This window comes from Salmo trutta, chromosome 1 (genome assembly GCF_901001165.1).
Source record: "Salmo trutta chromosome 1, fSalTru1.1, whole genome shotgun sequence".
In the NCBI taxonomy this organism is placed as follows: domain Eukaryota; kingdom Metazoa; phylum Chordata; class Actinopteri; order Salmoniformes; family Salmonidae; genus Salmo; species Salmo trutta.
In genome coordinates, this window is record NC_042957.1 from 45,768,943 (window position 1) to 45,891,038 (window position 122,096).

At 41.1% G+C, this 122,096-nt stretch overlaps 2 protein-coding genes and 1 pseudogene across 2 annotated transcripts; 2 read left to right on the forward strand and 1 right to left on the reverse strand.

The window, feature by feature from the left end:
• Positions 1–834: 834 nt before the first annotated feature.
• Positions 835–9,330, reverse strand: LOC115197146 (polycomb protein PHO). The gene is made up of 4 exons (XM_029758405.1): positions 8,772–9,330; positions 4,788–5,093; positions 1,678–1,998; positions 835–1,373 (listed from the first exon to the last, which is right to left on the reverse strand). Exons 1-4 carry the CDS (start codon positions 9,118–9,120, stop codon positions 880–882), a joined length of 1,470 nt encoding a protein of 489 aa, XP_029614265.1. The 5' UTR covers positions 9,121–9,330; the 3' UTR covers positions 835–879.
• A 40,607-nt stretch (positions 9,331–49,937) lies between these two features.
• LOC115193822 (perforin-1-like) lies at positions 49,938–52,187 on the forward strand (annotated as a pseudogene).
• Positions 52,188–56,080: 3,893 nt separating this feature from the next.
• On the forward strand, positions 56,081–113,795 carry LOC115197156 (syntaxin-1B). The gene is made up of 10 exons (XM_029758430.1): positions 56,081–56,394; positions 88,316–88,390; positions 90,824–90,923; positions 95,316–95,390; positions 103,259–103,332; positions 109,626–109,734; positions 111,024–111,097; positions 111,369–111,506; positions 112,987–113,097; positions 113,654–113,795. Exons 1-10 carry the CDS (start codon positions 56,365–56,367, stop codon positions 113,732–113,734), a joined length of 867 nt encoding a protein of 288 aa, XP_029614290.1. The 5' UTR covers positions 56,081–56,364; the 3' UTR covers positions 113,735–113,795.
• Positions 113,796–122,096: the final 8,301 nt, after the last annotated feature.

Below are 122,096 nucleotides of genomic sequence, written 5' to 3' on the forward strand. Positions count from 1 at the left end.
CCAAAGGGCTACCAATGTAACAATACCTTTATCAAACTTATATTATTTGACTGTTTAAAGGAGGTATTTATGTTGAGTGAAAAAATAAAAATACTGTCAAGTGAGGACTGTAAATAGTGAATTGCATGAAGAAGGTAAAGAGAAATACCAGGTTCTTTCCACCTGTACAGATTCACATTCAGAGGTAAGCAAAACAAAGGTATTACCTCTGCTATTGACTCCAGCAGTCCGTCTCTCTCCCCCTTTACCCTGGGCACATACACCCTTTGAAATTGAGTCACTGCTTGTAGCACCGGGGAAAAGATGAGACAACGCTTCTGCCACTGAAAGATACAACTCCCACAAATCAGTGTAATGTTTGTTGAAGTTGTAGTCCACAAAAGTCAAGATTATGGACTCCGGTATAGCAAATAACCTTGATGTGAAATAATAAAGCAAAGAGACCAGTTTGATATTCCAAAAATTTAGAAAAGTATATTGAGAAAAGTAAAAAGATCACTTAAAAATGTAACTTCATTGTTTGTTGTGAGCGCCACGGTCCCATGCTATAGAGAATGTACAATGGCGATACATACTAACCACAACTACCAGCGAGATCCAATCCCAAATGATTACAAAGTATTTACCTTGTCGCCACATGTAGGAAATCAAAATGGTGGTAACAATTAAGAAACAGCAGTCAGCAAATCTGTACCTGGAAAAAATGCCTCCGATTCCCGACTTAAGGTACTTAAAAGTGAACTCAAATGTATGAACTCGAGAACCGGTGACCATCCTGCTACTGATATGGCTTTTTGTGAGATATGGACTGAAGATCGACTTTGATTCCAATTCTCCTTTTTTTTTTGCTTCAATCTTCCAATTCCCTTTTCCACCTGCTCAAGACTTTTTCCCAGTGTGTGTTCGTAGGTGCGCCTGTAGCCGGGATGCCTGGGAGAAGCGTTTCCCGCACTCGGAACAGCAGATTGCTGTCGTCTTCGCCAGTGCTGTGCTGATATGAGTCTGCTGGTGAGCTTTCAGGAGCGGCGCTCGGCTGAACTTCTTGCCGCATTCTTTACACTCGTAACCCTTCCTGCCTTTGAAAGACACGGTCTTCACCTTTGAGTCCAGCGTCGTTGTCCCTTTGTCTTCCTTCTCTTCCTCTTCGTCTTCCTCCTCCTCCTCCTCCTGTGAAACAGCAACCTTTTTCTTGGGAGGAGATGGGCAGCTCTGGTTAGATGATTCTGTGTTTTGACGGCGCACAGCTGCTTTGCCAGGTGAAGCGTCGGGGAGCAGGGGGATGGTTTCCATGGTGTTCTCGTCTTCCTCTAGGAGCTGAGCGGGGAGTGTGAGGAGCCGGTGAAGCATCGACGGAGACCTGAGGGACTCCTCAACTGAAACACAGACGGAGGGATAGAAATAGAGACAAAGAAAATAGCGAGTGAAATGAAGATTATAGGCAATAAAGGGTGACAGTTTTTAATAATAGGGGAAGGAAATCCAATTGTTCCAAGAGGAAGTGACAATGAAGCTAGAGCCGTCTTGTTTTGTACAAGACTCAGAGAATACACATTAAGGAGAACAGATAGATGAATATAATACAAAATTAAGCATAAAGAGTCATGGGACTTAAGAGTAAGTGTGCACACAACTGGCCATGTCACGTAGGGACATCATTTCAGTAGTTCCCATGCTCACCTGTGGTGCTTATGGTAGCAGGAGGGTCTTGCGGAGTGTCCAAGGTCGAGGAGAGGACCTCCATGTCCTCCAGAGGCATCCACTGGGGGTCTTGCAGGGGGCTGGTGGGGGAGGGCTCCAGGTTTTCACGGATCAGGGCGTTCAGACTGGGGAAGGAGCCCACAATCCCCAGCCCAGATCCCCCGGTCCGCTCCTCACCCCCCTTCCCTGAAGCCAGCTCTTTGATTTGCCACAGGTCGCTGCACCACTTCTGCCCAAACACCTTGTCCAGGATGGGGACCCAGTCCTGGGCTACAGTCAGGACAGCTTGCTTGTCACTGTCTACACACAGGGGGGGGGGGGGGGGGGGGGGGCGACAACACTGAGAACAAGACAAACCTGAACTGGAAAACAAATACAATTCATACGGGCTTCTTGTCACTGTCTGCATTGAGAGAGGGGGAGAAAGAGACGAAACAAACTTGAACAAGACAACTGAACTGGAATAAAAGTGCAAAACCTATCCGTGATGTGGATACAAACACTGACAAATATTTAGAAAAAACAGCATGCGTGCACATTTGTGTTTGTACATCATTGCACCTGAAGAAGCAGTTAACACATTGTGATGACTTCTATAGTGATTGAAATAATTTCTAATGTCGTACATTTTAATATTGATCAATTTTACAAAAATGCTTACATTAACCAAGACAATATACACATAGGAAGTGTTTGTTTATACTGAACCAGCTTAATATTATCTATGCAGTATTACCAGCACAAGTATAAGACTGGACTCTTAGAGTAGAGGGAAACCTATATCTGCTGTACATGGCATGACGCCATATATACTGTAACAGATTGCAGGGCCTTAACTGGAGCAACTATTTGGCACTGACACGGTTAATAGTTAACTATAACAGGTGAGCTTCAGCTCCCATTTTGACAACTACTAAATAGGTCAATTGACCAGTTCAACCGAGACTGGTGTGGTGTGCAAGGCACCACCTTCCGGAGACACCTGAAACCCCACCTCTTTAAGGAATACCTGGGATAGGATAAAGTAATCCTTCTAACCCCCCCCCCCCCCTTAAAAGATTTAGATGCACTATTGTAAAGTGGTTGTTCCACTGGATATCATAAGGTGAACGCACCAATTTGTAAGTCGCTCTGGATAAGAGCGTCTGCTAAATGACTTAAATGTAATGGCTTATAACATGGTTATGAAACAAACATTTTTATTTAGAAAATGCAGCCTCAGAGCTCTGGTTAGTCCATATTGACTCCTATTCAAAATGTTTTTTTGGTGTGTGTTTTACAGTCTGACTACTTGGCCACAAGCTTATTTTCAGCAGTAGAAATTAAGGGAACACTTGATTTGTTTCAACTGATACTTGCCAAGTGTTTACTCAGACATAACATGGTCATTATGTGTACTTTCTGACAATTCAAAGAATTCAACACAATTGGTAACTAACTGGTATGTACCGGCACTTGTTTCAATGTAGAATGACTCCCAAAATAACCTTCATTATTAGGTCATTACCAATTTATCAATCAAGCAAAAAGAGCAGCTTGTCAAATAAAGTGTACCAGAGATTAACAATACCCTTGTATTCATCTTAATATGTTGTGTAAGTCCATTCGAATTCAAATCACTTTTTTTTGACCGCATCCCTTTTAATTTAAACAAAACCTTCCACACACGTTTGCCCATGGACGAAGTGGTCAGAAAGTGACTTTTTGGACCTGGATGCAAAAGCATTCAGGAGAGAAAGGTCCTCAAAGTTGACCCATTTTTCATACATGTTTTCATCACTGGAAAAGATAAATGGTTGAGCTTGATAGAATTTAAAAGCCTAGAAAAACAGGGTTGTCTATTTTATAAGTTCTTGAAAACAAATGTAAAATAAATAAATAAATATATATACACACACACACACACACACACACACACACACACACACACACACACACACACACACACACAAAACAATTATTTTTCTTCATATTAGCATATGTTGTAGCTCAGACCCTACTTTACATTATCTGAGGTTTTTATGTTGTGCCCGCCCCTAGATGCTCTTAAATACAGGTTGGGTGTAATTTCAATCATAGAATTTTTCTATGATTGAAATTACACCCAACCTGTATTTAAGAGCATGTTGTGTTAAGTCATAGAATGGACATATCCCTTCAGATCACTGCAATTTAGCTGCTACACTATTGAAATTTAAATGAAATGTTTTACTTCTAATTAGTACCATAAAAAGGTGGCCACCGGTCCATCCACTGTCGAATGTCAACTTAAATGGTCATGTCTATTATCTATATTTCAAATCGGTTTCCTATGGAGGATTGATAGTATAATTTAAAAACAGATATTCCCATTCATGTCAACATTGTCTGATGGTTGGAGGTCCAACCATCTTTGTGGTACCATTTGAATGTAGAAATGTCCATTTTATTCCAGTTATCAGCTAAAACATGACAGCTGATGGTGGGCACACTACAAAAACCTCAGATTATGTAAAATAGGGTCTACGATAGAACACGCGAATATGAAAAACTACGTATTTATAGATAATTGACGTTTAAGGTAAAAAAAATTAAAAAAACTTTTTTTTTTAATTACAAATTCAGGACATTTTACAATTGATTGACAACCCTGTTTGTAAGTTTTTAAATGCAACTCAACCGTTTATCTTTTCCAATGATGAAGACATGGATGCCTCATGGTATTTTCTGAGCACATCTACAACAGGCAAATATGTATAGAAGGTTTCGTTCAAATCAAAAGGGGTGCTGTCAAAAAGTGATTGAATTCAACTGGATTTACCCTGTGGCATTGCAAGATGCAACTTGAAACCATATGAACAGGAAGTTACTGGCCTCTCATGAGTAATTTAATGTATAGGCACGGGAGGTGCCGAGCCCTGGCCGTACTGTGGTACTTTCCATCCCTACATTTTCCATAACAAAGCATAACCTCCAGTGCTGTGAGATTTGACTGGTATCATAGCAAGCGTCCATTTTATGTGTGTGTATGTCACATTTGGGACTGTAAATAAAGCATGCAGTTGATTGTCATGTTGACTAGAACATAATTTTAATGTTAAAACACAGACCATTTGTTGTCTCCGTTTGCTCCCTTTGTCCTCTGACAATTTTGACTGTGACGTTTCTGGATTCCTGCCTAGTGTCCTCTGAGCCGCTGGGAAATGCTGTGTTGTTTTCCGACCCACACCTCCTCGACACCCCACCCTTCCCGTTCTCCCGGTGAGCCACACGGCGTAACTGCTCCTCCAGAGCGCTGTGCTCCCGCTCTTTCTTGGTCATCTCCAGGAGCAGGTCATCGAAACTGGCCTCCACGATTTTGGTCAGCTCGCACACAGCAAAGTCCAGCACATGCTCCATGACCATCTTTAGCTGACCTGCAGAGAAGGAAACAGAGACAAAATACTTACAATGAAAGACAGTAGGCTAATTCTGATAAGGAAATAGATCAGTAAATAATGGAGAGGGAAGTAGGAATAAAAACCTGTTGTGAGTTAAGAGGAAATGATTAGGCATAGGTCAATGGCTGGTATGTTTGTAGATAGTGACATTTGAAAGTTGGCACTGATTAAGATATATATATATATATATATATATATATATATATATATATATATATATATATTTATTATCAGAAGCATTTCTCTAGCCTACATACACTAAGAAAAACATTAATCCCATAGAGTTTTACTTGGCATCCTTCGAGATCAACCACCTTTTAGTGACCAGCAATGGGTATTAACTTTCACCTGTGCAAACAACGACTCAAAAGTTATAGATTTCAGCCATGTTAAATGGCTCTTGATTGAATTGTTGTAGCACTGCCACTGTGAAAGTGAAATTCACTTGAGTGATAACCATGAGACCCAGAAACGACGTGTCTAGGGGACAGATTTGAGCTTTCCGTATAAATGCCAATTTCTTCATTTTTGATTGGTGTATTTGTAACAGCAACCAATCAAAAACAGTTTAAATGTGAGGCAGGTTTTATTGGGCATTTCATCCATGGTGGCAATGACAATAAATTAGTTATATTCAATATGAGTGAATTACTATAATTAAATCTCATACTTTTATAGAGCAGTAAAATATTGAAGGGAAACCTTTATAATACATGAGAAGGCTTCATTGCTCAGGTTAGCTCGGTCACATCCCCCTTTGCAATAGGTATAATTTGGGAGCGGTAAACATTCCCCTGAAGTAATCAAGGAAGTTCACAGATCCCATAACGGATGAAGCTAAATCAAATTACCACACTTGATATTTTCAAACATATCCAATCACAGAGAAAATACGCTTTTCATTGCATACACTGTAGTGCCAATATCTCCATGATGATATCTGACAAATGAGCTAGACTACTCTTTCCAAGAATTAACACCTGTGTAATAGAAAGCCCAGGCCTAGCCGACATGCTGAATCATACAATGGCCTACACACACACACACACACACACACACACACGATGACTCTCACCCTCTGTTCTTAATCACAAGTTGTAAATGTAAAACAAGTTGTGCAAAACATGGTGAGAAAACATTTGACATATCCATCACCACACATCGACGGCGTTAGGTCTTAGTTACAGATAAACCTGAGAAGAAACTGAAGTACTTAGTCATTGCTCACGGTTTCATGCACACAATAATAAGATTGTGGATAGTCAGATTAATAGAATAGATTGTTTAAAGATGCACTACGCAGAAATCGCTCCGCCATTTCCTGGGTGCTAAAATGCTAATAGTTAACCTTATTTCAGTTTGTGACAAAACAAGCAAACATAGTGTTGAGAACAATTGTACCATCCCAACTGCTGTGAAAGATATTTTCCATGAAGCTGGTGTACAAAACCGAAAGTAAAAGACGCAAAAACTCAACTTAAGAATGTGAATCATAGAAATAACGCACATTGAACAGATCTACCGCCTCTTAGACTTGACAGATATATAAAACTCACATTTCTATGTGAATTTGGTCGGAACGCCCAAAAAGTTAAATATTGCAGCTTTAAAATGTTTACTACATGCTTTGCAAGAATAACAATTTCACTAATAATCTTATTTACATGGACATCTGAAATCAGGCTTCTGATGGGACCTTTGATAGATGCAGATAAATCGCCAATCAAAATAAAACATTCTACCACAGTGACCATGTTATTTTTGCGAATAATATTTTGTTCTGAGGTTGGACATAGAATGTGTGTATGTGAAAACTATTTCTAAGATGCATACTTTCAGTTTTTCCAAACTCAATTCACTTGTGCATAAAAGGAGGCTTGCACTACCGGTGCTGGCAAATGAGTAGACTAAATACACTGCTGGAATGCCGATTAAGTTGTTTACATGTCCTAAATATTTTAAAGATTGCTCAGCGTATGCTTACTTCGAGTATGACCTTACACCGATTAAGATAAGCAAGGTGTTTACATTATTAATACCATACTCAGCCTTCTGCCATAATCAGTTTCATATAAAATTATTAGTGTGCATGTAAACATACTTATTGATGTAATTTGACTAAAGTAGGAGTGGGATGGCAACTGCTTTAAAGCTGTGGTGAGCAGCAGAGCACCAAGCTGCTGCAAACAATGACAGCATAGGCCTAGTTGGTTTCTGGCAACCTTAGATCATCTACAATGCCGCTTGACAAAGCAAACAGGGTTTCACACACACACACGGATTTACATAACTAGAAAAGAGAATGGATTACATGCCCAAATCCCTGAGGAAGAAAACAAATCAAGTTGGAAATCATGTGTGAAAACAGTGTGGAGATTTTGTGCAGCATGGTCTCTACAATTACCCCTTTTTGTTAAAACCACAGGATATAAATAGTAATTGAGCTGAGTCAGAGAGGAAGAAGCCTACTAGCCTAATTGTTATTGTTGCATTGTGTAAGTATGACATCATGCACTGTATGAGGAGCTACCTGTGTGGGTGTCTGAAGGATGAATGTTGCTGCCAGGTTTAATTTACCTACAACATCAAAATGGCCTCCCTGGCCGTCACAACCTAAATATCCTAATAAGTGGCGAGATACAGCTCCAGCCTCAGCTTTGTCCAAAATGTGCAAATTGAGTTGAAGGTCTGCCAATGGCTTCAGCATTTTGGGGCACGATGACACAGCTTGCCCAGTGTCTCCTCCACCCGCCATTTAATATCTCACACCCCTCTCCCTAAATGTATCCCCTCTGAGAACTGAGTGGGTGTGGTTTGCGCTTGTGACTCTCATTGGAGAATTATTGGGGGGGAAAGGCATCCTATCCTTTGCTGCCACTGCCAAGTAAAGGCTCAACAACAATAACGTCACTGTCTTGCCAACCACTGATAGTCCTCTCATCCCAAACCATCTTCAATTACAGAGAAGAATGTAGGAAGGGATGTATGTTGCAGTAGTCAATAAGTAGGCCTATCATTTTCACTGATAGGAAAAATGAATGGGGATGGATGTGCAGCCTTTCAGTGAACCGTTTGCTTGACACAACTAGTGACAAGGTTGGTGATGTCACTGGTTCTCAACCTAAAACTGTACATTGTAACAATCTCAATGGCAACAATGTCACCGCGGATGACAAATTGGCCTCGACACATACTTATTGTTAAGTGTACACTTCGAGACAAGAGACCATTGTAAGCGTTCACAAGGACACATGCCTGAGTCAAATAAAACCCAAGTGAAACAAAGAAACCAAGGTAATAGAACCACATTGAAAACGACCGTTTTTCATATCCTGAAGATTTTAGCACACATGTTATTGATTCTCAGTGTGCTGCAGGCTACTACTGCACGTCATATTTACATATCAACTCTGGTTATTATTATCAAGCTTCTTCTGCTCTATGCGGATACGAGGATGCTGTGCTTTGTCCTGTTGTTGTTGACTTCGCCATTATTTGTTAACGGAGTGTGCGGATACGTTGTGCCACAGAAACATAAACAAACAGTCAGCTGTCAAACAGACTGTAGGGCTACAGAATGGAGTTATTGCCTTGTTTCAAATGTATAAACATCTAGGTTCCTTGGTAGTAACCTTGCCTAACTCGTAACCTTACCCACTACTCGTCCTTTTTGATCCAGTCTTTGAGTGTTTGCGTGCACGCCGCGCTCTGTGCAGTGGCTGGGGGTGTGTGTCTCGGGCTTTGTTCGATCCGTGGCCGCGTTGTCTTCCATGCCACCGTTGAACGCGGCTCCATTTTCTACCCCATTACATTCAAACTCCAGTGATTGAAGCTTTAACTTAAGTCGTTGGTTTTCTTGTTCTTTGACGGCCGTTTTCATTAACACAGAATTCAAGCTTGACCCAACAGTCTTGGTTATTTCCTGGACTGCGAGTTGCACTACTTGCTCTAGTGCAGATTCCAGCTGACCTTGAAAAAACGAAATGTATACGGCGCCGTTCATGATTTCGTCCGTTTTGGCGGAAGACCTCTTTCATTCTTTCCCCCACACCCCCAAAATATAAAATAGAAGTCAGCGCACAACTGATTTACACAGAGAACTAGCTGCCTCTGTCAACGCATCATGTGTGTACACCCCTTGGATGCTACCGTAGTATCACTAGTGCAAACGCAATAACGTTTCCCGATCTCATTCATGACAATTGTGTTTCCAGTCCGGAGAGGGTATAGGGACACGCCTGCTGCCCACATTTATGTCGTAGGATATGTCGTGCACCTGAGAGCGCAGTGTGTTTAGACGAATCGATTCGGTTAAGTCAATCGTCCTGATAAGCCCCTGTCAGCTAGTTTATGCTGCATGCTGGCAACAACAGCAGCATGCAACTTTACTGAACAAAAATATAAACGCAAACATGACAACTGTTAGTGCCATGTTTCATGAGCTGAAATAAAACATCCCAGAAATGTTCCATATGCACAAAAAGCGTATTTCTCTCAAATGTTGTGCACAAAGTTGTTTACATCCCTGTTATTAAGCATTTCTCCTTTGCCAAGATAATCCATCCACCTGACAGGTGTGGCATATAAAGAAGCTGATTAAACAGCATGATAATTTAACAGGTGCACCTTGTGCTGGGGACAATAAAAGGCCACTAAAATGTGCAGTTTTGACACACAACACAATGCCACAGATGTCAAGTTTTGAGGGACTGTGCAATTGGCATGATGACTACAGGAATGTCCACCAGAGCTGTTGCCATAGAATTGAATGTTCATTTCTGTACCATAAGCTGCCTCCAACATCATTTTAGAGAATTTGGCAGTACGTTCAACCAGCCTCACAACCTCAGACATTGTGTAATCATGCCAGCCCAGGACCTCCACATCCGGCTTCTTCACCTATGGGATCGTCTGAGACCAGCCACCCGGACAGCTGATGAAACTGAGAAGTATTTCTGGCTGGCTGGGCCTGCGTGAGTGGGCCTGGCTCCCAAGTGAGTGGGCCTATGCTGAAAATATACAACGGCAGCATTAACGTCTAATGTTACATTTTTGTAATAAAAAAAAAATTACTCCGATATTAAATGAATGATTCAGAACACTCCCAAGTGCCAACTTTGGCTGAGTAAAACATTATCCCTGAAGTTTCTAGCCACAAGCAGAAACTAGAAGGGTTCATCAAAACTACTGACTGAACTGAACCAAATATGCATAGCCATCTCGAGATAATTCTGATTTGGTGTTATTTTCTTCTCAAAGCTGCCAGGATGTCACGTGTCCTACTTATATCAGTACACTCATAACACCTGAAGCAATACGAAGCTTCTATTCGATCAAATAAACCTCACGTTGCAAATAAACCATTCATGTATTTGTTGACCTAATTCCACACTCAATGACCTCCATACAAAACTACTTGCTTGGTGGGCGAAACAACGAAAAAACGCCACCTGCTGGAAGGGAGACAGATTTCCCGACGAGTTGGGCCTCTCTTCTGACTGAACTAACTGAACCAAATGCGTTTGTCTCGGCTCGACTCTGGCTGTGCGACAAACGTCATCAATTTGGGCACCAGGCGTATCCATATAGCCTTTCCCTTTACGGTCGGCCACGTGTGCACGCCATTTTGCTTAAGTTGACTCAGAGACAATCGCTGTCTTAAACAGTACCATGACATTTCCCACGATTGAAAATTGTAGATTTAAAAATATGTAAAAATGTTAATAAAAACAAGTCTACGTTAATGAACTAAAAAATTACAATTTTTTTGTTGTTGTTGATCATAATAAAGTTATACTATTAAAACTATTATTTTCACATTAACCCCTTCTTTACATTGTTTGCTATGCTTGACCGGGGTTCCCCCTCAGCTTTGCAAAAAAATAAATACAATTTTTTCTAGAATGCATATATAATAATGCAGACCCAAAGTGGGTCGCGAGGTGTCAGAGTACATTTCTAATTATTTAATTAATTACTGGAATTGATTTTGGCCAAGTGCAACTGCACTCTCTCTCTGTTCAGTGCGCTCTCTGCTTAGCAGCAGTGTCTCTGCTCAGTTTGGCAGCTGCATGAGTAGTGGAAGGAGATGCCCGTGTTCTTCGCGGTTTAACAGATATTTTTCCTGCAGTTTTCTTGAAGATCACTCCGCGACCCACACGGGGCAGTGCTGTAGTTCAGCAGCAGATGATGCGCTGTCAGCCACTGACTTGTAATTCCCACTCGCCATCACTCACCGCTGTCATCGAATGGACTCAAGCTAGCAACAAATTCTAACTGAGTTCAATTGTCATTAAACGCAAATACAGCGATGAGTTTCTCTCTCTTGGTTTCATACACACTTTGAGAAATAACGAGGAGCGCCATAATGTGTTTTGTGCAGGGAAGTGCTTAGTAATGAGTCTCTCAAAACGAACAAATTAAAAAGACAGGTCCTGACCAAACATCCATAGCATTTAAAAAAAACTTTATTTAACAAAGCAAGTTAGTTAAGAACAAATTCTTATTTACAATGACGGCCTAGGAACAGTGGGTTAACTGCCTTGTTCAGGTGCAGAACGACAGATTTTTATCTTGTCAGCTGGGGGATTCGATCTAGCCCAACGCTCTAACCACTAGACTACCTGCCGCCCCATGATGGTAAACCCAGTGAGTTCTTTCAGAACAGGGCAGAATACTTCCGGAAGCTGTGCTTTGACAGTGGAAAAGTAAGTCAGCTAGCAAGGCATTGTTGTAATTGTATAACAAGTGATGATAAGCAGAAATAAGGGAGTACTAACTCTCATAGTTGTAGATGTGAGTTTCTCATTCAAACAATCCCCTGGCTTTGTACACAGGTAATAGCTAACATTAGCCAAAGCAAGCTATCTAGCTACTTAGAGTGCAACCCTAGTAACAGTACAGATGGAAGATGGAAAGAAAACTGTTGCTGTTAAAATACAAGCAATCATTTTTATTCTGAACTGGAATACACTGAAAAACGCATGATGCTTTTTGAGGCTGAGAAACTGACTGAGAAAGCAGTAGATGTTCTGATCCAGTTTGGCACCACATACCTGTGTGAGTCAGGGTTCTCAACTGTCAAAAACTGAGCCCAGAATAGACCTGCTTCTTGAAAACTTCAACCAGTCACACACCTACCATTAGGACTGTATGTGTGTGTTTTATGGTCTACACCTGTGTGATCAATCAGTTTATTCCAATTCAGAATAAAAATGATTTATTGTATTTTAACAGCAACAGGTCCAACCTAGACACATATTTAATAGTGTTTTAATGGTGAAAAATAAACATGAATAGCTATTTATATGGGTATTTCATTTAATTGTTATTTGTCTATGTTGCATTTGTTAATGGGCATAAGGGCAATGAAATGTAACAATATTTACATATAGTTACATGTTGTTGTAAGCTTGGGTCCCAGGAAAACACAGAATTTCTCATTTGGGTCCCAGGCTTAAAAAGTTTAAGAACCCCTGATATAATACATTGACACAAACAAAGTAAACATAAATTACTACAGTAGCAAAGTGCACACTGCTGTTTTATTATGACTTGGTGGGATTTGGGAGTCAGCTGTAAGGACTGTCTGCAATTTTGAGCATGGTAGAAGTAATTGTTTTTATTAGAAATCTCATAAATTTAGGCTTATTCTGTAAGATCTGGGCAATTTTACTCAGGGCTCCAATAAATAAACGTCATGTCTCTTGACCCGGTGTCTGGCCTCTCCTTCAGGAAATCCTCACATCAGTTAAAATGTTATTTTGTCATCTAATGTGTTGATGTTTGGTAGGAGGGAACAGTGTTTGCAGGTGGTTGGCCGATTTATTGAACTACCACATTGTAGTCTCCATGCATGACTTAATGTACATATTACCACAACTAACAATGTCCTTTCTAATGTCCTTTGCAATGTCCTTTGTCTTTTGTGTTGTCTGTTACATTTTATATAAAGTATTGAAATATAGGTCTATCCTTTGACTTACAAATACTTGAAATAGCAATATATTTCATATTTACAGGGACTTTAAATATTGTTATTGTTTAAGCCTACTTTTTCTACCTATGAGAACCAAATAGAGCAGTGGTTAGAGCACTGGGCCAGAAACCGAAAAATTGCTGGATTAAATCCTGAGCTGACAAGGTAAACGTCTGTTGTTCTGCCCCTGAACAAGGCAGTTAACCCACTGTTTCTTGATAGGCTGTCATTGTAAATATGAATTTGTTCTTAACTGGCATGCCTAGTTAAAAAAGGTAAAATAAAAAATAGATAATAAATCTTGAAGACTGCTCTTTGTACAGGCCTACTGCCACAAAGTAAGCTGGTCTGGCTAGTCTGTAAGTAAACAAGCCACTTTCCATCTTAAAATAATGTAAAATTGAACTTAATTTTTATGCTTTCACATATATATCATAGATGTTATGATAGATCACCTTTAACTTCAATCCTTGTTCCTATGCCTAACACAATAACTCTATAATGCTTTAAATCAGTGAAGAAGATATAGGCTTACAGCCTATGTTGCTACGATAATAATATCATTGTATATTATAATTATATAATGTCTACAGTTAATGATTCCCTTTTTCTTAGTTGTATTATAGATTCCTCATTACCATTACGGGTTACATGGCATTTAATGTGCTAAACTATGGGGATTTTGTAATTAGCCTAAACGATCTGTGGTTGCGTTACATAACTGCGCGCCGCACCCCCCTTAAAACTAAAACATTTCGCGCTCTTCTCTCTACACTACGGTAAAAAAAAAAACGACCATTCACAACACAACCGGAAAACAGGGCAAGGATCATGGTAGGTCGTTACACTCCCTCGTCTTGGTTTCAATAGGGTCTGGCTCCAGCAGATCCCTTCTCACGCCACAGACGCTGTTGACATACTAGGTGAGACTGGATGTCGAATGGTGCACGGGTGGTGAAATTACATTCATCATTAGAAGCTAGTGTACTAGCGCTGCACAGTCAACAGTGGTTAACATAACGTCCTGGACCAGAGCAAATGCGCCGATAGGTATGTGCATAGCACACTAACGCCCTGGAACAAAGCTACAGACTCACTCGATACAGGAGACTGAAACGTTTAGATGTTGCGTGCGCACATACCGTCTGAGACGCATGCGTATTGCAGACCGCACAGCCTCAGAACAGACTCTGTAGCTGGATGCTTCTCCTTTAAAGGCGCTGCATGGTCAATCCAACCTCTGCGTTGGCCGTGCAGCATTTATGGTGATATGGCCTCCGCAGAAGTCAGGGCATTTCATACATTCTGTTCTTTGTTGAGCAGCGCAGAGCTGTTGTCAATGAAGTGTGTGTTTATACAGGACCTCCTGCCCCCACCTACCGTCAACCAATCATGTCAATGCGAAGCTTTACGATGTATATGGAGCACTCCGCATTGTTATACAAGTTGGGAGGCGCATGGCGATGCAGTACGGTACGGAGCTCAATTTGGCATCTGTATGCCTCTGGAGGCTTCGCAATTGCGTCACACCCTCCATACCGAGCCTCCGACCACATTTTCGGATCAAGAATAATAGGCTTTTAGCCTTTACGAGCTGAGCTGGCCATGTTAAATTGCTGTTGACTGCAGAGATATAGGAAGTCGCTCAGTTGCACACGTTTGCTGCGTGCTGGTAGCTGAACTAAATTGCCAACTAAATAGTGTAAACGCACTAGACTAATTAGCTCATGCAGCCACGTCTGTTCAGACTTCCTTTTGTGATACATTGTTGCCGGAAAGCATGTCTACCACGCGTGGTATTATGACAAAATAACAAGTCACCCTTCATGAATCAAATCGGTTCGAAGGAGGGGCCAGTAGAGGAAAACTTTCATGCTAGTCTAAGAACAAAATCTTGGTTCTTGCAAAAAGTAGGCATTTCACGTAATAATGAAGTATGTGATATTGAAGTTTGTTGGTTTGGCACATTTTAATGAATTTATTTAGGTTTTAAAAGTGTGTGTTCACACTTTTTGCAATTTCAAATCAAATCTAAATGTATTGGTCACATACACGTTTAGCAGATGTTATTGCTGGTGTATTGAAATGCTTATACATTTATGTGGTAGTAACTGTATGCTCATTTGGGAAAACGCCTTCCTATCTCCTCCATTACATAGAAACTGCTCTACCAACTGTGGCTCAGTTGGTAGAGCATGGTGTTTGCAACGCCAGCATGGTGTGTGCAACACCAGAGTTGTGGGTTCGATTCCCACGGGGGGCCAATACACACACACAAAAAAAAATGCTTGAAATGAAATGTATGAAATGTTTGCATTCACTACTGTAAGTCGCTCTGGATAAGAGCGTCTACCTAAATGACAAAAAAAAAAAAAAAAGTGGTCGAGGAGAGTAAACAAAGATGATTTATTATCTATTGTGATCTATTATAATTGAGTGACCGCTCTAAGGGCTCAGACACACCAATAGCATTTGCTGGCCTAGAGAACTTAGCACCTCTGAACAAAATTTGCGAACCAAGTGTGTGTAACAGTGTAGGTTCCGTCCCTCTCTTCGCCCCAACCTGGGCTCGAACCAGGGACCCTTGCACACATCAACAACTGACACCCACGAAGCATCGTTACCAAAGCCGCGGCCCCTTCAGGTCTCAGAGCGAGTGACGTCACTAATTGAAACGCTATTAGCGCGCACCACCGCTAACTAACTAGCCATTTCACATCGGTTACATGTGCACCGCGCTGAACGATCGGCAGATGAACGCTAGATCCACATCCTGTGCGATGTGTGAGCCTTAACAATGGAAATACATGTCCTCAAAGATGGGAGGAAGGCAAGATCAGATGGGACCATTCTAGCCAATGAGAGAGCATATACGCGTGTGAACAACAGGCACAACTCCGATATAAAGTTTTTTTGTAGTTGCCAAAATGACGCGTTCATCCACGTATCAGTGCATTCATAACAACATAGCCATTACGAAACTTCTATTTGATAAAATAAGCCTCACGTAGCAAATTAGCAACTACATTTTTTGTTTTGACCGAATTCGATACTCTCATTGACAACACAAAAATTCCTCACTTTGTGGTCATATTCTGATCATTTTCTTCTCACTTCATGTACAGATTTTGGGCAGAGTAAACCATCACGCTTTGCCAAATCCTCTCTGGTGTAAATGTGTTAGTAGGTGGACAGAAGAGTGTCCTCCCCAATAGCCACCTTTTATCAAGGATAGTCATGTGTATCCTACCTGAGACCTTTGTGAACGAATTTTGATATTTACCACACCCCCTTTGAAACAGATAATGTTTTCTCAGAGGAGAAAAGCTGGCAAACATTTTAAAACGATATGCTACTTAACCTATCCTTTTATCTATAAAATGTCTTGCACAACTAGCTAAATTAGTTTTATAATTGTACACATTTATTTTGGGATTCCACCCCTGTAAATGTAATTTGCCTGATGACACGTGAGTGAAGAGGAGTGTCATTTCATACAAGTGCATTTTCATCCAGGTTTCTTTTAATCGCCGACTCTCCTCGATTACCTTTGACCTTTTTCAAAAGGAGGCGAGAGATGACGCAGGAGTTGAGCAAACCAATAGAGAAAAGGCCAGGCCATTGTTTTTATCCCTCAACATGCCTTATGTACCAGAACTTTAATTTAATCAACTTCACTTTAACATTTTGCCTGCCTGTATACAGTTTGTTTTCAAGAGAAGAAACTGTGTTAGGTTGCAGAGTGCACATAGGCCTACCCTACACAAAAAAAATTGTGCAGATGTGTTTGGCTACTCCCCAGAAATGTCACAGTTTATGTATGCTATATATATGGTACAGCACTCCCTCAGCTATACATTTGAAAGTGCCTGAGCAATTAACTATCCAATACAGACTATATGGGAGTGGTGTAAACACCAATAATGGTGCAATAGCTTATTTCCTGTTGATTACCAACACTGCAGTGAACTGATAAATAGCTAAATCAATACCAGTGTTGGGGAGTAGTGAACATCATTTAACTACTTCTTGCAGTAGCTTGGTCGTAGTTTAACTAAATTCTAATATTGGTAGTGTTTTCACTAACTACTGGAACTACACATTACTTTATTTACAAAAATAAAATAAAATAAAATAATGGGGGAAGTAGGCAAGAATTTCTTACTTGAAACAGTTTTTATGTTTAGTAGGCAAAATTACACATTCTGTTAACATCTGACTCCAGAGTGATCAGTTATTCCAATTTTTAGTCTATGACATTTCAGATTTACATATGATAATTTATCACAAGGTAGTTTGGATGTAGTGAACTACTTTTTCAGAAATAACATTAGTTAAGTAAACTGTATTTTTCTAAGGGTAGCTTTACAAGGTGTCGAATGCGTTCCACACGAAAGCTAGTCCATGTTGACTCCAATGCTTCGCACAGTTGTGTCAAGTTGGTTGGATGTCCTTTGGGTGGTGGACCATTCTTGATACGCAGGGTAAACTGTTGAGCATGAAAATCCCAGCAGCTTTGCAGTTCTTGACACACTCAAACTGATGCTCCTGGCACATACTACCATACCCCGTTCAAAGGGACTTCAATCTTTTGTCTTGCCCGTTCACCCTCTGAATGGCACAAATACACAATCCATGTCTTAATTGTCTCTAGGCTTAAAAATCCTCTTTAACCTGTCTACTCCCCTTCATTTACGCTGATTGAAGTGGATTTAACAAGAGACATCAATAAGGGATCAAAGCTTTAGCCAGGATTCACCTTGTCAGTCTATGTCAGGGAAAGAGCGTTTTGTACACTCAGTGTATATTTTCAAAGTAGCTTCCCCAACACTGATCAATACAAACTTGAATATTTTTCAATTCTCCATTATTAACTAGAATGAAACAAGTGCACAATACCTTCAGAAAGTATTCAGACCCCTTGACCTTTTCCACATTTTGTTACGTTCCAGTCTTATTCTAAAATGTATTAAATGTTGTTTTTCCCTCATAAATCTAAACAATACCCCATAATGACAAAGCAAAAACAGGTTTTTAGACATTTTTGCAAATGTATAAAGAAAACAACTGAAATATCACATTTACATAAGTATTCAGACCCTTTACTCAGTACTTGGTAGAAGCACCTTTGGCAGTGATTACAGCATCGGGTCTTCTTGGGTATGACGCTGCAAGCTTGGGACACCTGTATTTGGGGAGTTTCTCCCAGTCTTCTCTGCAGATCCCCTCAACCTCTGTCAGGTTGAATGGGGAGCAATGCTGCACAGCTATTTTCAGGTCTATCCAGAGATGTTGGATCGGGTTCATGCCCGAGCTCTGGCTGGGCCACTCAAGGACATTCGGAGACTTGTCCCAAAGCCACTCCTGCATTGTCTTGGCTGTGTGCTTAGGGTCATTGTCCTCTTGGAAGGTGAACCTTCACCCCAGTCTGAGGTCCTGAGTGCTCTAAAGCAGGTTTTCATCAAGCATCTCTCTGTACTTTTCTCTGTTCATCTTTGCCTCTGACTAGTCTACCAGTCACTGCCGCTGAAAAACATCCCTACAGCATGATGCTGCCACCACCATGCTTCACCGTAGGGATGGTGCCAGGTTTCCTCCAGACGTGATGCTTGGCATTCAGGCCAAAGAGTTGAATCTTGGTTTCATCAGACCAGAGATTCTTGTTTCTCCTTTTCTGAGAGTCTTTAGGTGCCTTTTGGCAAACTCCAAGCGGGCTGTCATGTTCCTTTTACTGAGGAGTGGCTTCCGTCTGGCCACTCTACCATAAAGGGATGATTGGTGGAGTGCTGCAGAGATGGTTGTCCTTCTGGAATGTTCTCCCATCTCCACAGAGGAACTCTAGAGCTCTTTCAGTGTGACCATCGTGTTCTTGGTCAATTCCCTGACCAAAGCCCTTCTCCCCGATTGCTCAATTTGGCCGGGTGGCCAGCTCAAGGAAGAGTCTTGGTGATTCCAAACTTCTTCCATTTAAGAATGATGGAGGCCACTGTGTTCTTGGGGACCTTCAATGCTGCAGAAATGTTTTGGTACCTTTCCCCAGATCTGTGCCTCAACAAAATCCTGGCTTGGTTTTTGCTCTGACATGCACTGTCAACTATGGGCCCTTATATAGACAAGTGTGTGCCTTTCCAAATCATATCCAATTAATTGAATTTACCACAAGTGGACTCAAAGATGATCAATGGAAACAGGATGTACCTGAGCTCAATTTCGAGTCTCATAGCGAAGGGTCTGAATACTTATGTAAATAAGGTATTTCTGTTTGTTTTTTCAATAAATTTGCTAACATTTCTAAAAACCTGTTTTCGTATTTTGTATAGATTGCTGAGAAAAACATATTTAATTCATTTTAGAATAAGGCTGTAATGCAACAAAAATGTGGAAAAAGTCAAGGGGTCTGAATACTTTCCAAAGGCACTGTATATGACTGACATGCAGTAGTGCTTAACTGTTGAATATGCCATTTGTCTGTACAGAGTAGTCTATAACTTTATACGTTTGTGTAATTTTATTTGATCAAATCTGTCATTTATGAAATTAGGAGACACATCTAATGCAGATCCTATAAATATTCAAATGGTCAACTAGATTTAAATTTAATAGCAGATTTCTTTTCAATCAGGCTTGGGGAATGTATCTTTGACATATTATGGCAACTCCCCTGTTTCCTCTTTTAATTAAAAGGTTATTACAGCCCCTCGTGCAATATACTCATTCCCAATCTGGTATCTTTTGTCTCTGTGGTGGACAGATGGTATTTGGCATTAAAAAGTCTCAGGAGGCTCAGTGAGAGCAGTGGAGTGACTGCTAAAAAACAATCTGTGACTCAGTGGAGGTCAGAGGAGGAATACCCATTAATATAGTCAGAACAGGTTTCCTCCTTTATGATAAACCACATATTTTAATTTTATGTTTCCTCGAAAACCCAATTCAATCACTGAGCAACTTTTTTTCATCATGTATTTTAATGTGATTGTAATGTTTTTTTCCCCCACCAGAAGACATGACCCACTTAGTATTTAGTATTTTATTAGGATCCCCATTAGCTGTTGCCAAGGCAGCAGCTACTCGTCCTGGGGTCCAAACAGAGATAAAAACATTTAAACAAACAAAGCAATATGCATTATACAAATTTACATTGCTCCATTATAATTTTACAATACTACATTACATTACTAAGACTAATGTGTGGGTGTGTGTGTGTTTTATAGTGTGTGTGTGTGTGTGTGTGTTAGATAGTGTGTGTCTCTTCACAGTTTGCGTTGTGCCGTTTTTATCAGTTTTTAAAAAATCAGATTTTACTGCTAGCTTGAGTTACCTGAGGTGGAAGAGAGTTCCATGTAGTCATGGCTCTATATAAGGTATGTATGACAGTTTGGTACTTTTAACACGTCGATACCTCTCACAAAGACCAGTAGTGATGCAGTCAATATCTCCTCTACTTTGAGCCAAGAGAGATTGATATGCATGTTGTTAATATTATCCCTCTGTGTACATTTAGGGGCTAGACGTGCTACTCTGTTCTGGGCCGACTGTAATTTGCCTATGTCCTTCTTTGCTACACTTGACCATATATACTGGGCAGTGGTCCAGGTTTGATAAAACTACGGCCTGCAGGACTTGATTGGTTGATTGTAATGTCAAGAAAGCAGAACAGCGCTTTATAACGGACAGCCCTCTCCCCATTATAGCAACCGTTGAATGTATTTGTTTTAACCATGTCAGCTTACAATTGAGGGTTACACCAAGGAGTTTAGTCTCCTCAACTTGCTCAATCGCCACATTATTCATGTCTAGATTTAGATCGGGTTTAGGTTGTAGCGAATGATTTGTCCCATGTACAATGGTTTTAGTTTTTGATATATTTAGGTCTAGCATATTACTAGCCACCTATTCTGAAACTGACTGCAGCTCTTTGTTAAGGGTTGCAGGGATTTCACTTGCTGTGGTAGCTGATGTGTACAATGTTGAGTCATCAGCGTACATACAGTGAGGGAAAAAAAGTATTCGATCCCCTGCTGATTTTGTACGTTTGCCCACTGACAAAGAAATTATCAGTCTAGAATTTTAATGGTAGGTTTATTTGAACAGTGAGAGACAGAATAACAACAAAAAAATCCAGAAAAAAACGCATGTCAAAAATGTTAGAAATTGATTTGCATTTTAATGAGGGAAATAAGTATTTGACCCCTTTCAATCAGAAAGATTTCTGGCTCCCAGGTGTCTTTTATACAGGTAACGAGCTGAGATTAGGAGCACACTCTGAAAGGGAGTGCTCCTAATCTCAGCTTGTTACCTGTATAAAAGACACCTGTCCACAGAAGCAATCAATCAATCAGATTCCAAACTCTCCACCATGGCCAAGACCAAAGAGCTCTCCAAAGATGTCAGGGACAAGATTGTAGACCTACACAAGGCTGGAATGGGCTACAAGACCATCACCAAGCAGCTTGGTGAGAAGGTGACAACAGTTGGTGCGATTATTCGCAAATGGAAGAAACACAAAATAACTGTCAATCTCCCTCGACCTGGGGCTCCATGCAAGATCTCACCTCGTGGAGTTGCAATGATCATGAGAATGGTGAGGAATCAGCCCAGAACTACACGGGAGGATCTTGTCAATGATCTCAAGGCAAACGGGACCATAGTCACCAAGAGAACAATTGGTAACACACTACGCCGTGAAGGACTGAAATCCTGCAGCGCCCGCAAGGTACCCCTGCTCAAGAAAGCACATATATATGTCCGTCTGAAGTTTGCCAATGAACATCTGAATAATTCAGAGGACAACTGGGTGAAAGTGTTGTGGTCAGATGAGACCAAAATGGAGCTCTGGCATTAACTCAACTCGCCGTGTTTGGAGGAGGAGGAATGCTGCCTATGACCCCAAGAACACCATCCCCACCGTCAAACATGGAGGTGGAAACATTATGCTTTGGGGGTCTTTTTCTGCTAAGGGGAAAGGACAACTTCACCGCATCAAAGGGACGATGGACGGGGCCATGTACCGTCAAATCTTGGGTGAGAACCTCCTTCCCTCAGCCAGGGCATTGAAAATGGGTCGTGGATGGGTATTCCAGCATGACAATGACCCAAAACACTTGGCCAAGGCAACAAAGGAGTGGCTCAAGAAGAAGCACCTTAAGGTCCTGGAGTGGCCTAGCCGGTCTGTGGAGGGAGCTGAAGGTTCGAGTTGCCAAACATCAGTCTCGAAACCTTAATGACTTGGAGAAGATCTGCAAAGAGGAGTAGGACAAAATCCCTCCTGAGATGTGTGCAAACCTGGTGGCTACCTACAAGAAACGTCTGACCTCTGTGATTGCCAACAAGGGTTTTGCCACCAAGTACTAAGTCATGTTTTGCAGAGGGGTCAAATACTTATTTCCCTCATTAAAATGCAAATCATTTTATAACATTTTTTACATTAGCTTTTCTGGATTTTTTAATTGTTATTCTGTCTCTCACTGTTCAAATAAACCTACCATTAAAATTATAGACTGATAATTTATTTGTCAGTGGGCAAACGTACAAAATCAGCAGGGGATCAAATACTTTTTTCCCTCACTGTAGACACACAGGCTTTATTCAAGGCTAGTGGTAGGTCATTAGTAAAAAAAAAAAAAAGAAGAGAACCGTATAGGGCCAAGGCAGCTGCCTTGGGGTATACCACACTCTACCTGGTTTACGTTAGAGAGGCTACCATTAAAGAAACCCCTCTCTGTTCTATTAGATAGGTAGCTCTCAATCCCTAATATGGCAGAGGATGTAAATCCATGACATATACATTTTGTTCAGCAACAGATTATGATCAATAGTATCAAAAGTTGCACTGAATGGTCGGCTGTTTGAACCGGTAAAGGGTGCTTTGCTACACTTATGTACACTTATGTAATATAAGTGCAAAAAATGCAAGACTAAAGGAATAAGATAACATCCTACTACACCAGCTCCGACACTCAACGCATGTGGTCAAAATCTATTATGAATTATAAAGGGAAAAACCCAGCCATGAGCTGCCCAATGATGCCACTCTACCAGACAAACTTAATGCCTTTTAAGCATGCTTCGGCGACAAAACACAGTGCCTTGCATAAACGGATGACTGGGTGATCTCGCTCTCCAAGGCTGATGTGAGTAAGCCCTTTAACACTCATAAGGCTGCTGGGCCGAATGAAAAACCAGGGTACGACCTCAGGGCATGAGTAGACCAGCTGGCAGGCGTCTTTATGAACATTTTCCACCTCTCCCAGTCCCAGTGCGTAATCCCCACATGCTTCAAGCAGATCACCATCATTCCTGTTCCCAAGAACTCTTAAGGTAACCTGCAACAATGAATATCGCCCTATAGCACTCACATCTGTAACAATGAGACGCTTAGAAAGCCTGGTCAGGGCACACATCAACTCCATCATCCCTAACACCTTAGACCCACTCCAGTTGTCATACCGCCCCCAACAGATTCACAGACTATACAATCTATAACAAACAAACAAAATGCAACAATTTTTAAGATTTTACTGAGTTACAGTTCATATAAGGAAATCAGTCAATTGAAATAAATTCATTAGGCCCTAATCTATGGATTTCACATGACTGGGATTACAGATATGCATCTGTTGGTCACAGATACCTTAAAAAAAGGTAAGGGCATGGATCAGAAAACCAGTCAGTATCTGGTGTGACCACCATTTGTCTCATGCAGTGCAACACATCTCCTTCGCAGAGTTGATCAGGCTGTTGATTGTGGCCAGTGGAATGTTGTCCCACTTCTCTTCAATGGCTGTGCTAAATTGCTGGAACTGGAACACTCTGTCATACACATCGATCAAGAGCATCCCAAACGTGCTCATTGGGTGACATTTTTGCTGAGTATGCAGGTCATGGAAGAACTGGGACATTTTCAGCTTCCAGGAATTGTTTGCAGATCCCTGCGACATGGGGTTGTGCATTATAATGCTGAAACATGAGGTGATGGCGGCAGATTAATGGCATGACAATGGGCCTCAGTATCTCATCACACTATCTCTGTGCATTCAAATTGCCATCGATAAAATGCAATTGTGTTTGTTGTCCTTAGCTTATGCCTGCCCTTAACAAAACCCTACCGCCACCATGGGGCACTCTGTTCACAATGTTGACATCAGCAAACTGCTCGCCCTCATGACGCCATACACGTGGTCTGCGGTTGTGAGGCCGGTTGGATGTACTGCCAAATTCTCTAAATCAACGTTAGAGGTGGCTTATGATAGAGAAATTAACATTCAATTATCTGGCAACAGCTCTGGTGTACATTCCTGCAGTCAGCATGCCAATTCCACACTCCCTCAAAACTTGACATCTGTGGCATTGTGTTGTGTGAAAAAACTGCACATTTTAGAGTGGACTTTTATTGTCCCTAGCACAAGGTGCACCTGTGTAATTATCATGTTGTTTAATCAGTTTCTTGATATTCCACACCTGTCAGGTGGATGGATTATCTTGGCAAAGGAGAAATGCTCACTACCAGGGATGTAAACAACTTTGTGCACCAAATTTGAGAGAAATAAGCTTTTTGTGCATATGGAACATTTCTGGGATGTTTTATTTCAGCTCATGAAACATGCACTTTACGTGTTGCGTTTATATTTTTGTTCAGTAAAGTTGCATGCTGCTGTATTCACCCCCTTGGCATTTTTCTTATTTTGTTGCCTTCTAACCTGGAATTAAAATACATTTCTGAGGGGTTTGTATCATTTGATTTACACAAAATGCCTACCACTTTGAAGATGCAAAATATATTTTTGTGTGAGATAAACAAGAAATAAGACAAAAAAAAACTGAAAACTTGAGCGTGCATAACTATCCCCCCCAACCCCCCAAAGTCAATACTTTTGTAGCAATTACAGCTGCAAGTCTCTTGGGGTATGTCTCTATAAGCTTGGCACATCTGGCCACTGAAATTTTACCCATTCTTCAAGGCAAAACTGCTCCAGCTCCTTCAAGTTGGATGGGTTCCGCTGGTGTACAGCAATCTTTGTCATACAACAGATTCTCAATTGGTTTGAGGTCTGGGCGTTGATTAGACCATTCCAAGACATTTAAATGTTTCCCCTTAAACCGCTCGAGTGTTGCTTTAGCAGTATGCTTAGGGTCATTGTCCCTGCTAGAAGGTGAACCTCCGTCCCAGTCTCAAATCTCTGGAAGACTGAAAAAGGTTTCCCTCAAGAATTTCCCTGTATTTTGCGCCATCCATCATTCCTTCAATTCTGACAAGCTTCAAAGTCCCTGCCGATGGAAAAACATCCTCACAGCATGATGCTTCCACCACCACCATGCTTCACTGTGGGGATGGTGTCTCGGGGTGATGAGAGGTGATGGGTTTGCGCCAGACATAGCATTTTCCTAGTTGGCCAAAAAGCTCAATTTTTGTCTGACCAGAGTACCTTCTTCCATATGTTTGGGGAGTCTACAAACGTGAATACCAAACGTGTTTGATTATTTTTTTCTTTAAGCAATGGCTTTTTTCTGGCCACTCTTCTGTAAAGCCTAGCTCTGTGGAGTGTATAGCTTAAAGTGGTCCTATGGACAGATACTCCAATCTCCGCGGTGGAGCTTTGCAGCTCCTTCAGGGTTATCTTTCGTCTCTTTGTTGCCTCTCTGATTAATGCCCTCCTTGCCTGGTCTGTGAGTTTTGGTTGGGGGCCCTCTCTTGGCAGGTTTATTGAGGTGCCATATTCTTTCCATTTTTTAATAATGGATTTAATGTTGCTCTGTGGGATTTTCAAAGTTTGGGATATTTTTTTATAACCCAACCCTGATCTGTACTTGTCCACAACTGTCCTTAACCTGTTTGGAGAGCTCCTTGGTCTTCATGGTGCCGCTTGCTTGGTGGTATCCCTTGCTTAATGCTGTTGCAGACTTTGGGGCCTTTCAGAACAGGTGTATATGTACTGACATCATGTGACAGATCATGTGACACTTAGAATGTACACAGGTGGACTTTATTTAACTAATTATGTCACTTCTGAAGGTAATTTGTTGCACCAGATCTTATTTAGGGGCTTCATAGCAAAGGCGGTGAATAGATATGCACACACCACTTTTCTTATTTTTTTAAATAATTTTTTGGAACAAGTTATTTTTTTCATTTCACTTCACCAATTTGGACTATTTTGTGTATGTCCATTACATGAAATCCAAATAAAAATCCATTTGAATTTACAACCTGAAATCCAGGTTGTAATGCAGCAAAATAGGAAAAACACCAAGGGGGATGAATACTTTTGCAAGGCACTGTACCTACAGTTGAAATCGGAAGTTTACATACACCTTAGCCAAATACATTTAAACTCAGTTTTTCACAATTCCTGACATTTAATCCTAGTAAAAATTCCCTGTCTTAGGTCAGTTAGGATCACCACTTTATTTTAAGAATGTGAAATGTCAGAATAATAGTAGAGAGAATGATTTATTTCAGCTTTTATTTATTTCATCACATTCCCAGTGGGTCAGAAGATTACATACACTCAATTAGTATCCGGTAGCATTGCCTTTCAATTGTTTAACTTGGGTCAAACATTTCAGCTAGCCTTCCACAAGCTTCCCACAATAAGTTGGGTGAATTTTGGCCCATTCCTTCTGACAGAGCTGGTGTAACGGAGTCAGGTTTGTAGGCCTCCTTGCTCGCACAAGCTTTTTCAGTTCTGCCCAGAAATGTTCTATGGGATTGAGGTCAGGGCTTTGTGATGGCCACTCCAATATCTTGACTTTGTTGTCCTTAAGCCATTTTGCCAAAACTTTGGAAGTATGCTTGGGGTCATTGTCCATTTGGAAGACCCATTTGCAACCAAGCTTTAACTTCCTGACTGATGTCTTGAGATGTTGCTACAATATATCCACATAATCTTCCTTCCTCCTGATGCCATCTATTTTGTGAAGTGCACCAGTCCCTCCTGCAGCAAAGCACCCCCACAACATGATGCTGCCACCCCCGTGCTTCACGATTGGGATGGTGTTCTTCGACTTGCAAGCCTCCCCCATTTTCCTCCAAACATAATGATGGTCATTATGGACAAACAGTTCTATTTTTGTTTCATCAGACCAGAGGACATTTCTCCCAAAAGTACAATCTTTGTCCCCATGTGCAGTTGCAAACCATAGTCTGGCTTATTTGTGCTGGTTTTGGAGCAGTGGCTTCTTCCTTGCTGAGCGGCCTTTCAGGTTATGTCGATATAGGACTCGTTTTACTGTGGATATAGATACTTTTGCACCTGTGTCCTCCAGCATGTTCACAAGGTCCCTTGCTGTTGTTCTGGGATTGATTTGCACTTTTCGCACCAAAGTACGTTCATCTCTAGGAGACAGAATGCATCTCCTTCCTGAGCGGTATGACAGCTGCGCAGTCCCATGGTGTATATACTCGCGTACTATTGTTTGTACAGATGAATGTGGTACGTTCAGGCGTTTGGAAATTGCTCCCAAGGATGAACCAGACATATGGAGGTCTACAATTTTTTTTCTGGGGTCATGGCTGATTTCTTCATGATGTCAAGCAAAGAGGCACTGCGTTTGAAGGTAGGCCTTGAAATACATCCACAGGTACACCTCCAATTGACTCAAATGATGTCAATTAGCCTATCAGAAGCTTCTAAAGCCATGACATAATTTTCTGGAATTTTCCAAGCTGTTTAAAGGCACAGTCAACTTAGTGTATGTAAACTTCTGACCCACTGGAATTGTGATACAGTGAATTATAAGTGAAATAATCTGTCTGTAAACAATTGTTGGAAAAATGTCTTGTGTCATGCACAAAGTAGATGTCCTAACCGACTTGCCAAAACTATAGTTTGTTATCAAGAAATTTGTGGAGTGGTTGAAAAGCAAGTTTTAATGACTCCAACCTAAGTGTATGTAAACTTCCGACTTCAACTGTATGTGAGAATGCTGTTCATTGACTACAGCTCAGCATTCAACACTATTGTCCCCTCCAGGCTCATCACCAAGCTTGGGACCCAGGGATTGAACACCTCCCTCTGCAACTGGATCCTGGACTACCTGATGCCCGCACCCAGCTGGTAAGGGTAGGTAACAACACCTCCGCCACGCTGACCAACAACGCTTAGTTGTGTACTTAATGTGTACTTTCACTCCTGTACTCCCTGTTTACCCACGACTGCGTGGCCAACTCCATCATCAAGTTTGCTGATGACACGGCGGTGGTGGGCCTGATCACCGACAGTGATGAGACTGCCTACAGAGAGGAGGTCAGATACCTGGCAGTGTGGTGCCAGGACAGCAATCTCCACCTTAACTTCAGCAAGACCAAGGAGCTGATTGTGGAATGCAGGAAAAAAGTGGGGGTGCACACCACTCACACCAACAGAGTGGAGATGAGAGGGTCAAGCGCTTTAAGTTTCTCTGTATCCCAACCACTTATATCTTAACATGGTCCTCTCACACCGGCACAGTCATGAAGAAGGCGTGACACCGCCTCGTCACCCTCAGAAGGCTAAAGAGATTTAGCAAGGCCCTTCAGATCTTCAAGAACTTCTACATATGCACCATTGAAAGCATCTTGACTGGCTGCATCATTTCATGGTAGGGCAACTGCACCGCCCTCGACCGCAAGGACCTACAGAGTGTGGTGCGGATGACCCAGCACATCACTGGGGACGAGCTCCCACCCATTCAGGACATACACACCAAGCAGTGTCTGATGAAGGCCTGAAGCATTACCAACGACTCCAGTCACCCCTGCCATAGACTGTTCTCTCTGATCCGTCCGGTAGCCGGTACCAAAGTATCAGGTCTCGGACCAACAGGCTCCGAGACAGCTTCTACCCCCATGCAATGAGACGTTTAAACAGATAAAAAAAATAAAAAAAATGTATTGTCTATTTCACCGTTATTTAACCAGGTAGGCAAGTTACAATTGCGACCTGGCCAAGATAAAGCAAAGCAGTTCGACACATACAACAACACAGAGTTACACATGGATTAAAACAAACATACAGTCAATAATACAGTAGAAAAATAAGTATATATACACAATGTGAGCAAATGAGGTGAGATAAGGGATGTAAAGGCAAAAAAGGCCAAGGTGGCAAAGTAAATACAATATAGCAAGTAAAACACTGGAATTGTAGATTTGTAGTGGAAGAAAGTGCAAAGTAGAAATAAAAATAATGGGGTGCAAAGGAGCAAAAGAAATAAATAAATAAATACAGTAGGGGAACAGGTAGTTGTTTGGGCTAAATTATAGATGGGCTATGTACAGGTGCAGTGATATGTGAGCTGCTCTGACAGCTGGTGCTTAAAGCTAGTGAGGGAAATAAGTGTTTCCAGTTTTATTTTTATTTTTTTCCAGATGCCCACCCCCACCAAGGACTATATCCACTGACTATATGCATACTCACAGGTCTCTACCCACACACTCACACCTACACTGACACTCTTGCACACACACACACACACACACACACACACACACACACACACACATTAACACCCACACTCATGTGCCTTCAGAAAGTATTCAGACCCCTTGACTTTTTCCACATTTTGTTGTTTTACAGCTTTTTGTAACTGTCCTACACACAATACCCCATAATGTCAAAGTGGAATGATGTTTTTGAAATGTAACAAATGAATAAAAAATGAAAAGCTTTAATGTATTGAGTCAGTAAGTATTCAACCCCTTTGTTAGGGCAAGCTAAATAAGTTCAGGAGTAAAATTTTGCTCAACAAGTCACATAATAAGTTGCATCAACTCTGTGTGCAAAAATTGTGTTGAAACATGATTTTTGATTGACAACCTCGTCTCTGTACCCCACACATACAGATAATTGTGAGGTCCCTCAGTCGAGCAGTGAATTTAAAACACAGATTCAACCACAAACACCAGGTAGGTTTTCCAATGCCTCGCAGAAAAGGGCACCTGTTGGTAGATGGGTAAAACTTCAAATAAATTGAATTGAATACATTGAATATCCCTTTGAGAATGGTGAAGTTATTCATTACACTTTGGATAGTGTCTCAATACACCCAGTCACTACAAAGTTAGAGTTTAATGGAGGTAATAGGAGAAAACTGAGGATGGATCAACAGAATAAAAATATTCAAAAATGTGCATCCTGTTTGCCATAAGACACTAAAGTAAAACGGCAAAAAGTGTGGCAAAGAAATTAATACAAAGCGTTATGTTTGGGGCAAATCCAACACATTACTGAGTACTACTCTTCATATTTTCAAGCATAGTGGTTGCTGCATCGTGTTATAGGTATGCTTGGCAAGGACTAGGACGTTTTTTTATGATAAAAATAAACAGAATAGAGCTAAGCACAGGCAACATCCTAGAGGAAAACCTGGTTCAGTTTGCTTTCCAACAGACACTGGGAGACAAATTCACCTTTCAGCAGGACAATAACCTAAAACCGAAGGCCAAATAAACACAGTTATCATACGCGTGGTTTTGATCAGAATGTTGTTCGTTCTGTCTCGATGACTCACTTGGCAGTTGATACATCATCATTGAATGGTTGATATACCAGACCTAGGTTGAAATACTATTTGAAATCTTTAAAATACATTGAGCGTTTCCTATAGCCTGCCTGGAGTGCCAGGTGGGCAGGGTTTGCAGTTTTTGGATAAATCTATCGGTTCTGAATATGCTAGTCAACCTCAATCAAGCACAGCTGTAGTATTTGAAATGATTTCAAATAGTATTTGAATCCAGGTCTGGTAGATACACAAATGGCCTTTCAAAAACAGAGGCTTATACCAACCAATGCTGTGGCTTGTGCTACTTTTGCCTTTGCTTCCACCAGAGGAGTGGAGCCCACGTCTGAAAGTTCCATGATCGACTGTTCCCCATTCCATATCCCGGAGGGCACACGTGTGTTCAGCTATTACTCTGGAGGTGTAATTTACACCTCCCCAGCTGAGGCAGTCTGTTGCATCATTGGCACATCTCCTACCTTTGTCTGGTTGTTGGGGAAGAGATCCAAATGCCTTTAGAACCTGTTGAAATGTTTTCGTCCTGTTTGACTTGTTCTGAGAACACTGCCATGCTGTTAGTTGATATGTCAGTTTGGTAACATAATGACGACCATGTGTAATGGGCTATTATAGCACGGCTTCAATCCTTTTGCACATGACCGCTCTACTCGCTTGTTTTGTTCTGTTTTAACCTACTAACCAATTGTAATTGCTTCATTTTCAGATCGGCGCAAATTTCAAAATATATAGTTGTTGTTACTTGGGATTGTACACCTTGGAAACTTTAAAGTCTCCCCCATCGTTTAAAAAAAAAAAGTGTTTGATCTGTTATCTGCAGCACAACTGTTTAGGGATCTGTTGTCTTCCCTGTGGCTCAGTTGGTAGAGCATGGTGTTTGCAACGCTAGCATGGTGGGTTCGATTCCCACGGGGGGCCAGTACAAAAAAAATGCATGAAATTAAATGTATGCATTCACTACTGTAAGTCGCTCTGGATAACAGCGTCTGCTAAATGACTTAAATGTTGTGTACCCCTGCTGGCCCCCACAACTGATCTGTCATACATTTAGATGGGAGTGCCCGGTTCCACGTCAGGTCTGTCTCAACCTTTTATTGCCTGTCCCAGAATCCTTAGCTAGGTAGTTGTTTGGTCTTGAACTTCAAGAACACATAAGGGATCATTCACAAAAATGAAACTAATCTATTGTGGCAGTTAGTATATTAATGCTGTAACAACGCATTAGTGTTTAGTAATTGTTCTTTAGTTAACGAATGTTTTATGGACCATCTACGTCCATTTTTCAAGCATTTAAAAACAAGTTTTATAAATGAGGCACATTCAATGCCTTATGAGTGTTTTTCAGAGAGCGTGGAGGCCTGGTCACTGAGATCCATTACTTTGGGTGAAAGCAGAAAACTCGGCAAGTAAGTGTGACATGTGCCTTAATCCTCCAATGCTCATTCAATTAGCCAGCTACTCAATTTACAGTATGTCAAGTACTATGGGCCAGAGTACCACAGAGGTCCTGACCCCCAAATTATGGGGGATAAAAGGAGGGGTTCAGCCAATGGCTTTGCTCAATATACAGGAGCAACGGCTTAGTTTACAGATAGATGTAGGATCGTAATTTGAGCTAGGTTGCCACAGCAGGAACAAAATTCTGCAGCAACAGGAATTGTATATTGTCATTAAAAGGAATATACATTTTTGGAGGGGTTGATACATTTTTCGTAAGGGAAAATCAAGTCTGAAATTTCAAAGTGGAAATTACAAACCTCAACAAGTTTTACATTTCCTGCACTGCAAGAAAGTTGTCCTGTAAAAGGGTGAACAAATTAAGATACCTGGATTAACCTGTATGACTCACACAACATGGTGGAATTTTTACCCTCTGTAAATGTAGTGTACATTCATTATGGCAATAAATAAGGAAGAATTAGTGTGTGATAGTCACACTGCACAGGTATTGGTTTTATGTTACAGCCAACAATACTTTGCTGCAATGTAGTCAGGAAGGTAAATCAAGTATTAAGACTCATTTTTCGATTACAAACTCAAAGATAACAGGGCAAAGATAACTTGCTCTATGTATATTAGGAATGTTGAAAGGCTGCAGGGATTACTCTTTCTACCACACTCCTCTTTACAAGTGGTACCGAGTTCTCATGTCCCAAAATACGACATGTTCTCATTTCTCACCCAATTTGTCATCCCAATTGCAGTGCTATCTTGACAGTTTAGAATGTACTGAGGCCTGTGGGTTTGTAGAGAGCACTGTACTGCACACTGATATGCTGCGGCTTCCATCATTAATCCTTGTATTGCCATACCCCAAAAGATCTAACCTCAAATATATGTTGATACAATTTTAAAATGTCATATCTATAGGAAATAGATATCTATAGGTTTCATTCTATTGAGAAAAAAAAATCTATAGAGGTAAATTCAAATTTAAGAAAATAAAATGTAGAATAATCATTTGTCAGATATAAACAATAATATATTTATTTTGAAGATGATCTTGTAAACATTTTTCTTCTACATATACCTCTACTCAAGTGATACTGTGCTATAGGATTCGACCAGCAGGTGGTGCAGTTTGAAGGAATTTTATTGTGGAAAGTTAATATTGTATGCATCCTGCATACAAAGCTCATTGGAATTGATCACCATGCACTGGATGACAGTGTTTTAGAGCAAAAAGTTACAGGGCGTTTGGGAAGTTTTCTTAGGGAAAGTTTGTTCTCTCACACAGATGCCACTGGAATTCCTTAGTTAATAAGGAGCTGACACACACGCCTGCACAAACACACACACTGCCTGGCGCTGTCTGTCTGTCTGTCTGTCTGTCTGTCTGTCTGTCTGTCTGTCTGTCTGTCTGTCTGTCTGTCTGTCTGTCTGTCTGTCTGTCTGTCTGTCTGTTGGAAGACGGGAGTGATGTTTCAAAGTAAAGACCAGGCCTTTTCCTCAAGAGCCTGATCGAACGTCTTCATTGATCCAGACAGACAATGACGTCATTGGCCTTGGCAAGCTCCCTTACTGTACTCTGGGTCTGTTGTTGTACCTGCAGAGAGCCGAAGGGGACATGCACACTTAATGACAGGGATCTTCTAAACATGTCTGTCTGAGCCTCAGGTCACCTTCACCAGAGACAAACATAATGCCTCCCCAAATAGAGTTGAATAAGGAAGCCTACATTTGTATTAGAAGCCTATATTGCAACACTATTGGAATTGTATTGTATACTGTCTACCTTTGGAAACCTACTTTATAAACCTGAGCTCTTTAATAACTGACAATTGAGCAGTTTTAAGAGCTCCCATCTGATTAACCCAAGCGAAAAATACATTGAAGTATACTTAAATCATACTAAATTAATATATTTGAATATATTTAAGTAGGTGTGTGATAAATATACTTAAGGATATTTAAAATGATCTAAATTGGAGCAATTTTAAATACATTTAAAACATTTAATGTCAATTGTATTTTATTAGCATTTTAAGTATATGAAATATACTGCTCAAAAAAATAAAGGGAACACTTAAACAACACATCCTAGATCTGAATGAAAGAAATAATCTTATTAAATACTTTTTTCTTTACATAGTTGAATGTGCTGACAACAAAATTACACAAAAATAATCAATGGAAATTCAATTTATCAACCCATGGAGGTCTGGATTTGGAGTCACACTCAAAATTAAAGTGGAAAACCACACTACAGGCTGATCCAACTTTGATATAATGTCCTTAAAACAAGTCAAAATGAGGCTCAGTAGTGTGTGTGGACTCCACGTGCCTGTATGACCTCCCTACAATGCCTGGGCATGCTCCTGATGAGGTGGCGGATGGTCTCCTGAGGGATCTCCTCCCAGACCTGGACTAAAGCATCCGCCAACTCCTGGACAGTCTGTGGTGCAACGTGGCGTTGGTGGATGGAGCGAGACATGATGTCCCAGATATGCTCAAATGGATTCAGGTCTGGGGAACGGGCGGGCCAGTCCATAGCATCAATGCCTTCCTCTTGCAGGAACTGCTGACACACTCCAGCCACATGAGGTCTAGCATTGTCTTGCATTAGGAGGAAACCAGGGCCAACCGCACCAGCATATGGTCTCACAAGGGGTCTGAGGATCTCATCTCGGTACCTAATGGCAGTCAGGCTACCTCTGGCGAGCACATGGAGGGCTGTGCGGCCCCCCAAAGAAATGCCACCCCACACCATGACTGACCCACCGCCAAACCAGTCATGCTGGAGGATGTTGCAGGCAGCAGAACGTTCTCCACGGCGTCTCCAGACTCTGTAACGTCTGTCACGTGCTCAGTGTGAACCTGCTTTCATCTGTGAAGAGCACGGGCGCCAGTGGCGAATTTGCCAATCTTGGTGTTCTCTGGCAAATGCCAAACGTCCTGCACGGTGTTGGGCTGTAAGCACAACCCCCACCTGTGGACGTCGGGCCCTCATACCACCCTCATGGAGTCTGTTTCTGACCGTTTGAGCAGACACATGCACATTTGTGGCCTGCTGGAGGTCATTTTGCAGGGCTCTGGCAGTGCTTCTCCTGCTCCTCCTTGCACAAAGGCGGAGGTAGCGGTCCTGCTGCTGGGTTGTTGCCCTCCTACGGCCTCCCCCACGTCTCCTGATGTACTGGCCTGTCTCCTGGTAGCGCCTCCATGCTCTGGACACTACGCTGACAGACACAGCAAGCCTTCTTGCCACAGCTCGCATTGATGTGCCATCCTGGATGAGCTGCACTACCTGAGCCACTTGTGTGGGTTGTAGACTCCGTCTCATGCTACCACTAGAGTGAAAGCACCGCCAGCATTCAAAAGTGACCAAAACATCAGCCAGGAAGCATAGGAACTGAGAAGTGGTCTGTGGTCCCCACCTGCAGAACCACTCCTTTATTGGGGGTGTCTTGCTAATTGCCTATAATTTCCACCTGTTGTCTATTCTATTTGCACAACAGCATGTGAAATTTATTGTCAATCAGTGTTGCTTCCTAAGTGGACAGTTTGATTTCACAGAAGTGTGATTGACTTGGAGTTACATTGTGTTATTTAAGTGTTCCCTTTATTTTTTTGAGCAGTGTATATTTTAAATTATCTAAATTGGAGAGAAAAAAATTGTACTTAAGTATATTGTACTTACCTAGTATATCAGATAAAGAGCAAAATAAATATACATTGAATACGCCGTAAGTACATTTTCTGTATATTTCTCATGAATTTGAAGTATATTGAAATTGTATTTGAATTAGAATTCCCGTGTTTCCTTTAGAAATAAGGTGTATTTATAATGTGTTTCAAGTATTATTTTACAAATAGACTACGCCAACCTGGTTAAATAAAGGTGAAATTTTTTTTTACATTTGATATTGTAATTAGCCATGTAAAGGTTACCTTGGATTGACCAAGGGATCTTCTCAGCCAATATTAACATGTTATTTACAAAGCAGTTCTGGCTGCAGCAGCATTTGTCAGGTATTGCATTTGAAAACTGTGCCCCACTGGCATTTCACACTTTAGTTGCTCACATTACGGTGATAAATTAACATTTAAATAAAATGTGTAATGTGTAATATGCCATGTGTAATTAAAAGTACATTATTCAGTTTGAAAATGAACATCAAAACATTTGAATAGGCTAAATAGGAGGAAGAATATCACATTTTAAATCAGAACTTCAGCTGCAGAAAAGGATGCTGGGTAATATGCACATATTTGTGGCACATGTGTTTTTGAAAGTAGACTTTAAGTATATTTTGTGGACATTTAAGTTAAATATACTTTTTTGAAAATACACTTAATTATATATTTTTGAGATATGAGTATACTCTCGGGAAGCATGTTCCTCAGCTGTGCATGTTTCCTTATGTTGAATAAACAATCTTATCATTGTCAATTCTCCCTGCACACTTCTGAACAGGAATTCAGAAAGTACTTAAAAACTCATTATTGGCACTGAAACTACAGTGCCTTGCAAAAGTATTCATACCACTTGGATTTCTTCAAATTGTATTGTTACAAAGTGGGATTAAAATGGATTACATTTTTGGTCAACAATCTACACAAATACTCTAATGTCAAAGTGTGTTTTAAAGATTTATAGAAATTAAATAACTAAAACAGTCATTGCGTAAGTATTCACCCCCTTGAATCAATGGATGTTAGAAACACCTTTGACACAGATTACACTGGTTTGTCTTCTTGGGTAAATCTATCTAAGAGCTTCACACACCTGGATTGTGCAATATTAGCACCTTATTGTTTTCATAATTCTTCAAGCTCTGTCAAAATGTTGGGTATCATGGCTAGACAGCAATTTTTAAATCTTGCCATAGATTCTCAAGCAGATTTAAGTCAAAGCTGTAACTTGGCCACTCAGGAACATTCACTGTCTTCTTGGTAGCGACCAGTGTAGATTTGGCCTTGTGTTGTAGGTTACTGTCCTGCTGAAAGTTGAATTCCTCTCTGTGTCTGGTGTAAAGCAGACTGAAGCAGGTTTTCCTCTAGGATTTTGCCTGTGCTTAGCTCATCACGTTTTTTTTATCCTGAAAAACTCCCCAGTATTTGCCGATGTAAAGCATACCCATACCATGATGCAGCCACTACCATGCTTGAAAACAAGGAGGCAGTTCCTCAGTGATGTGTTGAATTTGCCCCAAACATAATTATTTGTTTTGCATAATTATTAACTTGACAATGCTTAAAGAGATATTCAATGTCTGATTTGATATTGTTACCCATCTACCAATCAATGCCCTTCTTTATGAGGCTTTGAAAGGCTCCCTGGTCTTTGTAGTTGAATCTGCGCTTGAAATTCAGTACTTGACTGAGGGACCTTATAGATGTTGTATGTACTGTATGGGGAGCAGAAGACGGTTAGCCATTTAAAAATCATGCCAAGCCCTATTATTTTTGTGCATCTAACATATTACATTTACATTTACATTTACATTTAAGTCATTTAGCAGACGCTCTTATCCAGAGCGACTTACAAATTGGTGCATTCACCTTATGATATCCAGTGGAACAACCACTTTACAATAGTGCATCTAAATCTTTTAAGGGGGGGGGGGTTAGAAGGATTACTTTATCCTATCCCAGGTATTCCTTAAAGAGGTGGGGTTTCAGGTGTCTCCGGAAGGTGGTGATTGACTCCGCTGTCCTGGCGTCGTGAGGGAGCTTGTTCCACCATTGGCGTGCCAGAGCAGCGAACAGTTTGGACTGGGCTGAGCGGGAACCGTGCTTCCTCAGAGGTAGGGGGGCCAGCAGGCCAGAGGTGGATGAACGCAGTGCCCTTGTTTGGGTGTAGGGCCTGATCAGAGCCTGAAGGTATGGAGGTGCCGTTCCCCTCACAGCTCCGTAGGCAAGCACCATGGTCTTGTAGCGGATGTGAGCTTCAACTGGAAGCCAGTGGAGAGAGCGGAGGAGCGGGGTGAAGTGAGAGAACTTGGGAAGGTTGAACACCAGACGGGCTGCGGCGTTCTGTTATATGTGATTTGTTAAGCTAAATTCTTCTCCTGAAATAATTTAGGCTTGCCTAACCAAAGGGGCTGAAAACTTATGCAATGTCTATATTTTAGTTATCAAATTTGTATTAATCTTTTTTTTTTTTAATCTTCTACTTTGACGTAATAGTATTTTGAGTAAATTGTTGACAAAAAAATGACAATGAAATCAATTTTAACCCCACTTTTCAACACAATAAAATGTGAAGAAATCCAAGGGGTATTAATACTTTTACAAGGCACTGTATACTTATAGTGTACTTGATCACTCACAGTGTTTCATTAAAAGAATATGAATGATTCAACTTTAAAACAACTCCAAGTGTATTTTGATGACAATACTAAATTACAACTAAAGTGTTTGAAATGTAAGCACAATTTTAATGAGTGTGTAAGTTTAATGATAATGAACATAAAGTAAACTTAAAGACTGAAAAACAATTCATTTAAAAGTACACATTTAATAAGTGTATTGAAGGTTGATGATGGTATATTTATAGTATACTAAAAGACTGAAAAACAATGATTTAAAGTACATTTTTAACAAGTATATGGAAGGTTTATGATAGTATACTTACATTATACTTAAGATATACTTTTCTAGTATATCTTATATTTGTTGTATATTTAAGTATATTTGCAATATATTAAAATAAAATAAAAAATTGCTTGGGTAGCTATCGCCTCTTACTGGCAGAGGCAGGTTGCTTTACATATGTTCCTGAATCCTTAGAAAATGGATGTGAATGCGTGACCACAAGGTCAAATAATCACATTTGACTCCTTGTCATGCATAGAGGTTACTTTACATATTTAAACATTTGCATAATATTATCTACACAGTTGTCCCGTCAAGGGTGTTACAGAGCCTTCTTTGAAGTTCTACTTTTAGGCCGATTTGTTTTTGCAAGACTGTGAGGCTATTATGGTGATTTCCCTATTTTTGAAGCCAAATATAGTTTAATACTTCAACTTTATTATTTATAATTATTTCAGAGATGTAAAACTCACAACAACAAACAAATTATTGACCAAATGATACAGCTAAGTATCTTGTTTAGAGCTGAGGAGGCTCCCTCCAGCCTATACATACTGTAGCCCTCAAGGAATTGATTTAGCTGTTCCTGTCGTACACTGTACTATAATTAGCTTCAGGCTTCACAGTTACAAAAACTCTGTAGGATGGCCTCCCTCGCATCCCAACATAATTATTTATCGCTGTTACCTACAAACACACCGTAAGCCAATGTGTCTTTAGTACAGTTATGTTGGGGGATTAAGTGCAGTGATGGATACACAAGCAATACCATCACTGCAGCAGTGTTTTTCTAAATATGCCCACTCTCTGTGTGAGTGAAAGAACATCGCCTACATACAGTACATTACCAAGCCTCTACCTCTGTTTTAGTTAGAGGATACAAAAAAGGACACAGCCAAAGACTGAGTCGTTTTTTCTTTCTTCTTTTTCATTATCTCATATGCGCTGGATCATTCTGCTAAATGTAGCGCTGGTATCTCCTGGCTGGCATCAGTTAATCTTGTAACCTCAACAGGGAGAGACAGGGTCATCGCTGCAATCTAAGATCCTCCACATACCCGCGGTTTTGAAAAGATTCACCTTTATAACATAACACTTGTAGATATTAACATTATTAAACCAGAGGGGTTTGGTTAAATGCGGAAGACACTTTTCATTTCAGGCATTCAGTCGTACAACTGACTAGGTATCCCCCTTTCCCTTGATTTTGACAGAGAGGTCATGGTCTCATTTTCATATGAGCCCTGTGTAAATACATCAAAATATACAGTATATACAGTGCATTCTGAGATTATTCAGACCACTTGACTTTTTCCACATTTTGTTACGTTACAGCCTTATTCTAAAATTGATTAAGTCGTTTTTTTCCTCATCAATCTACAGACAATACCCCACAATGACAAAGCAAAAACAGGTTTGTAGACATTTTTGCAAATGTGTTAAATAAAAAAACAGAAATATCACATTTACATAAGTATTCAGACCCTTTACTCAGTACTTTGTTGAAGCACCTTTGGTAGCGATTACAACCTTGAGTCTTCTTGGGTATGACGCTACAAGCATGGCACACCTGTAATTTGGGAGTTTCTCACATTCTTCTCTGCAGATCTTCTGAAGCTCTGTCAGGTTGGATGGGGAGCGTCGCTGCACAGTTATTTTCAGGTCTCTCCAGAGATGTTCGATCGGGTTCAAGTCCAGGCTCTGGCTGGGCCACTCAAGGACATTCAGAAACTTGTCCCGAGCGCTCTGGAGCAGGTTTTCATCACGGATCTGGCTGTACTTTTCTCTGTTCATCTTTCCCTCAATCCTGACTAGTCTCCCAGTCCCTGCCACTGAAAACATCCCCACAGTATGATGCTGCCACCACCATGCGTCACCGTAGGGATGGTGCCAGGTTTCCTCCAGACTTGATGCTTGGCATTCAGACCATTCTAGGTCACCTCACTAAGCAAGGCCCTTCTCCCTCGATTGCTCAGTTTGGCTGGGCGCCCAGTTCTAAGAAGAGTCTTGGTGGTTCCAAACTTCTTCCATATAAAAAAAATATATTGTATTTTTTATTTAACCTTTATTTAACCAGGTAGGCCAGCTGAGAACAAGTTCTCATTTTCAACTGCAACCTAGCCAAGATAAAGCAAAGCAGTGCGACACAAACACAGAGTTACACATGGGATAAACAAACGTACAGTCAATAACACAATAGAAAAATCTATATACAGTGTGTGCAAATGTAGTAAGATTAGGAAGGTAAGGCAATAAATAGGCCATAATAATAATTACAATTTAGCAATTAAACACTGGAGTGATAGATGTGCAGAAGATGAATGTGCAAGTAGAGATACTGGGGTGCAAACGAAAAAATAATAAAAAATAACAATATAGGGATGAGGTAATTGGGTGGGCTATTTACAGATGGGCTGCTTACAGGTGCAATGATCGGTAAGCTGCTCTGACAGCTGATGCTTAAAGTTAGTGAGGGAGATATAAGACTCCAGCTTAAGAATGATGGAGGCCACTGTGTTCTTGGGGACCTTCAATGCTGCAGAATTTTTTGGTACTCTTCCCCCGATCTCTTCCTTGACACAACCCTGTCTTGAAGCTCTGCGGACAATTTCTTCGACCACATGTCTTGGTTTTTGTTCTGACATGCACTGTCAGCTGTGGGATCTTATATAGACAAGTGTGTGCCTTTCCAAATCAATTGGATTTACCGCAGGTGGACTCTAAATCAAGTTGAAGAAACATCTCAAGGATGCCTAGTTAAATAGAGGTTCAATAATATATGCTCAATGGAAACAGAATGCACCTGAGTCTCATAGCAAAGGGCTGAATACTTATGTAAATAAGGCATTTCTTTTTTTTATTTGTAATACATTTGCAAAAATGTCAAAAAAACTGTTTTCGATTTGTCATTAAGGGGTATTGTGTGTAGATTGATGAGGAAAAACATTTCTTTAATCAATTTTAGAATAAGTCTGTAACGTAACAAATTGTGGAAAAAGGGAAGGGGTCTGAATACTTTCCGAATGCACTGTACAACATACAATAATACAAAATTACCAAACATATTAAGAAAAACTGACACATTTATCAGCATAGGTCTCTGATCATTTCTCTGAGCTGACCAAGGGGGACCAGAACATCTCATTTCAGAGATCCTTTATGAGTTGTTCCTCATAAAGGGGGAAAAAATTAAAACCAACTCTATGGAGACTGAAGGGGCCTCCTGTGTCATCCAAGCCGGTGACCGGGTTTGGTCATTTCTAAGTCTAAATTGAATTAATGATGATAGATACAAAGGACATTTCTGCATGAGTGCTTTGTAAATAAACACAAGAGAATGCTGCTCTCTCCTTACATACAAAGAGGCCCAACCCACTTTTTGATAAGAACATATTGGTGAGTTCTATAAGCATTACCAGTAATAAACCTCAGGGCACAATGGAAAACAGCATCTAGCGGTTTAAGTGCAGATGCTGCTGCATGCATATAGATAATATCCCCATAATCAAAATTGACAATTTCCTTCCTTCTGTAAAATAAACCAACCTTGAACGTCACCTTCTTCACCAGCTCAGTGACATGTTTTGTTTTTAATTACAGTTTTCTCTCAAGCCAGATACGAAGACAATTTTTGTAGGAAGGAACTCGCTCAATTTGTGTAACGTTCAAACTAGTCATTACAAGTTCATTTAAATCTGGGTTATGGGACCTAGAAAAATTTTGTTTTGTTTGCATTTAGCACTAACTTTAGGTCCAATAGTGACCACTGCAGTGCTAAAAAATCTGATTTCAAATTTGAAAAGGCTTATCCAACTGATGGAGGAAGGGAATACAACACTGTATCATCTGCGTACAAATGAATAGATTTTGTTTTTACAGCATTACCAATGTTATTTATATCGTTTGTCAACAGTAGTGGGGCGAGGAAAGGGGCACCCCTTTATGTAATTCTAGGAACTCAGATTTGACCCCCATCTACCTTGATGGCCGGAGTTCTGTCATTGAGATAATTATCAAACCATCGGCAAGCATCAGTACCCAACCCTACCAGGGACAGCTTACTCAACAGAATAACATGGTCTACAGTTTCAAAAGCTTTTGACAAGTCTACAAACATGGAGCCCAATTCTTTCATCTAAGGCATTTGCAATATCGTTTACCGTAGTGGTGCTATGTTCAGGTCTGAATCCGGATTGATTAACATTAAGAACACCATTTACAGACAGATAATAACGTAGCTGTTTGTTGACCAATGATTCTAGGAATTTCGCAAGACAAGGGAGCCTGGAAATGGGTCGATAATTATCGAGATCACTACGATCCCCACCCTGTGGAGTTGAGTGGCAATACAAAAGCTTCTTTCCACACTTTTGGAATATTTCCTGATACTAAAGTTAAATAAAAAATGTGTGTTACTGAGCCAGCAATGGGGGGTGCTGCATACGTAAGCAAAGACGGGTCCAAATTGTCAGCCCCTAATGACCTCCTGGTGTCAATAGCTTTTAAGGAAGCAAGAACTTCTGTTCCTGTGAGTTGCCAAAAAGAAAAACCCAGATAAAATGCCCTTGCTAATCAAACATGAGATGGACACCACAATTTCCATCTAAATTGGAAATCAAAAGTTTTAGTACATGGCTGAGCGTGTCTTTGCCCTCTTTGGCCTCTAGGGGGAGCAGGGCCTGCAGCATTATGACTCAGTGGACTTTTGACTTGAAGGGCCGGAGGAGAGGAGGGATGGAAAGAATGACTGTGACCAAGGAGGCGTGCCAGGGAGCTGTAATGGGACAATATAACACCATTTCACCCACACATACAATCGGCCCAATGGTCAGTTAAGCGTAACATGTTGCAGTGCATTGTGGGTCCAGCTGGCCTGTAACTATACTGTGGAGAGGTGATAAGGGATTAGGCAAGTATGTTGAGGCCCTAATTTGGTGTTTACAATCACTAATTGTTATTCGGATATAGGGCTTTAAAAAAAAATAATCTTAAATTTCAGCTCATTCTTTTTGAGCCATTCACATGAGAAGTATTATTTTCAAGGCAAAGGCAAGGCATTGTTCCATCTTGCACTGTCACAAATGAACAGTTTTGAATTCTCCCATTCTCATCCCCTTTCTGAAGACGGCAATACAATTCTCCCTCGTCTCCTGGCTTGCTGTCTCATCATTTTGGAAGAAATCCAACGAGACTAAGGTTTTTATTTTTTATAGCATCCCATTTCTGCCATGACTATGTGAAATAGTACATCATCATAGCAGTATCAGGGATTTATCTGATCTGAACCCATGTTGAAGAACTAAGAATAAAAGTCTCATTCTTGACTTTTTCATTCAATTCCTGGTGTGTTTCATTGTCTTCGCAGCGTCTCGCGCAGAGTGCTGAGTTGTCAGTAAAGTACTGCAGTGGGCACCAGGCCCTGGCCTTTATTTTGGAATTCTGTGACATTGTTTGATGGCTTGGCTTCCGCCTGAAACTGAAACAGTAAATCTACATGTCTGTCATCAGTCCCCTTACGCCTCCACATCCTGCCGGCTAGACTGAACATAATTTGATCTCTCAGAGGCCTGCGTGCTTACATGTCAAATTCGGATCTCGGTTTAATCTGTAACCAAGTACAATTCCTCACATGAAACATCATTTACCTTTAATTACAGCACATTTAACAAAAATATGTACGTTTATAAATATACATATTTATTGTAAATCTGCTGAGGTCGTATCTCAAGCCATCTAAGTATCTGGGATTTCCTCTAGCTGCTCACACGGTTAGAGGATTCTCCTGTGCGAAAAATGTAGCGTTAATTAGTTCCATGACAAGGGCTGTGGTGCATATGTAGTTCGTATTTTGAATTGCTTACAACATTGTGGTCTGAAATTGAATTGAGCTTATATACTGTACATGTGGAAGTCTTTGAGGTCTTCAATCATCAGTCTTGTATCATCATAGAACCTGACAAGCTTCCCCCCCCCCCAACTAAAGGATTGAACAACCCATTTTACTAGGCTACATACGCATAACCACTACTGCAACAGACAGACTACAGTAGACGGACATGGAAACATGGAAACCCACACCCTCGTTCAAACCAGATCGATCAGACAGTAACATGCAACACTTATTGCAGCATGCTCAGCAAAAACCATGCTGGCAGGCAATTTGTCCGTTGACCAACTTTTTGGGGTGAAGTGAGAAGTAAAGACAAGCAGATGAAGCTTATTTTGACTGAGTTGATATAAAAAAAAAGAAGGGAACTATGTTCCTCTTTGTGTTATAAGAGAATGTGCCGTCTCGGCAGAGCCATTTAAGAGGTGTGACTTTATCCAACTTTTCTGCTGAGTCATCTATTTGTCTTCCTTCCTTGCAACACCTCTGAGGCTGCTCTGTACACACACACATGCAAATTCTCACACACAGTTACACTCTTACAAATACAGTGAGGGGGAAAAGTATTTGATCCCCTGCTGATTTTGTACGTTTGCCCACTGACAAATAAATGATCAGTCTATTGTTTTAATGGTAGGTTTATTTGAACAGTGAGAGACAGAATAACAACAAAAAACGCATGTCAAAAATGTTATAAATTGATTTGCATTTTAATGAGGGAAATAAGTATTTGACCCCCTCTCAATCAGAAAGATTTCTGGCTCCCAGGTGTCTTTTATACAGGTAACGAGCTGAGATTAGGAGCACACTCTTAAAGGGAGTGCTCCTAATCTCAGTTTGTTACCTGTGTAAAAGACACCTGTCCACAGAAGCAATCAATCAATCAGATTCCAAACTCTCCACCATGGCCAAGACCAAAGAGCTCTCCAAGGATGTCAGGGACAAGATTGTAGACCTACACAAGGCTGGAATGGGCTACAAGACCATCGCCAAGCAGCTTGGTGAGAAGGTGACAACAGTTGGTGCGATTATTCGCAAATGGAAGAAACACAGAAGAACTGTCAATCTCCCTTGGCCTGGGGCTCCATGCAAGATCTCACCTCGTGGAGTTGCAATGATCATGAGAATGATGAGGAATCAGCCCAGAACTACACGGGAGGATCTTGTCAATGATCTCAAGGCAGCTGGGACCATAGTCACCAAGAAAACAATTGGTAACACACTACGCCGTGAAGGACTGAAATCATGATTCAGAGGACAACTGGGTGAAAGTGTTGTGGTCAGATGAGACCAAAATGGAGCTCTTTGGCATCAACTCAACTCGCCGTGTTTGGAGGAGGAGAAATGCTGCCTATGACCCCAAGAACACCACCCCCACCGTCAAACATGGAGGTGGAAACATTATGCTTTGGCGGTGTTTTTCTGCTAAGGGGTCAGGACAACTTCACCGCATCAAAGGGACGATGGACGGGGCCATGTACCGTCAAATCTTGGGTGAGAACCTCCTTCCTTCAAGCCAGGGCATTGAAAATGGGTCGTGGATGGGTATTCCAGCATGACAATGACCCAAAACAAACGGCCAAGGCAACAAAGGTGTGGCTCAAGAAGAAGCACATTAAGGTCCTGGAGTGGCCTAGCCAGTCTCCAGACCTTAATCCCATAGAAAATCTGTGGAGGGAGCTGAATGTTCGAGTTGCCAAACGTCAGCCTCGAAACCTTAATGACTTGGAGAAGATCTGCAAAGAGGAGTGGGACAAAATCCCTCCTGAGATGTGTGCAAACCTGGTGGCCAACTACAAGAAACGTCTGACCTCTGTGATTGCCAACAAGGGTTTTGCCACCAAGTGCTAAGTCATGTTTTGCAGAGGGGTCAAATACTTATTTCCCTCATTAAAATGCAAATCATTTTATAACATTTTTGACATGCGTTTTTCTGGATTTTTTTGTTGTTATTCTGTCTCTCACTGTTCAAATAAACCTACCATTAAAATTATAGACTAATCATTTCTTTGTCAGTGGGTAAACGTACAAAATCAGCAGGGAATCAAATACTTTTTTCCCTCACTGTATACCCAAGCAATGTGTTGACTGTAGTCATTTCTACTACTAGTACAACTAATACTACCACTACTACTACAACTTCACAACTAGGCCTACTAAATAAACAAAACAACCATTTTGGAATCTAACAATAAAACTCCTATCTCTACTGTACCAGCATCACAGCTGCTATAATGAGCCGAGGGAAATGTTATTTCTCTGAAAACAAGTTGCACCCCATCACTAATGGTGCTTTTCCATTGAGACTTACCCCCACACCAGTGGACCGCCAGTGTTTTATGTTAATGTAGCGCTAGTGTTATTTTGGTTCCATCAGGAGTGTGATCCTTATGACTTGTGGCGAGCAGAATCAACAACTGCATCACACAAGACTGTTACTTTGTGAGAAGGTGTAAACGTTCACAGTTAGCCATTGTTATGTCCTTTTTTATTTAACCTTTATTTAACTAGGCAAGTCAGTTAAGAACAAATTCTTATTTACAATGACGGCCTACCCCGGCCAAACACTAACCCGGACGACGCTGGGCCATTTGTGCACCGCCCTATGGGACTCCCAATCACAGCCGGTTGTGATACAGTCTGGAATCGAACCAGGATCTGTAGTGATGCCTCTAGCACAGAGATACAGTGCCTTAGACTGCTGCGCCACTCGGGAGCCAGCTAAAAAGTAACCAGAGCCTTGCCTTGGCTCCAAGATAGAGCAGGTCCGCTGGAGCCATGACTCAGTGAGACACAGGTGACATCACATGTAGATGGAAACAGAAAAGTCTGAGCCTTCTGGGTAAAACACTGGGGTAAATAGTCATTGGGAAATGCACCATGAGTGAAAATGACTCAAGGAATTATCTGCTGCTCAACAAACCCTGTTTCTGAAATCAGTGTTGAGAGCCATATTCAATACATTTTCTGTATGTTAGTTGCGCAATTCATGTAACACATTTATAATAGTAACACATTATAATAGTAACACATTTTAATACAAAGTTGTATGACATGTTTGTGTGTGCGTACTAAACAATGTGCTGGAATACATTTGTCACACATACAGGACAATCTGTCTAAAATGTTTACAATATTTACCCAAGTTCACTTCAGACACAACATTAAAGTCCAAATATGCAACTTTTTGTGCGACCTGACCAAATTCACATAGAAATGTGCTTTATAGATTTATCATTCTACTTGAAATCAAGTCTAAGAAGCGGTGGATCTGTTCTATGTGCACTATTTCTATGCTGTTTTGTTTTTGTTACTTGTTTTGTACATCAGATTCAAACAGCTGAAATAATAATATTTTTGTTTACATAAAATATATTTCACAGCGGTTTAGATGGTACAGTGATTCTCTACACTATACCAGCTTATTTTGTCACATAATCTGAAATTTGGCGAACTACTAGAGTTTTAGCAACCAGGAAATGGTGGAGCGATAGTGCATAGTGCAATGGATTGGAAAATAACAGTTACTGATGTGAACACTACAAAGGTATCTTGAAAGATGCAACATTAATGTACATTTGGCACGTCTGGTTTTATACTTCTAAGCATTCATTTTTCATCAGATAAAAAAATCGAGGGCCTGATCGAACTCTCAATGTTCAGGGCTGGGACTGTCATACAAATATGCAGTTGGAGGGAACAAGACAGAGAGTGTGTGTCAGAACTATTTTACTGGTCTGTTAATGGGAAATTGTCAAACTAAATAAGGCTAAATAAAGCAGTGAAGTGAACGTTTTTTTTATTAAGTATGCCTGTCCCTTGTATTTGTGTATGGGTATATTTGGGTGTTAGAGAGGTTGTGAGAAAGTGTGTGTGTGAGAGAGAGTTTGTGCTTAGTTGGATGTTTGGTTTGTCACAGACTACTCCATAAATTGGTATATCTCTGTTAGCCACTCCCCATTTGACATACTGTATGTTGGTATGTAAAGATACGCATAGGTTTACTGTTGTCCTATCCAATGTATTTCACCTCGAAATACCAACGTCTCTGTGTAAGGTGAGTCCAAATAATTTGATTGCATTCCTCTTGTAGAAAACTCCCTATTGTTGTTTCCCTGCCACTCAATGTACATATTTTATGAATCATCACTTGATATAAAGAGCCTGCTGTTCATATTCGAAATGAAGTAACGTTATTCTGAATATCAGTTCTATTTTCTTCATCTACATGATGGTCATATAGTCACTATTGTGAACCCATGAACTATTGTTAACTCACTTGACTATTTCCAACAGTCAGTAAGAGAACTACTCACAATCCAAAGAATTGAATGAGCTCGATTGTCCAAAAGGACATACTGCCTAATATAAGGTTTAGTTATTTGGATTCTCAAAGACAGTTCAAATGAGAGAGCCATTCAGTCAGTGGAGTATGAATACTGTAATCATTGTTGCACGGTATGGAGAAATAGAGAGATAGAAAACAATACTAGTACTAAATCGTTATTTATGTTTTAGTAAAAAGTCCTCTTTAGGATATGATGGAGGCTCAGTAAATCAAATAATAATTCATTTGTTCTTCAAATTACTTTTTTTTTTATAAAGATATACTTAATCAAAATTATTCTCTCATATGTACAGCAAAATCTTCCCATTTGTAACAATCGTCTGACAGAGGGGACCAAGATGCAGCGTGGTAAGTGCTCATATTAACTTAAATGACACTTTAAATAAAACAAGAAAACGAAAGCCAACAGTTCTGCCAGGTGAACACACAAGACAGAAAACAACTACCCACAAAACCCCAAAGGAAAACAGGCTGCCTAAGTATGGCTCCCAATCAGTGACAATGATGTACAGCTGTCCCTGATTGAGAGCCATACCAGGCCAAAACAAAGAAATACAAAGCATAGAAAAAAGGGCATAGAATGCCCACCCAAATCACACCATGACCAAACTTAAATAGAGACATTAAAAGGCTCTCTCAGGTCAGGGCGTGACACCATTAAATGTCAACCAGTTTTCTTTGCTTGGATTTAGATCTGAATCCAAGATGTTTGCATCAATAACTCCTCTTATATCCAATGTATGATCTATGTTATATTGTTTTCCAATTCATTAACTTTAGTGACCTTTTCATGGCAATGTGGGAAATACAAATCTTGGAATGCCTGAACGAACTTCCATGTGGATTTCACAGTGACCTAAGACGTTTTTTTATTTATTTCTGTCCTTTAATATTACACCCAAATGTAGTAAATACGCCCATTGTTGTGATGTTGATGTGACGTCTTTGCCCATTGGGATGGCAATTGCAAAATCTTATAATAACTTTATTTCAAAAATCCCTCATTAAATTCTTTCTGTCTATCCCCTGCCTTTGTCATACCACATTTGTCAATTTTCTCTCTTCCCAGCACCTGCAATGCCTGTCAACCTTCTACTCTTCCTCCTCCTCCTCCTCCCTGTGTGTCACGGCTGCCACACTGGCTCCTTCACCGACTGCCAGAAGGCTCCGTTCGTCCCCGGTCACAACCTGGCCGGAGAGGGTTTTGACATCGTCAAGATGCAGACCTCCGGCGCCTTTGTGGTGGATGTGCGGAAGTTCATGGTGGGTGGGCACGCCGGTAACTGCACCCTGTGCACCAACACTCTGATGGACAACCAGGTCCAGAAGTTACCGCTCTCCGTACTGGACTGGCGCATAAAGGTGACGTGTCGTCGGAGCCTCAGCAAGCCAGATGTACGAGTCGAGCAGCTCCGTTCTGAAGGAGACCGCTAACTCTGCCAGCGTCAGCTGGAAGGTTGGCCTGGGAATCAAGGGCATTGCCGGGGTTGCTGTTGGAGGTACACACTCCAAAACTGCCATGTCCGCCAGAGACCACTCCACCAAAGACAAGTTCTCTTTCACCAGCCATGAATTCAAATGCAAATATTAAAACGTGAGTCAAGATTTGGATTTTAGTGCCATAGCATGTAAATGAATGCAGTCTAAAGCAAAAAAAAAGCCAACAGCAATTTATATAGATTGTATACGGAAAACAACAGTGTTCTCCATGTTGTTGAAGTTGTTTTCATTCCTCGTACCTCTCTCCCTGTCCTTAGCTTCCGCCTCCGAACCCAACCTCCCCTGAGCCAGGAGTTTCAGGACTCCCTAAAAAACCTCCCCAGTGCACGTACACTCACAAGACCGGCCCTGCCTACAGCCACTTCATCTCCATCTATGGCACCCACTACATCCGCAAGGTGAACTTGGGGGGCCGGGTGCACTCCACCACAGCCATACGCACCTGTGAGATGGCCATGAGCAGCCTCTCCCTCCATTCTGTCAGCAACTGTCTGGGGGTGGAAGCCAGTGGCACCCTCAAGGGTGTCACGATCAGCGCCGAGACCAATTACTGCAAGTCCCAGAGCAAAAAACTGAAGACAGGTCGTAGCTTCGGAGCCACCTTCTCGGACCGCGTCACCGAAGTGCAGGGCGGCAACGTTGAGGTTGTGGACATCCTCTTCAACCCTGACATTAAGTCTGGCTATAAAACCTGGCTGAAGTCCCTGAAGAAGGTCCCTGGTGTGGTCTCTTACCAGCTCAGCTTCTTGCACTTCCTGGCCAGAGACAACCCCATCCTTAAGGCCAACCTGCGCAATGCCATCAGAGACTACATCCAGAAGTACGCTGTGTCCACCTCCTGCCCTTCTGCTTGCAAGACGGGGAGACGCAACAAAGACTGCATCTGTAAGTGTAGCGGTCACAGGAACGTGGACTCCAACTGCTGCCCCGGTAAACCGGGCCTGGCCAGGATGAATGTGATGGTGGTCCGAGCTACGGGGCTCTGGGGCGACAACTTATCTAAGACAGATGGCTACGTCAAGGTCTTCTACGGAAAGCAAGGCGGTTCCACTCCTGTGATCTGGAACAATGACTTCCCCTACTGGAACTACAGGATTCAGTATGGAACGGTGGATTTGAAAAGTAGACAGCGAGTTTTTTTTTCAATTTTTATGTTAAATAGTCATATCCGTCTCTTGAGGGTTACTATGTATAGGCTTCCTGTACAAAGGAATAAGTGGAGCAGCAAGACATATGTTAAGGGTGTTTTGGGCTCTCTGTGTCTTTGTCGGTGGGATCTCCAGGGTAGTTTCCAGTTTGGTAATTATGCTCCCTAATTCTATAAAACCTTGTAAGAGTAAAAAAAAAAAAAAACATTTAGAAAAAAATACATTTAGCGAGCATTGTGAATATTTTGTGTATTACCACTGCTCTTACTTAGAGTGCTCTCTCTCATTCACCCACTCTCTGTGTTCCCTAACAGAGCCTTGAACTTTGAGGTGTGGGACCGCGACCACAGATGGAACGATGACCTGCTAGGAAAGGGCTCCATAATCCCTCAAAGGGGCATGAACGTCAACCAAAGTTTCAAGTTGAAACACGGTACCATTTATGTGTCCCTGTCTGTGGTTTGCGGCCCCAGCCTTAAAGGAGCCTTCTGTGATCAGTATGCCCCCTCGCCTGGGTCCCAGGGTAGGCTGAGTTATGTCCATGACTGGGACAGAAAGACAGAGATGCTTACCCACCCTCTTCCAGGGTTCTCACAGTAAACGGAACAGGACCGGTGCCCTTCATGTTAAATGAGTTACTTAATTATAATATAATAATATGCCATTTAGCAGATGCTTTTATCCAAAAGGACTTACAGTACAGTGCATATATTTCAGAGTATGTGACCTCCAGCGGGAATCAAACCCACAACCCTCTAACCAATGCTCTTGACATCTGAGCCACATAGGACTATTTACTCCTCTTCACTCCCTGTGGAGCATAAGGCCGCAACAACACATGACAAGCCAGACGGTCCTTTGCAGTTTTCTCTTTGCTTCACCTTTGTTACATGAGGCTAATGGTAAATCAGTTCAAAAATATTCATTAAATCTATAGGTCAACCAATTAGCTTGCGTTGAGAAGCTCGGTCTTTCCTTTCCAAGGCAATAAAATGATTCATTGCTTCAGGGTTGCCACTACATTCGTATCGTTTTTCTTTCTGTCAGAAAACTATAGAATTTCTCAATATTGACCTATTTTTTTTTTTACAATCTATGTAATGTCTGATACATCCAAATAGTTGGGGTTTCAGTATTACTCGTATAACTGTGACACATGAAAAAAAACTTCTTCAAAGTAATGTGAAAGGAGGGATTTTAGCTCTACTTGAGGCTTGCTTGAAGGGGAACATTACGCAAGTGCTTTTGCTGATTCATTACCACCCAGATGAAGTGGGTGAGACCACTGACTCTGGATGCATCACTCTGGATGGTTGCAAATGGCATCCTATTCCATTTATAGTGCATTACCTTAGACCAGGGCCCATAGGGCTCTGGTCAAAAGTAGTGCACTATATAGGGAATAGGGTGCCATTTGGGACCCATCCTCTGCATTAGACGAAGGTAACAGAAATATGACCACATTCCCCAACTGGCATGACACTTGGCAACAGCTGAGAAAGCAAATGTGCCTTACATGTCACTTACATTTAGTTTTCACTGTATTTATTCTTTTTTTTGTGTAATTATGTTCCTTTCCTTTCACATGTTTAAACTTTGTTAATGAAAATTACATTTGATAATTGAATTTTCTATTTTCTGCTTGTACTGTCATTCAATAAACTGAGTAGGCCTATCATGGTGCCAGGGATTATTTAACTACTGAATAATTAGATACTTTGGGGCTGAATCCTACCTGTGGGCTGAATTTACACGTGTTAACCCAGACTTTTATGTAAACCATGTTATTGGGGTCAATGGTAGACATGAGAATTCAAGTTATTCATGAATATCAAGTTACAGTAGGATTTGGCCCTGTATTCCTTGACAGAGAAACAAAAATATTTCACACATGTACAATCACATGATTTCACATGAAATGTCACGTGAAATCATGTGAAAACATGTTTTTGGAACACTTCACATGTGATCACGTTTTCACATGTGCAGCTTCATGTTATCACATGTTGCTTTACATGTTGCCACATATTATCACATTAACTCCACATAAGATCATGTGTTCACATGAAATTCATGGGTTTGGTGATGACAGTTTAGAATTCTAATTATAATGGCTGATTATTTGGAAAAGGATAATCACCTCTCAAGATTAATTCCTGGAGTTAAAATGTTTTTATGACTTTTGAAGGGAGCACTTAAACTGCCAGAGATATTTGTGGTGTATACGACATGTATAATCTCTGACTTACCTACCTCTTGTAACGATCGTCTGAAAGAGGGGACCAAGATGCAGAGTGGTAAGTGGTCATAATTTATTATAAATGACGAAACACTTAAACAAAAACGAAAGCCAACAGTTCTGTCAGGTGAAAAACACAAGACAGAAAACAACTACCCACAAAACCCCAAAGGAAAACAGGCTGCCTAAGTATGGCTCCCAATCAGCGACAACGATGTACAGCTGTCCCTGATTGAGAGCCATACCAGGCCAAAACAAAGAAATACAAAAACATAGAAAAAAGGACATAGAATGCCCACCCAAATCACACCCTGACCAAACCTAAATAGAGACATAAAAAGGCTCTCTCAGGTCAGGGCGTGACACCTCTAGATCATGTATTCTTTATTTCAATTGTAGGCCTTAACTCCGAGTCCTTTTCAGCAGGCCTGGTTTTGTGAAGACAGCTGGGAACTTCTTAGAAGTGATAAGAACAAGTTACCCAGATGGCATCAGTTAAAACAAGCAATGTGCACAATGGGATTTCATTACTGTATCTATTTCACACTACTCAGCCAAACTGAGCTGAGCCAAACTGTGCCGAGTCAAGCCGTACTGGGCTGAACTGGTTACGCATCCACCATAGTTACTGTAACGCTGCAGGACAATGTGAAAAGAAATGGTCAGAGCCAGCAGGGTATAGTTCAGGTCGGCCCTATAGTGTGAATCAGGCATACAGTATATATCATGTAATGACTATCAGGGTCTCCTTCAGGATATACCCCCTTTTCAGTGAGATGAACCCCCCCACTCTATCGGCTGTGTTTTAACCCTGCCTCATCGCTGCTTTTTTTCTTTCTACTCTATGCTAGCTAAATGGAAGACATCAAGGTGGGTTATACAGTACAAGACTGTTGCTTCATCACTGGGCATGCTGCCATTTCCAAGGAAATTAGAGTAGAGCGTGAGTTCATCACAATCATAAAATCCTTATTTGAAATGACTCTGCACCTCGGCCCAATTTATTAGCGATCTTACTGGATATATGATGGCACTGCATGACATAGGTACTGATTAATTGGTAGATAGTATATGTTTATCCTTTTGAATTTCTCCCATTTTAATATTGGTAGCCTGACAACTTCAGTCTAACCTCAGTACCGGTTACTGTACATTGGTTGTAGAGTTAAAACAGAAGTATTACAGATCGTACTGGACCATGCCAAGCCACAGGTTGGGTCGTCTGGGCTAGACTAATGATTCCAGTGAATGAGGATATAATGTGCATTATTAGGACATGAAGTCCATACATTTCCTTGGATACAGGCACTGAATAATGTTAGGAGCTATTATTGATTGTTCATTACAGTAGGCTATGCTCAAACAGTCAGGGGCCATTCAGGGATACCGTCAATATGGAATGTGAGTGCACAACTCTGATCAATTGAGTCATCATGTGAGGAAACGGAGACAATATTCATGTTGTGTTTAGTAATATGACTCCTCCTGTTGGTTTGGGGGGAAAGGCCACTGAATACAGTATACAACAAGATAACTTTGAATCAAGATGTAAACTTATAAAGCAATCTAACATGGTAGCCTATTCTAATTTAATTAAACAAAGATATCTGAAATGTTGAAACAATTTTGATGGCATTTGCCTCGGGTTATAGGCTATTATAATGCAGGTCTAGATGTATTACAATCTAATAACTGTATAAAAAAAATATATATATATATATATATATATACAACTATGTTAAGGTTTTCAAAATCTAGGCTTGTCAGTAAAACAGTCTGCTGTAGCCTAATATTAAAGCAGAAAGTCAAGTCTGATATTGAGTTCTCTAAAATCATTAGGCTACATTGCCTTTTAACCTACAGCTGACTTCTTTCTATTCCAGTCATTATGATGGCGTTTGCCGGATTGTGGTGGACAGCTCATACATAGAGCTCTTGTGCATTGAAGTGGGTGGCTTCCGATAAAAAAAAAACGTGTTTAATGGGGGTAACATCACCTCATCCTCTGATTATCTCACTCCCTTCTGCCTGCCACTATAGACCACCCTGAGCCCCTTGTGGAAACCGCTCCTTTGGGAAGGGGGGCTGGGGTTTCCGTTGCCCTACCCAGTCTCTGCTTGTGGACTGAATTTCACCAAATTATTTTAATTCACCTAAAACAAACTACAGTTCACTGTATTGGCATGGGGCGCCTACCGATTACGCGCTGCGGATAGACACCGAAGGGAAAAAAGGGCGGAGGGGGAGGGGTAGCAGGTAAAGTGATAGAGATGGAGACCACGCGTGCGCACAGAGTTCCATCCCTCCGCATCGCTTCTTTTTTCATTCTTTTTTTTTTTGCAGCATCAGTACCGCGCTCGTATCGCATTCGTTTGCTGGAGTCGGAGCGCGCTGCGGGGCGACACTGCACCGCCAAGGAGGACGCACAAGAACGGTAGAGGGGGGACTAGAGAAAAGGAAAAAAGACAGAGAAGGTAGCGCACAGGGGAGACTCATAGCCTACCCCCTCATTTGAATACTGGAAGAAAATATAACATTGTCGGACCTTTAGACATAAGAAGACAACGAGGCGGAACAACCCAGGCGATTATATTTTAGCCAGCACGGCGGGGAAACAATGAAGGATCGTACACAAGAACTACGAAGTGTAAGCTTATATATTTCTACCATTCCTGCCCTCCTCTCTTGGTCCCACTCTCTCCTTCCTTCCGAATCCTCACCGCAATCGGGCGTCAGCGTCTGACATCTCCTTGCTGAGCGCTAGCTCACGGCAAACATAACAAATATGTGGACTGAGGTTTCGGTTCTTACCAAAAATACAGATGCTGATATCTTTAGGCTATTAATTTATATTTTACGCATTCGAATGTGTCTTCCCATCAGTGTCAATAGCCTAGTGGTGCCCGCATGCGTGCACTGATGATCATACACGTAATGTGAGCATGATAAAAATATGACTTCTCTATTAAAGGTCCGTTAAAATGTATTGATTTGAGAAAATAGTATAGGGCTATTAGCATTGCAGGCAGGCAAGCATATAAAACAAACTCATCTACCATAGATGGTCTACTGCTAGAAATAACCCAAATCAATATAAGCATATGAATGCTTATTGGATGGACAGCTACCCAGAACAGTGGTCAAATACTGTGGATGAAAGCTATCCTAGCCCATAGTGCTCCTAGCCTAGCAATCCCTGCAAACACTGTTAAGGATTTTTATTCAACCCTTGGTAGAACTAAATATTTGTTCAGAATTGCCTCAGCCCATCGGATGTATCTTTTTCTAGATAGTTGATGGGGAGAGCGTTTTATACGAGTGGGACGGGGCCAACTACGGTGGGGGTGGGGGGTCATATTTTGAGATTGTACATTTTGTTATAACTGGCCTCTATAATAAGGTATAGCTTACATTATTGCTTGTATTAGACCCAAATTCGATCAAGGAGGACAGAATTCTAGCTCTCTCCCAACTATGCGTCTATAGGGTTCAATTGGGTTCGCTTTGGCGACACCATGCTATGGCAGGATCTGCACCAGGGTTTAATTTTTCCCTGCATTGGAAAACCACATTCATACTGGTTTACAACACATTCAGTGACTAGATATATGCCATAAGGATAGCCACTGTCATATATTTGTGCAATTTGTCTGTCTAGGTTTAACTGAAAAACAAATGTCTCCTATCCTCAAGGCAATCAAATCAAAATGAGGCCCCGAAGCATGCATGCCTTTTTTGGCGTAGCCCAACCTCCAACGTCTGGAGATCAATAAAATATCCGAGGAAACGCCTGGACTCACTGCCGCTCTGCACCTATATCTATAGCGTATGTGTGTGTGTGCGTGCGTGCGTGCCTGTGTGTGATTATTAAATCAAAATGTGGAGCCAATACAGGCTATACTGCTGTGAACATTATAGCACATGATTGTGATTGTGCCACCGTTCCTGAGATAGCCCCTGGTCAGCGGATTCACCTTGCATGAATTCTGTGCCTCCTGTGCCTTCCCACTGAAACGCTGAACACAGCAAGATCCATACTCAGTCAGACACTAGGCACTTGCCTCACTGCCCACTGCAGATTCAAGGAGACTAGGCTACAAAAATCTCTCGGTTATGATGCTTTCGCGTCCAAACGAACCATAAGAGCTTTTATTAGACGTGCTCATTTTTGTAGATTATCTTGCTCTCTGAGACGGATTTTCGTTCTTTCTTTACCTGTAATTTATGGTTTTGTATCCCCAACCCAAGCCCCTCACGTTCCCGATATAATCAATGCCATTTGAAGTGAAATGGATAAATAATCGCTACCGTCAGTCTAAACTCTATGGAAATAATATTGTTAATGTTATATTATAATGATAGAATATCACGTAATTCTGGCAACAGATGTTATATGATTGGGTAATAATTACGTTTTATGTAATCATCAACATCACAGTGACGTATACGTGGCGCGCTACATCGTCCTACTCTGAGCAAGCCGTGTCTGCACGGGTTTTACCGAATGTGCTACGTGTGAGTGAGCGAAAGATTGGCCGGCTATATTTACCATGTCTATACCGACTATTCCCGTGTAAGCCAAAGAATCGGCTGATAGACCTTCGGTTGAGGGTGCGCGCGTGCGTTGCTGCACAATATATGTTCCAATGTTATTGATTATAAACTGGGGTAGGGGTTGCTGAGAAGGGACATTATTGTGGTAGGGGTTGCTGAGAAGGGACATATTGGGGTAGGGGTTGCTGAGAAGGGACACATTCTGGGGGTTGAAAAGGCACAGTTTTCTTATTCAAAAACATATTTCTAAGCATTATAGGCTACAGATATGTCACTGGAATTCCTTACTCATAAAATTAATATTGCTCTCTATCATTGACACACGCACAAACACACAAACACACACACACACACACGTTATTGATTTCTTCTCCCAAGACCAAAAGCTTTCACTCACTCAATGTCCTTAACATTTCTGTAAATGCACTAGCATTCTGCATGACACAATACATTTATTCAGAGAAAAAATGTGTGGGCATTTTTAAGATTTTAATTGGTTTTATGGCTGCATTTTTTTTTTTACCACTTATTGGTCCTCTGACCAATCGCATCATATATTTTCATATCAGAGCTTTCTCAGAGCTGATCTGATTGGTCAGAAGACCAATTAGTGAAATATCAGAATTGGGTTGCCTGTCTAAATGCAGACAGTGTGTCATTTAGTTGCAAAGTGGATACTCTTCTGGACTGTTTTATGTATAGGCCTATCGCATTGCCAACCTCTCTCATATTAGTAGTCTATAGAACATTATGTAATTTATACTGTCTTGAATATCAGTACCATTACTTGTGTCCTTGACTGGCAGAGCCATAAATGCAATACATGAATCCAATTTGTACCTACTTGGTAAGGTAGTGACTTTATTTATACAGGTTTATAACATATCCAGTGACATCTTTGTGTCCAATGCAGAATTAGCAAAACATTCTGTTATTCCAGTTACTGTATATTTTGTGTCGTTTTGCTTAAAGCTTTGTGTCTCGATTCCCTGTGTTGCTTTATTTAGCCCCACATGTATTTAGCATTCATAGTCATGTATGCCATGACGGAAGTTTAAGAGTGAGAAAAACAGCATTCACCTCCCTACCATGCAATGTGTCCCACATAAACAGGGATTTTAGTAAGACACAAGCTGGAACTCCCTGATTGCGTCAGAGGAAATTAGTGTTTGACTTCCGTCTCCGACCTAGACAGCACACCTTTATTTACATTGACAGGCTTTTTCCTGTACTGTAGAGTTCTGTGGTAATGTATATAAAGTGCCTTCAGAAAGTATTCACTCCCCTCTACTTTTTCCACATTTAGTTGTTTTACAGCCTAAATGTAAAATTGATTAAATTTAGATTTTGTGTCACTGATCTACACACAATACCCCATAATGTGAAAGTGGAATTTAGTTTGTAGAACATTTTAGATATGTATTAAAAAAAATGAAAAGCTGAAATGTCTTGAGTCAATAAGTGTTCCCACATACAATTATCTGTAAGGTCCTTCAATCGAGAAGTGAATTTCAAGCACAGATTCAACCACAAAGGCCAGGGAGGTTTTTCAATGCCTCGCAAAGAAGGGCACCAAATGGTAGTGTAAAAAGAAAAATATCTGAGCTGAATATCCCTTTGAGTATGATAAATTAATTAATTAGGCTTTGGATGGTGTATCAATACACCCAGTCACTACAAAGATACAGGCGAGTTTCCTAACTCAGTTGCCGGAGAGGAATAAAATGGCTCAGGGATTTCACCATGAGGCCAATGGTGATTTTAAAACAGTTACAGCATTTAATGGTTATGATATGAGAAAAACGAGGATGGATCAACAACATTGTTGTTACTGTACTCCACAATACTAACCTAAATGACAGAATGAAAAGAAGGAAGCCTGTATAGAATAAAAATATTCCAAAACATGCATCGTTTGCAACAAGGTAGTTAAGTAATACTGCAAAAAATGAAATTAAGTTTTTGTCCTGAATTCAAATTCAACACAACACATCACTGAGTACCATTCTTCATATTTTCAAGCATGATGGTGGCTGCATCATGTTATGGGTATGCTTGTCATCGGCAAGGACTACAGAGTTTTTTAGGATAAACATAAACGGAATACAGCTGAGCACAGGCAAAATCTTAGAGGAAAACCTGGTTCAGTTTTCTTTCCAGCAGACAATGGGAGACGAACCCACCTTTCAGTAGGACAATTACCTAATTTAGCACAAGGCCAAATCTACACTGGAGTTGTTTACCAAGATGACATTGAATGTTCCTGAGTGGCCTAGTTACAATTTTGACTTAAATCGGCTTGACAATCTATAGCAAGACTTGAAAATGGCTTTCTAGCAATGATCAACAACCAACTTGACAGAGCTTGAAGAATTAAAAAAAGAATAATGTGCAAATATTGTACAAATCAGGTGACCCCAAAAGACTCACACTGTCAGTGGTGTTTCTAACATGTATTGTCTCAGGAGGGTGAATACTTATCTAATTCAGATATATTCATGTTTTATTTTTCATAAATGTTAGAATTTTTCTTCCACTTTGACATTACAGAGTATTTTGTGTAGATCATTAACCAAAAATGACAATCAAATACATTTTAATCCCACTTTTTAATGCACCAAACTATGCAAAAAGTCAAGGGAGGTGTGAATACTTTTTGAAACATTCACCTGTACTAACAAGTCCCACACATCTCCGTTAGCAACACGGTTAGCTCAGCTTATACAGTACCATACTTAAATGTTGCAAAACATTGTTATTGCAATGTAATAACAATGAAACAACTTTAAGATGACATTATTCATATTTTATCAATGCTGTTGAGAATTAGGCTGGAATAGGATACATTTATAGCCACCTATTCTGAATCAAAAGCCTTTGTTTTTTAACAATTCATCATCGAAATGGGTACAATCAAACACAGATAGCAGCTGATGAATGAGTGAACCTTCTATAACCTTTTGACCTTTGATAACAAGGGTTAATCAAGGCTCCCTCAGCACAAATTATACTAAAGCTAATAGGGCTAACGTGTTGTAATGATAGTAGAATACACGATAGCAAAGAACAATTTGCCAGCTGTAATAAAGATTATGCCACATGAAAGTTGCGATATATCTTGGTTCTATTGTGCCTTAAGCTGTCCTTGAGTCATTGAAGGGCATGGCACAAACCACCACTTAAAAAACGCAGAGCAGAACTGTGTACAGGGGAGTGGATATACACGCTGAATTTGGTCAAAGTGGTTTGGTCAAAGTGTATGACTGAATTCTGCTGGATGTATTTCAGAAATGATCGTATTTAGGAAAACAACTGCATGTTAAAATCTGTGTGAGGGAAGTTCTGTGTCAATGGCACAGCCTAGCTGTTCTGCTGTACTGAATGCATTTGACATATTTGCATCTGTTTGTAGCGGCTTTTGTAATTTTATTGGCATATTTGAAGTTGAAATGTTCATCTACTTTTATGTTGTCTCTTATTTGAAGCATGCATCTTTTATGTTACACAATTCCATATTAGGACATTTCTATCAAGTTTCTAGGAGACAGTAATCCTTCCTGACCCTAAAATGTCATCATGCTCACTGCTAAACAAATTATATCAGAGACCTACAGTGGCAATTTGCATTTGATGCAGTTAGTAGATGTATAGGCTATCATTACTGAAAGGATTCTTATCCTAAAGTGGATTTTTTTCAAAAAGGAAGGGGGTCGCAAAATGTGTAGCAGAGCATCTCCATTTGATGGCCCTCCAATAGTCACTCCCCATGAGTGATTACCGCAGCTAGTAATACATTATGTATGAGCACCACCCCTGACTACATGCCACATCAATGTAATAGCAGATTGCACCAGAGAATTCTGGTCGCTCTGTTTTGAGTATTTTCCTTAAGGCATGATGTTTCGTGGATGGAGAATAGATTCCAGGAGAGGTCAAGGATGTGCATTATCTATTCTAAAGATGTGTTTGTATCAAGCGGTGAGTCATAACGGCAGCCATGTTGGAAATGAATAACCCAGGAAAAGCCACAGTTTCCTGGTTTAGCCCTAAAGTCTAGCGCGTCTGTGGTAGAGTGGGGGATGATGGGGGACGGGCGCAGTGTTCTGTGAGGTCATATGCAACCAAGGGCAAAGACAGCCACTATATTTAAAATCACGGTGGTTTTCAGTGGTACACACAATACAAACACAAACCTAGAACTACCGGTAGATAAGTCCTACATTTGATCTATTTCCCAATAAACAATGTTGCGCAGACCCAAGCTGAATGAGTGATGTGTGTTTTGAGTCCTCCTCCACAAAGTCATTTAAGCGGAGGGATCTTCCTTTGCACTCTGTCAACCCAAAACGTAATTAAGCCTGTAACTGTAGTCGTAGAGACACAGAAGTTCAACAATGAAGTAAAAAAAAATGCTAATCAGGATTAAATAGCAGGAGGGAATGTGACGCATTTATTGCAGCAAGACGTCTTTCATCTGACCGAGGGATCTGTTTGCCCACTGGTACTTACAGACTGGTACACGTGCCCTTGGCGTGGTGGACACATTATACAGTAAAAATAGCCCTCTACGGCATGTTTTAGCATCTATATTCCTCTCAATGGCAATGAACTGAACAATGGAAGGAAAGTCACTTGAGGTGGACAACAAATAGCCTTTGTTTCGAGTGTAGTATGTATTTTGTGTGGATTGGGTTTGGGGGTATGGTTAAAAGCTGACCAGTCTAGTAGGCCTAGGGTATTCAGGAACAGTCTCTGTCTCTGTATTTGAGTCTTACTCACCTCACACTGCTGAATCTGTCACATGTTGTTTATCCCCACATATTTGGACTGAAGGATTTTTTTATTAAATAGAAACTACCTCGATGTCTGCCCTGCTTTTTTGATATAGTTAAGTTTACCTCAATACAGTGAGTAATTTCTCCTCGGGGTTATACCTTCAAATGAGTTCTAGAAAGTCCAAAAACCATCTAATAATTCCTTCTCCACTTTTACTCAATTGTTTTTACTATGTGCTATATAAAGAATAGCTTGCATTTTTTAAATGTCAACGTAGGGTAAAGAAAGACATGCTGACTGGCCATTCCAGGCCGGACCACTTTCTTCTGTCAACAATTTTAGCCACTAAATTAACACGCTGAACAATCACTTTCACTCTGGTGTCCATCCTACTTTTCTAAGGATTCTGTGCCCGACTGTGCCCATACAAGTCAGAGAGGAGCGGGTTGATCAGTCAGATGAGATCAGGTGGCTGTCCAGCGGAATTCTGTTTCTTAGCCTACCTCACATCCCCTTTCACTCAGACTGAGCTAAACAAAGGTGAAGCAGTCGTCACCATCGTCTCAGGATGCCGTACAGTTGGGATTTATTGTCACTCACACTGCTTTAAGTAATAAGATGTTCCAATGACTATCATTCTATCTTTCAAGCTCTGTAGAATCGAAATCTCTTTGATATTGAATGCCCATGATCATTGAAGTCCGTTTTTGTACGTTTTGAAACACGGAATCCGAAGTGTTGGGTATGCCATCTCTTTGCCACAAATTCAGACTTTTATTTAACCCTTTACACTCGTGAAAATGGACCTATATGCATAGGGCTACATTGAAATGTTTATAACGGAAGAAATATGAAAACATATGCATAAGCATGGTAGCAATTGAAAGGGGTTGGAAAATGTCATTATGGTGAAATTATTAGACCAAAGTTTAGGACACAACAGTTCCTTTGACACAAGACTGAATCCAAACACTACACTGTGGATTTCATGTGATTTAACATTAAATCCGAAAATACTCTGGATACATTCAGTAACATGATAAGAATATTCTTGGAGAATGTGGGGTAGGTGCAACATAAGACAAACACATTACAAGGGTTTGAGTGAGAGAACTAACTGGTGTATTCAAGTGGCCACACACCTCTCCAAAGTGTGCACAGTTACTAAGTCATTTCAATGCCCTTTAATGACTCAAAGAAGAGTCGTCAACTACAAGGTGCTTTTCTAAGCTCTCCTAGCTGTGCCGTTGAGGAGCTAGAGCAAGTACAATTGTAGGTGTTTTGTTTGGAACACAACCCTGCATCCCAGCCATCACACAATTACTGTTGCTTACACAGTCCAAAAACAGACCATTATAAATCACAATCAGGGTCAGGTGGGCATCATTTGAAGCTTGTTCTATTGCCAAGCTAGACTAGATAAGTTATAAAATACTATCTTACCGTGTAGGGCTTTCATAAAGTAATTCAGAGAAACAGACCATACTTTTGGTGCACCTCTTAGAAAAAAAGGGTTATTCGGTTGTCTCCATTGGAGACCTTTTGAAGATCCCTTTTTGGTTCCAGGTAGAACCCTTTTGGTTCCAGGTAGAACCCTACTGGGTTCCATGGAGAATACTTTCCCCAGAGGGTTCTACATGGAACCCAAAATAGTTCTACATAGAACCAAAAAGGGTTCTACCTGGAACCAAATAGGGTTCTCCTACGGGGACAGCCAAATAACCCTTTTGGAACCTTTTTTCTCTTAAGAGTGTAGAAAGGAGTCATGAGTGCATTCAGGTGCGTGTTCCACGGCAATTTTTTTCTCACAATAGACAAACATAGGCTCATTCTGTTCAGAACAACACAGGGTATAACATCATGTCATCTGGTAACTGTACATCAAACATAGTGATCAAAAACGTTGACATTGTATATGACATGAGTTTGATGATTATGGAAATGTGAAGTGCACAGGTGTTTGTCTTGCTTGTATGACATCAAAGCGGTATTTATTATAATCCTCAATGTCTCATCTTTCAAAATACACAGAGTCCTCTTAATATAAAGCATTTCCCTTACTCAGACAACAAAACATTCGCAAAACTTTCAATTAGCAGGAGGGATTGGGGCGACTTCTTGTCGCGTGCTGTGCTCAAGTTCAGAACGGCTGTCAGTCAGCGCTGTAAAGATTAGAGCCTGAGCTCTGATGTAATTTATAGCAGGTTACTGTACAGCTACTTTGTTCCAATTTAGGCGCTTATCAGTGCCCAAATCTGCCATTTTCAATCCCGGGTATGATTGTAAAGGACTACGTCACGTGATATGGTTTTAATCTAACGTCTTTAAATGACTCAGCACAATGATAGGACAAAGGAAGGAAAAGAGTTCAGCAGCAACATGTCCCTTAAGGACCACTATGTTGGGGAGATGTTATTGAAGTTTGATTGTCACCTGCTCTCTCAGTTTGCATGATCACCATGTTATCGGTGCGGAATATTATTTCAGAAATTGCTAGTTGGGGAAATTGTCTTGGAAACAATCTAGGAATGTCAGATGGTCTGATTGTGTTGTATGATCTTTTAGAGGTCAGAGTTTTGCCATTTTTTGGGGCGAGGAGATACAATGTCTTTTTGTGATTGTAAAGGGTAAATGTCAGATCCATTTACTACACTGTGAAGAAATCATACACCCTGATGAGAAACACATTTAAAAGGTGTTCCCAGATATATCAATCCAACCACTAAAGTGAGTAAAATAGTTTTACAACAGTAGGAAAAAACATTATATGATGACCGATTTAGATTGATGTACTGTATATTTGACATCCTCAAGAACCCATGCCTGCAGGTAGCCTAACTATTGATAAGCTACAGACGTATGACCCCAACAAGTAATCAATATCTCTCTCTACTACAGTACATTAATAAGTTAAGCACTTAAAGCATTTTGATGGGTGAGAAGCTACTTATGGCTGATGTAAAGTCCTCAGAAAGTTGCAAAGAGGGATGACCCTTCTGTAGTACTACCCTTTACATCGAAACTATACTATAACAATATACACTGCTCAAAAAAATAAAGGGAACACTTAAACAACACAATGTAACTCCAAGTCAATCACACTTCTGTAAAATCAAACTGTCCACTTAGGAAGCAACACTGATTGACAATACATTTCACATGCTGTTGTGCAAATGGAATAGACAACAGGTGGAAATTATAGGCAATTAGCAAAACACCCCCAATAAAGGAGTGGTTCTGCAGGTGGTAACCACAGACCACTTCTCAGTTCCTATGCTTCCTGGCTGATGTTTTGGTCACTTTTGAATGCTGGCGGTGCTTTCACTCTAGTGGTAGCATGAGACGGAGTCTACAACCCACACAAGTGGCTCAGGTAGTGCAGCTCATCCAGGATGGCACATCAATGCGAGCTGTGGCAAGCAGGTTTGCTGTGTCTGTCAGCGTAGTGTCCAGAGCATGGAGGCGCTACCAGGAGACAGGCCAGTACATCAGGAGACGTGGGGGAGGCTGTAGGAGGGCAACAACCCAGCAGCAGGACCGCTACCTCAAATCAAATACCTCCGCATTTGTGCAAGGAGGAGCAGGAGGAGCACTGCCAGAGCCCTGCAAAATGACCTCCAGCAGGCCCCAAATGTGCATGTGTCTGCTCAAACGGTCAGAAACAGACTCCATGAGGGTGGTATGAGGGCCCGACGTCCACAGGTGGGGGTTGTGCTTACAGCCCAACACCGTGCAGGACGTTTGGCATTTGCCAGAGAACACCAAGATTGGCAAATTCGCCACTGGCGCCCTGTGCTCTTCACAGATGAAAGCAGGTTCACACTGAGCACATGTGACAGACGTGACAGAGTCTGGAGACGCCGTGGAGAACGTTATGCTGCCTGCAACATCCTCCAGCATGACCGGTTTGGCGGTGGGTCAGTCATGGTGTGGGGTGGCATTTCTTTGGGGGGCCGCACAGCTCTCCATGTGCTCGCCAGAGGTAGCCTGACTGCCATTAGGTACCGAGATGAGATCCTCAGACCCCTTGTGAGACCATATGCTGGTGCGGTTGGCCCTGGGTTCCTCCTAATGCAAGACAATGCTAGACCTCATGTGGCTGGAGTGTGTCAGCAGTTCCCGCAAGAGGAAGGCATTGATGCTATGGACTGGCCCGCCCGTTCCCCAGACCTGAATCCAGTTGAGCACATCTGGGACATCATGTCTCGCTCCATCCACCAACGCCACATTGCACCACAGACTGTCCAGGAGTTGGCGGATGCTTTAGTCCAGGTCTGGGAGGAGATCCCTCAGGAGACCATCCGCCACCTCATCAGGAGAATGCTCAGGCGTTGTAGGGAGGTCATACAGGCACGTGGAGGCCACACACACTACTGAGCCTCATTTTGAATTGTTTTAAGGACATTACATCAAAGTTGGATCAGCCTGTAGTGTGGTTTTCCACTTTAATTTTGAGTGTGACTCCAAATCCAGACCTCCATGGGTTGATAAATTGGATTTCCATTGATTATTTTTGTGTGATTTTGTTGTCAGCACATTCAACTATGTAAAGAAAAAAGTATTTAATAAGATTATTTCATTCATTCAGATCTAGGATGTGTTATTTTAGTGTTCCCTTTATTTTTTTGAGCAGTGTAGTAATTGCTGACAATTAAAAAATCAAACAACAATTGAATCCTGCATTTAGGGAGGAAATCCAGGTTAGAGAGTACCATTATAACTGTACAATCAAATCCTGATACTAGAAACAGCTTTGCATGTATTTGTCCCATGCTGTCACTTTCATTCCGAATATCCATCCTCCTTTGTGTATCTATTTTTCTAAAAGATGGCGTCACTGGTGCTATCGGCACAATGCCCCTCGCGTCCTTAAATGACCTAGTTTACCAGTATTGCTGATCTCACATTGGTATGGTGGTAGTAGCAGTAGTTGCACACTTTGAATATCCCACATTACATAATAAGTTGTAGCCGTTGAATTTTAGTCTGGACATAAGTAAGTAAATTACAATGAAACAGCATTCAGATGCTATACTTAAGTGAGTAAGCTCGTTTACATATAGTTCAGACTGTTCTTTTTTGTGTAAGTTGAATATGTAATTGATCACCCCACTTCCTGTTTCATTCATGAGGCAAGGGATGGAAGGAGGGAGGGGAGGTGAAGAAATATGCAGCTCACTGCTCCCTATAATGTCTTCTGCAAGGGGATTTGGCAAGGCAACAGAAAACCAATCAATCAATAAGTCAATACAGCTTAATCTTCCTAATTGGGTATTTCCTTTTAACACAAGGGGAAAAAATTGGTAATACTTTACTGTAGGTATCCTTATGTATGCATTCATAAAGCCTTTATAACAACTATATAACACATTATAACATTTGTCATAAGCTGTTATAAGTCATTTTAAATAATTATAAGTAACGAAATAAGATGTTATAAAATTAGTTATAATGGGTGTTATGTTCTGTCCATCCAGCTGTTCATCCAGTTGTCATATGCTCTTATGTCACTGTTAATAACAACTGCTATTACACAGTCTGCATGACAACTTATGTCATATGTTATTACATGCTACATAAGAGTCTACATACCAGATGATATTACAGGGTGTTATCTCATTTCCCAACCTCTGTGTCACATTATTACATTATTGAACGGAATGATGGGTGTCATAACCATGTCATATGCCGTTATAGTGTGTACAGACACCTTACGTAACGTGACATTAATTTGAGGTCTTATAAAACAGTTATGAATGTGCTTATACCACAGGATGAGTTGAGAGTATCACAACATTGTACCATTCAAAGGATTAAAAAAAAACATGTGCAAATGGGAGCACAGATGTACTTAGGATTTCTTTTATTTGGAGTTGTACAAATTGGACCACGTCAAGATATCAAAAAGGACACATTATAATACCAACAACTTGCCATAAAAACACAACTAAGTAGTTGATGGTGCAATTGCAACATGTAGCTCTCCAGGAACAGAGTTGGAGAGCCATGCTTCTCACAATCCAAATATCGCCTGTAGCTAGGTAGCCACAGCTGTAGGGCCATGACATGAGCACAAGCAGCCCCACTGTGCCCCCATCTATGCATAGCTAGATAGTTAGCTAGCTAGCTTGCTAGCTACCGGAGGAATTTCAAATTATAAAGCACATTTTGCAGCACATCACACAATACATTCTCTTTCAGTACACTTTAAACACAATTACTTTTTACTTTATTTGTTTCTCATGTGTTGTTGTTCTGTTGTTAAGTCCCACCCTTCGTCTTCAGATTTCAGCGATATGATTCACTGACACAAGAGCTCTAGCTAAATAACTTTATAGGATCTGCAAACTGTCTTCTTCTTCATGTGGTTTTCCGTCAGACTAGACGCTTTGTTGCGTATTGCTGCTTTTCACAGTTCAGAAAGTGCATTGACCATTTGTTCATAAAAAAAGGAAATGAGGAAAAAAGGAAATTGCACCACCATCTACCCCTACATACATACCACTATCCCCACCACACCTTTCCACTACTTTTGCCCTAACAGATCATACACCAGGCCGTTGGCCTGGGAGGCTGGAACCCCTTCTCTCAAAACCCCCTGTAGTTCTTCTGCACTAAAATCTATGACACCCAAAAACATCTCTGCTCCTGCTACTGCCAATTCAATGTTCTGGGATTTCCTTTCCATCTGTACGGTACAATTAATGACCATAGCAATAAACGCCAAGAAGCCAACCTTACTAAAGCACAAACTGTTTGGGTCACTCTGTACTGGTCTACTACCTAATCCTCTCAGGCTCCCTCACCCTTTGCCCACAATCCTCTACTTTCCTCACTGCCTCAGCATATGACACTTTCTGCACTGGCCTCACCCTGGAAACATAAAATCGGTCTCACTAGCACAGGACATTTCTGATCCCCAGCTACATGGCCACCCCCACAAATGAAACACTCCACTTTGTCCCATGTCCACCTGCACAATTCTCACACCTCGGAATCTCCCTCCTACATACTGCTGCATCATGACCATAAACTTGGCATCTGAAACACTGTAGTGTGTTCAGAACAAAAGCTCTCATGGGATAACTTATATACCCTAGCATGACTTTATTCGGCAAACACTCTGCATCTTAACTCAGAAGAACAGACAAGGTCCCCTCAGTCTCGTGCTCGCCATCGGGTCTGCGTTGTACCAAACGGTGTCCATCGCAGACACAGGGGATCCTCAACTTCAGTAGATCTACCTCAACACTCAGGTAGATCACTCATTTCAGCTGCGCTCTGTTCCGGACACAGCTATGAAATGCGTAGCACCCTCTCCCTCTGGGCAGCAAACACACAAAAAGTCAACACAAGTCCACTTCTGGATGCTTTGACCGAATTGACAGAACCAAACTCCTTCTTCACCCAGCCTGATACCACAAATAGATCAGCCAAAAGGCATTGATCCACTTTCTCCACGAATCGTACTCCCACTGGGCCAGAGTCATGTTGGGCATTTTCCTGATCATTGGAGTGAGGCTCGGAAGCCTTCACCTCACCTGTTGGCGCATGTTTGTCCTCTTCCCTTCTGTCAGGTTACATTTCTGAGTTCACTATTCGTCGACTGCTCAGGGTTTTAAAAAGCATAACATATCATTATCTCCTCTGTACTTCACTCAAAGGAGAAAGTACTCAGCTTGAATTTCACAGATATTGGTTTGGGTTTGAACCTCGTGCCCTTTTTTCTGCCTGGCGTCATCTCACCATCCGCCATCTTCCAACCTTCTCCACTGCCTGCAAACATTTCTGCAAATTATACAGTATACCTGAAATGTCATGGAGAGATTGGAGACCCAATGAAAAGTTATTTAGAGTTCTTGTGTTAGCGAATCCTGAAATTGGAAGAAGAAGAAGGGTGGGACTAAGTTAAAGAATGGGAGAAGACAGATGTTGGCTCATGTGGCAAATCCAATTACTGTAAAAAGAATGGCCAAAGCCATCAATCACATGACACCATTAATTCCTATGTGAAGACTCAATAGCACATTTGAAGACCAGGAAGCTTGCGAAGATGGTGCCTCATGGAGACATAACATGCGCAGTTTGACCTACTCAGGAAACCTACTCATTGAGTAACACAAGTTGAAGGCTGATCGGGGTACTGCAAGCTGCCATTAGCAACAAAACTATCATTATAACGTCTTCTGTGTGCAATTTTTAAATAATCGGTTCAATGACATACATATGGTGTGTTAGAAGCAATTATTAGTACCATGACTGTCTTCGCAAAAAAACAATTTTACACCAAGATTGGCCACGAATATTTAGATTTTTTAATCGGCCTTAAACTTCCGTGGTTTCAAGGAGATGGGGCAGTAGTTCTCTCCTGGGCAAATCCAATGATTTATATACACTCTAGATGACTGACAGGGTGCACTCTTTTGAAGCCCCACGCCTCCATCTTGGCAATCCCCCACCATTGTAAAGATATTTTGGAAGCTGTAGAAATGCATTTATTAATGTCTACATTTGGGCAGCTATCTAAGGCACTGCATTTCAGTGCTAGAGGCATCCCTACAGACCCTGATTTGATTCCAGCCTGTATCACAACCGGCCATGATTGGGAGTCCCATAGAGTGGCACACAATTGACCCAGCGTCATCCAGGTTAGGTCTTGGCCGGGGTAGGCCGTCATTGTAAATAAGAATTTGTTCTTAACTGACTCTCCTAAATAAAGATAAATTAAAACATTTAAAAATCCATGTCTATTCTATTACAGACTTTTAAATGATATTATGTGAGCTAAACATACAAATTTAAACTGAAAAAATATATGGATTTGTTTCCGTTAAAATAAAATGTTTTGAAAGTTACTAATTTACTGTCCCCACTACAGCAAAATAAATATTAAATACTTGTAATTTTGTTCTTGAAATATTTAACTGAAATACCTTATGACCAACCGGTGGCTTCAAATTCTCTCATTAGCCAAAACATACACTATACAAAAGTATGTGGACATCCAATGCTGACAGGTATATAAAATCGAGCACACGGCCACGGAACATCCATAGACAAACATTGGCAGTAGCTAATGGTAACAATAGCTAATGACATTAATTAGATTGTGTAAAATAATGTGTATTAAGATGCATTTAAAGTGTGAAAGAGGGCGTTAATGTGCAATGTGCTACAGAGTATGTTTTGTATTTCCACCAGTAGCTAGTGTAGTTAACTAGCTAGTGCTAGCAGATTGCTAGATAGTAAGCTAGTTAGCCATCGGTGGGTCAACGAAATGTTGCAGTTGCAACATCAACTAATTAGCTAGCTAGCTAGATACCTGACTAACTAGCCATTGTTACTGTAGCCTGCACATCTTCCTTTTTTCACAGCTGTCACAAATCCTGGTATGCTCCAGAAACCTTTATGTTGTAAAATTCTATTTGCTTCCGTTTTATTAGGACATTTTTGTGTTTTGGCAAGTTGTTGGTATTATAATGCTTCATTTTTATTTCTGGAGTGCAGTTTTTCCAAAAAATGTACAATCCTAAATACATCTGTGCTCCCATTTGCCACAGTTTCTTGGAGATCCTTTGAACGGTAACGTTTTGTGATTCTCAACTCATCCTGTTGAACAACCACATGCGTAACTGTTTAATAACACCTCAAATGAAGCTCACTTTACTTCAGGTGTCTGTGCCTTCTCTATAACGGCATATGACATGGTTATGACACCCGTCATTCCATTCAATGTAATAATGTGACACAGAGGTTAGCAAATGACATAACACCCTGTAATATCATCTGGTATGTAGACTCTTATGAAGCATGTAATAACATATGACAGAAGTGGTCATGCAGTTGTTATGAACAGTTGACATTAGAGCGTATGACAACAGGATGAAGAATAATCTAGGTAGACACTAGTTGTAAGATGGAACACTCCTATAGGTTCCTAGGCTACGTGATGCAAGATATTTTAAAACACGCAATCATAGATTTGTTAAACCCTCCCATCATTCACCATTTTATATATTGATTACATGGCTCATTGAATTCTGGGAATTGGTCATGTACAATGCCCCAAAAATGTCTTGGCAGCCTCATGAACCTGTCTCCATTTCTCAGCTGTAATCCCCTGAGGGAGACCACAGACTTGGTTAATCAGTGATGAAGTGAATTTAAGTAAGTCTAAATGTATTTTGGGGGCTTTGCATGCAGTTCAGAGAAGGTCTAAATTGAGTTTGAACTTAGCACCGTGCCACATGTTTCCAAAAACACCTCTGGCAATATTTCTACTCCTCTTATCATACTTGTTGATGACACACAAACTTCTGATAAAAACTGATAGTGATAGTCATTAAGGTTTTATTAATTCATTTAAAGGGGAATTAGATTGTCATTTTGTGTTAGGGTTTTGGAGATATGGCTCAGCCGACACTCAACCTTTCGATTAGCCCTCTTTCATTAGTTACTTTAACCCCTAACCCATTCCACAGTGTAAATTATAAACTGGGTGGTTCGAGACCTGTATGCTGATTGGCTGACAGCCATGGTATATCAGACCGTATACCACGGGTATGACAAAACATGTATTTTTACTGCTCTAATTACGTTGGTAACCAGTTTATACTAGCAATAAGGCACCTTCGGGGTTTGTGGTACACTACATGACCAACAGTATGTGGACACATGCTTGTCGAACATCTCATTCCAAAATAATGGGCATTAATACAGAGTTGGTCCCCACTTTGCTGCTATAACAGCCTCCACTCTTCTGGGAAGGCTTTCTACTAGATGTTTGAACATTGCTGCAGGGACTTGATTCCATTCAGCCACAGTATTAGTGAGGTTGGGCACTGATGTTGGGCGATTAGGCCTGGCTTGCAGTTGGCGTTCCAATTTATCCCAAAGGTGTTCAATGGGGTTGATGAGGTCAGGACAGTCAAGTTATTCCACACCGATCTCAACAAACCATTTCTGTATGGACCTCGCTTTGTGCACGGGGGCATTGTCATGGTGAAACAGGAAAGTGGCTTCCCCAAACTGTTGCAGCAAAGTTGGAAGTACAGAATCGTCTAGAATTTCAATGTATACAGTAGAGTTAAGATTTCCCTTCACTGGAACTAAGGGGCCTAGCCCGAACCATGAAAACAGCCACGATCATTATTCCTCCTCCACCAAACTTTACAGTTGGCACTGTAGCATTCACAGGGGCAGGTAGCGTTCACCTGGTATCCGCCAAACCCAGATTCGTCTGTCGGACTGCCAGATGGTGAAGCTTGATACACCACTCCAGCCAACGCTTTGCATTGCACATGATGATCTTAGGCTTGTGTGCGGCTGCTCGGCCATGGAAACCCATTTCATGAAGCTCCCAACTAACAGTTATTGTGCTGACATTGCTTCCAGATGCAGTTTGGAATTCGGGGGTGAGTGGTGCCAACCAAGGACAGACAATTTTTATGCTCTACGCGCTTCAGCACTCGCCGGTCCCATTCTGTGAGCTTGTGTGGCCTATCACTTCGCGGCATAGCCATTGTTGCTCCTAGACGTTTCCACTTCATAATAACGTCACTTACAGTTGACCGAGGCAGTTCTAGCTGGGCAGAAATTTAACAAACTGACTTGATTGGAAAGGTGGCATCCTATGACAGTGCCATGTTGAAAGTCACTGAGCTCTTCAGTAAGGCCGTTCCACAGCCAATGTTTGTATATGGAGATTGCATGGCTGTGTGCTCGATTTTATACACCTGTCAGCAACAGGTGTGGCTGATATAGCCCAATCCCCTAATTTGAAGGGCTGTCCACATACTTTTGTATATATAGTGTGTATTGCCCATATACCATGGCTAATGGCTTTATCCAGGCACTCCACGTTGCGTCGTGCTTAAGAACAGCCATTAGCCATGATATATTGGCCTGTCACAGCCTGACCAGTAAGGGGTTATTTGTTATTATAGTTTGGAAAGGACGTGGCAGGGGGTATTTGTTTTATATGGTTCGGGGTGTGTGTTTATGTAGAGGGGTGTTTGATTTATGTATTCCGGGGTTTTGGTTTAGTTCTATATTGTATATTTCTATGTCGAGTCTAGGGTGTTTATTTCTATGTTTAGATATTTGGGATTGGGGCCTTCAATTGGAGGCAGCTGGTTATCGTTGCCTCTGATTGAAGGTCCTATAATTAGGAGTATGTTTGTTTTGGGAATTGTGGGAGGTTGTTATTTGCACTGCTGTATTTAGCCTGCAAGACTGTTAGTTCGTTTCTTGTTTTGTTTATTTAAGTGTTCACAAATAAAGTTAAGATGAGCACTCGACCCGCTGCGCCTTGGTCCACTTACTACGACGACCGTGACAGAACCTCCCACCTCCAATGGACCAAGCAGCGGAGAAAGGAGCAGCAGGTGGACTATCGGGAGTTTTGGACTTGGGAGGAGATATTAGCCGGAGTGGCACCATGGAGAAAGGTTGAAGAGGACCGGGAACGCTACGGGGGAACACGGCTGGCAAGGAAGCCGGAGAGGCAGCCCCAAAAAATGTTTGGGGAGGGGCACACGGGTAGTTTGGCAAGGGCAGGCAGTAGACCTGAGCCAACTATCCGTGATTATTATGGGGAACAGAGGATCAGAGGAGCACCGTACTATGCGGAAGTGCGCACAATTTCGCCTATGCGCACGAACAGTCCGGTGAAAATGATTCCAGCCCCTCGCAAGTGCCATGCTCGAGTGAGCACTCAGGCCGTAGGGGTTGTATGCTCCAGACCGCCAGTAATGCTTCACGGCCCAGTGTATCCTGTTCCCGCTCCTCGCACTAGCCCCGAGGTGCGTGTCTCCAGTCTGATACCTCCAGTACCAGCACCACGCACCAGGCTTCCAGTGCGTCAGCCCAGTCCAGTACGTCCTGTTCCCGCTCCTCGCACTAGCCTTGAGGTGCGTGTCTCCAGTCTGATACCTCGAGTACCAGCACCACGCACCAGGCTTCCAGTTCATCAGCCCAGTCCAGTACGCCCTGTTCCCGCTCCTCGCACTAGCCTTGAGGTGCGTGTCTCCAGTCTGATACCTCCAGTACCAGCACCACGCACCAGGCTTCCAGTGCGTCAGCCCAGTCCAGTACGTCCTGTTCCCGCTCCTCGCACTAGCCTTGAGGTACGTGTCACCAGTCTGATACCTCCAGTACCAGCACCACGCACCAGGCTTCCAGTGCGTCAGCCCAGTCCAGTACGTCCTGTTCCCGCTCCTCGCACTAGCCTTGGGGTGCGTGTCTCCAGTCTTATACCTCCAGTACCAGCACCACGCACCAGGCTTCCAGTGCGTCAGCCCAGTCCCGAGCTTCCGACAACAGTACCTCATCCAGAACGTTCGGCAACAGTGCCTCGTCCAGAACTTCCGGCAACAGTGCCTCGTCCAGAACTTCCGGCAACAGTGCCTCATCCAGAGTGTCCGGCAACAGTGCCTCGTCCAGAGCTTCCGGCGACAGTGCCCCGTATAGAGACGGCCCACTGTCCGGAACCAAGAGAGACGGCTCACTGTCCAGAACCAAGAGAGACGGCCCACTGTCCGGAACCGAGTGAGACGGCCCACTGTCCGGAACCGAGTGAGTCGGCCCACTGTCCGGAACCGAGTGAGTCGGCCTACAGTCCGGAACCGAGTGAGTCGCCCTTCAGTCCGGAGCTCCCAGAATCGCCCTACAGTCCGGAGCTCCCAGAGTACAGTCCAGGGTCTACAGTGACATGCTTCAGGCCAAGGTATTCAGTAGGGGTGGACTGGTCAGGTGGGGGAATAAGGCCTGAGCCTGAGCCACCTCCACTGTAGGAGGTTTGGGGAGGGGGGGTGTAGCACGGGAGCCGTCGGTGACGGCAGCCACCCTCCCTTCCCTCCCTTTAGTTTAGGGGTTTCATTTTGTAGATATTTTTTGTTGTTAGGTGCATCCGGGGTCTGCACCTTTGGGGGGGGGGGGTACTGTCACGTCCTGACCAGTAAGGGGTTATTTGTTATTATAGTTTGGTCAGGACGTGGCAGGGGGTATTTGTTTTATATGGTTCGGGGTGTGTGTTTATGTAGAGGGGTGTTTGATTTATGTATTCCGGGGTTTTGGTTTAGTTCTATATTGTATATTTCTATGTCGAGTCTAGGGTGTTTATTTCTATGTTTAGGTATTTGGGATTGGGGCCTTCAATTGGAGGCAGCTGGTTATCGTTGCCTCTGATTGAAGGTCCTATAATTAGGAGTATGTTTGTTTTGGGAATTGTGGGAGGTTGTTCTTTGCACTGCTGTATTTAACCTGCAAGACTGTTAGTTCTTTTCTTGTTTTGTTAATTTAAGTGTTCACAAATAAAGTTAAGATGAGCACTCGACCCGCTGCGCCTTGGTCCACTTACTACGACGACCGTGACATGGCCATATACCATACCCCCTCAAGCCTTATTGCTTAAATATAAGATTAATTAATTTCCATTTCTCACTAATTATATTTCAGGATTTTTTGGGGGATGCTCAGTGCAGTGCAGTGGATGAGTATCATACAGTGTAAAATACTCTGGGAAGAGTGGTTGATATGACTGTGCATCGTATTGATGAATAAGTGAAGTGCGTCCCGATTCTCCACACTTCTCCCAGCATGTGCACTTCCTGTCATGGATTTAAAAGCATTGGAGTGGTGCAAGCGTATACTGGAGGGAGTTTCCACCATGGTGAGTGTGCAAGTGCACACTTCGGGAGAAGAATCTGTGTCTCTCTACTGGAGCCTAGCCTCCCTCTCTCTCTCTGTGAGCCTGTGGGTGCTGCCTGTAGCCCAGGTTTGGCAGCCAGTGCAGCTCGCTCATCACATCCTTACCTTGTTTGTTACTTCACTTAAGACACTCCCCTGAGTTTTTCGCTGAGTCAGTCTGGAAGCCACAGCATCTATTTCTATCTAAACATCCCCTCCTCCATCCTCCATCCATCCCGCGTTCATTATGAGTCATAAAAAAGATGGCTCGATTCCATTTTCTCCCTTGGCCCCCTTAAAGCATCAGAATGACGGCTGATAAAGGAACATGGACACTGACAATCAATGCTTTTCATGGCCCTGAATGTGGAAAAGCGAACATGGATTGACAAAAGATGGACATGAAGTGGATGATGGTTGACCTGTGTATACATTAGGACTCTTTATATAATCTCTCCCCTCTCCATGCCCTCTACCTCTGCTGCCACCCCTCAACCTCCCCAAGTCTAACCCTAACCCCTATGTACTACATTGGGACATTAGTTAATGTTGTTACCAGGCCCCAAAGACATGGGCAGTAATGGGGGACAGGGTGTCTCTCTCGCTCTCCGATGTCTTCTTCCACTCCCAGCACAGATGGACTAAGGGTTGGGCAAGGCGCTCATGACATTTGTATTCACCCTCACACCTGAGGTCACCTAGGCTTATGTAACTCTCCCTGACAGAGAGTTTGTGTGGCGTGGATTCAGAGGGATGGCGTTGGGGGTGGGGTGACATATGGAATGGGCGACCCCTGGTTGGGTCACAATGGCTGTTTGATCCACTGTGCTGGGAGCAATGAGATTTTTTGTAGGTGGTAACAGATGCTGTTTAAACTGCATCATGTGTGTTAGCTAGCTACAGACTCTCTCCTCTTCCCCTCCCCCACCCTTTTCCAATTTCTCTCCCTCCCTCTCTCCATCTCTGTCTCCCTCTCCTTCTCTCTCTCCCTGGATCTCACCCTCCCTCTTCCTCCCATCCCCCACTCTCTCTCTCTCTCTCTGTCTTTCTCTCTCTCTCTCTCTCTCTCTCTCTCTCTTGCTCTCCTCTGTCCCCTCCCCCACAGCCGCTCTCTCTTTTCTCTTGACCCTTTCTCTCTATCTCTCTCTCACATTCTGCCTCACTCTATCTCTCTCATCCCATCCCCTCTGCTCCTCCTCCTCCTCCACACTCACCATAGCTTCATCTTTGCCGCAGGGCTTTAGCTGTCAAAGTGCAGTCAGTCAAATTAATCCAATTAATATGCACATAAACACACTCATATACACATGTGTATACATTTGCACAAATAGGTTTATAAGCTGTATGACCAAGCATCTGCACATACATGGGCCCTATCAATCCATCCATCCTCCCAGCAGCCCATTTGTTATAGCATCAGCAGCAGGGATCGCAGCAGTATGCATCCGTCCTCTGTGGTTGAACTGGTACACTGTTTGTTAGCTGTCTGGATGCTACTCACATTATTCCTGGTGGATCCAATGCTGTCCGCAGGCTAGCAGGCGATCACGGATGCTGTTTGCTGCAATATCTCCCATAAAACCTCAACTGCGTCTCAGTTGTTGGTTTTTAAGCTGCTGAATGGATCAAATTTAATATGATTTACTCAATATGATCATTTTGCGAGCCTTCAGTTTCAAATGGTTTTCAAGAACGTTGCAAGAATATAATTCTCCATTTCAAATGTGCTTTGGCTGTTTTCTCTAGGGTGTGTGTTTTTAGGAGATAATCAATACTTGTGTGTTTAGGGAATCTCAGAGAGCCAGACTAGAGTTTTGTGAATAACACTAAATAAGATACACATCCACACACATCCACATAAATGTACATTTCCAAGGCTACACATACACACACATACATACACATCAAAGGTACAGATATACACACACACATAATACTCACATTCTATGCATCCATAATCTCTTCCCCCATCCATCCACTCATCCATCCACTCATCCATCCGCTCACAAAAGCAAAGCAGTGGGACATGTTATATTTTATGTAGACATTTTTACTGCAGGGCCAATGTCATAGCTTCATGTGATTCCATGGACAACAGCATTGTAACTTCCCTTCTCCTCCACCAATAAAACAATATATAGAGAGGGAAGCTCCCTGCCACTAGATCCAAAACAGCTGGTTAGGCTGTCAACGGCTTGATGAATAAGCGCTAAATGAAGTATTTGCTTATGTAATAGCGAGTGAGATGGTGTACCTTTTTCTGCGTTTATGTACGGCCCAAATTTGTAGTGTTGTTCTAATGAGGCGAGGATCATTTAGTACACAGAAGTGTTGGAGGTAATTCATTGTACTGTTTTAAAATGTTTTAGTGTACATTTCAGATGATTTTCCTTTAGTATCATTATAGTGCTCCATAAGGGTAACATTGCCTGTAGTATAACATACTGTACAGTACATAGTCCTCTCTCTGGTGTGAGGGATAAGCCTATTGAAGGTTTTTAAATTACTACATTTTCATTGAAGGCTAGCTTTTTCTTTTTTACACGACATCCAGAGATACAACTTTAGAATGCATGCTTCCTTCCTAGCATTGTATCTCCATGAATATAATGAATGAACTACTTAAAAAGGTGTGTTACAGTCATGCGAGCAGATAACCCCACGGCTAGCTTTGTGGTTGTTAAGAGTTTCATTGTGTTGCGAGTCTCTGGCATGCATCTGGACGGGGCTGGCTACTTAAAGGGGGTGAGTGGGACACAGACAGGGCTTCTTCATGTGGGTTACCCAGTTGAAATGCGATGATGTATGTCTTTGGATCACATGCAGAGTACACACACTTTTAACTAGGGCGACTTTTTCGATCCCTAAACAGTTTATAACCGTGTACTGTTCTATATTCTATAGCCAGAATTACTGAGACTCACATGGCAGGTGTATTAGGCCTGCCCTACATTGCTCAGAGCGACACAGCAGCATTTCCCTGTGGTGCCCTCAAGAGGCCTATCTCCCAGATGTGCAATGCTTTATGTGCTGCTCTGAACACTATGAGGTCGCATTCACACCTAGCAATGAATGTGTTTTTGAATGTTCTGGTATATCTGAAGGGAGGGGAATGGTGGAAGTACTGTGCATCCATTACGTTACTGTCAAATCCTTTTTGCTGCTTGTTGTAACTCAGAATAGTGTGTACAGTGAAGAGTAGGTTGTCTGGAGTTAGTTTTAGCTATAAGCTCTACATTAGATATAGTCCCTACTTAACATTAGATTAAATATGACTTGGTTCGAGCCCTGATTAGCCAGTCTAGCAATTTAGCCTGTCCAGTGTAACCTGAATGCTAGCGTGATGTTTTGTTTAGTCCAGCTGTTACAACAATTCATTGCCACAAGCAAGTGAGCGGTACACTAGGTAGGTACATTGGTGATGCTAAACTGTGTATGACTGCATTTCTGTGGATTGTTCTGCAACCCCATCTGATTCCACCAACCACGCCCAACCGTATTCAACCATATCTTATCTCACAGCATCTTTTGATGTCTATTCTCTGCTAAATAATTAGCATTTCATTTCCTCAAAAACCTTTCAAACAAACCAGTGTCTACATTGTACCATTTGTTGTCCATATGAATTTTAATACTAGAGTCATCTATCTGGTACCAGTTGTAACACAATCTAAAGATTTTAATTCTGATGTTACTGCAGCAAACCTTTCTCAAGCCTTATCTCTGCGGCCCAGACATGTTATGCACTATTGTAGTCACATTCCTATCGTCAGTTGAATTCCACCATAACCCCATTCCATTAAACATAGTCCTAACAGATTTACCTGCTCATATATGCATCTATTCATACCTACCTACGTACATGCTCTCTCTCCTCACGGATATCTGTTGTCATGGAATGTTTTGCCCCTTGGCCCCTTTTCATTAGTATACACATGCCTCTCATATGGAAGACATGAGCTGTAAACTAGCTTATTTGCCCATTGGCAAGCAAGGGCTAAAGAGGCTGCCATTCCCCCGTCGGGTGAAACCGGATGCAGGTGGAGTGCTGGGAGGAGTAAAGGAAGAAAACAGCCAAATATAGCTACAGTGAGTAGACAACACACATGGAAATGTAAAAATGCTGACCAGTTCAAGATGAGATAGCTGTAGCCTAGCCGACATAGCTGCAGCTTGTGATGAGGATCCCCTCAGAGGCATCTGGCAACAGAGCTAGCGATGAGTTAGCATTAGCCCCGCTGCTCGTTTCACTACACATTTTAATTCACATGTTGGGCGCTTTCTGTCTGACTTTAGGTAGGCGCCAAAAGTAGTGATTGCAGATTATATCTACCTTGTAGTGACCCCAGGGGATGAATGAGGTACATATGCTACTCACATCGTAACATAATACTTCTGCATAACATTTGCCATATTTAATTAATAATTGTTACGGGTTCAAACAGAGGTGCTGCCTGACCTTGAGTCATGAAGGGCTGCAATGGCTGCTGGTTTTCATTCTTGCTTTTTTAAATCAGTGGCTGATTTAGACCTGTGTTACTAGGTGTGTGGACTCTCTGGGCAATCAGTGACATTAACTGATCAATTATGGGCAAGGGCAAAATGGAAAACCTGCAGCACTGCAGTCCTAGAGGACTGTTCTACACCCCTGGGTGAAAAGCATGATTGGTATCCTCCTCTTTTCTTGACTAAACACATAGTATAAAGCCACCGTATGCATGCACACATACTCAAACAATGCATAGTGGTGTAGGGTGATATCTAGCAAACAAATGTAGCTATTCAAGCGCAGCTATTTATAGCTGTATTGATTTAGAAGGGGTCTGTGTTAGTGTGTAGGTAAGTGTGCTATTGTGATAAGAGATCCAAATTGTAATACAACACTAACACAGACCCCTATTACTCCAAATTGTAATACAACACTGACATTGTGAAATATGAGAAGACATTGCCTCTCTGAAGAGGTCAGCTATTTTTTATTTACATTTTTTTTATTTCACAATTATTTAACCAGGTAGGCTAGTTGAGAACAAGTTCTCATTTGCAACTGCGATCTGGCCAAGATAAAGCATAGCAATTCGACACATACAACAACACAGAGTTACACATGGAATAAACAAAACATACAGTCAATAATACAGTAGAACAAAAGAAAACAAAAAGTCTATATACAGTGAGTGCAAATGAGGTAAGTTAAGGCAATAAATAGGCCATGGTGGCAAAGTAATTACAATATAGCAATTATCTTGGATATTCTGAATATCTTTGTTGTTACCTGACTCTTTTACAATCAAAGCTACTTGTCATATTCGATTTTTCTGCGATCACAATTTATATTTTTAAAGTCCGGAAATATCTATTTCTCACTTAATCACTGTCACATATCAGGATTAAGGTGCATTTATCCATTTATGTGCATTTGCCTTTTCAAATAAAGCCAACATGCTTTTGTGTGATACTGCAAGTGTGTGTGCTTATGCATATTTGTTTGTGGCTTACCATATACAGTGCATTCGGAAAGCATTCAGACCCCTTCCCTTTTTCCACATTTTGTTTTGTTATAGCCTTATTCTAAATTTTATTAAATTACCATTTTCCCTCATCAATCTACTCAGAATAAGTAAAAACAGGTTTTTAGAAACTGTGGTCGCTAAAATGAAAAACAGAAATTCATTATTTACATATGTATTCAGACCCTTTGCTATGAGACTCAAAATGTATCTCTTGTGCATCCTGTTTCCATTGATCATCCTTGAGATATTTCTACAACTTCATTGGAGACCACCTGTGGTAAATTCAATTGATTGGACATGATTTGGAAAGGCACACACCTGTCTATTTAAGGTCCCACAGTTGACAGTACAGGTCAGAGCAAAAACAAAGCCATGAGGTTGAAGTAATTGTCCATACAGCTCCGAGACAGGATTGTGTCGAGGCACAGATCTGGGGAAGGGTACCAAAATATTTCTGAAGCATTGAAGGTTCCCAAGAACGCAGTGGCCTCCATCATTCTAAAATTGAAGAAGTTCGGAACCACCAAGACTCTTCCTAGAGCTGGCCAAACTGAGCAATCGGGGGAGAAGAGCCATGGTCAGCGAGATGACCAAGAACCTGATGGTCACTCTGACAGAGCTCTAGAGTTCCTCTGTGGAGATGGAAGAACCTTCCAGAAGGACAACCATCTCTGCAGCACTCCACCAATCAGGCCTTTATGGTAGAGTGGCCACACAGAAGCCATTCCTCAGTAAATGCACATGACAGCCCGCTTGGAGTTTGCCAAAAGGCACCTAAAGGACTCTCAGGCCATGAGAAACAAGATTCTCTGGTCTGATGAAACCAAGATTGAACTCTTTGACCTGAATGCCAAGCGTTGCTTCTGGAGGAAATCTGGCACCATTCCTATGGTGAAGCATGGTGGTGGCAGCATCATGCTGTGGGGATGTTTCTGGGAGACTAGTCAGGATCGAGGGAAAGATGAACGGAGCAAAGTACAGAGCGATCCTTGATGAAAACCTGCTCCAGAGCACTCAGGACCTCAGACTGGGTCGAAGGTTCATCTTCCAACAGGACAATGACCCTAAGCACACAGCCAAGAGAACACGTTTCTGAATGTCCTTGAGTGGCCCAGCCAGAGGCCTGACTTGAGCCCGAACGAACATCTCATCCAACTTGACAGAGCTTGAGAGGATCTGTAGGGATGAATGGGAGTAACTCCCCAAATACAGGTGTGCCAAGCTTGTAGAGGCATACCCAAGAAGACTTAAGGCTGTAATCACTGCCAAAGTCGCTTCAACAAAGTAGTGAGTAAAGCATCTGAATACTTGTGTAAATGTAATATTTCAGTTTATTTTATATATTTTAAAACATTTCTTAAAACCTGTTTTTTCTTTGTCATTATGGGGTATTTTGTGTAGATTGATGAGAGAAAAAATACAATTTAATCAATTTTAGAATAAGGCTGTAATGTAACAAAATGTGGAAAAAGTCAAGGGGTCTGAATACTTTCCAAATGCACTGAACAAGAAATGGCACATTTTGTTTAGTTTAAAAACATTCACCTTTTGTGCAATACGTAGGTGTAGGCTAAATGCTTAGAATTTGACATACGTTGATACCTCTTACAACATCACGATCTATATCAAATAAGCCCAGCTAAGATTGTGTGCATCTGTGCAGTGTAACAGTCAGGCAGCCATGGAGATGGTGGGCTGGGCAATATGCAACAGAAGCTAGTTCCATCATTCCCATGAATAATACATAGACAATTGACAGAATATTTCAGCTCTGGGAAGGAGGAAATCTGAGCAGTTGATCGTGAACAAACCATTGGGGGTTCCCTGAAAGTAATGGTCAAGTTTTTGGTAGTTTCAACATGGATTAAAATGTTTAATCTGCATCAGTTATCTTAATTGGAAAGTATCTAGGAATAGGCCACTATCTCTTATCAAATTAATGATTTACTTGCAGCACTGCAGTTATATCGCAAGCATAGTATATTACTATGTCTGCTATATGGTTTTTACTTGCTACTTTACACCTATAAAAACATCTACCGCATTATCCAGATTGGTGGTATCTGCATGCCTATTATAATCAATACTTTGATTGATTGTCTGTTGTAACCACACCCTTTTTATCATGTTTCAGGTAAGACTCAAATGCAGACTGTTGAAGTAAAAATGTTTATTACAGCAACAGGGGCAGGCAAATGACAGGTCAAGGCAGTCAGGGGTCGATAATCCAGAGTTGTGGAGGAACGGTACAGGACGGCAGGCAGGCTCAGGGTCAGGGGGAGGCAGAGTGGTCAGGCAGGGGGGCTCAGAGTCAGGACAGGCAAGGGTCAAAACCAGGAGGGCGAGAAAAAGAGAGACTGGGGAAAAGCAGGAGCTGAGACAAAATGCTGGTTGACTTGACAAACAAGACGAACTGGCAACAGACAAACAGAGAACACGGGTATAAGTGGCCAGTGGATAATGGGGAAGATGGGTGACACCTTGAGGGGGGTGGAGACAAGCACAAGGACAGGTGAAACAGATCAGGGCGTGACACTTTTACAATGAAAGCTTGAAGGACAACACAATGCATGTATGACCACAGTCACTTGATTGTACACAATCAGTCGTGTTCATATCTTACTCCAACATGCTCCAGTCCAAGGCCTTTTGAATGAAACGGACCACATAGATGAACCACCGTTCCAGATCTGTAGCCTTTGATAAAAACCAAGGGAACCTAAACTGATTCAGGCGAGTCTGTCAGAATCGCTGTTCTCTGTGGAAGCCTGTCGGTTGTTTATTCTGATTGAACATTCTATATATCTTTTTCTTTGATGATCATGTGTAGAGGTGAAACAAATTACTCATTAACCCAAATTTGAGCAACATGTCATTTAATCAAATAATCACAGCATTTTTTTTTTGCATAGCTATGGCCATTTAAATGGAGCTGGTACTAAATGCTTCAGAAAATAATTGCTAGAAATTGATACGAATATGGTAGGTCATTGATATTGCCTGTGTGAATGTTAGCACAAATGTGAGTCACCGCTCATTAGCCTGAAAGCTACTGTGAAAACTCAACGCATTATATTCTCTATTATGTGCTTAAATGGAGCAAAAAATTGACAAAATGTCATGACATGTTTTTCAGAAAAGCATTTAAATGACAAAAAATCTATACAACGAGGTAAGAGAAAAAAACATAACAACAGCAAAGTGGCTAAATGGTGCCATGTCCTCCAAGAACTGCAGTGTGTATCAATATCAAAGCTTCTTGCACTGAAGTCATATTAATCCTTTGTCACACACCCCATATACACTAGCGTCACATTACATTGGACAGTGAGTGATCCAACCAGGAACCGTCTCTCATCATACCATACAAGGCAGAGTGGGTGACTGTCATCTGAGGGCACAGAGGGCAGGAACATGAACTTGCACAGCCTCGAGGTGGAGCTAGCTAGTTAGAGGTGGGGACTGGAGGGAAATGTTTCAAACCCTAACCAAGGCAAAGCCAGCCCCAACAGCTGGAGACATAGTTAACTGTCCGTTACAATCAGGGAGCCAGCGCTCAAGTTCAACACTCAGCAACTCGACTAGGCCTTCCAACGTATCCAGCCTCTCCCTTGGAGCTATTTTTCCCTCCCATATGCGCCTATGAAAAAACGTTGCTGCTGTATGTTTTGGCATGAGATGCGATTTAGAGGACTTAACTCTCCTGTCTTTTTCTGGCCAGAAGACATACAGGAAGCAATGGAGAGTGAAGGGAAAAGGTTAACTAGAGTGTGCCCATGTATAGGGCTGCCATTTTGTAGATTTCTCTGTTTGCCAACAGTTATAGATAGCTGTCCACTAGCTGTGTTTATGACTAAGCTGTTCAGCAATGACTGTTCTTCTGTTGTGGACTTCTGTAGAGGTCTTGTCGGTTTGTTGTTTTTCCCCAGGTGAAATGGATTTGTCAACCCTTCTCCCCTTCACAATGTGATTCAACATGGCTACCATTAGGTCACAAAACACTCCAGGGGCTCGATTCAATCCATATCGCTGAGGTTCAGCGTTATAGTGTAATTGAAATGTATAGGTAATTTCCGATTGAGCCGACATATGTAGCGTTTACTGTGAATGCAGTCTCCGCTAACGCGGGAACATTGCCTTTAAATGTCTATCGCGCTATAGCACAGCTCTTCAGCACTACGGATTAAATAGAGCCCTAGATCTAACTGCCGCTTGCTGTTATTGCTTGTCTGTTTATTGAACATAAATACTATGCCCTTCTCTGGCGCAAATAGGCAAAATACCCATCAAGCTGTTGCCTAAACAGTTCATCAATTTGATCATACACAGTGATCTCTGGCCTATCTATTGCCTTTTTTGTTGGGTGTATAATTTCTAGTGCAACTAATATCAGCAACAGAATGAGCAGTGTGCTGCCCTATGGCAGACGGCCCACGCTCCACCTTGCCAACACTACACACCTCAGGCCCTCTCCATGGGCCTCTGGCAATTCATCAACGCTAAGCGTGACAAGAAGCCGAGGACACATCTTTATTATTTTAGCGCAAATGTAAGGTGTTCCATCGATTCTCCTGCCATTTTCAACACCTTCGTATACAGCCTCTCTTTCTCACTGTCTCTTAGTCCTTGACCCTGTTGAGGTCAGTTTACACAGCCCGCATCGCTCTAAGCCGAGGAGGGTTTGTGTAAGACGCTGAGGGTCACTCCCTTCACTCCCTTCAAGGGTCATTCCCTTCATATCATGAACTGTTTGAAGTGACAGCGCAAATATAACACACATATTTCAAAGCCTTTTTTGTGGCTTTATCTAAAATGGCTGCCATGCATGTCACCTAAGCAGTATGGATACAAGGGTTTTCCTTTTTTATTCTCTAACTCTTACCCTTCCATCCTTACTCCTTACCCTTCCAACAGTTAGGAGAGATCTATAGCCAAGTGTCGTACTGTGTTATCTGCGCTTTGCACAGGTCACAAATACACAATCAACAATAAATAGCAATATGCCACTGATGTTGTTTTTCACTTGTTCGGTTTCAGGCTAAGGACAGCGATGATGATGAAGAAGTTGTCCAGGTTGACCGGGATCATTTCATGGATGAGTTCTTTGAACAGGTCAGTGCAACAAAACAACTGTAATACATGCCATTGAATGGCATGAGAAATATCCTAATAACCATTATTACATATATAACTTAATCTGGTAGTTTCTTGTATCCACATGTCTGCAGGTCATATTTAATAAAAGGGGGCAAAATGACTAATTACGGTCTATGCATAATGCCATAAGGTCATAATTGGCGGTTTACTGTTGGTAAATGCCTTATAAGTGCCATATCTCTAAAGTTAAGGTGTTACTGTTTTACGTGTTACCCATTTACTAGTGTTTCCAAGTGCAGTGTTATTAATGCCATATTATAATGGGGGCCATCAGGCCCCATAATGTAAAAACAACAAAAGAAAATAGGCCTACTGGCTACATTACCTCCAGGTCATGTTCCCTTCAGCTTTATCTTTCAAAATTGAAAATGCTTAAGCATAATTTCTTCACACATTCATCCTATGCAACAAGGAACATGCTATGAGAGGAAAAGGAGAAGGGGCAGGATATGCAAATAGAGCAATATTATGTTTGGTGTGTTCAAACACAAGAAATTGGAATGATTTGCATACTAATTGACGATCCAATGGCGGGGGAAAGCTACTGAAAGACCAAGGTGTGGAGGATGTAACCACTTTTAAGTCCCTCCCCCTGGGTTTCTTGTGATTTATTTTGCCTAATATGCCAAAATTGAGTGACCTTACTCTTCTTCCTACCATAATAAGACTGCAGTGAATCCATCAACTCTATCAGTGGAGGTATATTTTATACTTGGGAGATGCTGCCAGAACTCTTTATCGCTGAGTGTTACGTCTTAACGAAGACATTAACACCCTGGATGTCTGACAATATGTCTACAGAATGTCCCAGCATTTATGGGAGTACAGACAATCTGTGGCTTAACATTTCCAGTAGTTTATTTTTTGTGTAAGACCCCTCCATTTTTTACACAGAGGAATTGTTTTCTCTCTTTGGAAAGGCTTTTAAAGCAAAAACCTTGAACAGATACCCAGTTATCTGCAATACAGCACCATGAATCGCAAACAAAATCCCCAACTCTGGTCCTTGTCTTTTGATAGGCATCTTATCAAGGCTGGAAGACCAGGTAGACACTGTTAATGGGGCCCTGAGGGGCTAGCTGGGATTGAGGACACCTGCCTTTGAAGAGCTCTGCTGCTGCTGCAGGCAGGGTGCAGTTATATAGCCTGGCTTAGCTGTGCTCCTCACTACCTTATGGGCTGTGGCTCAACTCCTCTGTCCTAATGAAAACGAATCTTTACCAGCTTTACAAAGCTTTCCTCTAAAACTATTAAGTGAACACTATAGGGGAAGGGGAATTGGCTCAATCTAGGCTAAACAATGATTCACTATAAAGCATGAGTTTATTCGGTATGCCTTAGCTTCGTTGAGGAAGTAGCTCACAAGCCATTGTCATTGAACTCTCTGTCCCATAGAAAGAACAATAGGAAGAGCTATTAATAATGGAGAAGAGAATGAATAGGAATGCAGAGCACATAGATGCTCATATCCATACAGTCATTGCAAAAGTATCCGCATATCCACAAACAGTACCAAGAATAGGGGGACTTTGACACATCTGTATCTGCCTTTGACACGTCTGTATTGGGAATTGGATTACACAACCCATTCAGATGGAGAGGTGGAATGAATACAGAATGTGTGGTTAGGCTGCTGAGTCTGACTTTGCACGGGATTTCAGGGGATAGTCCGAAGTTCTTAGATATGTATTATGTGCAGGCGCCTCTGCACATTCTGTGGGGTTGGAGGAGTTTGAACACCCACCATTAAAACAGCAACCATCTTGTATCATACAAATGTTAGATAGAGATATTGATCCCCAACGTGTGACGATATATAGCTAATACTGTAATAAGGTATTACAAATCAAATTGTATTTGCCACATGCAGAGGTTATTGCCGGTGTATGTATGTATGTATGTATGTATGTATGTATGTATGTATGTATGTATGTATGTATGTATGTAAACAGGTTTCGCTGTGATGTCTCAGTGTGCAAACCATTTAGACCAAATAACCTTCCTAAATTCCCCCAACGATGGCTAAGAATCAAGCCTCCAAACCCTAAACCAGCAGAGATTATAATTACCAGTCAGTAATTGACATATGTGGTCTTATGGAGATTCCCCTGCTCTCCCACCCACCAGAAAGTGCTTCCATTGGGCCGTCATGCCAGTCGATGATTGAGTGTGTGAGGTAATCCTGTCCATGATGAGGTTCAGAGGCCTCAGCACTCCCACGCTATACACACACATCCTCTCCATGGGTGGCTGTGGTTTGTCAATTCCATAGAAATAGAATTACTAGAACGGAAAAGCCCCTTAGACCATGGCCATTTGACAGTACACTCATTTAAAGAGTATAAGAATTAAGCCCTCATGTATGTTGCCTTCTCACTCCCTGTGCAGGTGGAAGAGATCCGAGTCTGTATAGATAAGCTGTCAGAAGATGTGGAGCAGGTCAAGAAGCAGCATAGCGCCATCCTGGCAGCGCCCAACCCTGACGAAAGTAAGTCTCGGTGGCCACGAGCCACATCCATGAGCCGGAATGGATACTTTTAAGACGGGGCCCCAATTCCATACCAGTTCCATACTGCTTTCCCTCAGTCCTCATGGACTCCATCTTGCAGCACTGACAGGACTGGATAGGTAGAAGTGATATGCCAGAAAATTCAATATTGCTTTCCAGTTTAGTATTGGTGTCAAATCCTTTCAGATCTGTGTGAGGGGGAGTAAGTAAGGGCCTGAGGATAGCAGAGACAGATTGGTTTAAGTGTGTGTGTGACCCTGGCTATATACCTGTGGGAGATACTCCACCCACGCACTCAGTGAATGTGACCCCACCCACTCATCTCTTACTGAGTCACACCCGGCCCACGCACGCACAACCGGCCAACACACACGACTCAACAAATGAATTTTCAAGGGTGGGACTCTACCCACTGGTTGACGAGGGTTCACCACCACACTCACCGAATACTCAATGAAAAGTGTTTTTGTGTTTATTGTGACAATATTGTCATTATTATGACACATTATAATCTTACGGTCAATGAAGACAACACATACATTTGCCCTAACATGAAATGAAGTTGTTTGGAGGCAGGCTTCAAGAAAAAAGAAGAGCCCTAACTATTACCATGCATAACACTTATGAGTATGGTATAAAACAGACATGAAGATGTGTGTAAATGTTTAAATACTATTGTATTTTCTCCAATAATTTGATTGAAATCCAATCCTGTTAACCTTCAACCACTGCTTTTAGGCCCTTATGACACAATCAATCAGTCGTGAACGTACAGTGAAAGACGTTTCAGAAAATGGCCCCTTCATTGTTGCCGTGCTGCTGTAGGGCCGTGCTTGTTGTTAGGAGATGAGTGTAGCATGTTCTTTAGAGTTCACAGTGACCCAGGCTGCTAGTGACTCAACTGGAGTGAATGAATGTTTCATTGCTAATGTTGGGCCTTGTCAGACAACCTCTAGTCTGGGTTAACCCAGAGTCTCAGGGCAGGCAGTGGCACAATACCTACTGTACCGTCATCACAGAATCCTTCTGATTTCACTTCCTTTTCTCACACGTTCACATCCCTTTTATTGCCCAATCACTTTTATTGTAGCTTCTCAATGTGTTTTTGCGTACGATTTGTTTTGTCTTATGATTTCAATTTCTACACAAGCATGTTTTATCTTATGTAATGTTGTTGGACTGTTTCTGTCTTTCTGTCTGTCTTTCCTTCCTTTTCCCCCCCATTTCCCCTCCTTTTTTTTCTTGTGATGCATGCTTCATGAAGGACTTGCTCCAGGGGACTAGTTGTTGGAGTTCAGTTTTTGTGAGTGAGCTAACTGGTTACTAGTTATCTACCCAGGTGGTTTAACTAGTAAGTATGTGGTTGCTATGCTATGTGTGTGTATGTTGTCTGATTTCTTTATGTGATAAATGTGGGGAATCTGGTCATTTGGAACATTTCTTTGTGACTAAAGCGTCTAAGTAGGAAGATCATTGCTTACATATATTCACATAAACATAATATCTTCAGATTCACTGTTATTATTGATTATATTAAATATTCCAACTCAGACAGTATGTATGTTGTCCCTACAGAATTGCCGGCATATTTCTGTTTCTGTTCTGTTTTTTATTATATTCATGTATGCTAGCTTAATCTTACATTTATGTCCTCAAAATGAACCAAAAGCTTAAATTTGACCTCTCCCTATGTCAAGCCATTCCAAATAATGTTTAGTAGTCAGTGGACGATACAAAATGCATTCCAGTGTACTTCCTTGAATAATGCATGCTGGGAAGTGTAGTTGCTTACTGAAGAAATCTGTGTAGAAAAATCATCTTCAGTTATCTTCACGCTGTAGCCTGTAGTTATTCAGATTGCACTGTCACATTTTGCTATTTTCAAATGAATTGTGAATCGTACAAGGAACAATCATTCTTGGACTTAGCAACGGAACATGTTTAAATCTCATGCCTCTCTCCAATCATGGCCGAAGGGCATCTCCATAATGTATAGTGAAATCCTGAGGAATCACTCCATTTGAGTTAGCACAGAATTCACTTATCACGTCACACACAGGGTGAACACAAGGACAGGGAGGACCCGTTAACAGAAGGCAATACACGGCAGCCAACTTATTTAGTAAGCTATTTAGTTGTAGTCTATGCAGTTACACTTACACATATAAAATCCCTTATCAGTAAAGGCTTTATAGGAAAGGGCCTTATAGGAAAGGGCCTTTCAGCTAAGGGTCTTAAAGGTAAGGGTCTTAAAGGTAAAGGTCTTATAGGTAAGGGTTCAGGGGCCAAAAGCTAAATCTTTCAACTGAAATGGCTTTGTGTTGTAGCCAGCTCTTGTGTCTTGAAATATAGATCACGTATGCTAGCCCCAGACAGCAGTACTAACCCACAAGGAGGTGTCGTTGTGTGCTAATATGAGTTGCCAGTTCAGTGACATAGGACCCTTTTTGCTTTCGGATAATCGATAGACAGGTCAAATGCAGAGGCATGGAGTAGTTACAGGACACCTTAAATACACTAACATTTAGACATAATCTCAGAAAAAAACAGCACAGTATTCAAAACACAACACAACCCAACAATCAAGGCATCCAGTGTTAGCCTATTAAGTACCAGACAGGAGCTTGTTAGCATCTGATTGGTTTGTTGATAGCACCTAAAATGTGCCCAGTGATTACAGGTTAATTTGCACTAATTGACTCTAAATATACCCCAAACAAATATCACAAAACTACAATGGCTTTCCTTGCTGATACAGTACTTTGAAAAGTAATTGACCTATCTGTGTTGTCTGTATGCAAATGACTGGTTATCCTAATGTTCCTGTAAATATATCATTGACTTACTTGTGATGGACAGAACAGTCCCTACATTTCAATGCATATAATAATGCCGTAGAGCAGTGGTAGAATAATCATTGTAGTAGCTTACTGTTGTAAATTATGAATATCCTTTTCTACCACAAAATTAGATTCTAAATGATATTATTTTAGTGTGTTGAATGATTTATTTTAAACCTTTCCAGCTCTCAATATTGCTAAACTACACTCTTATAAAAAAGGGTTTCAAAACGGTTCTTCAGCTCTCCCCATAGGAGAACCCTTTTGGTTACAGGTAGAACCCTTTTTGGTTACAGGTAGAACCCTTTTGGGTTCAATGTCGAGCCCTCTACATAGAACCAAAACGTTTCTACCTAGAACCAAAAAGAGTTCTTCATAGGGTTCTCCTGTGGGGACAGCCGAAGAACCCTTTTAGATTCTAGATAGCACCTTTTTTTCTAAGAGTGTACTTCCTAGCGTCACAGAATTAGATATGTTGTGTCTTTATGATTCATGAAGTACGAGGCTACAAGGCACATGTTTTACGATTAACCAGCGCATGTAGGTGCTGCACTCTTGTGAAAACCCTTATCTTAGGTAAAGCACAAACTATCTTAATGAGCCGACAGCCAAATTACAACGCGAGAGAAACATGCCGGCAATTTACTCATTAGTTATCTATAATCATGGGTAGACGTTATACATTTGTTGTAGATAAACAAATTATGCATATGAGATTTCTATTACCAGTTAATGATGTGTTAGGAGATAGTCCTCTTGTTAGTGGAGTGCTCTGGAATACAGACTTTTGGACTAGACTAGATGAGAGTGTTGGGGTGTTTGCAGAGGTGGTCGAGAGAGAAGGGAGGGATTGAGGGAATTACAGGTGCGAAGGAAGGAGAGGATGATGTAGGAAGTGAAGTATGTGGGTGGGAGGGAGGGAGGGAGGGAGGGAGGGAGGGAGGGAGGGAGGGAGGGAGGGAGGGAGGGAGGGAGGGAGGGAGGAGAGGAGAGGAAGAGAGGAGAGATAGAAAGGGCTGAGCTGGTTTCCAGTGACTGAATGAATGGCACTGCAGCGGTAATAAATCAGCCCAAACACTGCAGCTGAGTCCCACACAAACACACTCGCACGCACACATGCACACACGCACACACACAGTGTGCACCGTTTCATGCATGAGTACGTTTTCATATAGACGCAAACACACACACACAGGCTTAAACACTGTCACACACACTCATCCACTCCAACCTACACAATCCCATATTCTTTGTCTAGACAATAAACTGATGAATAAACTGATTTTCACATACAATACCACTTTTCATTCACCCACTAGTATGTTTGCACACTGTTATACATACATGAGAACATTTGCAATACCACTCGCATACAATACATTAATTTACTGACAACCTAAGTTGTTTTATCAGTGGTATTGTGATTGACACAGGTTGGGAATTGTGATAACTGAATATTGTTGCCATAATGGTATAATATGGAACACAATGTTGAGCATGGCATAATTCTGTCTCTCTTTCTGTATCTCAGAGACCAAGCAGGAGTTGGAGGACCTCACAGCTGACATCAAGAAGACAGCCAATAAAGTTCGCTCAAAATTAAAAGGTAATATAAAATGAAAATGGAAAATGTTGTGTGAAACACTGGAAAACACAGTGCCTGAAAAACACCATGCCAACCATTACAGCACAGAGTTAAGTTGTCCACGCTAGATGTTGAACACAAGATTAGAACCTCTTGGCTATGAAGGAAATTATGTCAAACCTACCCTATTTATCTTTTCCATTTTCATACTGAACTCGCTACTTAAACACTTGCTCAGAGCCAGAACACTTGCTTCATTAGATTACCTGACTAGAACACTGATGGTCAGATAAAGCCAATGAAGCCATTTATGTAAAGGCAACACAGCAGACTTCTATAGGGCAAATAAAAACACAAGACAATGTTTAGTCTATTAGCCCCTTAAATCAGAGAGTGTTTGTCCTCAAGGGAGTCCCCATGATTTCAGGCCCAACATCCTAAAACACAATGGTTACGATGGACAAAAATGATGATATTTGCTACGTCTAGTGGCCCCCTGCAATAACGTCAAACGAGCATCTCAGGGACTTTTGTTAATAAGGACAAGAGTCAATTGGGGTCAGAGTATCATCTACAACAATTGTATTTTTAATGAGGGGAGAATTATAGCTAAGAGCAAAGCTGAGGCGGCTAATGTTAACTGGATTGACAGTTAACAATTCAAGCCATGATAGTTCAAGGACATTGCTGCATGAATGTGTGACGGTCGAGCAGTGAATTCATCTATCTGGGAGTTCTATCCAACCATTCGCCCCAACACACATCCCATTCACACTCGCATATGCAAATGCACATGCACACTGAAAACAGCTTTGATGGTAGGTATCGGTCTATAATTGCAATCCCCACAAGGTCTGTCTGTTTTTGACCTTTAAGAACATGGATCTGCTTTTCATGTTTTAATTTTCCATCCGTATCTCGAACATACAGACAAATATTTGCATACGTTGAATATACAGAACATACTGCAGTCTTGCAAGTGTGTGTTTGTTTGAAACGTATCCGTGATATCGTTTGTTAATACAAGTCTCTCTCATGTGGTAGATTTATAATAGAATTGAGTAGGAAGTAAAGATAAAAACAGAGAGCATACAAAAATCTTGGGTACTCTTTGATTCGACGTTATACAGAAAAAAACTGCAGAATTTGTCAGTTGACTCTCAAATTGTATATTTTTTTACAGTAGCATTACTATACATTTCAACCCTACCCACTGTGAACACATGAATATATGCAAATCATTTAAATCAGCTCGTCAGCTGCCTAGTTATGTGTACAGTAGAGAACAGAGAATATACTTCTGGGGGTTTTGCTGTAGAAAATAGGTTGTCTCTGGTGATCCCCCAAGGGGCATATTGTAAAAAACAAAGCCGCAATGGAGCTGACATCACTCTTGTCATCCAAACGCCTTCTGCCTCCAGCCTCTGCCCTCAGACTGGCAGCATGCCAGGTCGCATATCAGTTGACGCCTGGATCTAGGTGCAATATGTTGCTTTGCTCACCATTTCCTAATAACTAATAAAGTGAGAATTGAAAAATGTCCTTTAAAAACTGTAATAGGACTTGATGGTGTAGCAATTTCTATGTTAGGCTTTGCGTTCTTCTTAGGAATACCCTCTTGTGCCTCATATGATTCAATAGCATTTTATTGAAAATTGTTATTTTACAATGTAAGAACTACCATTTACAGTTGCTCGCCAGTCTAGTTTGTAAACTAAGAAGCAACCTCTTCAGACTCCCAATACACTGAATAGTGCATTAAACCAGCATCAGTACAGAAAAGGTAATAACATTCAGATGAATTGAATGCCAAGTGCATTATACACTGCGCTACAAAAATGCAACATTTTCCATCAGACCTCGTGTGAAGATCGCCTCAGGTTTACAGGCGACCGCTACGCTACGCTACGTTATGCTACTAGTCTGCTTCCTTGTACAGTATGTCATGCGGTAGCTTTGCAGTCCAGGAGACAGAAGCAGCTCCTGTCTCATCCAGTCAGACAAAGTGTTTAACCAACAGAACAACAATGGTCAATGACCTTTCAACCAGCCATGTAGTGTTGATATTTACTGAAAGACAGGTAAACCCCTTGTTTAAGACCACATTAAGGAGACCCCCCTTGGCCTTATTATGCAAATCAGCTGAGTCATGACACAGTGAAAAATGAAAAGGCAGTAGGCAGCAAGCCAGAGGAAGTGCCTCACCGGGGAGCGCTGCTATACTGTAGCTAGGTAGCCGACCAACCGTAGATCCACCACTATAAGTACAGTTGAAGTCGGAAGTTTACATACACCTTAGCCAAATACATTTAAACTCAGTTTTTCACAATTCCTGACAATTAATCCTAGTAAAAGTTCCCTGTCTTAGGTCAGTTAGGATCACCACTTTATTTTAAGAATGTGAAATGTCAGATAGTAGAGAATGATTTATTTCAGCTTTTATTTCTTTCATCACATTCTCAGTGGGTCAGAAGTTTATGTACGCTCAATTAGTATTTGGTAGCATTGCCTTTAAATTGTTTAACTTGGGTCAAACGTTTCGGGTAGCCTTCCACAACCTTCCCACAATAAGTTGGGTGAATTTTGGCCCATTCCTCCTGACAGAGCTGGTGTAACGGAGTCAGGTTTGTAGACCTCCTTGCTCGCACACGCTTTTTCAGTTCTGCACACAAATGTTCTACAGGATTGAGGTCAGGGCTTTGTGATGGCCACTCCAATACCTTAACTTTGATGTCCTTAAGCCATTTTGCCACAACTTTGGAAGTATGCTTGGGGTCATTGTCCATTTGGAAGACCCATTTGCGACCAAGCTTTAACTTCCTGACTGATGTCTTGAGATGTTGCTTCAATATATCCACATAATTTTCCTCCCTCATGATGCCATCTATTTTGTGAAGTGCACCAGTCCCTCCTGCAGTAAAGCACCCCCACAACATGATGCTGCCACCCCCGTGCTTCACGGTTGGGATGGTGTTCTTCAGCTTGCAAGCCTCCCCCTTTTTCCTCCAAACATAACGATGGTCATTATGGCCAAACAGTTATATTTTTGTTTCATCAGACCAGAGGACATTTCTCCAAAAAGTACGATCTTTGTCCCTATGTGCAGTTGCAAACCGTAGTCTGGCTTTTTTATGGCGGTTTTGGAGCAGTGGCTTCTTCCTTTCTGAGCGGCCTTTCAGGTTATGTCGATATAGGACTCGTTTTACTGTGGATATAGATGCTTTTGTACCTGTTTCCTCCAGCATCTTCACAAGGTCCTTTGCTGTTGTTTTGGGATTGATTTGCGCTTTTCGCACCAAAGTATGTTCATCTCTAGGAGACAGAACGCGTCTCCATCCTGAGTGGTATGATGGCTGCGTGGTCCCATGGTGTTTATACTTGCGTACTATTGTTTGTACAGATGAATGTGGTACCTTCAGGCATTTGGAAATTGCTGCCAAGCATGAACCAGACTTGTGGAGGTCTACAATTGTTTTTCTGAGGTCTTGGATGATTTCTTTAGATTTTCCATGATGTCAAGCAAAGAGGCACTGAGTTTGAAGGTAGGCCTTGAAATACATCCACAGGTACACCTCCAATTGACTCAAATGATGTCAATTAGCCTATCAGAAGCTTCTAAAGCCATAATATCATTTTCTGGAATTTTCCAAGCTGTTTAAAGGCACAGTCAACTTAGTGTATGTAAACTTTTGACCCACTGGAATTGTGATAAATAATCTGTCTGTCAACAATTGTTGGAAAAATTACTTGTGTCATGCACAAAGTAGATGTCCTAACTGACTTGCTAAAAAAAACTTTTTTTGTTAACAAGAAATTTGTGGAGTAGTTGAAAAACGAGTTTTAATGACTCCCACCTAAGTGTATGTAAACTTCCGACTTCAACTGTAGATACTCAACTGTACGGTAGATTCTCTAGATTGATGTTATGCAACGATAGGGAAACCATCATGGATAGATATTGTATGACCTCACAGATGCTGTGGGTAAATACGCTATAGATTCCCTGCATTATCCACATTACCACAGGTGCACTACCCAAGATACAAGACCGAAGATAGGTCAAGAATACATAACATAAAATCGATCATTTCAGAGACACAAACTAAAACAAATCATACTTATTATATGTAGTTGATATCAAAATACCTGAAGCACCACGAGGCAAACATCTCAAACATCTCAGTGTCCAACCCACTCGCTGCAGATAGACCACCACTAAGATACTATACAGGTCTGATTTTGGGGCGTGAATTCAAATACCAGTAGGAATGTTAGACTAATCTCCTTTGAAGTATAAGCTCCCTCTGAAGCCAGATAGGAAACCACTCACTCAATGTCGCTGAGTCGCATTCCTCTAGCTTCGTTCTTTATTATAGTCCAATAATCTAGAAAACTCCCACTCATCTGGTTGTTTCCTCTAAATTGCATCACAAAAGACTTTGATGCTGAGAGAGAGCTTCCTCTATCAAAGGTAATGAACAGTGATGGGACATTGGCGTCTGGGCACCATGCAGCAGCAACAAAGCATCCAATCAGCAATATGGAAATCTCCTTTGTTATTGATCTAAGGTGGGTTCAAAGTGGGCCTAGCTTATAGAGACACCAGCGGAGCACTGTGTCTTTGACCAGGGCGCACAGTAGTCATAAAGAAAAATTACAGGAAGAGTATGCGCCATATGGTAAGACAATTAATCTGGAATATTTATTTTTATTTTATTTATTTAACCTTTATTTAACTAGGCAAGTCAGTTAAGAACAAATTCTTATTTTACAATGACGGCCTACCCCGGCCAAACCCTCCCCTAACCCGAACGATGCTAGACCAATTGTGCACCGCCCTATGGGACTCCTGATCATGGCCAGTTATGATACAGCCCGGGATCGAATCAGGGTCTAGTGACGCCTCTAGCACTGAGATGCAGTGCCTTAAACCGCTGCGCCACTCGGGAGCCTAAAAGAGGTTAAGAGGTGGGAGATATTGTGAGAAGGGGTTGCGCAGTTACATTGACAATCTTATGAAGCTTAATGAAGCCCTTATAAAGCCTACGTAGATGATTCACAAATGCAAATGTTATACTATGGGTGACATAATAGGTCCTTACATTTGGTGCTTTCATTTGACATTCTTTTATTTCTCCATTTTCTCTTTATTGTTCTCTGAAATGCTCTTGGGGAAGGTCACAGAGAGAGAAAACCAATGTAAAACGATGAATAATCACATACAGTACACAATAGATTATATTGGGAATCACATTATCTCATAGTTGTGAGAAACCCAACATTTGTCCGTAAGTATGTATCAGGAATTACGTTATTTTTCCAAAAGCCTTTTAAGGACATTGCCTCTATTTAAAAGGGGCTTGGCAGAATACCCAAAATGTGTTGTTTTTGATCAATGTTTTATAGTTTTGGGAACATTGCATTTGTTCAAAAGGAGATGGTATGTCATAAGCTGACAATTTGACATCCCAAAATCCTGCTATTTCTCTGTTTTGTCGATCCAAATCAAATGCACCGAGGCATTTTACACCGTTACATCACATTTAGAACACAACTGGAAAATAATGTTTGGTTTGTGGTCAGCAATACACTATGGATTCATACTTAGGAAATCTTTTGATTTAAAGAGTGACTGCCCCTAAAAAGCAACTTCTCGTTTTGAAAATGGCCTACAGTGCCTTCAGAAAGTATTCACACCCCTTGAATTTTTCCACATTTTGTTGTGTTTACAGCCTGAATTTGAAATGGACTACATTCAGATTTTGTGTCACTGATCTACACACAATACCCAAAATGTCAAAGTGGAATGATGTTTTTAGAAATGTTTACAAATTAATAAAATTAAAAGCGCAAATGTCTTGAGTCAATAAGCATTCAAACCTTTTGTTATGGCAAGTCTAAGTAAGTTCAGGACAAAAAAATTTGCTTAACAAGTCACATAAAATCATTTTTAAAGGACTACCCCATCTCTGTACCCCACACATACAATTATTTGTAAGGGCCCTAAGTCGAGTAGTGAATTCCAAGCACAGATTCAACCACGAAGAGCAGGGAGGTTTTCCTATGGTTCGCAAAGAAGGGTACATATTGGTAGATGGGTAAAAAAAAAGCTGACATTTGAGCATGGTGCAGTTATACATTTTTACACTTTGGATGGTGTTTCAATATACCCACTCACTGCAAAGATAAAGGTACCCTTCCTAAATCAGTTGCCAGAGAGGGAGGAAACCGCTCACGGATTTCACCATGAAGCCAATGGTGATTTGAAAACAGTTACAGAGTTTAATTGCTGTGATAGGAGAACTGATGATGGATCAACGGCATTATAGTTACTCCACAATACTAACATAAATGACAGAGTGAAAAGAAGGAAGCCTGTACAGAACAAAAATATTCCAAAACATGCATCCTGTTTGCAATAAGGTACTAAAGTAATCCTGAAAAAAATGTGGCAAAGAAATGTACTTTTTGTCCTGAATACAAAGTATTATGTTTAGGGAAAATCTGAGTACAGTACCACTCTTCATATTTTCAAGAATGGTGGTGGCTGCATCACGTTATGGGTATGCTTGTCATCTGCAAGGACTAGGGATTTTTTTTAGGATAAAAAGAAACAGAATAGAGCTAAGCACATGCAAAATCATTGAGGAAACCAAGTTCAGTCTGCTTTCCAACACCACTGTGAGATAAATTAATAAGTAATCCTTCTAACCCCCCCCCCTTAAAAGATTTAGATGCACTATTGTAAAGTGGTTGTTCCACTGGATATCATAAGGTGAATGCACCTTATGATACAACCACTTTACAATAGTGCATCTAAGTGCGACTTATAATGCACCTTATAAGTCGCTCTGGATAAGAGCGTCTGCTAAATGACTTAAATGTAAATGTAAAAATGTAAATAAATTCACCTTTCAGCAGGATAATAACCTAAAACATAAGGCCAAATACATACTGGAGTTGCTTACCAAGAGGCCCTAACGGAAAAACCACATGCATTTCACGTGAACATAAGTGAAGTGCTACAAAAACACATTTTCATGTGATCATATGTGATCTTATGTGAAGTTAATGTGATAACGTGACAACATGTAAAGCAACCTGTGATAACATGAAACTACACGTGAAAATGTGATCACAGGTGAAGTGTTCCATGAACACAGGTTTTCACATGATTTCACATATGAAATTTCACGTGAACTCATGTGATTTTCCACATGTGAAATCATGTGGTTTTTTTTGTAAGGGCGACATTCAATGTTCCTCAGTTGCCTAGTTACAGTTTTGACTTAAATCGGCTTGAAAATCTATGGCAAGACGTAAAAATGGTTGTATAGCAATGATCAACAACCAATCTGACAGAGCTTGAAGAACTTTGAAAAGAATAATGTGCTAATATTGTACAATCCAGCTGTGGAAAGCTCTTAGAGACTTACCCAAAGGTGGTTCTACAAAGTATTGACTCAGCAGTGTGAATACTTATGTAAATGAGATTGGGAATTAAGAATGGGAATTAAGATGAGAATGGGAATTAAGTTCCATTTACGCGCATAACTCGGGTCTGAATTATCGGGTTTGGTACTGTATGATGACTCATTAAGTAAAATGCCTTTTTTACAAATCTGTTGTAAAATAGTAGAATTGTAGAATTGTATCATTAGGCCTGGGCCTATTTGTAATTGTAGCATTAGCACATTGCACATGACATACAGTACTCGTTGCTCCACCCAAGATGGCATAATGTTAGCATATTAGCATGCTAGCTATAGTAGTACCAGACTCTGATGGAGAGGTAACTGACTGAAGCTCAGTGGAAGATGGGGAATCTCCTTTCTGTTTGTTTGGTGGTTCCGTTGTTTATTTCTCACCATTTCTTGCCTCTTTCGCAGCAATCGAACAGAGCATTGAACAGGAGGAGGGGCTGAACAGATCATCTGCAGACCTGCGAATTCGTAAGACACAGGTGAGTCCTCTATCTTCTGCACATCCACTGAGGAGATGCCAAGTACCAAAAAGGTGTTGGATCAAACATAAAGCTGCTGGTGTATCATAAAGAAGGAGAATACATGGCTTCACCACTCACTTTAGCCTTCTGCCAACTACACTTTTGCAGACTTGGCTTTGAAAAAGAAACGAAAACAAATACTATTTGAATACAGATCTGGATTTAAAGCTATATTGTTATTGTACCATGTGGTCTGATGCCTACCCAGAATACCACCAATTAGGCCTAGAGTATAAATCTTCATATAGTAGGAGACTTAAGGGATTCCTAAGGCCTTCCTGACCATGGACCGTCATGCACCATTGAATGTAAAAGCTCATTGACGTCCATTTATCTTTTGACATGATAGAAAATGTGTTCAATTGATCATGTCATTTCAAGGAAGAAGTAAGTAATTATGTAGCACCTAAGAAGGGCCCTATGAAATATATATTCAAATGTACTTTTAAGATTAAACAACTTGGCATATATCAAGAGTTTTAGAAAAGCCATGTGAGAAATGTGTTTAAAAAATGAACGATTAAAGATTAGGATAAATGTTCCACTGGTTTGGGGTAGGTCCTCCCCCTTGGGTTGTAACCTGTTCTCAAATTAACCGGTGATGGTGAATGAAGCTTCATTCTCAAATAAAGATTCATTAGGTTATGACGTCTGTATGAGGACTAATTATCTTTCACATGGGACCACATTTAAAAGCCTTGGTTAACTTTAGAGTAACACAAAAACCAAAGGTATGTTCTTTGAATATGGAGTGAAATTATGACGGCACCACATTCTCTGAATGGAAATGTGAAAGATTGTCAATCTGCTCAATTGCAAACAGTTATCAATTGTGGCAGGAAGGAGAGTCCTTTTAACCTTTTACTGCAGTGGGCTGAATCAGGGTTACACAGAGTGTTTCTTGGTAGTTTAAACAAATCTACTTTGAAACCAAAGTATACACCTCACACACACATGGTTATGGGCTTTAAAAATGAAGACACCTGTACCATGTCAGATATAGAGTTGAAATTTTATTGCACCCCAATATTACACTTTATATACAGTTGAAGTCAGAAGTTTACATACACTTAGGTTGGAGTCATTAAAACTCGTTTTTCAACTACTCCACAAATTTCTTGTTAACAAACTATAGTTTTGGCAAGTCGGTTAGGACATCTACTTTGTGCATGACACAAGTACTTTTTCCAGGAATTGTTTGCAGACAGATTATTTGACTTATTATTCACTGTTCCAATGGGTCAGAAGTTTAATACACTAAGTTGACTGTGCCTTTAAACAGCTTGGAAAATTCCAGAAAATTATGTCATGGCTTTAGAAGCTTCTGATAGGCTAATTTACATAATTTGAGTCAATTGGTGTACCTGTGAATGTATTTCAAGGCCTACCTTCAAACTCAGTGCCTCTTTGCTTGACATCATGGAAAATCTAAAGAAATCAGCCAAGACCTCAGAAAACAAATTGTAGACCTCCACAAGTCTGGTTCATCCTTGGGAGCAATTTCCAAATACCATAAGGTACCACATTCATCTGTACAAACAATAGTACACAAGTTTATACACCATGGGACCGCTCCGGAAGGAAACACGTTCTGGTTCCTAGAGACGAACGTACTTTGGTGCGAAAAGTGCAAATCAATCTCAGAACAACAGCAAAGGACCTTGTGAAGAGGCTGGAGGAAACAGGTGCAAAAGCATCTATATCCACAGTAAAACGAGTCCTATATCAACATAACCTGAAAGGCCGCTCAGCAAGGAAGAAGCCACTGCTCCAAAACCGCCATAAAAAGCCAGTCTACGGTTTGCAACTGCACATGGGGACAAAGATCGTACTTTTTGGAGAAATGTCCTCTGGTCTGATGAAACAAAAATAGAACTGCTTGGCCATAATGACCATCATTATGTTTGGAGGAAAAGGGGGAGGCTTGCAAGCCAAAGAACACCATCCCAATCGTGAAGCACGGGGGTGGCAGCATCATGTTGTGGGGGTGCTTTGCTGCTGGAGGGACTGGTGCACTTCACAAAATAGATGGCGTCATGAGGAAGGAAAATTATGTGAATATATTGAAGCAACATCTCAAGACATCAGTCAGGAAGTTAAAGCTTGGTCGCAAATGGGTCTTCCAAATGGACAATGACCCCAAGCATACTTCCAAAGTTGTGGCAAAATGGCTTAAGGACAATAAAGTCAAGGTATTGGAGTGGCCATCACAAAGCCCTGACCTCAATCCTGTAGAAAATTTGTGGGCATAACTGAAAGTGTGTGCGAGCAAGGAGGCCTATAAACCTGACTCAGTTACAGCAGCTCTGTCAGGAGCAATGGGCCAAAATTCACCCAACTTATTGTGGGAAGCTTGTGGAAGGCTACCCGAAACGTTTGACCCAAGTTAAACAATTTAAAGGCAATGCTACCAAATACTAATTGAGTGATGTAAACTTCTGACCCACTGGGAATGTGAGGAAAGGAATAAAAGCTGAAATAAATAATTCTCTCTACTATTATTCTGACAATTCACATTCTTAAAATAAAGTGGGGATCCTAACTGTGGGGATCCTACATTTCTACGAGGATGAAATGTCAGGAATTGTGAAAAACTGAGTTTAAATATATTTGGCTAAGGTGTATGTAAACTTCCGACTTCAGCTGTGTATATACTAATCAAAAATATAAACACAACATGCAACCATTTCAATAAAGTTGCTGAGTTACAGTTCATATAAGGAAATCAGTCAATTGAAATAAATTAATTAGGCCCTAATCTATGAATGGTCAGCCAGGCCCAGCCAATCAGAATTATTTTTTTCCCACAAAAGGGATTTATCACAGACAAAAATACTCCTCAGCACCCATGCCCCTCCCCTCAGACGATCCCGCTTGTGAAGGACCCGAATGTGGAGATCCTGGGCTGGCGTGGTTACACGTGGTCTGCAGTTGAGGCCTGTTAGACATACTGCCAAATTCTCTAAAACGACGTGGTAGAGAAATGAACATTGAATTCTCTAGGAACAGCTCTGGTGGACATTCCTGCAGTGTATCATGACAATTGCATGCTCCCTCAAAACTTGAGATATCTGTGGCATTGTGTTGTGTGAATAAACTGCCCATTTTAGAGTGGCCTTTTATTGTCTTGTGTAATGTGCAATGATCATGCTGTTTAATCAGCTTCTTGATATGCCACACATGTCAGGTGGATGGATTATCTTGACAAATGCTATAATGCTTACTAACAGGGGTGTAAACAAATTTATGCATAACATTTGAGAAAAATACGTTTTTTGCGCATGTGGAACATTTCTGGGACGTTTTATTTCAGCTCATGAAACACGGGACCAACACTTTACATGTTGCGTTTATATTTTTGTTCAGTGTACATCACAGAAGACTGAAAAATAACAAAACCATTTGACGTAGAAACACCAGATTTTCAGCAGGTTTAAAAAAATATTTGTTTAGGAATTATGAATAAATGAAAAATATGAATAACATTTCACCCATGAGGCCACTAGTCATTTGACTGCAGGAAAGGGCTATGAGACCTTTAAATAAGCTGAGCCACTGCCCTGCAGTATGAAAAGGAGGTGGTATAAAAAGGAGTGACACAGCAACACTACCAACATTATTCACATACAGTGGGGTCCGAAATTATTGACACCCTTGATAAAGATGAGCAATAATGACTGTATAAAATGTAGAATTCAAACACTAAGCTATACTGTATGCTCAAAATTGGGAAAATATATTATTTTATACTAATACAATTGCTCTAAAAGGTAGGGATTAAAATGATTGACACCCCTAAAGATTCTTATAAATAAACTAGTCAAAAGTTTAGTATTTGGTCCAATATTCCTAGCACGTGTAATGAGTACGATGGGAGACAGAGAGCTGGTTTCAAGCGCAGGGTGCAGCAGGTGTTTATTGTAAAGGACCACAGGAGGAGGCAGGTAGCTGGGTCCAGGGGCAGGCAGAAGGTCATACACAGGGGGGTCCAACAAGGCAACAGTACAGGAAGGGAAACGGCTAATAACATCATCCGGGAGATCAGGCAATAGGTTGATAACAGGAAATCCGGTAGGCTAAAGTACAGGCAGGGAATAGGCAAGAGGCGTCGTTAGTGAGGCAGGCAAAAACAATCATACACTGGAGGATTCAATTATGGGAAAACCAGAGCTCTGAATAGAAGTGTGTCACAAAACAAACGATACCTCACAATGATCGGGTGCAAAGAACTGAACTAAATAGTGTGTGATCGTGACATACAGGTGATCAGAATTCAGGTGATCGTTGATCTGGAGAGTGAGCTGCGTTCAGGGGATCTACGTCTTTGGGAGTGTGAGTTGGAAGCAGACGTTACAGCACGTAATAACTACATCAAACTTGTGACTCTACAAACTTGTTGGATGCATTTGCAGTTCCTTTAGGTTGTGTTTCAGATCATTTTGTGCCCAATAGAAATGAATGGTAAATCATGTATCATGTCATTTTGGACTCACTTTTATTTTAAATGAGAATAGAGCATGTTTCTAAACACTTTTTCATTAATGTGGATTCTACCGTGATTATGGATAACCCTGAATGAATTGTGAATCATGATGAGTGAGAAAGTTACAGAGGGTCAAACGTCATACCCCCAAGACATACTATACTCCCCTGTTATTGGTAATGGTCTTGGGGGTATGAATGATTTTTGACCCTCTGTGACTTTCTCACTCATCATTATTCACGATTCATTCAGGATTATCCATAGTGTAGTCATTGCGTGCCAGGAATATGGGACCAAATACTACACTTTTGATTACTATATTTCTAAGAATCTTTAGGGGTGTCAATAATTTTGACCCTTACCTTTTTGAGAAAAATAATATTACTTGTTAAACAAAATCATCTCTTTCTCTGAGCAATTGTATTAGTATAAAATAATATAATTCCCCCTATTTTTGAGCATATAATATAGCTCAGTATTTGAATTATTATCAAGGGTGTCAATCATTTCAGAACCCACAGTATACCAATACAAGTACAATGGGAAAGGTGACATTTCCCATATCATATCACATGAACAACTCTAGATACTCACTATAGCCCACCTAAACATTCAATCAAGCTGTGCACTGAATTGTGCCTTTTTCAAAATGACACTGTTTTCTTTTAAACCACCCAAATGTTTATTCATTTGAAATTCAGATCATCTCACTGTGAACCAATGTTCTTCAGAGGTGGCCAGAAAGGACATCTGTCATTTTAGGCTCTTGACTCTCTCAACCACTTGATCCTCTGACTCACTGCCACTAACCCAGCCTTTCTTCCATCCTCACCGTAGCTACACTTAGAAAAAACGGGTTCCAAAAAGGATCTTCAGCTGTCCCCTTAAGATAACACTTTTTGGTTGAGGTAGAACCTTTTTTTTGTTCCAGGAAATTATAGTCACTGCTGATGCAGTGTGCAGTCTTCATTTGCACTGCAGATTAATTAACATATAAAAAATGTGTTGTACAAAAGTAATAACAAATAAATTCAAAAAAGTATAATTTTAAGACAGCGGTTCTTACTTTGGATCAAGTAGTTTAAAACCTCTGTATTGGTCCCCACCATGACCAGGTAATATGCAGTCATTGATAGCAAACATAACTATTTTGGGTTCCTTGTAGAACCATCTGTGTAAAGGGTTCTACATGGAACTTAAGTGTTCTACCTGGAACCAAAAAGGGCTCTTCAGAGGGTTCTCCTGTGGGGACTGCCAAAATAACCATTTTAAGTTCTAGATGGCACTTTTCTAAGAGTGTTCCTCTCCCTTATTCTCTGCCCTGCATCGTTAATGGGTTATTCAGGCAAGCCGAGCAGGAGACACAGCTGGGCTGAATATCAGGCCTTCCCTCCAGGACACAGAATTGAGCCATCCTTGCTTTGACCCCTGCCTGTATTATTTTCGGCAGTAATTCAATGCACAAGGCTCAGTGATACTCAATGATCCCCTCTGGTGGACGGAACGTTCAACTGCCACTGTCATTGACTTTGCAGCATCAGCAAAATCTCTAATGCAGCAGCCACTATTTGAATTCAGGTGCATGTGTGCATACGTATGAAGGCGTTTCTGCCATTTTCATCAAGGCTATGATTGATGTGCACTGCAAATGGCCAATTAGGCTTCATCACATTATCAGATGGTGTTGATCGACCTAATTTATGATTTTCTTTGTGCCAGTGGCCACTCCCTAACCCCCCATCTGATCTTCCTGTGTCTGTCCTTTTAGCACTCGACGCTGTCACGCAAGTTTGTAGAGGTGATGACCGAGTACAACACCACGCAGTCCAAATACAGGGACCGCTGCAAGGACCGTATCCAGAGACAGCTGGAGATCAGTGAGTATCTGTAGCCCACCACCATCATAGGGCACAGTTAATACACCACTGACATTCAATACTATACTCTATATCATGGATCATTGGGTGGCCAAATGAAAAATATTGGGGGGCCAAATGATTCCACCCGCGGGCCAAATTCGGTCCGTGGGCCACCAGTTGGGGAACCCTGCTCTATGTAGTATCTATGTATGGCGATACTTTACAAGTATAGTACAGTTCGTAGGGCTGTACACAGACATTGCAGTATATTGACATTATCAACCTAGATTCTCTCTTTTAGGGTGGGTTAGGCCCAGACTTTGTTTAGCGTTCTTTGTCAATTACTTTGTTAAAATGGCTGCACAAATACAATCCAACTGATTGATTGGTTGATTGATTTTGTGATTGGAAATAAATCAACAAGACTAATGCCATGCACACACATGTTGACAGCAGACAGGGTTACACCGACTGACAAGGAGGTACGTTAGTATCTTACACAAGAAATAGCCAGAGTTCTTACTAAATATACACTGATACCCAACAGCGCAGACACAAAAATGGGTTTTGCAGACGTAAGGATATTTTCAAGGCAGCCCCACTGACCTTCATATGAGACAGACTGTAATTCACAGACAGTGAGTATCCTTTTAATACTGAAGTATTAGATAATACCGAAGTACACAGACACAGACACTGGCAAGCGTTTCATACACAACTCACAGCCATAGTGACATCTGAGATCCAGACATCAACTAGTATTATGCACAGACACAGTATTTTTCAAAGACTGGGACAGACTAAGCAGAATAGATGCATTTTAAGTTTATTAAGACTATACTAAGTAGACAAGGGGGTTGAATGGCCACATATGACCACATATTAGCCAATGATAAGTTGTGTAGTCATGCAGTTGGCAAAAACAAAAGACTTTCGTTATAGTACAGTGGTAACTTCATTGTAATTCAGCTCATACATTTAATTTAAAAGCTGTATTTTCTTTCATTTTCTTTCATTTTGAATAATATTTTTAGGATACCTTCGAGCTTTAAATTGATCTAGATTATTCTAGACATCTGGTTAGAGATACATGCTCTTTTTTAATTACTGCCCAGAATCTGTGCTGTGCCTCAAATTGGCACTAAAACGGTGGAAATGTGTTGATTTAAATAACTAAACTTTAAGTGCATCAGGCAAAGCATTATGATCATTTGTTGGCAATATATTTAATTGCGTGTGTGTGTGTGTGTGTGTGTGTGTGTGTGTGTGTGTGTGTGCGTGTGCGTGTGCCTGTGTGTGCTCGGCAGCTGGGAGAACAACCACCAACGAGGAGCTGGAGGATATGCTGGAGAGTGGCAAGCTTGCCATTTTCACCGATGATGTGAGTACAACACCTGAGCCTGGCCATTCCCCATGGCAGACATATATCCACAGTGAAGGCATGGGGACCACAGATGCTAATAACCTGTGTGGCTAGTTATAGCTAACTCGCTACATCTGTCACGTTTGCTTTCAATAAACTACCGCTATGTCCTGATATGAATTTTAACAGAAGAAGAATGTTGATTATTACAGGGGGTAAAATAACACATCAAATCCTCTTCTATCCTCATCATCGGTCTCCTTCGCAACCCTCTGTTTTGGGTCCTTAGATCAAGATGGACTCTCAGATAGACAAGCAGGCCCTGAATGAGATTGAGACCCGACACACCGAGATCATCAAGCTGGAGAACAGCATCCGTGAGCTGCACGACATGTTTGTAGACATGGCCATGCTGGTTGAGAGCCAGGTAAACTTTTGTTTTTATTTTAAATGTTTTTAAAAGATGAATGAATTAATGAAAGCCCAGTTTTATGCCATTAGCCTTATGTTGAGCACAGAATAGATTACAATCGGGCCTACTCACGCCAATATCAAGGGTGTGGCTTAATTCTGCACCAATGGCATCAGAGTCATTTTGTGATGTTGAAATGAAAACATTGGAGCATTTATGTATCTTCGGACTGTGCCTTACATCTTCCATAATGAAATCTGTCCAACTGTGATTTCGTTTTTGACACAGTTGACTGAGAACAGGGCAGATATTTGGAGCTGAACGTATGAATGTATGACATTTAGCCTCGGGCGTGTGGGTTCACAGGCATATATGCGTAATTGTGCTTTGACACTAGAGAAATGTTGCATGCGGTATCCTGTTATCATTCTATGTTTAGATTGAGACTGTGAGTAAACACACTGTTGCCTAAACTAGTTCCACACCAATGAGCAATGCTGTGTAGCCATTCAGAAAAGCTCAGGCTACAACTGTAGCCTTTTTACATCCTGGTTTCATCCGTGTAGCCGGCTCTCTGTTGCTAGGGTTCAGTTATCTTAATTAACGAAGGGTTCTTACAGTATGTTCAGGGTTAAAAGCACTTAAATTGAAATGGTATAGCAAATACTTGCACCTTATAAATGCATGACAAAACACCTCACTTAAATACTGTATGATATTCTAGAATTTTTGTCTTAAATGTGTTGGTAACATACTACAGTTTATTCCCAAAACTTAACTTAATTAAGTTACATGATCAAATATTTTCATATTTACAGAACATTTATTAATATTACATAGCATCTCTATACATTATGTGAGATACAATATGAGAATACTATGTTGCCAATTTCGATTCTCACTGTTGACATCCATTAAGAGCCTATGAATCTCATCAGGATGACCTAAATTAGGAAATTGCTTCTGGGTAAAAGGGAAATATGGTTTCTAAGTTTAGCTCATGCACTATAAACCGTTTGTGAGTGGGGGCTTTGGATTATTTCATCCAAAGTACAATAGGGGGGGGAAAATGCTTTTGAGTGACAATTCTTCTCTTTCTCTGAGGGCTTTTCCTCATGGACAATATGCAATTGTGTGTGATGAATAAACATAGGTACTTAGCTAAGCTCATCTCATTTATGTATCCATACTGTTGTTAATATAAAAAATCCATCCTTTAGATGGAAGACAACATTTAGATGCTAAGTGGCGTCATCAATATCACTTACAGTACTTTATAACTGGAATAAAAATGAATAGAAACAGCTTATATTTGTGCTAGAAGCTTTGTTTGGATTCGAAAGACCAGAAATACAATACCACACATGAGCCTTAAAAAATATGGGGCGGAAACATATGCATACAATGTGGTTGAGGCTGACTTTAAGTGATAATAGACAAGGTATTCTCCTCAGTCCGCTTGCATTTTGATGACGGTGCTTTTTGCTGTTTACAGGGAGAGATGATTGACAGAATTGAGTACAACGTGGAGCACTCCGTGGACTTTGTGGAGCGGGCGGTGTCTGACACCAAGAAGGCTGTCAAATACCAGAGCCAGGCTCGCAAGGTAAGTCACAGGCTCTCCGTAGAGCAGGGCCAACGCATATATTGTGCATACACATGTTTTATCACTGTTACTTTGCTGTAATCCACATCCCCCACCTACATGAGGATGTATACATACTGTACATTCTAATATACATACTATACGTATGACATCATATAAACAAACACAGGCACACATACTAAAATAGGCACGGCATCCTCCTACAGTCAATCACACCACAAAAGGTTAATGCCCACCACCCCCTCATACTATATTATTAAAGAGTACACACACACACACACACTCACGCACACACTCTAATAATAATAATATCAACCACCTCTTCATGTACAGTGCATTTCCTCTTGGGCATTCCACCCTCATTCACACAGTACCTTAGTGATTACCAAGCGACCAACATCCACAGGCGTGATAGCTTTGGACATAATGTACACACTAATGTGTATAGATAAATGATATTGTCCCTTACCGTAAAACTGTCCCGTAGCATGTATGCAATCACATTCCTGTGTCTTGCTAACACCATCACCGCCTTGTCCCCCCCCCCCCCTTGCAGAAGAAGCTCATGATCATCGTCTGCTGTACTATTCTGGGAGTTGTCTTGGCGTCCACTATCGGCGGATACCTGGGCTTTTAATGACGACGACGACAATGACGAAGGACGGCCACAAGAGAAAAAAAACACACAGAGAGAAAAATATCATATACAATATCAGATAAGGAAAACGTTCTAAAAGGGGTTGGGTGGGGTTGAAAAAACAAAGACCAAAAAAATACGACAATATAACTGACTAAATACATAACATACAAAAAAGAGGGTACAAATAAACATAATATTTGCAATGTACATGTAAATGTATTGAACATAAGAAACAGCACATGGGTTAGCTACCTGGAAAGAAATATGACGTAAAAAATATTTTTTGGAACGTTTCATTCTTTTTTGGGGGATCTCCAGGACAGTGCCAATGACTGCTAAATTGTGTGTCGTTCCAGCAAAGGTAGTTTACTTGGAATGCGATTTTAGAACATAATGCACAAAACTGTAGAAGGGAATTGGGATGATCGGTGTAGCTTATTTCATAGATACAATAATCACGTTTCGTTGGGAGACACTGACTTTGGTTTTGGTCTTTTAGAGACTTCTCATGGGTTGATTATTCCTGTCAATCAGGTTAATCAGCCAGTCAAATTAGTGTAGTCAACTTGAGTAACCTGCCAATAGGCTAATCAAATCTCCTAGATAGGCATTCATTCGCAACAATGTCTTTACTTCGACCAATTGGGACAAGAGCTTACACCCATGGAGCTGTTACAACGGCAGATGAAAGGCGTGGCACTGCAGTAGCAGGTTTAAAAAACAACTTAACAGTTTGCAGGTGCTCCATCAAAGCCCTTCTCTGCTCTTATCCATACAGTAGGAGCATGGAGAGAGGAATGTCTCCGGGTCTTCAGTTAATTCGATATGTCTGTGGCAGAAACCAAATTCAGAGAGACAGATTAGAGAAATGAGGCGGGGGGGGGGGGGGGGGGGGTTGGGGTAAACCGACGGTCGAACTATGCAGTTTTGACAAAGAAAGCCGACCAGCTCGAGTTTTCCCAAGGATGTTAAAAGAGAACAGACAGAGAAGAAATACACCAGAGAGGGAAGGAAGAGAGGGAGGTGAAAGAAAGAGAGACCTATAGCCGTCATGCCTGTTCTACAGATTTTGCAAAAAATTTGGAACATATTAAAAAGTAAAGATGAAAATTGAACAACGGAATCTCAAAACTTGAAATGCTGGCTAGCCCTGGTGTAGAGTCTCATGTCTTACTTTGGAAGTGGTTAGTTCTACTGTGGTCGTGTAGTGTGTGATGTGTCCTGTGACAAATAGTCTGGCCTCATATTTTCTTTATGGACCTTTAGCTATATTTTGCAGTTTGCTTTATTCTATTTTCAAAGATACAAAACATATAAGCAAATGGGTACTTTGAATGGAACAAGTTTGTGTGCCCCTCTTGTGAAATTTTATTTTTTACTAAGCAAAGATATAATCTTAAAAAACACGCAACTATAGAATCGATTCATAAAACATGTTAGGTATTGATAATCTATCAATCGGTAGGTCATGTTGAGTTTTAAGGGAACCTATTCAACCCTCTGCTTGAGTTGTTTGGGTGCCATTTCATAAAGATGGGCGTTTTCCTCTTAATATTCCGTTGATGGTGCTGAACAATTACCAGTTCAGAATGACAAGGTCAGGAGAGAATACTGTGCTCTATGATTGCACAATCTACAAACCAATGCCATTTGAGTTCAGGCTAAGAACAGATATGAATGCTGCTACATTTATCTGAAGGAGACAACTCTACCTTGCCAAGGAAATATGCATGGCAACATGATACGGATGTCATAGTGACTCTGTTGAAGCCAGCACTGTAATGTCGCAGATTAAGATCCAAATTGCGGGAATGACTGGATCAAAATCATGACTCGTGAGCCTCTTGCCCTCGAAGTCCCAATTCCCTGGCTTGCGTTGACGGTGTTGGCCCCGACTAGATGAACTAAATCGTTCTGACTGTTTGGGGTCACCTTCATGGAATAGTGTCCCAGTGTAGTTCATATGACAAGGCCTTACCCCCTGTGATCTAGATTGGACATGGACCTAATCAGAATGTCGAATATACTCTACGATCAATAGATATTGAAAAAGCAACAACTTTATTGATGGTGTATTGATTTGATTTGATTATAGCCAATTTAAAGAGTAACCCAATTATCCTTTGACGTTAGCTTCCTATATGTAGGAACTTCATAGGATATAAGTTGTAACCTAGCGGTTAAGAGCGTTGGGCCAGTAACTGAAAGGTTGCTGGTTCGAATACCTGAGCTGACTAGGTGAACAATCTTGAGCAAGGCACTTAACCCTAATTGCTCCTGTACTACCCTCTGGATAAGAGCGTCTGCTAAATGACTTAAATGTAAGTCAGAAGTTGTACTTTTCTTCATTTCAAGTGCCCAAACAGACTATGCTAGCCACCGCAAGATGAAACTGTGTATTCTTGTAATTGATACTTTGACTGTATATGTAATAATTGTAAGGAAAAAACAATATGTTGTCAAATGTTTTCTTAAAATACTAATTTTGTGTTGAATATGTCCTTAATATTGTATATTCAAAGGGAGGAGCCAGCTCTCAGTATTCTGAACTTGGATTTTAAGAGTGCTATGGAAATGTAGCTAAATTCAACATTTCCAAATGCCAAAAGTGACTCTGTTCAGTGTAAAACCAAAGGCAGATGATTTTACTTCACGGGTGCCCCAACACAGAGAATCACGTTAGATTAGCCTTCTGACACAGAATAGTCGATTAATGCAAATCTCACAGGACATTGGATAGGATATTTCAGACTTAGACCTAATTCATCTTACCTATTGGCTGCTACAAAATCAATACACACCCACTCACCCTTCACAGTCATTCCCCTGTCATTGTCATCAGCAAGGAACGTTATTTTCAAAGTCGTCGGTTTCTTGGTGAATTTCTAAGTCAAGTGGCCCTATGATGGTCATCCCTGACTGACTGTCATTGAACTGTCTCTGTTGTTGTCCAAACTTTAAACTATAGTAACTAAATTCAAGTTATGTTCCACTTTCAGCTCAGCGGCCAACCAAATCATGTCCCTTTCAAGTGATAAGTAGTAGTTAGCTGAGGCTTTGTGCTAAGGTCTGCCATATCATCATAAGGACAATACTTGCAATAAATAGGAAGCTGAAACCTTCAATGAAAGGTTCAGTCATTTCACATATCCATGCAAAAGGCTCTTTGGTTCTGAGTGTGAAACAGTGGCCTTTGATAGTGGGCTGTCCTTACAGAATGGGAGTTTGCGTTGCTGACTTTTTCCATGAACAACCACATAACATTGGGAGTTTGGCACTCACTTACACCTTGGAACACATTGAGCGAGAAACAACAAAAAATTGCCTCTATTTAAACAGTTAAACATGATTTAACTTCAGGACTAACCCATGTCACTGTTTTCTACGTGCGTACCGGTAACCACTTTTGAGTTCTGTACAATCTCCATCACCACATGAGACGTGATATTTCAGTCCCACCATGACTTAAAGGCGCTTATATTACTTTGGTGAGCCTCTGAAGTCCAATTTGTATCTTTCCATGGCAAGAACGTCTTTCTGCAGCAAGAGATATTGAGGGCATAGGAATGGCAAACGGGAAATGTAGGTTCATTCGACCAACATCTCCACCCACAGATCCAGGAGGGAATCTGACTGTAGTCCTCAAGTCATTCCAGCACTGGCCAGCATGTTATTTTTTAAAGCTTCTGTGTATTTAATGTGTCCAACCACTTACATGTACAGTTAAAATGGGGTTATATTGATGTCGTTGTTGTTTTTTAAAAGGAATATGGCTAGGGAGCCCTTATTCTTTAAGGCATGCAACTTTCGGCTTTGTGAGTTTGCATGGTGATTTCTGCTCTCGATCATGTGCGCACTTTACACTCTTTAAGAAAACACTGTCTATCACGTTCACGGTTTAATTTATCGATCGATTATTTATATTTACTCACTGGGGACGGGGTGAGGGGTTATAGTTATACCACTGCTGGTGTCTGTTTTATTGCAAGTCTACAGAGACACCATATTTACAGTGGTACGTCCAGAGAAGTGATCTACGTATGTACGAGTGTGTGTAAACCTCTGGGTACTGTTTGGTGCAAAATGTCGTCCCACCCTTCCTCCAGAGTACTGTACTGTGCGGTTTCCCCCCACCATGGCAGAACCCCTAGTAGTAATTCTGATACATTCCATCCTGTAGCCCTCTTTCTCTCCCATGGCATCTATCCCACTTTGCTTCGTGTGCTTCTATGGTGGCGTATGCGTCCTTTGTGAGGAAACGTTAATCGTGAGTCTTTAAGCTGCGACTGCAACTTGTGAGCTCCTAGGCCTTGTGTGCATGCCCCTCGTCCCTGGCAACAAAAAAAGATGGTGCGTGTGTGTGTGTTTGTGTGTGTGTGAGCATGAACGTTTGTTTGTGTACAGTATGTGTGTGCACGTCTGCGATCGACGCAGACCAGTTGCATCACACTCTGAGCACGCGACTAGGCGTAAGGGCTGTTTGGGTTTAGCAGGTCCATGGGTTGTAGCTGTTGAGTTCCAGTTTTATGTTGAAAACAGAACAACAAAAATACACTATTTATATATGTTACCAAATTCAAACCAAAGCATTTTGCCCCACGTGTTCTCAGTCACCTGATCAAAGAGCACAAAGAAAGTCAAGTTTACAACAAAAAAATGCTTATAATAATAGGAATCTAGAGTTATCATCCCAATTATTTTCCCCCCTTCAAATCATTGTACATTGTTCTGTCAGCTAATTGATTCAAACGTTTGAAATGACTTGTTGAATGGACTTCACAAATTGTCCTTTAATCATTCGTAGTTTGTAGTCTTCATGGTTGCAATAGTGAGAAGAGATGCATAATCATATGATGTACATGCAGTCCTCTTACACTTGAGTCCAAAGGAGACAACAGTGACTATTATTATTTCTGTATAGTCTATACACCTATCTTTATGCACACAATATCTACATGTTTTTTGTTATGGCCTCTTTTACAACCCATTTCAATGCTCACTTGCTTTGCTTTCTGTGTGCTGGCAACACACCTGAATGGAGTGCACCCAGATCATCTTTGGTGAATATAAGGGCACTGACCTGGATGAACCAAAGTATTCTATGTTTTTATTCCTGTATTGTTTTGAAATAAATAGATGTATCGGGTGTGCGGTACATCGGAATGACCTCCAAAACGTAGTGAGCATAGAGAAAGCATTCTGTAAATGAGTGGAGAATGAATGACGGTAATGACCTTGCCATCTAGCTTCTGTCAGTACAAAGCCTTGTCAGTGCAGTCAATGGCAAGAAAAACCTCTTCTGGAAAGCATTTGAATATGGTCTTGAACTGCAAATATAACCAGTTAGATCTTTCAAAACTAAATATCTGTTTTATATTATCATGGTTCATTTTTGGAGTTTCGCTGGCTATATATGGGCACCCATACATATTTGCTTGTTGTAGCCACAAGAAATCCAAGGCCCTATGCAATGGCCACTGGCTTTATCCTCACCGTTATGTCAATATTCAAACTGTTTTCACAGAAGAGGTTGTTCTTGAAATTAAATCATTTCCTTTGTATCAGTGTTCTAATTGGGAGGGGGGTTGGCGGTGTAGGAACGGTGCCCCGAAATTGTGACTTCAGAAAGTTGATCATTATCTGAATGGCTAACAGTAGGTTAACAGAAAACTGAATAGATATGAATTATATTATTATAATGGAAAGAAAATGCAGTAACATGTGCAAACTGAGGGAGAAAGAATGGCAAAATGATCAAATGCTAAACTAAAAAAGTGAGTGATTATATTATAGCAATGATTTAAAGAAATAAAGGAGTTATGTTAACAAAAATAATAGTAGTAATATTGAATGCTCGCAATTTTGTCAAACTGAACTGGATCTTTGTGTCTTGTAATTATTGTAAATACTTCAAAGAGATAAAAAAAATGACTTGCATGTCCATGTATAAAACTACTGAGAAACGTGTTCCTGTCAAAGTTGTGAAGTGGTTCGATCTCTGCCCTATACCCACTGTCCCCCCTCTTTGGACTGACTGTCCGTACATATATGTTCTTTCAGTTTTAATGCGTGTTTGGAGTGTTTGGACAAAAGAAAGAATAATTTGTGTGACCAACCATATCAGTCAAAAACCCATCAGTTTAATTTCGTTCAGAGGCATCAGTCTCTGATGAATAGTGCTTCCCTCCATCCGTAGTAAAAAGGGAGTGGCAACATACATGTTGTCTCGGTTTCCTGCTTCCAGGACAAATATCAACTCAAACACTCTCTTTGTCTCCAATTATTAGCCGGTAGTCAGCCAAAAACAGACCTGTCATTATGATTGGTATTGTCTTGTATAATGACAATGTCAACCTTGTCACTTGGCTTTGGGCTTCTTCTCATAGGTCCAGGGTTTCTCATCGCTGTGGAAAGTATACTGTGGTGAAAAAAATAAGTCCTTCTCTTAATTGAACCCGTCATTACGTAGTGGTCATGACATTTAAAGTAGTTAAGCACTCATTTGTGTGATCTTTAATGTCTGGCAAGTGTTGCAACTCTCCTATGTTCATGGGAGAGAAATAGGAGAGAAAATTATTTCCATTGTCAAAATTGTAAGAAGAATTTAAATTTTTGAAATGAGTTAGGCTCTGCGTTGAGTTTTGTCCTCTTTTGTACCGATATCTTAGCGCATCAACTGAATCACCTTCTTAGGAGTTTGAGAGGATTTTGTCCCAATTGTGAGAACAACCCAAGGAGGTCTGATCATCCTCAAAGGGAAAGTTGTGGATCATACTCAAAGATTGGCCTGTGACAATATAGAAATCCACTTTTATGTGCAATACAAAAAAAAGGGCTTTCTCTAACATGCAGAAGTGAGACAAAATTATTCCAGACCTCGATCGACCACAACACAGTTTTGGTTGCAGATCGAAAGCCACAGTTGGTGGAAGTGATTTGAAATGTGTAACAACACAGGTAGAAGAGAACAACTCCATCTTGTTCAGTGAAAGTCAGTTAGAGGGGGTTGTCAGGGTGGAAGAGATCGAGCGAAACAAGAAAATTATACTGAGAGAGACTGAAAAAAAGAGGACAGTTGGATCGTTTGCTGCAACTTTGACTGGAAATGCAACTTGTGTCCCGTTTTTTTTGTGTGTGTGTATGTGTGCGTACCGTAATGTAAAATACTATCTGTCCCTCTCTCTCCCTCTCTTGTACTGCTGTTTGCTGTTCTGTTTAGTTAGTGTGATGTGCCAGTATTTCCCCTCCCCACCCTTCGCTATCTCCCCTCTTGCTCTCTCTCTCCCTTTTCTCCAGGGATCTTTAAGATGACAACTCTATGCAGATGCTGTCTTTTATAAGTGTGTCAAATTTTAATTTAAAATAAAAACGATAAAAAAAACTAACCCGACAGACATATTGAAATGATAACAAAAAATGAATAAAGAAAAGGATTGTTCAGTGTACCCTCGCAGTGGTTGGTCTTCATTACTGTTGTCAGTCTCCATCGCTATAGTACACAATGGCTCAAATTCAATTGTAACATTTGTAAATGATGTTCTTAGATCATAATCTAGCAAACATATGGCAATGTAATGTTATTTCATGTTATTTTGATTCAGGAATATGGGATATTAGTTTGTGTTAAGCATCCTCATGTTATCCTATCAACACCTTGTCATGAAGCATCGAGTGTGTCTGAAGTCCCTGGGGCCAATTCATTGAGTTTTGGATGAAGTCACAGTGAGTATCTCTGTAGACCCTGATCGCCCTCCACTGTGATATGCGAGACTTGGCAAGCATTCTGACACAAAAATGGCTACTGTGCGTCACTCGGGTAAGTCAAGTGTTACAAATTGGTAGTGGGTGAGGCACTCCTTGCAATTTAACATATTTTGACACCTCGTGAAACGAACAATATAAATGTAATCCATCATTATTGTATTATGTCAATGTTCTTCCTTGAAAGGACCCACTGCCATCCAGTGTGTTTTTAAAGATGGACTAGGCCATATTGAAGAAGCATCTCAGGGCAGCAGTGCGGATCTATGATCCGGCCCTGTCCATATATTGTTCATTAATATCCAATAGACAAAACTGGTCCTATATCAGCACTCCTACTCAGACCCTTTGAACAAAGGGCTTTGAACAGCTGCTCAGCCATACTGTGTGGGTTAGCTCCTCCAGCACACTGCCCGTCAGGTTCCCAGCCTCCCAAAAAGACCATTAGGAATCCATAACTCACGGTCCAGTCTACACATTATGACCTCATCATTAAGGCATGCAAGACATCCCCACTTTGATAACTCACCCTGGTGCAAATTCTATCCCCATCACCTCATTATGGCTACTTACCATTGAGGTTTTATGATTGTTTTGT

What these genes read in the sequence shown, in the direction of transcription:
- LOC115197146 (XM_029758405.1), bottom strand. Translation starts at nt 9,120, where the DNA reads ATGAACGGCGCCGTATACATTTCGTTTTTTCAAGGTCAGCTGGAATCT. An exon ending in GCAAACGGAGACAACAAATG is followed by an intron (nt 1,999 to 4,787) that starts GTCTGTGTTTTA and finishes CCCTGTGTGTAG; the next exon opens with ACAGTGACAAGCAAGCTGTC. An exon ending in TGCTACCATAAGCACCACAG is followed by an intron (nt 1,374 to 1,677) that starts GTGAGCATGGGA and finishes TCTGTGTTTCAG; the next exon opens with TTGAGGAGTCCCTCAGGTCT.
- LOC115197156 (XM_029758430.1), top strand. Translation starts at nt 56,365, where the DNA reads ATGAAGGATCGTACACAAGAACTACGAAGT. An exon ending in GTACACAAGAACTACGAAGT is followed by an intron (nt 56,395 to 88,315) that starts GTAAGCTTATAT and finishes GTTCGGTTTCAG; the next exon opens with GCTAAGGACAGCGATGATGA. An exon ending in TTGCCATTTTCACCGATGAT is followed by an intron (nt 111,098 to 111,368) that starts GTGAGTACAACA and finishes TTGGGTCCTTAG; the next exon opens with ATCAAGATGGACTCTCAGAT.